General features: G+C 35.6%; 11 protein-coding genes and 1 long non-coding RNA gene across 27 annotated transcripts; 8 read left to right on the top strand and 4 right to left on the bottom strand.

Annotated features, from left to right (window-relative positions):
• Positions 1–3,227: 3,227 nt before the first annotated feature.
• Positions 3,228–10,886, top strand: LOC110626983 (pleiotropic drug resistance protein 1). Its single transcript, XM_021773196.2, has 24 exons — positions 3,228–3,863; positions 4,133–4,253; positions 4,341–4,429; positions 4,564–4,648; positions 4,766–4,925; positions 5,044–5,120; positions 5,472–5,525; positions 5,626–5,716; positions 5,809–6,110; positions 6,215–6,496; positions 6,595–6,911; positions 6,988–7,148; positions 7,245–7,348; positions 7,434–7,590; positions 7,671–7,742; positions 7,877–7,992; positions 8,100–8,432; positions 8,735–9,025; positions 9,104–9,187; positions 9,306–9,439; positions 9,531–9,758; positions 9,853–10,024; positions 10,103–10,357; positions 10,460–10,886. Exons 1-24 carry the CDS (start codon positions 3,535–3,537, stop codon positions 10,715–10,717), a joined length of 4,272 nt encoding a protein of 1,423 aa, XP_021628888.1. The 5' UTR covers positions 3,228–3,534; the 3' UTR covers positions 10,718–10,886.
• A 17,617-nt stretch (positions 10,887–28,503) lies between these two features.
• On the top strand, positions 28,504–35,891 carry LOC110626002 (pleiotropic drug resistance protein 1). Its single transcript, XM_021771725.2, has 24 exons — positions 28,504–28,990; positions 29,248–29,368; positions 29,444–29,532; positions 29,643–29,727; positions 29,822–29,981; positions 30,076–30,152; positions 30,513–30,566; positions 30,657–30,747; positions 30,852–31,153; positions 31,265–31,546; positions 31,636–31,952; positions 32,063–32,223; positions 32,320–32,423; positions 32,509–32,665; positions 32,744–32,806; positions 32,884–32,999; positions 33,093–33,425; positions 33,677–33,967; positions 34,061–34,144; positions 34,248–34,381; positions 34,513–34,740; positions 34,834–35,005; positions 35,094–35,348; positions 35,434–35,891. The coding sequence occupies exons 1-24, from the start codon at positions 28,632–28,634 to the stop codon at positions 35,689–35,691; spliced, it is 4,293 nt and encodes a 1,430-aa protein (XP_021627417.1). The 5' UTR covers positions 28,504–28,631; the 3' UTR covers positions 35,692–35,891.
• Positions 35,892–60,670: 24,779 nt separating this feature from the next.
• LOC110626884 (F-box/kelch-repeat protein At3g06240) lies at positions 60,671–63,040 on the bottom strand. Of its 3 annotated transcripts, none has more exons than XM_021773050.2 (2): positions 62,861–63,040; positions 60,671–62,035 (listed from the first exon to the last, which is right to left on the bottom strand). In XM_021773050.2, exons 1-2 carry the CDS (start codon positions 62,885–62,887, stop codon positions 60,806–60,808), a joined length of 1,257 nt encoding a protein of 418 aa, XP_021628742.1. In that variant the 5' UTR covers positions 62,888–63,040; the 3' UTR covers positions 60,671–60,805. The 3 variants fall into 3 exon arrangements, with proteins under 3 accessions (XP_021628742.1, XP_021628743.1, XP_021628744.1); XM_021773051.2 differs by having other exon boundaries at positions 60,671–61,999; XM_021773052.2 differs by having other exon boundaries at positions 60,671–61,996.
• A 1,488-nt stretch (positions 63,041–64,528) lies between these two features.
• On the top strand, positions 64,529–66,938 carry LOC110626352 (F-box/LRR-repeat protein 14). Its single transcript, XM_021772190.2, has 2 exons — positions 64,529–64,746; positions 65,341–66,938. Exon 2 carries the CDS (start codon positions 65,380–65,382, stop codon positions 66,781–66,783), a length of 1,404 nt encoding a protein of 467 aa, XP_021627882.1. The 5' UTR covers positions 64,529–64,746; positions 65,341–65,379; the 3' UTR covers positions 66,784–66,938.
• A 139-nt stretch (positions 66,939–67,077) lies between these two features.
• Positions 67,078–70,978, top strand: LOC110626353 (acetylornithine aminotransferase, mitochondrial). 3 transcript variants are annotated; one of them, XM_021772193.2, is made up of 4 exons: positions 67,078–67,993; positions 68,087–68,521; positions 69,347–69,894; positions 70,342–70,978. In XM_021772193.2, the coding sequence occupies exons 1-3, from the start codon at positions 67,613–67,615 to the stop codon at positions 69,881–69,883; spliced, it is 1,353 nt and encodes a 450-aa protein (XP_021627885.1). In that variant the 5' UTR covers positions 67,078–67,612; the 3' UTR covers positions 69,884–69,894; positions 70,342–70,978. The 3 variants fall into 3 exon arrangements, with proteins under 3 accessions (XP_021627885.1, XP_021627884.1, XP_021627883.1); XM_021772192.2 differs by having other exon boundaries at positions 69,347–69,907; XM_021772191.2 differs by lacking the exon at positions 70,342–70,978 and having other exon boundaries at positions 69,347–70,001.
• Positions 70,979–75,189: 4,211 nt separating this feature from the next.
• LOC110627109 (ethylene-responsive transcription factor ERF084) lies at positions 75,190–76,951 on the top strand. Its single transcript, XM_021773352.2, has one exon. It carries the CDS (start codon positions 75,202–75,204, stop codon positions 76,141–76,143), a length of 942 nt encoding a protein of 313 aa, XP_021629044.2. The 5' UTR covers positions 75,190–75,201; the 3' UTR covers positions 76,144–76,951.
• A 1,704-nt stretch (positions 76,952–78,655) lies between these two features.
• On the bottom strand, positions 78,656–82,888 carry LOC110626791 (BRAP2 RING ZnF UBP domain-containing protein 2-like). Of its 4 annotated transcripts, XR_006352593.1 has the most exons (4): positions 82,425–82,888; positions 80,773–80,893; positions 79,447–79,958; positions 78,656–79,335 (listed from the first exon to the last, which is right to left on the bottom strand). XR_006352593.1 is itself a non-coding variant. In XM_043961998.1 (3 exons), the coding sequence occupies exons 1-3, from the start codon at positions 82,638–82,640 to the stop codon at positions 79,277–79,279; spliced, it is 396 nt and encodes a 131-aa protein (XP_043817933.1). In that variant the 5' UTR covers positions 82,641–82,888; the 3' UTR covers positions 78,656–79,276. The 4 variants fall into 4 exon arrangements, 2 of the variants coding, with proteins under 2 accessions (XP_043817933.1, XP_043817934.1); XR_006352594.1 differs by lacking the exon at positions 82,425–82,888 and having other exon boundaries at positions 80,773–80,964; XM_043961998.1 differs by lacking the exon at positions 79,447–79,958.
• Positions 82,889–83,051: 163 nt separating this feature from the next.
• Positions 83,052–92,979, bottom strand: LOC110626790 (3-isopropylmalate dehydrogenase, chloroplastic). Its single transcript, XM_021772879.2, has 11 exons — positions 92,641–92,979; positions 92,391–92,520; positions 92,161–92,272; positions 91,217–91,292; positions 90,252–90,340; positions 89,364–89,450; positions 88,991–89,107; positions 88,757–88,864; positions 88,564–88,617; positions 88,230–88,382; positions 83,052–83,437 (listed from the first exon to the last, which is right to left on the bottom strand). The coding sequence occupies exons 1-11, from the start codon at positions 92,945–92,947 to the stop codon at positions 83,363–83,365; spliced, it is 1,308 nt and encodes a 435-aa protein (XP_021628571.1). The 5' UTR covers positions 92,948–92,979; the 3' UTR covers positions 83,052–83,362.
• Positions 92,980–94,099: 1,120 nt separating this feature from the next.
• Positions 94,100–96,241, top strand: LOC110626935 (pentatricopeptide repeat-containing protein At1g80550, mitochondrial). Its single transcript, XM_021773129.2, has one exon. The coding sequence runs from the start codon at positions 94,227–94,229 to the stop codon at positions 95,550–95,552; it is 1,326 nt and encodes a 441-aa protein (XP_021628821.1). The 5' UTR covers positions 94,100–94,226; the 3' UTR covers positions 95,553–96,241.
• A 220-nt stretch (positions 96,242–96,461) lies between these two features.
• Positions 96,462–98,578, top strand: LOC110626933 (putative UPF0481 protein At3g02645). The gene has a single exon (XM_021773128.2). The coding sequence runs from the start codon at positions 96,607–96,609 to the stop codon at positions 98,353–98,355; it is 1,749 nt and encodes a 582-aa protein (XP_021628820.1). The 5' UTR covers positions 96,462–96,606; the 3' UTR covers positions 98,356–98,578.
• A 20,739-nt stretch (positions 98,579–119,317) lies between these two features.
• Positions 119,318–122,653, bottom strand: LOC110626278. 5 transcript variants are annotated; one of them, XM_043961553.1, is made up of 4 exons: positions 122,316–122,653; positions 121,202–121,349; positions 120,982–121,099; positions 119,318–120,904 (listed from the first exon to the last, which is right to left on the bottom strand). In XM_043961553.1, exons 2-4 carry the CDS (start codon positions 121,310–121,312, stop codon positions 120,750–120,752), a joined length of 384 nt encoding a protein of 127 aa, XP_043817488.1. In that variant the 5' UTR covers positions 121,313–121,349; positions 122,316–122,653; the 3' UTR covers positions 119,318–120,749. The 5 variants fall into 5 exon arrangements, with proteins under 5 accessions (XP_043817488.1, XP_043817489.1, XP_043817487.1 ...); XM_043961554.1 differs by having other exon boundaries at positions 121,202–121,354; positions 122,325–122,653; XM_043961552.1 differs by having other exon boundaries at positions 122,311–122,652.
• Positions 122,654–122,776: 123 nt separating this feature from the next.
• On the top strand, positions 122,777–137,590 carry LOC110625610. Of its 5 annotated transcripts, none has more exons than XR_002489593.2 (6): positions 122,777–122,894; positions 123,148–123,251; positions 123,345–123,518; positions 123,605–123,716; positions 124,752–124,819; positions 137,532–137,590. It is a non-coding gene; the product is annotated as an uncharacterized LOC110625610 (long non-coding RNA). The 5 variants fall into 5 exon arrangements; XR_006352641.1 differs by lacking the exon at positions 122,777–122,894 and adding an exon at positions 123,009–123,031; XR_002489592.2 differs by having other exon boundaries at positions 123,148–123,518.
• The last annotated feature ends 5,460 nt before the right edge of the window (positions 137,591–143,050 follow it).

Raw genomic sequence — 143,050 nt, 5'->3', positions numbered from 1 at the left:
CATGCGTTTTGGAGGCACGTTAGGCCCCCGAAAGCATGAGTGGGGGGAAGTCCAGGTTCGGCCGCCGAACCTCATGTTCGGCCGCCGAACATTTGCATGGATGCGGAGGCACATTCGGCCCCCGAACGTGGTCTGGCCAGCCACTATAAAAGGGTCCCTTAGCCGAAAACGGGCGAGCTTTTTCCCCATTTTCGGCCAAGGTGAGCTTTCCGCCGTCCCTCACCCATTTTCAATGTTCTTCCTCTAAATCTTTCAATATTTTCACTTGTTTTCACTTGGTTTTGAAGATTTAAGCTTTTGAAACAAGTTTTGGAGCTTTGGAAACTCAGGAGCTCATTTTCGTGGATCTCCAAGTTTAGGTCGTCTCCCTCTCGATCTTCAAGAGGTAAGAGCCGATCTTAAGCTCCTTATGTGTTCTAAATAAGTTTTATGCAAGATCTATGGGTAGAAATGCATGTTAGGGTATATGTTGAGTTATGGATATATATTGATGTTTTGAACAATGTAGCTTGTTTGTGTGTGATTGAAGTGTTGTAGATGGGGTATATGGATGTTTGAGGCCCCTAGGAACTTGTATGCATGCTTTGGTTGAAAAATATGCATGTTTGGAAGGTTTGGAGGCGAAATGTGTTAAGGGAGCCAAGTTTCTGCCCTTTGGCAGAAACCAGGTTCGGCAGTCGAAGGTACTTTCGGCCGCCGAACATGGCTGGGGAGGCAGGCCTTTCGGCTGCCGAAGTCGCCCCCGAAAAGAGACTTTTGTCTCTGTCTGGGACTTTCGGCCGCCGAAGGTGCCGCCGAACCTGCCTGAGTTTCGTCTCTGTCCAGGACTTTCGGCCGCCGAAGGTGCCGCCGAAAGTGCCCTGTTCAGCCACTCCATGCATATCTCTATGTGATATTTTCAGGATGTTTTAGGGGGGTTTTTGGGGAGTAGTTTAGAGTTGTGTTCAAGTATGTTTGGTCCCTCATTTGAGTCCACCTGTGTAGGTTCGGACCCGAGGAACCGAGGACCCCAGTAGTGAGTTCAGCTGCGGTGTTGTCAGAGTCAGCCAGAGGTGAGTGGAACTAACTCAATCTTTAAATTAAATGTTTTATCATGTTTCATGCATCATGATTATGCAATAGGATGATTGCATTAGTTTTTCACGAATATGCCGCATTGCATAAATTGTTGTTGATGTGGGTGAATGTCGGATGACCCAATTAGTCCAAGACAGGAAGACCAGGACCCCATGCTACGGCCTGGCACAGAGTAAGAAAGACCAGACCCCATTCTACAGGCCTGGCACAGAGTAAGGTACGGTTATGGGACTCGAAGACCAGGAGCCCAGAGGAGGCCCTGGGAAAAGGGTAAGTAATGTATGTATGACAGGAAGACCAGGACCCCATGCTACGGCCTGGCACAGAGTTAACTTGGACTATTTGGTGACAAGTTCACCCAACCCTTATGTGAATTGTCTGTGTTATGATGCATTCCATTTGAGCATAGTGTTAATGTGTTTTACTAGCTCTACTCACTGGGCTTTTAGCTCACCCCTCTCCCTTTACCCCCAGGCTTGCAGGTACAGGATATAGCAGGAGTCAGGATAGTGTAAAGAAGTCATGTTTATGTAATAGCTAGCAATGGACATGATCAAATTGTAATGTAAAAGTACAGCATAGTTATGTAATGAGTTTTATGGATGTTAGTGTGTGCTTGACCATAGAATGTTGTATCCCTTTTTATACATGATCTTAGAGATTTTGATGATGTTTGTGTAAACCAGCTCAACACAGGTTGTGTTACCCTTTGAGGGCACAGATGAGATTCCACTGAGGGATCAAAGTTATGTTTATATTTATGCACAGGTTGAGTTTGGTTGATGTTTATGAAAGTTTTGATTTTTATGCATGTTATTGATCATATATGGGATTATACAGGTTCACAGGTTTTATGTCAGGCTTGCTACGGGTCCCGGCGGCCTTAAGTCGATCCGGATCCTAGCGCCGGTAGCGGTCCGATTTCGGATCGTTACATTTGTAGCTCACCCCTCTCCCCTAACCCCAGGTTTGCAGGTTCAGGATAGATCAGGAAGTCGTCAAGGGTAAAAGCTTTGTATATGTAATAGATTAGTAGTGGACATGATATGTAAAATGATGTAATGTAGTGTAAGGTATTGTTCAGTGTTGTAATGAGGATTAGTATTATGCTTGGCCCTAATGTATGATTAATCCCTTTGTACATGATCTTATGAAATGTTTTAATGATGAGTTATGTTGAACCAGACTTGACATATGTTATGTTGCCCCACTAGAGCATTTGATGATGGCTCTGGTGTGGGGTTTTATGTTTACAGTATGGTGCATTCACAGGTCAAGCTTGATATATGAAAAAATTTAAGTTTTTATGCAAAAGTATGATCATGTATGAGATTTTATCAGGTATGACAGTATGTATAGTAGGCTTGCTATGGGTCCCGGCGACCTTAAGTCGATCTGGATCCTAGTGCCGGTAGCGGTCCGGTTTTCGGGCCGTTACAATAAAAAAAAAAGAGGAAGAATCGAAAAGGGAGAAGGAGAAAGAGGAGAAGAGGGAGAGTAATTTGATCTTTTGCTATACTCTTAACAGCAGAAATAAACGAAAAGCTATTTTGTTGACAAATTGAAAAAATAAGAATGTTTTAATAAATTTTTGAAAGTTCAGAAACTGAATTGTTAATAATAATAATATTTAGAGACTAAATTATAGATTTCCCTTTTTTATATGATATATTTATTAACAGAATAAAACACTCTTTTTAATTTTAAAAATATTTTATTTTTTAAAATTTGAAATTTGAAATTTTTTATTAAAAGAAATATAAAAGTGGTGTATAGCCGAACAATTAATTTTGAATGAGTACATAATAATTTTTAAAAAATGTATTTAATTTCGTGTTTGAATGAGATTGCATTAATTTTTTAATAATATTTTGTGAAAGTATTAAGGAATTGACTAATAAACTGATGAACACACCCATTGAATTAATAAAGCTATCAACTGGTGATGTTGTTACACATATCCATTGGCAAGGTGTCGTTGGATTTTGTTAGTGTATTTTTCATATTATTTTGATCAACTATTAAAAAAAATAGTATTTTTTTACTGTATTAATTTCAATTTTAAATTACCATTTATTGATTTGGAAGTTAAAATAATAGATAATAATAAAACAAGATACTTGCCCCAGGACCCTGAGCACCTGCAGCTGACCATTTCCCTCTAATAAAAAAAACATCTTGTTTGAATTACCATTCCCAAAGCTTCACAAGATTCAGAAGTTTTTGACAATTCATCACTAGAAAAGGCCACTTGTTTTCTTTATAACTACCAACTTAAATTTTATCCTGGTCATTGCATAGTTTCTTTTCTACAAGAATCACAAACTGCAATGCTCCTTCATTTTATTGCTTTCTCCCTCAATAATTCAATTCATCCATAGTCAAGAAACACGGATTTCTGCAAAAATATTTCTGGGTTTTAGCTATCCTTGACTTTCAAGCACGATACCATCGTTAATGGAGAGTGGTGACATCTATAAAGCCAGTAGTAGCTTACGTAGAGGGAGCTTTTCTACATGGAAACACCATCCCAGTGGTATATTTTCAACATCTTCTCGAGAAGAAGATGACGAGGAGGCTTTAAAATGGGCCGCACTTGAGAAACTACCCACCTATGATCGTTTGAGGAAAGGTATATTGCTTAGTGCTTCTAAAGGTGCTGTTAATGAGATTGATGTAGACAATCTTGGATTTCAAGAAAGGAAAACTTTGCTTGAGAGGTTGGTCAAAGTCGCTGAAGAGGATAATGAGAAGTTCTTGTTCAAGCTCAAGAATCGTATTGATAGGTGAGGTTTTTTACTCGTTTTCTACATAGTCTGGTTGGTTGCTGAGAAAATGTTAGAAAGAAACGAGATTTTATATATGAAGCTTCTTTGATCCTTCTTAACTCTTATTTCTGGCATATCTAAATAACTGGAAATAAGAAACATGGATTTCAGACGGACTCTGTTTCTGGGTATTGAAGTTCTGTCTCAACTTCTCATGCATGTTGTCTCTTTTCAAGGAATTCATCCTTGAATTTTCTGAAATAATGTTTTTTGTTGCTGTGTTGTAGAGTTGGTATTGAAATTCCAACAATTGAAGTTCGATTTGAGCATCTGAATGTTGAAGCAGATGCTTTTGTAGGAAGCAGAGCTTTGCCTTCATTTATTAACTTCTCTGTTAATATGTTGGAGGTGACTACTTGTGCTTCTTGTAAGCTTTTCTCATTTTTCTTTTGGCTATAAAAACTTATATATTTTTTTTTTCTTTTGGTTTTGAAGGGTTTCTTGAATTATATTCCTATCTTTCCAAGTAGAAAGAGACCGTTGACCATCCTCAAGGATGTGAGTGGAGTCATCAAGCCATCAAGGTAAGTTGAGCATGACCTGAACATGATTGCTTAGGCTTTCTTAATCTGAAATGAATGTTGTATAACCATTTCTAAACTTTTCTCTCTCTCTCTCTCTCTCTATATATATATATATATATATATAATGATTGCAGAATGACTTTGCTTTTGGGTCCTCCAAGTTCTGGAAAGACCACACTTTTGTTGGCATTAGCTGGAAAACTTGATCCTAATCTGAAGGTGGTTACATATTCTTGTTGCTTCATTCCCTTGATGACCATTTAGCTGTTGATATTCAATTTTCTTGTTGGTTTTCATCTTTAACTGGTGACTGGAGTTTATGAATTCCTCTTGCAGTTCTCTGGTACTGTGACTTATAACGGCTATAAGATGAATGAATTCATACCTCAGAGAACAGCAGCATATATAAGTCAACATGATGTTCATTTAGGAGAAATGACTGTAAGGGAAACTTTGGCATTTTCTGCCAGATGTCAAGGAGTTGGAACTCAACATGGTTAGATTACTGGATTATGCTCTCCTCCTATTCTTACTTAACAAAATTTTGATTAAATATCGCAGTGACTGAGATAAACTTTCGCGTGACTAGTAATTAAAATTTTTGCAATTTGCAGAGTTGTTAGCAGAGTTGTCTAGAAGAGAGAAAGCAGCAAATATTAAGCCTGACCCTGATATTGATGTCTTCATGAAGGTTAGGGAAAAAAAATGTAAATCAATAATGAAAAATGAATCTGCAAAGGCACAAATATACCTTGTTCTGACATGAGGACAGAAAATCCTCTTTTAGGAGAATATTTGTTCAGACAAATGTTATAGTGGTTTAAATATTACAGCCATTTATATATCTGTACTTCTTTTCCTTTATTCTTGCTATGTCAATTAAGATTTTTATTAATACTTTTACTCATCAACCTGAATTAGTGTTTCTTGTTCATGTTAAATAAGAAAACCATAATGATTACCCATTCTGTTCTCATCAACATGAATTGAGCTGAATTTATGGAAATTAATTTTTCATTTTTTAACATTGCTGGTTTGATAGGCTGCAGCAACAGAAGGTCAAGAGACTAGTGTGGTCACTGATTATATTTTAAAGGTATTATTATCACAAGATACTTCTTAAGTTCATAAAAGATGGAATTGCTAATGTCATGTACTTCCATTTTTTTTAATGTAATTTTCTCCTGAATTTGCAGATATTAGGATTGGAAATCTGTGCTGATATTTTGGTAGGAGATGAAATGGTAAGGGGTATATCTGGAGGACAAAGGAAGCGCGTTACCACAGGTAAGTTCATCTCTTGCCTATAAACCAACAATTCTCACTTTTATATTTGCATTTTCAACTATGTATTAAAATTTCAACTAATCAAATTGAAGGTGAAATGTTGGTTGGACCTGCAAAGGCACTGTTTATGGATGAGATATCTACTGGCCTGGACAGCTCAACAACTTACCAAATTGTGAACTCGCTAAAGCAATCCATTCACATTCTTAATGGAACTGCTGTCATATCGCTCCTCCAGCCAGCTCCAGAGACCTATGACCTCTTTGATGATATTATTTTATTGTCAGATGGCCAGATTGTGTACCAAGGTCCTCGTGAACAAGTGCTTGGTTTTTTCGAACATATGGGCTTTAAGTGTCCTGAAAGAAAAGGCGTGGCCGACTTCTTACAGGAAGTAATGAATTTGTGGCTTTTTTCATCTCGTTTTTACAATATGGTCTTCAGAATGGCCTTATATATGAAGTTGTATAATCTTTATGAATAATGAATTAATTGTAGGTCACGTCAAGGAAAGATCAGAAGCAGTATTGGGCACGTAGAGGTCAGCCTCATAGATTTATCACAGTTCAAGAATTTTCAGAGGCATTCCAATCATATGAGCTGGGGAGAAGAATTGCAGATGAGCTTTCAACTCCATTTGATAAGACCAAGAGCCATCCTGCTGCTTTGTCAACCAAAAAGTATGGAGTTGGAAAAATGGAGCTGCTTAAAGCCTGCATCTCAAGAGAGTTCTTGCTCATGAAGAGAAACTCATTTGTCTACATCTTCAAGCTCACCCAAGTGATTATCTTTAGCATTTACATATTAATTTTATTTTCCATCATCAAATTTTGCATATGTTATAACATTTTATTTTAACTTTTGTTTTGTGCCCCTAGCTTACCTTTATGGCAAGTGTTAGTATGACACTCTTCCTGAGGACTGAGATGCACAGAAATAATCTGACAGATGGAGGAATTTATTTGGGTGCTTTATTTTTCTCTGTGATCATGGTCATGTTCAATGGTATGGCAGAGCTATCTCTGACCATTGCAAAGCTTCCAGTGTTTTACAAGCAAAGGGACTTCCTATTTTATCCTGCATGGGCATATTCTCTTCCCACATGGATTCTTAAAACTCCTGTGACATTTGTAGAAGCTGCTGTCTGGACTGTTCTCACCTACTATGAAATTGGATTTGATCCTAATGTTGTAAGGTAAAAAAAGGTGTTTATTTGGGTCTCCGAAGCATTTTGCTCTGATTCAGCTCACACAACATGGTAATATCTGCAGGTTCTTCAAGCATTACCTTGTCTTGTTACTTGTTAACCAGATGGCATCTTCACTATTTCGATTTATTGCTGCAACTGGAAGGAATGTGATTGTTGCCAACACCTTTGGATCATTCTCGCTGCTTACACTTTTTGCATTGGGTGGCTTTATACTATCACGAGGTATAATTTGTATTTAGTTATATTTATATGTTAAAGACTAATTTTTCTCAAAGCAAAATTGTATGAGTTCACGCTTTTCTTTATTTAATTTCTCAGAGGAGATAAAGAAATGGTGGATATGGGGTTACTGGATATCACCATTGATGTATGGGCAGCATGCAGTAGTAGTTAATGAGTTTCTTGCAAAAAGCTGGAGACATGTAAATTTTTTGAACTTTTCTTTTCTATGTTTATGTGTTTGCTTCTATAACCAATAGATATCTAATTTTTTGTTAAAAATTACAGATTCCACCAAACTCGACAGAACCATTGGGGGTTCAACTATTGAAAACCCGTGGTTTCTTCCCTCATGCTTATTGGTATTGGTTAGGAGTAGGTGCATTGGGTGGATTCGTACTATTGTTCAACTTCTGTTTCACTTTGGCTCTCACTTTCCTTGACCGTGAGTCTTATTATATTTTTTAATTTCATGGTTTCTGAAATGAGAATTTATGCTAATATCTTGCAAATAACATTTGGCAGCATTTGAGAAACCGCAGGCTGTTATAGTTGAAGATTCTCAAAGTAATGAACCTGGTGATGAAAATGGAAAAGGTATTCAGTTAACAAATTCTGGAAGTAGTCACAAATCAATCACATGTAACAAAGCTCAATGATAGTTCCATTTCAGCTTAAGGTCCCATTAATGTCATACTCCTAGATATTAGTTATCTTCAATTCACATGCAGGTGCTGGAGAAGAAATTAGCGAGGCGAACCATAACAAGAAGAAAGGAATGGTTCTTCCATTTGAACCACGTTCTGTAGCCTTTGATAATGTTATGTACTCAGTTGACATGCCACAGGTATTAAAATGTTAGGAAACAGAATAGTATTATTTTCCAATGTGACTTGTTATGTAGTCAAAAGAATGACAATGACAGAACTGATCTTGTTAAATGGAAATTTCCAGGAAATGAAAAGCCAGGGAGTCCTTGAAGATAAATTGGTGCTCCTAAAGAATGTGAGTGGTGCTTTCAGGCCAGGGGTTCTCACAGCTCTAATGGGTGTTAGTGGAGCCGGTAAAACCACTCTGATGGATGTGCTTGCTGGCAGGAAAACCGGTGGCTATATTGAGGGAGACATCAGAATTTCTGGGTACCCAAAGAAGCAAGAAACGTTTGCTAGAGTTTCAGGATACTGTGAACAAAATGACATCCACTCTCCATTCGTTACTGTCTATGAATCCTTAGTCTACTCAGCTTGGCTTCGTCTTCCCCCTGAAGTTGACTCTGACACCAGAAAGGTAGACTCCTGGTTTTCAGTGCAATAATTTTTTTTGTCGAACCATGTGATTATTCCCTTTTGGCCTACCTGCTGTCTAGGCAATTTCAATGTTAACTCGCATTTCACTACCTAATTCCAAAAGCATTTCTGCTCTACTTTATAGTGAACCCTTTTGTTAAGCTGAAGTGACCATAGTTTCTCTGAGAATGCTTGTGAATTTATCTAAGGACTATCCCAGAAACCTTGATTCATCTCATTTGTAAAAGAAGTTTTAAGTCAATTACATCCAATTATCTTCTATATCTCAAAATTCTGTTGCAGATGTTTGTTGATGAAATTATGGAGCTTGTAGAACTAGATCCATTAAAGCAAGCACTAGTCGGATTGCCTGGTGTGAGTGGTCTTTCTACAGAGCAGAGAAAGCGGCTAACAATAGCAGTTGAGCTAGTAGCAAACCCCTCTATAATATTCATGGATGAGCCAACTTCAGGGCTAGATGCAAGAGCTGCTGCAATTGTGATGAGAACAGTTAGAAACACCGTAGACACAGGAAGGACTGTAGTGTGCACCATCCATCAACCAAGCATTGACATATTTGATGCTTTTGATGAGGTAAGGTTTATAAAATTAGTGCTTTATTGTGGGTTCTGTACCACATATTGGTATGATGTATTCATCATGATATTGCAGCTATTCCTGATGAAGAGAGGAGGAGAAGAGATATATGTTGGGCCATTGGGTCGCCTTTCTTGCCATTTAATCAAATATTTTGAGGTAAATTTCACATTGGCCGACAGGAAAAAAAAAAAAAAAAAGAATATTTAGTCCATATCTGAAGAACCTCTATCAATAATAGAATTCATTCTAATAAATTACTGTTCTTTTTCTCCAGGGAATTGAAGGAGTCAGTAAAATTACAGATGGTTATAACCCAGCAACTTGGATGTTGGAAGTTACAAGTTCCGCACAAGAGTTAGCGTTGAATGTTGACTTTGCTGCCATTTACAAGAATTCAGAATTGTACAGGTATTCTAGCTTTGCACCAACATGTTCAGAAAACATGGATACAGCAAAAGATTTTTTAGAATTTTTCACTGATATTTGGTTCATGTTTCAGGAGAAACAAAGAAATGATTAAGGAATTAAGCACACCTGCTCCTGGTTCCACGGACCTATATTTCCCTACAAAGTACTCACAGTCATTTTTCACCCAATGTATTGCTTGCTTATGGAAGCAGCGCCTGTCATACTGGCGGAATCCACCATATACTGCAGTAAGATTTTTGTTCACGACCTTTATAGCTTTGATGTTCGGGACAATGTTCTGGGATCTTGGCTCCAAGAAGTAAGTTACATACTAGTGCTAAAGCAGTTTAACAACTCTCTAAAATCATTTGCTTCTGTTTTTTTATCTTATTTTTCTCATTCTTGAATTGTAGGACAAAGCAGCAAGATATTTTTAATGCTGCAGGATCAATGTATGCTGCTGTTTTCTTCCTTGGGGTGCAAAATGCATCATCTGTACAGCCAGTGGTAGCGATTGAGAGAACTGTCTTCTATAGAGAAAGAGCCGCTGGAATGTATTCGGCTATGCCCTATGCTTATGCACAGGTAATTTAAAATTGCTCCTGCAGAATGTTCCACTTCCACATCAATTCTTTTTCTCATACTCCCATCTTTTTGTTGCAGGTGCTAGTTGAGCTTCCATATATTTTTGCACAAGCCATTGTCTATGCGGTTATAACTTATGCAATGATGGGATTTGAATGGACTGGTATTAAATTCTTCTGGTATATATTCTTCATGTACTTCACATTATTGTACTTCACCTTCTATGGAATGATGACTGTTGCCGTGACGCCGAACCACCACATAGCTGCCATAGTTTCCTCAGCATTTTATGGACTATGGAATCTCTTTGCAGGATTTATAGTCCCGCGAACCGTAAGCGTTTTACTTCCCTTAAAATCATTTCAAAAGCCCTGTTGTTCTTGTTGCCATCGTCGTTGTTGCTGTGCCTTGGCTGAAATTGTTGTGTATTTGCAGAAAATGCCTGTGTGGTGGAGGTGGTACTACTGGGGATGTCCAGTATCATGGACATTGTACGGATTAGTTGCATCTCAATATGGAGATGTGAAGGATGTTCTTGACACTAATCAGACAGTTGAAGACTTCGTAAGAGAATACTATGGTTTTAAACATGATTTTGTCGGAGTAATTGCAGGTGGGATTGTTGGGATTTCAGTCCTTTTTGCTTTTATATTTGGTTTTTCTATCAGGTTCTTCAATTTCCAGAGAAGATAGAGATTGTTATCTAAGTTATTTCAAAGAATCATTATCAGGTTCTTCAATTTCCTGAGACGATGGAGATTGTTCTTTAATTTTAGCCTTCATGATTACGTAGTTATAAATATTAATTTGTAATTCAAAACTCATTGGACGTTGTTATAAATTATAGTTCCCTCCTTTAAAACCGGGTGATACTAAGCATCCGTAACCATATTTCTTCGCTAACAATGAAATTAAATTTGATTTTTTTAAGATTAAGGAAGCTTTGATATCATTGGTTAGACTTGGAAGCAGAAAAAAAAACTAAGAAAATGAAAGAGAAATTGGCTGAAACAAGATCTGATTTTTTTCCTTCTCCTTTCATATATATTCTTCTCTAAAACCCTAAATTTATATTAATTTACAGTAATCGAGCACTCAAAAATATTTTGTAAATTGACCATTAATCTAATTAACTATTTTGAAATTAATTCCAAATTAAAAAAATTATAAATTGAAAAATATTATTTTCCATCTGCGAAAAATAAATTGTATCTTAACAAATAAAAACACATACAATATCCCATGGTTAATGTCAAAAATATTAATCAAGGGAAAATGCACATGAAACAGCTATCTAAACCCAATCGTTAGGCTCCCAATGCAACCAACTTATGAATTTTCTAATGTAATTATATTCAGACAACATAATGAGACTGACATAAGATATAACTGAAAATTTGTTAAGTTTGCTAATAAACCTCTGAATAACAGCAAAAATATATTTAACGTGAAAAAATTGGGATTCTCTCATCTTAAACATTCAAATCAATTCACATCTCGTGAAATTTTTCTCCAGAAATCATAAAACTTCTCCACTTTCTAAGAAATAAATTAAAAGAGTTATTTCATTAAAAATATTTAAATAAAATTTTTTAAAAAAGAAATTTCAAGAAGATTTCTATAGAATTTTCCTATTCAATTATCTTTTTGATAATAGCAACCCATATTCTCTCTTACTCCGAATTCCTTTATTTTAATAATGTGTAACTAACCTTTTTTAATTTAGTTTCTTTATGAATCGTGAGATTTAAATATTATTATTTATGTTTATTCTTTCAATAGTTATATAATTACAATATTATTATTATTATTATTATTTTATTATTATTATTATTATTATTATTATTATTATTATTATTATTATTATTATTAATTCATTAATAGGGTTCATTATTTATCTTTTTCAAAATTATTAGTTTAAATGCTTGAAATCCGTAACTTTTTGAGTTATTCAATAATAAATAACAATTATTGTAATCAATTAAGAAATTGTATGATTTAGATTAAACTCACGGTCTTACTAATTTTTAAGGCGGTTAATAAATTAAATCCAATAGATATTGAGTTATTTATTGACCGGGATTAATGAGCGAACATTTTCTTATTAATTTACACTTAAATAAGAAATTGGTTATGAAGAGCGTTTTTCATAATTAGAATTAATTTATTTAAATGAATAAAAATATTTTTACTTCAATGATCAATTCTGATCAATTCTCACAACTGAAATGGATAATATTCTTCGACTCGAATTTATTTATATTAATTTTCTCTTAAGTTTTGTATTTAATTTTTTCTCGATTATTATTTTCTTTAATTGTTTTACTTTCTTTTTTTTTTCACCTGAAATTTTAATTTTTAAATGGAAAAGTATAAAAAAAAATGAGTTTATTTTTAATATATTACAACCTTTAGCCATCTAGCTTTTTTCAAATAGAAAGTTGATTTCTTATTAATATAATTAAATAAAAATTTAATAAATTTAAATTTGATAAATTAAAATTATATTTTTACTAAAATCTAATTATAGTTAAATTATAATTAATTTAATATAATTATTGATATTGCTTTGGCTCTTCCTTTACATAATAGATGTGCAAAATAATAAAAAATACCGAGTGATTTGGTGGGCAAAACCTCCTATGTCTAAATCAATAAAAGATTAGGCAAATTTAAAGAAAAGGTCAAATAGCTCACATATCTGGAGGTTGGCCCTTTAAATAACTTAATGGTAATCTTTTTCTAGTAGGATTTGGAGGACTTTAGTCTGAAATGAGTTTGGAAGACCTTTTTAGCCTACACAGGGTCGTTGAGAAGGCTATTCAGCCTTTTTAGGCATTTATTGCGTCATTTTTGAAGGATATTACATTGGGAAAATGAAGGGATGTTCTCCTTGCTTTCTTTGCTCATTTTCTATATAAAATGGTGTGTGGGGCTCATTTATCCCACATCAACCTTCGAGTCTTCTTTTTCTTTTGCCTTATTTTCTCTCAGTTATCGGTTTTAAGAGCTTATTTTTTGTATTTTTTGTGCTCCTTTGCTGAAGTTATTCTCCTTATATTTATTTCTAAGTTTTTGTTGTGTGTTTTTTAGAGTTATTTCGATCTTTGAAGTTCAGTTTTATTTACAAATTTTGAGTTTGTGGTCCTTCAGCGATCCTTGTCAATTTTTCGGTGACATTTTTCAGTTTTCCGGCAATACTTTTTGGTCCTCTAGTGACACTTTGTGATTATCCGACGGTCGACTGAAAACAAAAAGTGTCGATAGAGGATTGAAGGTTTGTCGAAAAGCTGAAAACCGTCACCAAAGGATTGAAAATTGTTGCGGGAGGATCGAAAAGTATTACCAGAGGACTGAAAACCTTTGTCAAAAAATTAAAAAGTGTCATCGAAAAATCAAAAAGTGTTGTCGAAGGACCGAAAACTAAAAATTTTCAAGTAACATTAAACCCCAAAGATTGAAATAACCCAAAAAAAAAAACTCACAAACAAAAACTTAAAAATAAATATAAAGAGAATACCTTTAGCAAAGAAGCACAAAAAACACAAAAAACAAGCTCTTAAAATCGACGACCGAGAGAAAACACAAAAGCAAGAGACGAAGAAGATTTAAAAGTTGATGTGGAACAAATGAGCCACACACACCCTCTTTATATAGAAAATGAGCAAAGAAAGTGGGGGAATAATCCCTCATTTTCCCAACATAGTATTCTTAAAAAGTAATGCAATAGCACGGTACAAAGAAAAGAGATTTCTATAACCTAAAAATTCATGGACAGTTGCCAGAGGACTGAAAACCTTTGTCGAAAAATTAAAAAGTGTCATCGAAAAATCAAAAAGTGTTGTCGAAGGACCGAAAACTAAAAATTTTCAAGTAACATTAAACCCCAAAGATTGAAATAACCCAAAAAAAAAAAAACTCACAACAAAAACTTAAAAATAAATATAAAGAGAATACCTTTAGCAAAGAAGCACAAAAAACACGAAAAACAAGCTCTTAAAACCGACGACCGAGAGAAAACACAAAAGCAAGAGACGAAGAAGATTTAAAAGTTGATGTGGAACAAATGAGCCACACACACCCTCTTTATATAGAAAATGAGCAAAGAAAGTGGGGGAATAATCCCTCATTTTCCCAACATAGTATTCTTAAAAAGTAATGCAATAGCACGGTACAAAGAAAAGAGATTTCTATAACCTAAAAATTCATGGACAGTTGCCAGAGGACTGAAAACCTTTGTCGAAAAATTAAAAAGTGTCATCGAAAAATCAAAAAGTGTTGTCGAAGGACCGAAAACTAAAAATTTTCAAGTAACATTAAACCCCAAAGATTGAAATAACCAAAAAAAAAAAAAACTCACAACAAAAACTTAAAAATAAATATAAAGAGAATACCTTTAGCAAAGAAGCACAAAAAACACGAAAAACAAGCTCTTAAAACCGACGACCGAGAGAAAACACAAAAGCAAGAGACGAAGAAGATTTAAAAGTTGATGTGGAACAAATGAGCCACACACACCCTCTTTATATAGAAAATGAGCAAAGAAAGTGGGGGAATAATCCCTCATTTTCCCAACATAGTATTCTTAAAAAGTAATGCAATAGCACGGTACAAAGAAAAGAGATTTCTATAACCTAAAAATTCATGGACAGTTGCCAGAGGACTGAAAACCTTTGTCGAAAAATTAAAAAGTGTCATCGAAAAATCAAAAAGTGTTGTCGAAGGACCGAAAACTAAAAATTTTCAAGTAACATTAAACCCCAAAGATTGAAATAACCCAAAAAAAAAAAAACTCACAACAAAAACTTAAAAATAAATATAAAGAGAATACCTTTAGCAAAGAAGCACAAAAAACACGAAAAACAAGCTCTTAAAACCGACGACCGAGAGAAAACACAAAAGCAAGAGACGAAGAAGATTTAAAAGTTGATGTGGAACAAATGAGCCACACACACCCTCTTTATATAGAAAATGAGCAAAGAAAGTGGGGGAATAATCCCTCATTTTCCCAACATAGTATTCTTAAAAAGTAATGCAATAGCACGGTACAAAGAAAAGAGATTTCTATAACCTAAAAATTCATGGACAGTTGCCAGAGGACTGAAAACCTTTGTCGAAAAATTAAAAAGTGTCATCGAAAAATCAAAAAGTGTTGTCGAATGACCGAAAACTAAAAATTTTCAAGTAACATTAAACCCCAAAGATTGAAATAACCCAAAAAAAAAAAAACTCACAACAAAAACTTAAAAATAAATATAAAGAGAATACCTTTAACAAAGAAGCACAAAAAACACGAAAAACAAGCTCTTAAAACCGACGACCGAGAGAAAACACAAAAGCAAGAGACGAAGAAGATTTAAAAGTTGATGTGGAACAAATGAGCCACACACACCCTCTTTATATAGAAAATGAGCAAAGAAAGTGGGGGAATAATCCCTCATTTTCCCAACATAGTATTCTTAAAAAGTAATGCAATAGCACGGTACAAAGAAAAGAGATTTCTATAACCTAAAAATTCATGGACAGTTGCCAGAGGACTGAAAACCTTTGTCGAAAAATTAAAAAGTGTCATCGAAAAATCAAAAAGTGTTGTCGAAGGACCGAAAACTAAAAATTTTCAAGTAACATTAAACCCCAAAGATTGAAATAACCCAAAAAAAAAAACTCACAACAAAAACTTAAAAATAAATATAAAGAGAATACCTTTAGCAAAGAAGCACAAAAAACACGAAAAACAAGCTCTTAAAACCGACGACCGAGAGAAAACACAAAAGCAAGAGACGAAGAAGATTTAAAAGTTGATGTGGAACAAATGAGCCACACACACCCTCTTTATATAGAAAATGAGCAAAGAAAGTGGGGGAATAATCCCTCATTTTCCCAACATAGTATTCTTAAAAAGTAATGCAATAGCACGGTACAAAGAAAAGAGATTTCTATAACCTAAAAATTCATGGACAGTTGCCAGAGGACTGAAAACCTTTGTCGAAAAATTAAAAGTGTCATCGAAAAATCAAAAAGTGTTGTCGAAGGACTGAAAACTAAAAATTTCCAAATAACATTAAACCCCAAAGATTGAAATAACCCAAAAAAAAAAAAACTCACAACAAAAACTTAAAAATAAATATAAAGAGAATACCTTTAGCAAAGAAGCACAAAAAACACGAAAAACAAGCTCTTAAAACCGACGACCGAGAGAAAACACAAAAGCAAGAGACGAAGAAGATTTAAAAGTTGATGTGGAACAAATGAGCCACACACACCCTCTTTATATAGAAAATGAGCAAAGAAAGTGGGGGAATAATCCCTCATTTTCCCAACATAGTATTCTTAAAAAGTAATGCAATAGCACGGTACAAAGAAAAGAGATTTCTATAACCTAAAAATTCATGGACAGTTGCCAGAGGACTGAAAACCTTTGTCGAAAAATTAAAAAGTGTCATCGAAAAATCAAAAAGTGTTGTCGAAGGACCGAAAACTAAAAATTTTCAAGTAACATTAAACCCCAAAGATTGAAATAACCCAAAAAAAAAAAAACTCACAACAAAAACTTAAAAATAAATATAAAGAGAATACCTTTAACAAAGAAGCACAAAAAACACGAAAAACAAGCTCTTAAAACCGACGACCGAGAGAAAACACAAAAGCAAGAGACGAAGAAGATTTAAAAGTTGATGTGGAACAAATGAGCCACACACACTCTCTTTATATAGAAAATGTGCAAAGAAAGTGGGGGAATAATCCCTCATTTTCCCAACATAGTATTCTTAAAAAGTAATGCAATAGCACGGTACAAAGAAAAGAGATTTCTATAACCTAAAAATTCATGGACAGTTGCCAGAGGACTGAAAACCTTTGTCGAAAAATTAAAAAGTGTCATCGAAAAATCAAAAAGTGTTGTCGAAGGACCGAAAACTAAAAATTTTCAAGTAACATTAAACCCCAAAGATTGAAATAACCCAAAAAAAAAAACTCACAACAAAAACTTAAAAATAAATATAAAGAGAATACCTTTAGCAAAGAAGCACAAAAAACACGAAAAACAAGCTCTTAAAACCGACGACCGAGAGAAAACACAAAAGCAAGAGACGAAGAAGATTTAAAAGTTGATGTGGAACAAATGAGCCACACACACCCTCTTTATATAGAAAATGAGCAAAGAAAGTGGGGGAATAATCCCTCATTTTCCCAACATAGTATTCTTAAAAAGTAATGCAATAGCACGGTACAAAGAAAAGAGATTTCTATAACCTAAAAATTCATGGACAGTTGCCAGAGGACTGAAAACCTTTGTCGAAAAATTAAAAAGTGTCATCGAAAAATCAAAAAGTGTTGTCGAATGACCGAAAACTAAAAATTTTCAAGTAACATTAAACCCCAAAGATTGAAATAACCCAAAAAAAAAAAAAACTCACAACAAAAACTTAAAAATAAATATAAAGAGAATACCTTTAACAAAGAAGCACAAAAAACACGAAAAACAAGCTCTTAAAACCGACGACCGAGAGAAAACACAAAAGCTAGAGACGAAGAAGATTTAAAAGTTGATGTGGAACAAATGAGCCACACACACCCTCTTTATATAGAAAATGAGCAAAGAAAGTGGGGGAATAATCCCTCATTTTCCCAACATAGTATTCTTAAAAAGTAATGCAATAGCACGGTACAAAGAAAAGAGATTTCTATAACCTAAAAATTCATGGACAGTTGCCAGAGGACTGAAAACCTTTGTCGAAAAATTAAAAAGTGTCATCGAAAAATCAAAAAGTGTTGTCGAAGGACCGAAAACTAAAAATTTTCAAGTAACATTAAACCCCAAAGATTGAAATAACCAAAAAAAAAAAAAACTCACAACAAAAACTTAAAAATAAATATAAAGAGAATACCTTTAGCAAAGAAGCACAAAAAACACGAAAAACAAGCTCTTAAAACCGACGACCGAGAGAAAACACAAAAGCAAGAGACGAAGAAGATTTAAAAGTTGATGTGGAACAAATGAGCCACACACACCCTCTTTATATAGAAAATGAGCAAAGAAAGTGGGGGAATAATCCCTCATTTTCCCAACATAGTATTCTTAAAAAGTAATGCAATAGCACGGTACAAAGAAAATAGATTTCTATAACCTAAAAATTCATGGACAGTTGCCAGAGGACTGAAAACCTTTGTCGAAAAATTAAAAAGTGTCATCGAAAAATCAAAAAGTGTTGTCGAAGGACCGAAAACTAAAAATTTTCAAGTAACATTAAACCCCAAAGATTGAAATAACCCAAAAAAAAAAAAAACTCACAACAAAAACTTAAAAATAAATATAAAGAGAATACCTTTAGCAAAGAAGCACAAAAAACACGAAAAACAAGCTCTTAAAACCGACGACCGAGAGAAAACACAAAAGCAAGAGACGAAGAAGATTTAAAAGTTGATGTGGAACAAATGAGCCACACACACCCTCTTTATATAGAAAATGAGCAAAGAAAGTGGGGGAATAATCCCTCATTTTCCCAACATAGTATTCTTAAAAAGTAATGCAATAGCACGGTACAAAGAAAAGAGATTTCTATAACCTAAAAATTCATGGACAGTTGCCAGAGGACTGAAAACCTTTGTCGAAAAATTAAAAAGTGTCATCGAAAAATCAAAAAGTGTTGTCGAATGACCGAAAACTAAAAATTTTCAAGTAACATTAAACCCCAAAGATTGAAATAACCCAAAAAAAAAAAAACTCACAACAAAAACTTAAAAATAAATATAAAGAGAATACCTTTAACAAAGAAGCACAAAAAACACGAAAAACAAGCTCTTAAAACCGACGACCGAGAGAAAACACAAAAGCAAGAGACGAAGAAGATTTAAAAGTTGATGTGGAACAAATGAGCCACACACACCCTCTTTATATAGAAAATGAGCAAAGAAAGTGGGGGAATAATCCCTCATTTTCCCAACATAGTATTCTTAAAAAGTAATGCAATAGCACGGTACAAAGAAAAGAGATTTCTATAACCTAAAAATTCATGGACAGTTGCCAGAGGACTGAAAACCTTTGTCGAAAAATTAAAAAGTGTCATCGAAAAATCAAAAAGTGTTGTCGAAGGACCGAAAACTAAAAATTTTCAAGTAACATTAAACCCCAAAGATTGAAATAACCCAAAAAAAAAAACTCACAACAAAAACTTAAAAATAAATATAAAGAGAATACCTTTAGCAAAGAAGCACAAAAAACACGAAAAACAAGCTCTTAAAACCGACGACCGAGAGAAAACACAAAAGCAAGAGACGAAGAAGATTTAAAAGTTGATGTGGAACAAATGAGCCACACACACCCTCTTTATATAGAAAATGAGCAAAGAAAGTGGGGGAATAATCCCTCATTTTCCCAACATAGTATTCTTAAAAAGTAATGCAATAGCACGGTACAAAGAAAAGAGATTTCTATAACCTAAAAATTCATGGACAGTTGCCAGAGGACTGAAAACCTTTGTCGAAAAATTAAAAGTGTCATCGAAAAATCAAAAAGTGTTGTCGAAGGACTGAAAACTAAAAATTTCCAAATAACATTAAACCCCAAAGATTGAAATAACCCAAAAAAAAAAAAAACTCACAACAAAAACTTAAAAATAAATATAAAGAGAATACCTTTAGCAAAGAAGCACAAAAAACACGAAAAACAAGCTCTTAAAACCGACGACCGAGAGAAAACACAAAAGCAAGAGACGAAGAAGATTTAAAAGTTGATGTGGAACAAATGAGCCACACACCCTCTTTATATAGAAAATGAGCAAAGAAAGTGGGGGGAATAATCCCTCATTTTCCCAACATAGTATTCTTAAAAAGTAATGCAATAGCATGGTACAAAGAAAAGAGATTTCTATAACCTAAAAATTCGTGGACAGTTACCAGAGGACTGAAAACCTTTGTCGAAAAATTAAAAAGTGTCATCGAAAAATCAAAAAGTGTTGTCGAATGACCGAAAACTAAAAATTTTCAAGTAACATTAAACCCCAAAGATTGAAATAACCCAAAAAAAAAAAAACTCACAACAAAAACTTAAAAATAAATATAAAGAGAATACCTTTAGCAAAGAAGCACAAAAAACACGAAAAACAAGCTCTTAAAATCGACGACCGAGAGAAAACACAAAAGCAAGAGACGAAGAAGATTTAAAAGTTGATGTGGAACAAATGAGCCACACACTATTAAGGATAAAGACTAACTATAACAGTTTTATCTATTTTTAAGTATTTGAGTTATAGCTGTATACTTATCTTGTATTTAGTTAGTTGTAGATATTAAGGATAAAGACTAACTATAACAGTTTTATCTATTTTTAGTATTTGAGTTATAGCTGTATACTTATTTTTAGTATTTGAGTTATAGCGGTATACTTATTTTTAGTATTTGAGTTATAGCTATATACTTATATTGTATTTAGTTAGTTGTAGACATTATATAAGCTTTTGTAATACGTTCAGTAAATAATACAAAAACCCTTTTCTCTATACACACACCCTCTTTATTTAGAAAATAAGCAAAGAAAGTGGGGGAATAATCCCTCATTCTCCCAACATAGTATTCTTAAAAAGTAATGTAATAGCACGGTACAAAGAAAAGAGATTTCTATAACCTAAAAATTCATGGACAGTTGCTAGAGGACTGAAAACTTTTGTCGAAAAATTAAAAAGTGTCATCGAAAAATCAAAAAGTGTTGTCGAAGGACCGAAAACTAAAAATTTTCAAGTAACATTAAACCCCAAAGATTGAAATAACCCCAAAAAAAAAAAAAAACTCACAACAAAAACTTAAAAATAAATATAAAGAGAATACCTTTAGCAAAGAAGCACAAAAAACACGAAAAACAAGCTCTTAAAACCGACGACCGAGAGAAAACACAAAAGCAAGAGACGAAGAAGATTTAAAAGTTGATGTGGAACAAATGAGCCACACACACCCTCTTTATATAGAAAATGAGCAATGAAAGTGGGGGGAATAATCCCTCATTTTCCCAACATAGTATTCTTAAAAAGTAATGCAATAGCACGGTACAAAGAAAAGAGATTTTTATAACCTAAAAATTCGTGGACAGTTGCCAGAGGACTGAAAACCTTTGTCGAAAAATTAAAAAGTGTCATCGAAAAATCAAAAAGTGTTGTCGAATGACCGAAATTAAAAATTTTCAAGTAACATTAAACCCCAAAGATTGAAATAACCCCAAAAAAAAAAAACTCACAACAAAAACTTAAAAATAAATATAAAGAGAATACCTTTAGCAAAGAAGCACAAAAAACACGAAAAAGAAGCTCTTAAAATCGACGACCGAGAGAAAACACAAAAGCAAGAGACGAAGAAGATTTAAAAGTTGATGTGGAACAAATGAGCCACACACACCCTCTTTATATAGAAAATGAGCAAAGAAAGTGGGGGAATAATCCCTCATTTTCCCAACATAGTATTTTTAAAAAGTAATGCAATAGCACGGTACAAAAAAAAAGAGATTTCTATAACCTAAAAATTTATGGACAGATGGAGAAGACTAATGATACTAATATAGGAACTTTTAAAGGCCCAAGAAGTATGAATGAACCTCTCTAAAAAGGCTTTCAATGCCCATTCTCGACTAAAATCCTACTGGAACTCAATTTTTTTTATCCTATTGATACTCAATTATAAAATCCAAATTCTACATAAGACTACCAACGAGCTATTTAAAGGATCAACTCTTAAATATGTGAGTTATCTTACCTTTTCTCTAAATTTACTTTGGAGTTTTTACTGATTTAGCTATTAAAGATTTTATTCATCAAATCATCCGATATTTTTTTATTATTTTATAAATTTATTATTAAATAAAATTGAAACAATATCAATTATATTAAAATTAATATACTTTACTCCTATTAAATATAAATGTTACATTAATTCTAAGTGTGAATTATACATCAACTCTTTTTAAGTGTAATTGTTGTGTTTAGCTTTATATACATATTTATTTCTTTTACAATTACAATTTTCAATTAGTTATCGATGGATTTTGAATAAATTGAGCTTAAAAAAATATTAAATTTAAAATTTATAGGAAAACGTGTTAATAACAGCAGACAGAAAAGGATTCTATTTAATGGATAAAGTTGATATAAGGTCCTCTAGATCCGAGAACAAGATGATGGTGGGTGGGTTGGCACACGTGACCAATCCATAAAATAAGACACCTGAATGTTTTTCACATGTGCGCGTGACAGCTAACCACTGCGATTAAAACTCCGATGAGAGATTAAATCGGCTGAAGAATTGTATATTAATTATATACATACAGTTGAAGATATGTAGTAATACAAAATTTATTTAATTTTACAAAACGAATCGTTTCAATTTTTAAATTATAAAATAAATATATGATATATTATTTAAAAAAAATAAATACTATATATCTATATACATATACCTTCTTTTTTAAGTTTATCTCTCTTCTTTAAAAATATTTTTATTTTTATTTTTTTATATTTTTTTCTTTTTAAAATTTTCAATTATGTCGTTTTTTCTTATCAATTTTAATTCAACTTTTTTTCCTAAATTTCTAAACATTTATTCTCGAACATCATCTTTCCCACCATTTTCTTTCTACTTGTGATTCTTTTGCTTCTAGTTTGATGAAATTGATTTTTTTCATAATAATTAGAATAATAGAAAAAACTCTTTTCTCTCTTCTTTCTACCTATTGTTCTGCTTTGATGAAATTAATTATTTTTTTTCAACAGTTAGATGAAAACTACAGAAATCATGAGCTAGCTGAATTTTATCTTGAATGTCAATATTCGATACAAACCAAAAAATGGATAAATTGAATTAATTTAGAAATTTAATTTAATTTTTTATTTATTTTAATTTATTTTAATTTTTAATTTTAAAAATTTTAATTATTTTAATTCAATTCGATTTTAATGATAAAAAATTAAAAATATCAAATCAAATCGATTAGTGATAATAGTATATTATTTTTAATAATATAAAAGAATTAAATTATAATTAAAATTAAAATATTTTAATTAAATTTTAAAATATTAAAAATTAAAATTAAAATATTAAAAATTTATTAAAAATTTAAACCCATCAAATTGAATTAATTTAATTTAATTTGATTTTTTATAAAAATAATTTAATTGAATTTTTATAAATATTAAAATTTTAATTTTTAATTTATTTAATTAAATATAATTTTAAATTCAAAGGACTGAATGCTTAACGGTCTCATGTAACTGTAGATAGAGATGTAAACGGATAGGGTACCCGCGAAATTGAGGGTACCCAAATCCGAACCCGATTATATATAAAATTTTCGAACCCGTCCCAAATCCGTTTAGTATTTTAATTTTATTATCCGTAACCGTTCCAAATCCATTTAACAATACCCGTACAATACCCGAACCCTGCCGAACCCGATTTTTTTAAATTCAATTTAATGAAAAAAATTTAAAAATTTAGATCTGATAACCCAAATATCAAACCCTGAATTAGAAGCACAACCTGAATATCAACCTCAATTATCTATTCAACTTAAAACTATCCTTAAGATATGCACAACCCAGCAGTAGAAATATTAGAGAAATATTGGAGAACAATAATCAAATAGCAAATATCCAAATAATCAAATTAATAGTTTATAAATCCTAAAATTCTTTAATAGCAACTAAAAATTTTTTAACAATATGCACATAAAAGACCTTTGATTATCAAAAAATTTGATTGCAAACCTGAAGAGAATTCCAACCAAAGGAGATGTCGCCGACGCCGATTGTGGAGAGGCAAGGGTTATCTCCAGCAGTCATCGGTGAAGTAGGGGAAAGGGAAGAGTTGTCTCCGACTGAGAAGTGGGAGATGTGGCCACTGGAGAGAGAGAATGAGATATGGGGAGAGAGAAGATTTATCATAGACTGGGGAGAGAAAGGAGACATCGCCGGTGTCGATTGGGCTGCCGGCACTCGTCAGTGAAATGGGGGAGAGAGGGGACTGTGGGAGATGTTACCGACTGGAGAGAGAATGAGATATTGATGACTGAGGGAAAAGAAGATTTATCGTCATTAGGGAGAGAAAGGCGATGTGGCCGGCAGTCATCAATGAAGTCGAGGAGAGAGGCCGATTGGGAATTATGGGTTAGGGTTAGGGTTAGGGTTAGTTTTGTTATATACTAATCGAGTTCGGGTAACGGGTATTCGATAGTCTAATTCCGAAACCTACCCGAATCCGAGACGGGTAAAATTTTTCAAACCCGAATCCACCCAAATCCGTTTTGCAAAAATCCAAATCCGTCCTAATAGGGTTTGGGCGGATTGAGTACCCGTGAAAACCCGCCCGCCTGACATCCCTAAGTGTAGAGGCACTCTTTGAATGCATTCCAACTTTGGCGCTTATTCTACCGAATTCCTGATCTACATGCAATCAATTACTGAAGAAAGTGTATCCAGATCAAGTGTAACCAAATCTAGAATAAATTCCAGAAAAGTTTCTCAATTATGCACTCGATTCGCACAAATCAACATGCTCTTAATATAAAGAGGCTACAGAAATAATAATTAAAAATGAGTATATAGACAGTTTAATTTAAAATTTTAATATTTATAAAAATTAAATTAAATTAATTTTAAATATAAATCAATTTAAATTGAATCAATGTTCAATTTGATTAATAAATTTATGTTTTTACTTTATTTTAATATTTTAAAATTTAATTAAAATATTTTAGTTTTATTTATAATCTAATTTCTTTATATTATTAAAAATTATATAATAATTCCCTAATCAATTTATTTCGATTTTATTAATTTTTTTATTAAAATAAAATTTAACTGAATTAGTTATTTAAAAAAAAAAAACTAAATTAAATAAAAAAAATAAAAATAAAAATAAAATTTTAAATTAATTTAATTAGATCAAAATTTTCCCAATGAATTGAATACAGTTCAAGCAAAACAAACACAACTTTCCTTCCCTTCCCTCCGCAAAGGGGCCTAGAAAGAACACCTGACAAAAATCCAAACGAAAAATATAAGAAAAATTACTCTCAAGTCGATAATTACTTCCTGTCTTTTTCTTTTTTTTAACAAAATTATTAAGCACAAACAAAATCATTAAATATAAATATAACATTATTGTGATAATAAGTATAATTAATTTATATAAACATTAAATTAAAAAGAAATTAAAGTTGCAATTATTTCTTGTCCTGCAGTTGTTAATTACAATGATGGCCGATTCCAGCCAAGATGGAGTCTTAGATTATTATAGAAAATAATAGAGTCGTTTGTTGAATGATTCTTATAGAATAATAATGTTTTTAATTTCTCCGACCACCAACTGATTCCACTCAATAATTATATATTATTATCATAATTTAAAAAGAGTATATTATCCGAAACGATAACGCTTGATTCGTTTGAATTAATTTAAAATTTTAATTTAATTTTTTATACATCTCGATTTAAATTAATTTAATTTTTAATTTTAAAAATTTTAATTATTTTAATTTAATTTAATTTTAATTAAAAAAATAAAAAAATCAAATAGAACAATAATAATATATTATTTTTAATAATATAAATAGATTAAATCATAATAAAATTAAAATATTTTAATTAAATTTTAAAATACTAAAAATAAAAGATAAAAAATAAGCACTCCGAGACTTCAATTTAAATAAATACAAAAATTTTAATTTTTAATTTATTTGATTTAATTTTATTTTGAATCGGACCGACCAAATTCTCATCCCTAAAATTTATATCAGCAATAATGCAATAGTTGTATATAAAAATTTAATGAAACTCATTTTTGTCTAACCTTATTATAATTTAGTTTTAAATAAAAAATTATAATTTATTATTTTATAAAAATTTTAACATGTATAATATTTTAAAATCGTAAAATAGCTATAAATAGTTAAATATTTTTTGCATTTAATTTTGTATAATTTATTTAGTCTAATTTTAAAATTTAGTATTAACTATAATCAGTAATTTAATTGTAATATAAATTATATTGACATGTGTAATTCAGATAATATAAAATTCTTGTTTAGTATACATTTCTTTTAAAAAAAATTAAATTTTATTAATAGAATTTAATTATTTCTATTCGTAAAAAAATTTATTTATTTAGAATCAATTTAAATGTAATAAAAATTTAATTAGATAAATTAATTATAAATTTCATTCTTATGATTTGTAAACTACATATAAATATTTATTTTTATAAATAACAATCATTTTTATCACATTCATTAAAAATAATCATTAATATTTTTATAATATTTAAAATCTAAATTTTTACATAATTTTTTATTATTAAAAATATAAAAATTATATTTTAAATAAGGAAAATAATATAATAAATTTTATAATATCAATTATGAATATATTAAGTATTAATAGTAAATATTAAATTAAAATAATTTTTGTAAAAAGTAATTATTAATTAAAATAATAAATACAATTAAAATTAAAAAAAACAAAAGATTATTATTAATGTCTGTTGCATATACAATTAAAATAATAAATATTAAATTAAAATAATTTTCGAAAAAGAGTTTTTTATAAAAAAAAATTATTATTAATGTCTGTTGCATATAAAAACTCACCAAATAATCTTTTAATTTTAAAAAATACTTTAAAATATTTCAAAATTATTAAAAACATACTAATTAATCTGTATGTTAATTTTAATTATTAAATATTTTAATATTTAATTTATATAATTAAAAAAATTAATTTTTATAAAAATATTTATTAATTAGTCTATTTATATTAAAAATATTTAAATATTTTTTAATACTTAATAATTAAAATTAATAAAATGACTAATTAATATATTTTAAAATTTTCATAAATATTTTAATATATTTTTTAAAATTTAAAAATTAACCAATAATTTCTTTTATATCATATAAATTAAATAATAATTTTTCTATTTTTATAATTGTGAGACCATACTCCAAATTTTTTTTAGTAGATACCCAAAACACAACCATTTTTCAAATTAATTATGAATTAGAGTGTGGGTCTAAAACAAAAATTGAGCTGACTGGACTGGACATGTCAGTAAATTTATATTCTAATCAACGTCCTGACTATAATTAATATTAACATTTAAAATTAAGTTAAATTAAATAAAATTAAAAATAAAGGCCATAATTGATAAAATGCGAAAAAAATTGACTATTTTTAATTATTTTATCTTTTGAAATTTATATATGTATACTTTAAAATATTATTAAATTAAAATTAAATTCGAGAATTTTCAGCATTTGAAATGACTTTAATTTATATATGTATACTGATTAATATTTTAATTTTAAAAATATAAATAACGTTATAAATATTTTAAAATGTCTAGTCATTAATTTCTTGTTAAATATTTTATTATTTAGTTTTTATAATTTTAAAAAATTTATTAATTAATTTTTTAAATTTTTAAAAAATTTATTAATTAATCTGTTTATATTAAAAATATTTTAATTTTTTTATAATATTTAAAGATTAAAACTAATAAAAAAAATTAATTAATAAATTTTTTAAAAATTTAAAAACATTTTAATAAATTTTTTAAAATTAAAAAATTAATTAGTAAAATTTTCTTTAATATAAAAATTAAATAATAATTTTTTTAAATTGATATCAATGAATTGATATACTAATATGATTAGTATTATTTTAATATATAACACGTGAAGTCACGTGGTAATTTGTTTGTGACAGCAACAGTATTAACGAAGAGACAAAGGTCAAAGGAACGTCTTGTGCATTGGGAATATGTCATCCATAATCCATTCACATTCTCGCTTAGCCATTCTCCTTCTTTCGCTAAATAATGAGCTGGGAACTTAGCACTCTGTTTGGCAACAGAAACAAAACTAAAAGAAAAAAGAAAGTGATTGTTTTTCTTTTCAACTTTATTTTCTTTTTTCCCAAACAAGAAAGAATAACACTTTCAACTTGTATCTTCCATACCCTTACTTTTCTTTCTCTTTTCCATCAATCCAAACACAAAGTAGCAGAAGTAGGAACATGGCCATCAAATTAAGTAAACATATGAAAACACACAGCCAAGCCAGCTCATGGAGATGAGAGTCACCAAAGTCCCCATAAACAAACGCATTGAGATTATGAAATTCAACTCGAAAACTGGTGAAGCCTGAAGCATCTTTTACAATCTCGACACCATACTTGATTTCCTGGATTCTGCAATGTCCGCATCCCCACTTGGAACTGATTCCTTTAGCTTCTGCTACGCTTTATTTTAATCACATTGTAATTTTTTTTACTACTAATTTGTCACTTTCTATCGTCCCTGTCACCTCCATGCATTTCCTCTCTGGATATCTTCCCAAAAAATAATCATCTAATTTGACTACTAGTCAAAACCAGCCAACTCTATACCAGTTACTATGGACAGGGTTTTGGTAAAAACTTCTCTATAAATAATAGCTCATCTGCTGCTCTCCCAGAAATGCACTGCATTTGCACTTCTAGCTCCTCTAAACTCCATATAAATAATAAACAACATCTGGGTTTTGGCTCTTGTTGTTGCTAAACTAGCAACTGTTTTCTTCTAACCTAGCTCGTCCATGGAGGGCGCCGACCACTATAGAGCCAGTAACAGCTTCAAGAGAAACTCTTTTATATGGAGAAACAATAGTTTTCAAAACTCTTTTGTATGGAGAACAGATACTTGTGAAGCTTTCTCTAAGTCTTGTAGAGAAGAAGATGATGAGGAAGCTCTCAAATGGGCTGCTCTTGAAAAGCTGCCAACTTATGATCGTCTGAGGAAAGGTATATTGGTTAGTGTATCAAAAGGTGGAGCTAATGAAATTGATGTGGATGCTCTTGGTTTCCATGATAGACAGCGTTTGCTGGAGAGGTTGGTTAAAGTTGCTGAAGAGGATAATGAGAAGTTCTTGTTGAAGCTCAGGAGGAGAATTGATAGGTAAACATTTTACTAGTTCTTGGTTTTTGAGAAATTTTTCAACACAACATTTTATTAATGGTAAGTCCCATATGCGGTACTAAATATTCTTTCTTGTTACAATTAAAAAAAAAAAAAAAAAACACACATACCCCGCTAACACCAAATGTATAAATTTCATGGGTTTTGAAATTCTTACTTTGGTGGTAAGCTCTTCTTCTCATGATCATCTTCCTTGATATTTCTTTATTTATTTCTCTTGCTTCTTGGTGTTGCAGGGTTGGAATTGAACTCCCAAAAGTCGAAGTTCGATTTGAGAATCTAAATGTCGAAGCAGAAGCTTTTGTAGGAAACAGAGCTTTACCTACATTCGTCAACTTCTGCGTTAACATAATAGAGGTAGTCACTTGCAGAGATTTGAACAATGTCGCCTTTCTAATTTGCTGATAAATTAACTTTTTCTTCGATTTAAAGGGTTGTTTGAACTCTCTTCATATCCTTCCAAGTAGAAAGAAACCATTAACTATCCTTAAGGATGTTAGTGGAGTCATCAAGCCATCAAGGTGAGAAAAGCATAATCTGACTCTGATTTCTCAGTCTACCCTAATTAATTTGTCGTGAGAATGTTCTGTTTCATTTCTAATTGTTTCTTTTGGGCATGCATATTTTCCAGAATGACTTTACTTTTGGGTCCTCCAAGTTCTGGAAAGACCACCCTTTTGCTGGCATTGGCTGGAAAGCTTGATCCTGATTTGAAGGTGGCGATACATTTTATCGCTTTTGATTAAAATTCAGACTTTTTAAAACTTGGGTTCCCATGTTTAAACTTTAAATTTTTAATTTCTCTTGCAGTTGTCTGGTAGTGTGACTTACAATGGACATGGGATAAATGAATTTATACCACAGAAGACGGCTGCCTATATTAGTCAACATGATCTTCATATAGGAGAAATGACTGTGAGGGAAACTTTGGCATTTTCTGCCAGATGCCAAGGGGTTGGATGGCAACATGGTTAGATTACAAGTCTTTTCTTCTATAACATAATTTAATGACCTATATATGATCTGATTGGGACTAATAATCGAAAGATTTTGGCAATTTGCAGAGATGCTGGCTGAGTTATCTAGAAGAGAGAAAGCATCAAACATTAAACCTGATCCAGATATTGATGTTTTCATGAAGGTATGGGCAGAATCATTAGCGACAAAAACGTAGCCTAGTCTGGAACCCTTTGCTGGAGAAATTTTATAATATAACAGTTGTACGTATAACGGAGCCATTGATCATAGTGGGTTCTATATACGTGCCGCCATAATCAATGGTTACCATGCAACCGCTGTACATACAATGGTTGCATGAAATAATTTTTCCTTATGCTGATATGAGGACATAAACATGGCAACCATAATCTGTAACTTTTTTTTTTTTATCTGTTCTCTAAGTAATTGACTTGAATTAAGATTATAGTGAATGAGTTACCATCCTAGAACAAGCTACACTATGGGGATTGATTTTCATCTTGTCAACTTTCTTGTGTTGCAGGCTGCAGCTATAGAAGGACAAGAGTCTAGTGTGGTCACAGATTATATTTTGAAGGTATTATCATCACAGAGTGCCATAATATAATAAAGGAATTTTAGGAACTATTAAAAATACATTTAATGTATTTTCCGTTTAATCTTGCAGATTTTAGGATTAGAAGTCTGTGCAGATACCATGGTAGGAGATGACATGTTGAGGGGTATCTCTGGAGGACAAAGGAAGCGTGTTACAACAGGTAAATAGTATGCACCAGTCTGTTTCTAATGCCAAATAAGAGAATTTTCATTCAAACTTTCAAATAAGCATGTGAAATGAAACCTTCAATGATCAATTTGAAAGGTGAAATGCTCGTTGGTCCATCAAAGGCACTTTTTATGGATGAGATCTCTACTGGCTTGGACAGTTCAACAACTTTCCAGATTGTGAACTCACTGAGGCAAACCGTTCACATTCTTAATGGAACTGCTGTCATTTCTCTCCTTCAGCCAGCACCAGAGACTTATGACCTATTTGATGACATTATTCTGCTATCGGATGGCCAGATTGTGTACCAGGGTCCTCGTGAAGATGTGCTTGGCTTTTTCGAGCACATGGGATTCAAGTGTCCTGAAAGAAAAGGTGTAGCTGATTTCTTGCAAGAAGTAAGCATAATTGTGGAAGTTTTTCCTGTCCTTTTGTGACAATATCATATTCTTTGAGAAGAGCATATATATGCAGTTTCATGATGCTTATGAATATTGAACTCATTGCAGGTGACATCAAGGAAAGATCAGAAGCAGTACTGGGCACATAAAGATCAGCCTTACAGTTTTGTCACAGTCCAGGAGTTTGTTGAGGCATTTCAATCATATGCTGTGGGTCGAAGAATTGGACAGGAGCTTTCTACCCCATTTGATAAATCCAAGAGCCACCCAGCTGCTTTGGCAACTGGAAAGTATGGTGTTGGAAAAATGGAACTACTTAAAGCTTGCTTGTCAAGAGAGTATTTGCTTATGAAGAGGAACTCATTTGTCTATTTTTTCAAGCTCTTCCAAGTAATGGTTAAAACAATTTACGTTTTCCTATTTTTTACTTTCAAATTCTGCATATGTTATAACAATTTCCTCTCTGTTTTTGCCACTAGCTTTCACTGATGGGAATCATTGCTATGACACTTTTCCTGCGAACTAATATGCATCGAAATGATCTCAATGGTGGAGGAATTTATTTGGGTGCTTTATTCTTTACTGTGATCATGATCATGTTCAATGGTATGTCAGAGCTATCTATGACTGTTGCAAAGCTTCCAGTGTTTTACAAGCAAAGGGACCTCCTATTCTATCCTTCATGGGCATATTCTCTTCCTACATGGATTCTTAAAATTCCTATTACATTTTTTGAAGTTGCTGTTTGGGTGTTACTCACTTATTACCCTATTGGATTTGATCCTAATGTTGTAAGGTAAGAAGCAGAAGAAAAAATACCAAGAACAAGAAAAATAACCTAGGTTGATTAGAATTATGTAAAGAAATTTATCATGATCCAACTGAGACAAAACTCTGTCACTGCAGGTTGCTCAAGCAGTACATTCTACTCTTATTTGTTAACCAGATGGCCTCTGCACTATTCCGATTCATTGCTGCAGCTGGAAGGAATATGATTGTAGCTAACACATTCGGGTCATTTGCACTACTTATAATTTTTGCATTAGGTGGCGTGATCCTGTCACGAGGTATATATAATTAGTAGATAAGTGTTCTTGACTGATTAATCTCTCTCAAAGTAAACATGAATAAATAATATCTTTTTTCTCTGTTTGATGCTGCAGATGACATTAAGAAATGGTGGATATGGGGCTACTGGATATCACCAATGATGTATGGGCAGAATGCAATAGTCGCAAATGAGTTTCTAGGAAAAAGCTGGAGTCACGTAATAGTCTTGAACTTGCCATTCTATATTTGTGTTCTTACTTCTCAACGACCAAGAAGTGTCTAAATTTAATTTTAAAATACAGATTCCACCAAACTCAACAGAATCATTGGGAGTTCAAGTGTTGAAAAGTCGTGGTTTCTTTCCTCAAGCACATTGGTTTTGGTTAGGAGTAGGTGCATTGGCTGGATTCATAATAGTATTCAACATATGTTTCACTCTTGCTCTCACTTACCTTAACCGTGAGTATCATTGTCGTTTAAATTCACACTTCCTGAAATGAGAGCTTACACTGATGTCTTGCTAGTAATTTTTGGCAGCATTTGATAAGCCACAGGCTGTTATATCTGATGAGCCTGAACACAGTGAGAGAACCAACACAGGTAACAGATGCATTGGTATTAATCATTTTCATATTTTCCTACTAGTTGTCATCTTAACAAGTTCATTTTACGTCCAGAGGATGGAACAAGTGGGATTAATGAGGCAAAACATAAGAAAAAAGGAATGGTTCTTCCATTTGAGCCACATTCCATCACGTTTGATAATGTTATATACTCCGTTGACATGCCCCAGGTATCAAAAGTTAGGAAAACTGACAAATATTTCTTTCCTCGTGACGTGGGCAAAAGAATAATAGAACTTGACATTGTTAACTTGAACTTGCAGGAAATGAAAAATCAGGGAGTTCTCGATGATAAGTTGGTGCTTTTGAAGGGTGTAAGTGGTGCTTTCAGGCCAGGTGTTCTCACAGCTTTAATGGGTGTTAGTGGTGCTGGTAAAACCACTCTGATGGATGTGCTGGCGGGCAGAAAAACAGGTGGATATATTGAGGGGGACATCAGAATTTCTGGGTATCCAAAGAAGCAAGAAACCTTTGCTAGAATTTCAGGATACTGTGAGCAAAATGACATCCATTCTCCACATGTTACAGTCTATGAGTCCTTACTGTACTCAGCTTGGCTTCGTCTACCCAAAGAAGTCAACTCTGAAACCAGAAAGGTAAAGGATCTAGACTAGAAGGCTACTTTTTATGCTTTGAAGATCATCACTCTTAGTCTTGTTTTCTTTGGGCTCGCACACCAGCTTTCATGGTTCAGAGGGCATTGGTATCCTGTAGCTAGTCACTTTGTCAAATTTCAAGCAACTTACTTTATCTTTGTGAAAATGCTAGTGAAAAATGATTTCAATATCTTGAATGCATTCTAACTGCTGCAATGCAATTAACTTCATCTTGAAAAATTTCGATGCAGATGTTCGTTGAAGAAGTCATGGAGCTTGTGGAGCTGAATCCACTAAGGCAAGCACTAGTCGGGTTGCCTGGGGTGAACGGTCTGTCTACTGAACAGCGGAAGCGGCTAACCATTGCAGTTGAACTAGTAGCAAACCCCTCTATAATATTCATGGACGAGCCAACTTCAGGACTAGATGCAAGAGCTGCTGCAATTGTGATGAGAACAGTTAGAAACACTGTGGACACAGGTAGAACTGTTGTGTGCACCATCCATCAGCCAAGCATTGACATATTTGAAGCTTTTGATGAGGTAAGGATTTTTTCAAATTAATAACGAACTTTGGTGTTATTGATGTGCGTCTTTATCACATATTAATGTGATTTGTTTGTCGTGGCAATGCAGCTATTCCTTATGAAGCGAGGAGGAGAAGAGATTTATGTAGGGCCATTGGGTCGGCAGTCAGGCCATCTAATTAACTACTTTGAGGTAAAAAAAAAAAAAAGAAAAAAGAAAATCCATATCTATAAGCACCTCCTTTCTTTTTGCAAATTGAATTCGTGCTAATTCAGTTATTGTTCTTATCATCTAGGAAATCGAAGGAGTGGAAAAAATTCAAGATGGTTATAATCCAGCAACCTGGATGTTGGAAGTTTCCAGTTCTGCACAAGAGTTGTCTTTAGGGGTTGATTTTGCTGCCATTTACAAGAATTCAGAACTTTACCGGTAATGTTCATTACCAGTGAACTAAATCAGTTAAAAAGAAGAGTCTTCCACCTGCTTTAATGTTTCCCATAGCAGAACCATAGATTGAAGTTCGTTCTTAAATTTGTTGCTGATAATGGCACATGTTTCAGGAGAAACAAAGCAACTATTGAGGAATTAAGCAGACCAGCTCCTGGCTCTAAGGACCTCTATTTCCCTACACAGTACTCACAGTCATTTTTCACCCAATGTATAGCTTGTTTATGGAAGCAACGTTTGTCTTACTGGCGAAATCCGCCATATACTGCCGTAAGATTTCTGTTCACGACCATTATAGCAATGATGTTCGGAACAATGTTCTGGGGTCTTGGCTCCAAAACGTAAGCTACATACTAATACCAGAACAGTTTTAATAGTTCATATACCATTTGCTGCTACCTTGTTTTCTTATTCCCACTTCTAATGTCCTGTAGGTCAAAGGAGCAAGACATTTTCAACTCTGCTGGTTCAATGTATGCAGCAGTGCAATTCCTTGGGGTTCAAAATGCAGGCTCTGTGCAGCCAGTAGTCGCGGTTGAAAGAACTGTCTTCTATAGAGAAAGGGCTGCAGGAATGTATTCACCTTTGCCCTATGCATATGCACAGGTAACAAAATTTTAAATATCTCAAGAAGTTGCTTACATTGCAGAACGTTCAGACTCTTCTTATAAGAAAAATTCATCTTTTATTACAGGTCCTGGTTGAGCTTCCATACATTTTTGTTCAAGCTGTTGTCTATGGTCTTATGACATACGCCATGATCGGATACGAATGGACTGCTGTTAAGTTCCTGTGGTATATATTCTTCATGTACTTCACACTACTGTACTTCACCTACTACGGAATGATGTCTGTCGCCGCTACGCCAAACTACCACATTGCATCCATAAGTTCTTCAGCATTTTACACAATATGGAACCTCTTTTCAGGATTCATCATACCTCGAACTGTAAGTTGTTAGCCACCCGTAATTCTTTGAAGTTCTCTGTTTCTTGTGGACTGAACCATTTTCGTCATGTGTATGCATATGACAGAGGATGCCGGTGTGGTGGAGATGGTACTACTGGTTAAATCCGGTGTCGTGGACATTGTACGGATTGATTACATCTCAATTTGGTGACATGAAGCATATACTTGAAGGAGGGCAAACAGTGGGAGAATTTGTGAGAGATTATTATGGCATCAACCATCATTTTATTGGAGTGGTTGCAGCTGTGGTTCTTGGGTTTACACTTCTCTTTGCTTTTATTTTTGCTATTTCTATTAGGTTCTTTAATTTCCAGAGGAGATAAAGAGATCTTCTTTTATCTAGGCTATTGTAAGGAAGTATTAGTAACCAAGATGCCAAAATGTTGAACTTTTGTTTTTTATTTACGGATATTCTCCGGTTAGCTTTCATGCATTGAGACTAAGCGCTTTATCTAAGCGATTTTAAGATTTACTTCCCTATATCAGTATGTGCATATAAATAAGAGATTCATATTTTCATCTCAATTCTGGTATAGAACCCTTTAAAAAAAAAAGTGAAAGAGAAGATAATAACATAGACATATGGCGCTCGTAGACTTAATCTGATAGTAAGTGTATTTGAGTAAATTGATAAATTAGATTCTACTCTTTTAATTCTCAATTCTCATTTAAAAAAAAAAACGATGTAGACATATCAGAAAATTAAGTAATATGACAGGGACTTTGTAATACCCGGCTAGACTCCGGTATCGAAATTCCTACCGTCCGGTGGAATTTCGGATGTCGGAGACCTCTAGAAGGGTAAAACCATGTTTTTATGAAATTTTTTAGTGTTTTTGATGATTTTAAGTAAAGAGGAAATGAGTTTTTGAATAAAAACAACCTTGGAGGAAAGCTCAGGTTCGGCCGCCGAAACTCAAAGTTCGGCCGCCGAACATGCATGCTTTTCGGGTGAGCCTTAGGCCCCCGAAGGCATAAGTGAGGGGAGCCCAGGTTCTGCCGCCGAACCTCAAGTTCGGCCGCCGAACATGGCATGCATGCGGAGGCACATTCGGCCCCCGAACGTGGCCTGGTCAGCCACTATAAAAGGGTCCCTTAGCCGAAAACGGGCGAGTTTTTCCCCATTTTCGGCCAAGGTGAGCTCTCCGCCGTCCCTCACCAATCTTTGATGTTTTTCCTCTAGATCTTTCAAGTTTTTCATTTGTTTTAACTTTGTTTTGAAGATTTAAGCTTTTGAGCAAAGTTTTGGAGCTTGGAGGTTCAAGAACCCAATCTCTCCCACCTCCGAGTTTTAGGTCGTCTCTCTCTCTATCTTCAAGAGGTAAGAGCCGATCTTAAGCTCATTGTATGTTTTAAGTAAGTTTTAAGTAGATCTATGGGGGTAGAATACATGTTTAGGGTATGTTTATGTTTATGGGTAAATGTATGTTCATGAACAATGTGGCTTGTAAATGTATGTTTGATGTGTTGTAGTTGGGGTTTAAGGTAGCTTGAGACCCCTAGGAGCTTGTATGCATGTTTTGGTTGAGCTAAATGCATGATGGTTTGAGTTGGAGGCATTTGTGCATGTTTGAACCAAGTTTCTGCCCTTTGGGAGAAACCAGGTTCGGCAGCCGAAGGGACTTTCGGCCGCCGAACCCTCTTGTGGAGGCAGCCTTCGGCTGCCGAAGCTTGCCCCCGAAAGAAGACTTTCGTCTCTGTCTGGGAGTTTCAGCCGCCGAACATGCATGAGTTTCGCCTCTGTCTGGGAGTTTCGGCCGCCGAAGGTGCCGCCGAACCTGCCTGACTTTCGGCTCTGGAGGGACTTTCGGCCGCCGAACCTACCGCCAAAAGTGCCCTGTCCAGCCTTCCTTTGCATGTTCTTCTATGGTTGTTTCATGATGTTTTAGGGGGTTTTTGGGGGATGTTTTCAGAGTCATGTTATAGTATATTGGTCCCTCATTTGAGTCCACCTGTGTAGGTTCGGACCCGAGGAACCGAGGACTTCAGGAGTGAGTCAGCTGCTTCAGTCAGTGTCAGAGCTAGCCAGAGGTGAGTGGAATAACTCTTATGCTTTTAAATAAATAAATCAGTTTTGAGCATGTTCATGCATCACGGATGCCATGTGATATTTTAGGTTTGTTGGACCTAAATGTCCTAATCCTTGTTTTGATGATTAATAAACAATTGGTGTGCTACTAATTATTTCCAAGAGTGTTTGTATTGAGCTTGCAGGTCCCTATTGAAACAAATGATATTGCTTCAATCACAAAAGTGAAAAGTGCCAATTTTGGAAGCATACTACAAGGAAGGGATCATAAAGTATTTTTATTTATTATGCTTGTCATTTTATTCATTGTGAATTTCAAGTAATTAATTGTGATGGCTCAAGGGTTTCTTCATTTCTAAAAGTTCTTTTAGATATGGCCATTTTTTTTGAAGTACTTGACTTTCAGGGACCAAAATGAAATTTTCCAAAAGAAGTGATTTTGAATTTATTTTTCATCAAAATGAAAGATCTAAAAATATAGGTTGCAAAAGTTCAAACGGTTTGAAAAAAGGATTTTTACAGCCTAAGTTATGATTTTTCAAAGATTTAAAGAATTATTTTTTGCCCCCCCTAAAGTCATCTTTCGGCTTCCGAAAGTCAGGGACAGAAACGAAAGTCCCCTATGTTCGGCCGCCGAACATTGACTTTCGGCCGCCGAAGGTGGGTTTTCAACCAGCCCCTAAGTGTAACCTTCGGCTTCCGAAAGTGAGGGACAGAAACGAAAGTCCCCTATGTTCGGCCGCCGAACATTGACTTTCGGCCGCCGAAGGTGGGTTTTCAACCAGCCCCCTAAGTGTAACCTTCGGCTTCCGAAAGTGAGGGACAGAGACGAAAGTCCCACACCTTCGGCCGCCGAACATTTAACCTTCGGCCGCCGAAAGTGTGTTTTGGGTCTGCCTCCGAAGCCTAAAGTTTGGCTTCCGAAAGTGAGGAACAGAAACGAAAGTCCACCATGTTCGGCCGCCGAACATTGAGTTTAGGCCGCCGAAAGTTCAGTTTTAAAGGAATAGTTTCTTCGCCCCAAATGGTTCGGCCGCCGAACTCTAAGCTTAGGCCGCCGAACCTGAGTTTTTCTGGGCACGGTATAACGGTTATTTCTGAACATAAACGGCTCTATTTGCATTTAATACACCCCCAACGGCCATATTTATGAATGAACTATAAATACAACTTGTTTTTGTTGTTGTCAGGTTACAACAACCATCTAAGCAAATATTTATTGAGATTACAGCATTTTTATTCTCTCTCTCTCAAAACCTTGAGCCAAAGCATTGATTTCTTGAAAGCTTGTTTTGAGTTGTAATTGGTTGGTTTCTCTGAGTGAGTAAAGGTTGATTGAGAGATTCTGTTGTTGTGAGTGTGGCATTGAGCAAAGAATTGCTCTTGAGTGAAAAAGGAGATTTGTAAAGAGCAAAGGCTTGCTCTAAGATTGTAAGGGTTTTGATCTTCACCCAAAGAAGATTTGATAGTAGAGTTGAACTCTCAAGTGGACCTTGAGGAGAGGACGTAGGCTTGGATAGCTGAACCTCTATAAATCATTGTGTTGATTTTTCTCTTCCCTACTCTCTTCTAATTTCTTGTCTTAGCCATTAAATTTTTTATAAACCCAATTCACCCCCCCTCTTGGGTTGCCTCAAGGGACAACAAGTGGTATCAGAGCTAAGTCTCCCTTTCTTGAAGATATAATTATCTTGGAGTAAAGATCAAATGGCAGCCCTCAATTCTCAAGAAGGTCAATCGGTTGTGAGACCACCTTTCTTTGATGGAAATGACTTTCTATATTGGAAAAATAGAATGTATTATTTCCTTAAATCGGAAGGAGTTGATTTGTGGGACATTGTAGAGAATGGGCCTTTCTTTCCCACAAGATTCATTGATGGAAACCAAGAGCAAAAACCTAAGAGTGAATGGAGTGAGCTAGAGAAGAGAAGGGTAGCCCTCAATGACAAAGCCATTCACATCTTGTTTTGTGCTCTTAGTAGAAGTGAGTACAACAAAGTGTGCATGAAGTCCACCGCCAAGGAAATTTGGGATGCTTTGGTTGTCACTCATGAAGGTACCAATCAAGTCAAGGAAAACAAGATGGAATCTCTCATCTATCAATATGAGTTGTTCAAGATGAAATCCGATGAAACTATTAGCCAAATGTATGATAGGTTCATTGAGATCATTGGAGGGATGAAATCTCTTGGGAAGACATTCACAAATGAAGAGTTGGTGAAGAAAATCCTAAGATGTCTACCTAAAGAATGGCTACCAAAGGTAACTTCCTTGAAGGATGCCAAAGACTTGACCAAAGTGCAATTGGATGAACTCTTGGGGAATCTCATTGACTATGAGATGACTCTAAAGAGAGAGCAAGTGGAGGAACCTAGCAAGATGAAAAAGAACATTGCTCTAAGGGTAGCCTCCGAAGATACTAGTGAGGAAGAAGAAGAGATAAGTGAGGAAGAATTGGCCTTGGTTACTAGGAGAATAAGGAAGTTGCTTCTCCAAAATAAAAGGTTCATCCCAAGGAAGAATTTTAGAAAGGAAAAGGGTGAATCAAGCAAAAAAGAAGTAGTCATTTGCTATGAATGTAATAAGCCGGGTCACTACAAAGTGGATTGTCCCAAGTTGAAGAAGCCTATCAAGAAGTTCAAGAAGAAGGCCTTCAAAGCAACATGGGATGAGTCAAGTGATTCCGAAGAAGAGGAAGTTGGTGATGAAATTGCCAACATGTGCTTCATGGCTCTAGAGGAAAGCTCCGATGAGGTAACCACTCTTGATGACTTTACTTTAAATGATGATGATGTTGAGTTTTCATATGATGAACTTGTAGGTGCTTTAAAATTGATGAATGATGAGCTTGAAAAGAGTCATAGGAAAAATAAAATTTTGAAATGTGAGTTAGCTAGCTTTAAAAAGGAAAGTGAGAACTCACTTAAGGAACCTTTACCCTCAAATGATTCTTTACAAAAATCCTTAGATGAGCTCTCACTAGAAAATAAAAATTTGAAAAATGAAATCCTTGAGTTGAAAAATTCTCTTTCAAAATTTTTAAAAGGCAAGGACAAACTTGATGAGATTTTAGACTCTCAAAGGTCTCCAAGCATCAAGTATGGCCTTGGCTATGATAAATCAACTCAAGCAAATTTTTCTAAAACCGTTTTTGTTAAAGCTACCAACTCACATGAACCTAAGATTTCTAGCTCAAATGGAAATGTGCCTAAAGTTTCTAGTAGTCATATGTCTATGAGGAATGCACCTACAAGGAATGCACATGTACACCAATCCACTAGTTACAACACTCATATAAGACACACACCTAGGCAATTCGCATATAAGAGAAATGATCATTATAGAATACACACTTCTAGTTCACAAAATCACCACTCTAATCATATCTCTTGCTCACATGCTTTTAATAAGCAAAGGAGAAATGGCCACATGAGAACTCAAACACACTCACTCACCTATGGACCTAGAGTAAGAAGGTTCAATGGTCATTGTCACTATTGTGGCAAGTTTGGTCACACCAACTATAAGTGCTCTATTAGAAAATTGCATCTTGGATATGGTAGCATATGGAAATTGGATAGTGGAATGACTAACCCCCAAGGACCCAAGTACATTTGGGTACCTAAAAGTGTTTGAATTCTTTCTTTTAGGTGTGCTTGAAATCCTCAAAAATTGAAAGCAAATGGTATCTAGATAGTGGATGTTCAAGACACATGACCGGAAACTCAAATCACTTCATCTCTCTTGAAAAGAAAGATGGAAGTGGACAAGTAACCTTTGGAGACAATGGAAAAGGTAAAATTGTTGGTATAGGTAAAGTCGGTAAGGAAAACTCTCCTATTCTTGATAAAGTTCTATTAGTTGATGGTTTGAAGCATAATTTGTTAAGTGTGAGTCAATTATGTGATAAAGGTTGTAGAGTTATCTTTGAGCCAAAATCATGTTTTGTGTCTAGAATGTCGGATAACAAAATATTGTTTGTTGGTGAAAGAGTTGAGAATATTTATCTTATTGACTTACAAGCTATGACTAACCAAGATATGAAGTGCTTTGTGTCTATTAGTGATAACTCTTGGATTTGGCATAGAAGGCTTTCTCATGCTAGCATGGATCTCCTCAAAAATTTGAGCAAAGATGAGCTAGTTGATGGTCTTCCAAAGATCAAATATGAAAAGGACAAAGTATGTGATGCATGTCAAATGGGTAAGCAAGTTAAGAGTTCATTTAAAGCTATTAATAAGGTAATCTCTTCTAGACCTTTGCAACTCTTGCATATGGATTTATTTGGTCCAACTAGAGTAGCTAGTCTTGGTGGCATGCATTATGGGTTTGTTATAGTTGATGACTACTCTAGGTATACTTGGGTTGTGTTCCTTGCTCATAAGGATGATTGTTTTGATGCTTTTAAAAGTTTTACAAAGAAAGTTCAAAATGAAAAGGGTTTTCAAATTTCTTCTATAAGGAGTGATCATGGTAGAGAATTTGAAAATGAAAAATTTGAAACTTTTTGCAATAAGTTAGGAATCACTCATAATTTTTCATCTCCTAGGACTCCCCAACAAAATGGTGTTGTTGAAAGAAAAAATAGAACTCTTTTAGATATGGGGAGGACTATGTTAAGAGAGTATAATTTACCTACTTATTTTTGGGCGGAAGCCATAAATACGGCTTGTTATGTTTCAAATAGAGTTTTAATTAGACCTCTCCTAAATAAAACTCCTTATGAGCTTTGGAATGGAAGGAAACCTAGAGTTAGTTATCTTAGAGTTTTTGGTTGCAAATGCTTCATATTGAACAATAAGGATAATCTAGGCAAATTTGACTCCAAAACCGATGAAGGTATCTTCCTAGGATACTCTATTTCTAGTAAATCATATAGAGTATTCAATAAAAGAACCTTGATAGTTGAAGAGTCAATGCATGTTGTTTTTGATGAATCTAATCCCTTTGCTTCTAGAAAGGAGGTATCTTGTGATGATGATCTTGTAGGTAATCTTGATGAGTTGACCATTGAAGATCCTCAATCTCATGGAGATCAATGTCAACCCAAGGAGGATTCAATAGATGCAAAGGAAGATGAAGTTGGACTTCAAGAGCAACAAATGCAAATTACACAAAGTCAAGGAGTCCAACATGACTTGCCAAAGGATTGGGCCTACAAGAAGGATCACCCCAAGGATCAAATAATTGGTAATACATCACAAGGGGTAACTACTAGATCCTCTCTTAGACATGTATGTAATAATATTGCATTCATATCTCATATAGAGCCTAAATCTATAGATGAGGCTATTGGTGATGAGAGTTGGGTTCTTGCTATGCAAGAAGAACTCAACCAATTTGAAAGGAACAAGGTTTGGACCTTAGTGTCTAGACCAAAACATCACCCCACCATAGGCACCAAATGGGTGTTTAGAAACAAGCTTGATGAAGATGGCAATATCATAAGGAACAAAGCTAGGTTGGTAGCTAAAGGCTATAACCAAGAGGAGGGCATAGACTATGATGAAACTTTTGCCCCCGTAGCTAGATTAGAAGCCATTAGAATCTTGCTTGCATATGCATCATACATGAATTTTAATCTCTTTCAAATGGATGTGAAAAGTGCCTTTTTAAATGGTTTTATTGAGGAGGAGGTTTATGTTGAGCAACCTCCGGGGTTTGAAAATCATGCCTTTCCAAATCATGTTTTTAAATTGTCTAAAGCTTTATATGGTTTAAAACAAGCTCCTAGAGCTTGGTATGAAAGACTAAGTAATTTTCTTTTGCAAAATGGTTTTTCAAAAGGCAAAGTGGATACAACTCTTTTTGTCAAAAATCATGAAAATGACATCCTTGTGGTACAAATATATGTTGATGATATTATATTTGGTGCTACTAATGTGTGCTTGTGTGAAGAGTTTTCAAAAGTTATGAAAAGCGAGTTTGAGATGAGCATGATGGGAGAACTCAAATTCTTCCTTGGGCTTCAAATCAAACAAGCTAAGGATGGCATCTTCATCAACCAAGCCAAATACACAAAGGAGCTAATCAAAAGGTTTGGAATGGAGAATAGCAAGCCAAGTAGAACTCCAATGAGCACAAGCACCAAGCTTGACAAGGATGAAAAGGGTAAGCCTATTGATGAAAAGCTCTATAGAGGTATGATCGGAAGCCTTTTATATCTCACCGCATCTAGACCGGATATCATGTTTTCCGTATGTTTATGTGCACGTTTTCAATCATGTCCTAAAGAGTCTCATTTGCATGCCGTTAAACGCATTCTTAGATATTTACATGGCTCATTGCATTTGGGGTTATGGTATCCTAGAAGTTCATCCTTTACTTTATGTTCCTACTCGGATGCCGACTTTGCCGGAAGCATTCTTGATAGGAAGAGTACCTCGGGTACTTGTCAACTTCTAGGACAATCTCTTGTTTCTTGGTGTAGCAAGAAACAAAATTCGGTTGCACTATCAACCGCCGAAGCCGAATATGTGGCGGCGGGTCTTTGTTGTAGTCAAATCCTTTGGATTAAACAACAATTAAGAGATTTTGAAGTATCTCTTGATCACATTCCTATCAAATGTGATAATACAAGTGCAATCAATCTAACCAAGAACCCCATTCAACATTCTAGAACTAAGCATATTGACATTAGACATCATTTCATTCGTGATCATGTGTTAAATGGTGATGTTGTTCTTGAGTTTGTGGATACAAACAACCAACTTGCTGATATTTTCACTAAACCTTTGAATGAAGAAAGATTTAACTTCATTAAAAGGGAATTGGGAATGCTAGATGGTAGTTGTTGAGTGTATTTTTTTTTTTTTGTATCTTTTTGAAAGCATGTCAAAATTGTTTGTTTTTTTAAAACACAAAGGGGGAGGGGAAGCCCAAAAATTCCAGGTTCGGAGGCACTTTCGGCCCCCTAACCTTCAATTTCAAGGGCAATATGAAAAGCGAGAACTTTTTTTTTTTTTTTTGTTTTCTTTTCTTTCTTTTCGGCCGCCTAACATTTTATTCGGCCGCCGAACATTATAAAGTTCGGCCGCCGAAGTTTATATTCGGCCTCCTAAAATTGCCCAGGTTCGGACGCCGAAGATTAGTTCGGCCGCCGAAACTGCGCGTTCCTTAAAAACCCCCGCGACAGCTCATCATCTTCCTCGCGCGACTCTCTCTCTCCCCGAAGCTTTCCCTCTCTTCCCCGTAGCTCTCCTCCTCTCCCTGTCCCAAATCGCCCGTTTTGAGCCCCATTTTCTTCAAAAACTTCCATTTTTACTCTGTTTTTCCCTCTGAAACACCAAAAATCAGCTTCGTCTCTTCCCACGGAACCCATTTCGAACTTTTTCATTTGGGTAAGTTTTGTTTTCTCTCTCTATTTTTCTTTATTTTTGTTTATTATTTTCTGTTGATTTGATCTTTAGGGTTGTGATTTTATTATGTTTTGTTGGTTTAGAATCTGCTGAGTATATTTTTTATATATATATATGCTGTTGTTAGCTGGGTTGGGTTATTTGGTTTGTTTTGGTTTATTTTTTTTTGGTTTTGATTGTAGGCATTTTTTTCCAGTAACTGATTAGCTGGGTTAATTGATAGCTATATTTTTCAAACTGCCTATTCTTGCTTTGTTTTGTTGCTCTCTGTTGGCTGAACAACAATTAGCTGGTTATATACATATACTCTGCCTATTTTTGGTGCTGCTCTCTGTCAGCTGGGTATATATATACATATACATACATATAATATTCCTTTTGCTCTCTTTATAATGCATTTTGTTAGCTGGATTGAGTTGGTTGGTTTTGTATTAGACACTTGTTTATGTTTTTGTAAACGATGGAGCATCAGAATTTTTCTCTGGTTTTGAACATGACCTTGGCTCTGAATATGGCATTGGTGCAGTTACTGATTAGCTGAGTTGTTGTGATTAGCTGTGTTATCTTGTTAGCTGGGACTGTATATATCAATACATGACTGTGATGCTTATTGGTTGGCTTTTGTGTGCTTATGGGCTGAATTTTTGTTTATTTTTGTGGCAATGTTGCTTATTTTTCTTCTTCTTTTTCTTCATATGCCTCTGTAGTTTTTGTTTAGTTAAAATGGGTAGAAAATCCACAGCCCGTAGACATCCATATTTTAGAGGTCAATCCAGTAGAGCTCCCAGGTCTCCCTCCTCAGACCGTCCTGCCTCACCACCCTTTGAGTTCCCTGTAGTTAGAGAGCAGGATCCAGCTTTTGAGCCTTTTTCTCTCAGGTTTGTTCATCCTGGGAGAACAATCCATGATAAAAGTGTTCAGCTTTTTCGCACTCAGGGTTTCCTACAGCCCTTCATTGTTCAGGAATGGGACCACCTTCTTATCACTCCAGCAGACACCCATCCTAGGATTGTTAGGGAGTTCTATGCAAACCTACACACCTTCACCCGTCACACTCCTCCTCACCTAGTTAGTTTTGTAAATGGTCAGAGAGTTTACCTCACTCCTGACATCATTGCTCGTCACCTAGGTATCCCCAACTCTGGGGCTGTTGTCTCTACCACTCATAAGTGGATCACTGGTGAGGTCTCTTCCCTTCACCAGACTAGGGTCATTTCAGGAGACGTCGATCGTGAGGAGCCCTCTAGGCTTAAGGCCTGTGACCTCAACACTCTCCCCAAAGTTGTTCACCACATAGTCACCTATGAGATTCTCCCTAGATCGGGTCATAGGACTGCACTCTCCTACTCTGACATGTTTGTAGTGTCTTGTCTGCTAGAGGGTCGACCCCTTAACCTGCCACATATTATGATTCACTCTATAGCAGACTCCCTTAGGCTGAGTCGAGGCTGTCTCCCCTTTGGTCGTCATCTTACTCTTCTTCTCCGAGCCCTAGGTGTTGACCCAGGTACCGAGTCGGCCTTACCTCTGTCTAGTGAGTACACCCCCTATACTGAGGCTACCCTCCACCACATGGGTTTGACTAGGAGAGGCAATGAATTTTATAATTCTAGGAGAGATTTTGCAGCTCGCAGAGCAGCACATGCAGCAGCACAGGCTCATGATGGTTCTGATGAGGAGTCAGATGATGCTTCTCCTACTGATCTTGAGACAGAGCGAGCTCCCAGAGGCGATGCTAGTATCGGGCGGTCCACCGAGCAGGGTACATCTTCACGGACTGCATCTGATCTGTATGATGCCATGGGTCGTCTGGAGCTGCAGGTTGCTCAGATATTTGATCGCCAAGCTCAGATGTCTGATCACCAGACTCAGATGGAGCAGCAGCTAGCCCGACTTACAGACCAGCAGCAGACCATGATCGAGCAGCAGAAACAGATTTTGCACTTCATTCAGCAGTCATCTGGACTGCCACCTCCTCAGCCGCCTCAGTGATATTTTTTTTTTTGTTGTTTATCTAGTTGCTGTTGTTCTTTCCCTTCTGATATTGTGGTATTTTTTTTTGATGATGTCAAAAGGGGGAGAGATGGTATTACTTATGTATACATTTGATATTTTTTATGGATATTGGCTATTTTTATTTGACTTGTTTGGATTAAATTTTTTTTTCTCTCTTGGTTTGTGGATATTGTGTGTATTCATTTGAGATGCATTTTTGTTGGGACTCATTCATTCATATAGGATCCATTACATCTCATAGCATTGCATTGAGTCAAAACCTCCCTTATGTGCCTTCTCATTTATTAAATATGGCATAAAGTATTTTTGATAGGGGGAGCACATTAAGGGGGAGAATTTTTTAAAATGCACACACTACACTTATGATTACTATTGATTACCAATTGTTTGTCATCATCAAAAAGGGGGAGATTGTTGGACCTAAATGTCCTAATCCTTGTTTTGATGATTAATAAACAATTGGTGTGCTACTAATTATTTCCAAGAGTGTTTGTATTGAGCTTGCAGGTCCCTATTGAAACAAATGATATTGTTTCAATCACAAAAGTGAAAAGTGCCAATTTTGGAAGCATACTACAAGGAAGGGATCATAAAGTATTTTTATTTATTATGCTTGTCATTTTATTCATTGTGAATTTCAAGTAATTAATTGTGATGGCTCAAGGGTTTCTTCATTTCTAAAAGTTCTTTTAGATATGGCCATTTTTTTTGAAGTACTTGACTTTCAGGGACCAAAATGAAATTTTCCAAAAGAAGTGATTTTGAATTTATTTTTCATCAAAATGAAAGATCTAAAAATATAGGTTGCAAAAGTTCAAACGGTTTGAAAAAAGGATTTTTACAGTCTAAGTTATGATTTTTCAAAGATTTAAAGAATTATTTTTTGCCCCCCCTAAAGTCATCTTTCGGCTTCCGAAAGTCAGGGACAGAAACGAAAGTCCCCTATGTTCGGCCGCCGAACATTGACTTTCGGCCGCCGAAGGTGGGTTTTCAACCAGCCCCTAAGTGTAACCTTCGGCTTCCGAAAGTGAGGGACAGAAACGAAAGTCTCTTATGTTCGGCCGCCGAACATTGACTTTCGGCCGCCGAAGGTGGGTTTTCAACCAGCCCCCTAAGTGTAACCTTCGGCTTCCGAAAGTGAGGGACAGAGACGAAAGTCCCACACCTTCGGCCGCCGAACATTTAACCTTCGGCCGCCGAAAGTGTGTTTTGGGTCTGCCTCCGAAGCCTAAAGTTTGGCTTCCGAAAGTGAGGAACAGAAACGAAAGTCCACCATGTTCGGCCGCCGAACATTGAGTTTAGGCCACCGAAAGTTCAGTTTTAAAGGAATAGTTTCTTCGCCCCAAATGGTTCGGCCGCCGAACTCTAAGCTTAGGCCGCCGAACCTGAGTTTTTCTGGGCACGGTATAACGGTTATTTCTGAACATAAACGGCTCTATTTGCATTTAATACACCCCCAACGGCCATATTTATGAATGAACTATAAATACAACTTGTTTTTGTTGTTGTCAGGTTACAACAACCATCTAAGCAAATATTTATTGAGATTACAGCATTTTTATTCTCTCTCTCTCAAAACCTTGAGCCAAAGCATTGATTTCTTGAAAGCTTGTTTTGAGTTGTAATTGGTTGGTTTCTCTGAGTGAGTAAAGGTTGATTGAGAGATTCTGTTGTTGTGAGTGTGGCATTGAGCAAAGAATTGCTCTTGAGTGAAAAAGGAGATTTGTAAAGAGCAAAGGCTTGCTCTAAGATTGTAAGGGTTTTGATCTTCACCCAAAGAAGATTTGATAGTAGAGTTGAACTCTCAAGTGGACCTTGAGGAGAGGACGTAGGCTTGGATAGCTGAACCTCTATAAATCATTGTGTTGATTTTTCTCTTCCCTACTCTCTTCTAATTTCTTGTCTTAGCCATTAAATTTTTTATAAACCCAATTCACCCCCCCTCTTGGGTTGCCTCAAGGGACAACAAGGTTGTTTGCATTAGAAATCACGAATATGTTGCATTGCATAATATGTTGTTGATGTGGATGAATGTTGAATGATCCATTAGCCCTCATATGTTATGATATGATGATATGATATGGAAGTCCAGGTGTGGCCTGCACTACGCCCCTGGCACTATGTAAGAGAAAGACCGGACGTGGCCTGCACTATGCCCCCGGCACCATGGATTATGTATGTTATGTTATGTTATGTATAAGGGAAAGACCAGGTGTGGCCTGCACTACGCCCCTGGCATGATTGAAATATGTAGAGGGCTAAATGGTGACAAGTTCATCCTTGATATGATTAGTTGTGATGTGATGCATTCCATAATAGCATGTGTTTTAAATGCTTTATGATTCTGCTCACTGGGCTCTAGTAGCTCACCCCTCTCCCAAATTCCCCAGGTTTGCAGGTACGGGTTAGACAGAGAAGTCAAGAAGAGTAATGAAGTCTTATGTATGTAATAGTTAGAATGTGGACATGACAGATTGTATAATGATGTATAGATATGTAATGTAACGATATTAAGGTTAGAAGTGTGCTTGACCATAGTATAATGTAATCCCTTTTTGATACATGATCTTAATGTTTATTGATGTCTATGTTTAGCCAACTCAACACTTGTTATGCCATCCATTGGGGGCATTGTTGAGATCCCACAGAGGGGTCAAGTTTATGATTATGGCTATGTTCAGTGCATGCACAGGTTGAGTTTGGTGTATGATAGAACGTATGAAAGAAAAGTTTCAAATTTTTATGTATGATTGTTGATCATGTATGGGATTAAACAGGTTTACAGGTTACATGTCAGGCTTGCTACGGGTCCCGGCGGCCTTAAGCCGATCTGGATCCTAGCGCCGGTAGCGGTCCGATTTTCGGGTCGTTACAGAATGGTATCAGAGCCCTAGGTTCATATGGTCGGACCTAGAGTGTCGGGCTCATAGTTGTGTTAGAATGTCAAGCACAATAGGAAGATCATGTCCACTAGGATAGGATGTGGAGTCCTGTCTTACATGATGATGTGAAATGCCATGATTATATGCATGTGCATTAATGATATGCTATGATGTGTGATGCGGGTTCATGTGTGCCCACATGAACAATATGATGCTAATGTTTATGTGATGTGTACTGTTTTTCAGAAAACAGGATGAGAGGAACTCGTCGATCAGCAAGATTGACTAGAGTACCACCTGAGGATGAGGGCACGAGCGCCCGTCCTCCAGCATTGCCTAAGGCAATGTCAAGTAGGTCTAACAGAGAAAGAGCAGTAAGAGACCCTAGAAGGTCTTTGGATCTAGGTAGAAGCAGATCAATCAGAGGAACAGTTCAGGGAGGAATGTCAGAGGACATGGGGAATGATATGGATGTAGAGCAGAGGAGGGATGGCAGTTTGGGAGTTAGCATGTCAGAAGAGGGAATGGGAGAATCCCAAGGAGGCAATCAGGCCTCGGGATTTGTTCAACCACCTTACTACCCACCCTTCTCACAAAACCCTGGGTATTCGATGGGAGGCACATCGGACTACCACAACTTTAGCCCTTATCCCACACAGATGCCATACCCACCTTATTATCCACCATATTCACAATACCCAATGTATCCACCCCCACCTTACTATCCAAATCCAGCAAACCCTACCTCAGAAAATGTCGCACCACCTCCACCACCTACAGAACCAGCAACCCCAGTTGCTCAACCTTCTAGACCTAGCTCAGCCAGTGGGAGCAAGGTCAAGATGACCGACTACATGAAGTTGGGTGCTCCCCAGTATGAAAAAGGGGATGACCCGTTTGTGTATCTTGAGAGAGTCAAGGTGATCATAGATGAGGTTGGGGCTGATGATAGTAGAGCCATTCAGATGGCTGGATTCACACTTAAGTGCAAGAAGGCACGAGAGTGGTTCAAGAATTATGTGAACCCGAAAGTGGACAGCATGTCTTGGGAGGAATTTGCAAACGAGTTTGCAGGATGGGCTTTCCCAGATAGTTCAAGGGAGCTGAAGATGATAGAGTTTGAGCAGTTGAGGCAGACTGATGAGATGGGTGTAGAGGAGTTCACAGACAGATTCTTGGAGTTGTTGCCATTTGTAGGGCAAAACCTTGACTCAGACCAGAAAAGGTCAAGGAGGTATATCATGAAACTCCACTCCAGATATTCCTCCTTGATCCAGTCAGCAGATAGGGAGAGCTTCCATGCCATTGTGGACATGGCTCGGAAAATGGAGGCTAGTGCCATCGTTCAGGGGACAGTTAAACAGTCAGTGGCACAGCCTTCTGGTTCTAAGACCCCAAGCTCCTCTTCAATGAGTGCAGCAGCTTCAGGTAGCAAGAAGTGGGACAGAGGTCCCAGGAAGTCTAAGAAGAACAAGTTCTGGAACAAGGTTAAGTCCAGTCTGGGACTAGGGAGTGGCTCAAGCTCTGGTACGGATAATGCAGTTTGTGCAAGGTGTGGTAAGCCACACAGGGGAGTATGTCGGTTTGGGACGACAGCCTGTTACAGATGTGGTCAGGAGGGGCATATGTCTCGAGAATGTCCAAGAGCAGCCCCAATGGCACAGTCCCAGCAGACAGCTTCAGGTAGTGTAGCGCAGCCAGCAGCTCCAGCCACGACTCAGGCCAGTGGCAGAGGCAGAGGGAGAGGGGCAGCCTCTTCTTCAACGGGTTTCAGAGGTGAAGGTCCATCAGCTCCAGCACAGATCTTCACAATGACACAGCAGGAGGCAGATGCATCTAACACCGTGGTGGCAGGTAACTTAGTCATTGGTTGTTCAGATGTGTATGCCTTGATGGACCCTGGTTCATCTCATTCTTTTATTGCACCGAGAGCCGTCCAGAGGTTAGGGTTGATGATCTCTGAGTTAGAGTGTCCTCTCTGGGTCAGTGGACCCAAGTGTGATCCATCAGTGGCAGAGTCAGTCTGCCAGTGTAGTCCTGTGTTTGTTGAGGGAAGATGCTTGTCCGCCGACCTTGTGGTTCTAGACTTGACAGATTTTGACGTCATTCTAGGGATAGACTGGTTATCTACCCATAGTGCTACCTTGGACTGCAGGGACAAGGTAGTCAGGTTCAGAGGTCAGGATGAGTCAGAGGTAGTCTTTAGAGGAGACAGGAGGGGTACACCTAGAGGTCTGATATCAACTCTTCAGGCTCGTAGGTTGCTTAGGAGGGGATGTCAGGGATATTTGGCTCATGTGAGAGAGCTTAGCAGTCAGGTTAGAGAACCCGCCTCGGTGCCAGTGGTTAGAGAGTTTCTAGACGTCTTCCCAGACGAGCTACCAGGTTTACCACCTGCTAGGGAGATAGAGTTCGAGATAGAATTGATGCCTAGAACCCGACCGATCTCTATCCCTCCCTACAGGATGGCACCAGCAGAATTGAAAGAGTTGAAAGAACAGTTGCAAGAGCTGGTAGACAAGGGCTTCATCCGACCGAGTACCTCACCCTGGGGTGCTCCAGTCTTGTTTGTTAGAAAGAAGGATGGATCCCTTAGACTTTGTATCAACTACAGGCAGTTGAACAAAGTCACTACCAAGAATAAGTACCCATTGCCAAGGATCGACGATCTATTCGACCAGCTAGCAGGAGCGGGTTGTTTCTCAAAAATAGATCTGAGATCGGGGTACCATCAGCTGAGGATCAGAGAAGAAGATGTGCCAAAGACGGCTTTCAGGACCAGATATGGGCATTTTGAGTTCCTTGTAATGCCGTTCGGGTTAACCAACGCCCCTGCAGCATTCATGGATCTCATGAACAGAGTGTTTAGCCAGTACCTGGATCACTTTGTTATTGTCTTCATAGATGATATCTTGGTGTACTCCAGGAATACAGAGGAGCATGCCCATCATCTGCGGTTGGTTTTGCAGACCTTGAGGGAACATGGCTTGTATGCCAAGTTCTCTAAGTGTGAGTTCTGGCTGAGGAGCATTTCGTTTTTGGGGCATGTAGTGTCAGAGAATGGGATAGAGGTGGACCCCAAGAAGACAGAAACTGTGGCTAACTGGCCTAGACCCACTTCAGTGACGGAGATCCGGAGTTTCTTGGGTTTGGCAGGTTACTATAGGAGGTTCGTTCAGGACTTCTCGAAAATAGCAGCTCCTCTGACCAGACTAACCAGGAAGAATCAGAAGTTTCTGTGGACCGACCAATGCGAAGAGAGTTTTGAAGAGCTTAAGAAGAGGTTGACTTCAGTACCAGTTTTGGCTCTGCCATCTAGTGATGAGGACTTCACAGTGTTCTGTGATGCATCCCGAGTGGGTTTGGGTTGTGTGCTAATGCAGAATGAAAGGGTGATTGCTTATGCTTCTAGACAGCTGAAGAAGCATGAGTTGAATTACCCCACACATGACCTGGAGATGGCAGCAGTAATCTTTGCACTCAAGATGTGGAGGCACTACCTCTATGGGGTTAAATGTGAGATCTTTACAGATCATAAGAGCCTGCAGTACATCCTGAGTCAAAGAGATTTGAACTTGAGACAGAGAAGATGGGTAGAGCTGCTGAGTGACTATGATTGCAAGATTCAGTGTCATCCGGGTAAGGCGAATGTCGTGGCAGACGCCCTAAGCCGGAAGTCACTAGGCAGTTTATCCCACATATCGGCAGAGAGGAGGCCAGTAGTGAAGGAGTTTTACAAACTCGTTGAGGAAGGTCTACAGTTAGAGTTGTCTAGTACAGGTGCTTTGGTAGCCCAGATGAGAGTGGCACCCGTGTTTTTGGAGCAGGTGGCTCAGAAACAGCATGAGGACCCAGAGTTAGTGAAGATTGCCAGGACTGTTCAGTCAGGCAAAGATAGTGAGTTCAGATTCGACAGCAAAGGGATCCTCCGCTATGGGAGCAGACTATGTGTACCAGATGACATAGGGCTAAAAGGAGACATTATGAGAGAGGCTCATAATGCAAGATACAGCGTTCACCCCGGAGCCACCAAGATGTACAAAAATTTGAAAAAAGTTTATTGGTGGCCAGCTATGAAGAAAGAAGTGGCACAGTTTGTGTCAGCCTGCGAAGTGTGTCAGAGGGTGAAGCTGGAACATCAGAAGCCGGCTGGAATGCTTAACCCGCTACCTATTCCAGAGTGGAAATGGGAGAATATAGCTATGGACTTCGTAGTGGGGTTACCGGCAGCGTCCAACAGATTGGACTCCATATGGGTGATTGTGAACAGACTCACCAAATCTGCTCACTTCATCCCCGTCAGGAGTGGCTACTCTGTGGACAAGTTGGCGCAGGTATATGTGGATGAGATCGTCAGGCTGCATGGGGTTCCTGTTTCGATAGTGTTGGATAGAGGGCCCCAGTTCACCTCCAGGTTTTGGCGGAGTCTGCAGAATGCCATGGGTACTAGGTTGGATTTCAGTACTGCCTTCCACCCCCAGACGGACGGACAGTCCGAAAGGACCATCCAGACTATCGAGGATATGCTTAGAATGTGTGTGCTGGACTTTGGCGGTTCTTGGAGGCAGCATCTACCTTTGGTGGAGTTTGCCTACAATAACAGCCATCATGCTAGCATCGGGATGGCTCCATATGAAGCTTTGTATGGGAGGAAGTGCAGGTCACCTGTTTGCTGGGAGGAAGTTGGAGAAAAGGCCTTGGCAGGGCCTGAGCTAGTAGAGATCACCAGCAAGGTGGTACCCATAATCAGAGAGAGAATCAAGACTACTGCAAGCAGACAGAAGAGTTATGCAGACATCCGCAGAAGACAAGTAGAGTTTCAGGAGGGGGATCTGGTATTGCTCAAGGTGTCTCCAATGAAAGGAGTGGTTCACTTTGGGAAGAAGGGTAAACTAGCCCCACGATACATCGGACCCTTTGAAGTCTTGCAAAAGATTGGGAATGTGTCGTACAAGCTGGATTTACCTGCTTCAATGGCAAGAATCCATCCGGTTTTCCATGTTTCAATGTTGAGGAAGTTCGTGTCAGATCCGAGTAAGGTTCTTAGTGAGCCTGATGTGGAGATCCAAGAGGATCTTACCTATGTTGAACAGCCAGTACGGATCCTAGACACCCAGATCAGAAAGCTAAGAAACAAGGAAATCCCGATGGTGAAAGTCCTGTGGAACCACCACAATCTAGAAGAATGCACTTGGGAGACACGGGAGTCCATGCTCCAGCAATACCCTTATCTTTTCTAAGGTTAGCCTCTTATGTTTATGTTATGTTGTATGCCATGCTATGTGCTAGTTGAGGAACATTCGGGGACGAATGTTTTTAAGGGGGGGAAAATGTAATACCCGGTTAGACTCCGGTATCGGAATTCCTACCGTCCGGTGGAATCTCGGATGTCGGAGACCTCTAGAAGGGTAAAACCATATTTTTATGAAATGTTTTAGTGTTTTTGATGATTTTAAGTAAAGAGGAAATGAGTTTTTGAATAAAAACGACCTTGGAGGAAAGCTCAGGTTCGGCCGCCGAAACTCAAAGTTCGGCCGCCGAACATGCATGCTTTTCGGGTGAGCCTTAGGCCCCCGAAGGCATAAGTGAGGGGAGCCCAGGTTCGGCCGCCGAACCTCAAGTTCGGCCGCTGAACATGGCATGCATGCGGAGGCACATTCGGCCCCCGAACGTGGCCTGGCCAGCCACTATAAAAGGGTCCCTTAGCCGAAAACGGGCGAGCTTTTCCCCATTTTCGGCCAAGGTGAGCTCTCCGCCGTCCCTCACCAATCTTTGATGTTTTTCCTCTAGATCTTTCAAGTTTTTCATTTGTTTTAACTTTGTTTTGAAGATTTGAGCTTTTAAGCAAAGTTTTGGAGCTTGGAGGTTCAAGAACCCAATCTCTCCCACCTCCGAGTTTTAGATCGTCTCTCTCTCTATCTTCAAGAGGTAAGAGCCGATCTTAAGCTCATTGTATGTTTTAAGTAAGTTTTAAGTAGATCTATGGGGGTAGAATACATGTTTAGGGTATGGTTATGTTTATGGGTAAATGTATGTTCATGAACAATGTGGCTTGTAAATGTATGTTTGATGTGTTGTAGTTGGGGTTTAAGGTAGCTTGAGACCCCTAGGAGCTTGTATGCATGTTTTGGTTGAGCTAAATGCATGATGGTTTGAGTTGGAGGCATTTGTGCATGTTTGAACCAAGTTTCTGCCCTTTGGGAGAAACCAGATTCGGCAGCCGAAGGGACTTTCGGCCGCCGAACCCTCTTGTGGAGGCAGCCTTCGGCTACCGAAGCTTGCCCCCAAAAGGAGACTTTCGTCTCTGTCTGGGAGTTTCGGCCGCCGAAAGTGCCGCCGAACATGCATGAGTTTCGCCTCTGTCTGGGAGTTTCGGCCGCCGAAGGTGCCGCTGAACCTGCCTGACTTTCGGCTCTGGAGGGACTTTCGGCCGCCGAACCTGCCGCCGAAAGTGCCCTGTCCAGCCTTCCTTTGCATGTTCTTCTATGGTTGTTTCATGATGTTTTAGGGGGTTTTTGGGGGATGTTTTCAGAGTCATGTTATAGTATGTTGGTCCCTCATTTGAGTCCACCTGTGTAGGTTCGGACCCGAGGAACCGAGGACCTCAGCAGTGAGTCAGCTGCTTCAGTCAGTGTCAGAGCTAGCCAGAGGTGAGTGGAATAACTCTTATGCTTTTAAATAAATAAATCAGTTTTGAGCATGTTCATGCATCACGGATGTCATGTGATATTTTAGGTTGTTTGCATTAGAAATCACGAATATGTTGCATTGCATAATATGTTGTTGATGTGGATGAATGTTGAATGATCCATTAGCCCTCATATGTTATGATATGATGATATGATATGGAAGTCCAGGTGTGGCCTGCACTACGCCCCTGGCACTATGTAAGAGAAAGACCGGACGTGGCCTGCACTACGCCCCCGGCACCATGGATTATGTATGTTATGTTATGTTATGTATAAGGGAAAGACCAGGTGTGGCCTGCACTACGCCCCTGGCATGATTGGAATATGTAGAGGGCTAAATGGTGACAAGTTCATCCTTGATATGATTAGTTGTGATGTGATGCATTCCATAATAGCATGTGTTTTAAATGCTTTATGATTCTGCTCACTGGGCTCTAGTAGCTCACCCCTCTCCCAAATTCCCCAGGTTTGCAGGTACGGGTTAGACAGAGAAGTCAAGAAGAGTAATGAAGTCTTATGTATGTAATAGTTAGAATGTGGACATGACAGATTGTATAATGATGTATAGATATGTAATGTAACGATATTAAGGTTAGAAGTGTGCTTGACCATAGTATAATGTAATCCCTTTTTGATACATGATCTTAATATTTATTGATGTCTATGTTTAGCCAACTCAACACTTGTTATGCCATCCATTGGGGGCATTGTTGAGATCCCACAGAGGGGTCAAGTTTATGATTATGGCTATGTTCAGTGCATGCACAGGTTGAGTTTGGTGTATGATAGAACGTATGAAAGAAAAGTTTCAAATTTTTATGTATGATTGTTGATCATGTATGGGATTAAACAGGTTTACAGGTTACATGTCAGGCTTGCTACGGGTCCCGGCGGCCTTAAGCCGATCTGGATCCTAGCGCCGGTAGCAGTCCGATTTTCGGGTCGTTACAGACTTATCTAAGAGATTCCTAATTCAATTCAATAACCTGACTAGTCTGAATTTAGGATCTGTGTGATGTAAGTAGCGGACCAACCATTCGGAAAAATCGGTGATAAGTAATTCTCGTTGTAATGATAAGTATGATAGTAATAATTAATTTGTATAAAATGAATAATAATAATAATAGCTAGGGGTGTAATCGACCCGAGCCGAGCCGAGCCGAGCTTTGTAAAGTTCAAGCTCGTTTATTAAAAAAGTTTGGAAGCTCGAGCTCGAGCTCGAGTTCTAATATTTGATTCGAGCTCGGCTCGAGAATTAAATATTATAATCGAGCTCGATTCGAGCTTGACTCGTGAAAGGCTCGTTCGATTTAATAACAAGTCTAATTCGAACTCGAACTCGAAAAGCTCGATTAAGAAGCTCGTTAATAAAACTCGAGCTCGAACTCGGAAAGCTCGATTAAGAAACTCGTTAAAAAAGCTCGAGACCGAGCTCAAAATTAAAAAGTTTGGTTTGAGCTCAAGTTCAGGCTCGAGCTCAAATTAATAATTATACTTTAATCAGTTTTTAATCATCATTAATTTAAATAATATAAAAAAAAGAGAGTGTACATAAAAAAAATTACGTAACACAATTTATAACTAAAATAACACAAATAAATATAAATTCAACAACATAATAAAATTAGATTACACACAAAGTTTAATATCAAACGAATAAAGTTGATTCCAACTTCCAACAGTTGAAACAAGCTAATATAATTTAATTATCTTCATAATCATCTTCATGCTTGTTCAATTAGTTAACTTGAATTTCAACTTCAACATCCATATAATCTTAATTAATTATTATTAATATACTTTGATAATTATTATCATCTTTTATATTGTATGCTTAATTATATACAAAAAAATTTTTATAATTATACTTTAATTTTAAAATGTATATAATTTTTACAACTCAATTTATCATGTAATATTATAATTTTAAAGAATACTTATTATAATAATTAATATTAATTATTTGTGATTATACATTAATTTTATGGAATCTTATTATAATAATTATATACAAAAGATTTTTATAATTTAATTTTAAAGAATATTAATTATAATAATTAATCTTAATTATTTGTAATTTTCAATACTATAATTTTCAAGTATTTATAACAGTTTAAATTTTATAGCTTTATAGTTATTTTTATCTTTTTAATAATATTTGAACTTGTTCATAAATTTATTTAAAGAATTGGTTCACCAATTTATTTAAACAATATTACTCACTAGCCTATTTAACGAGCCTGCTCGCGAGTCTTCTCAACGAGCCAGCTCGCGAGCCTAAAAACGAGGCAGTTCGCGAGCCTTAACGAGCCGAATACTATGGAGCTCAAGCTCAGCTCGTTTAAGTGACGAGCCTCAAAATTGAGCTCGAGCTTGGCTCGTTTAAAAAACGAGCCGAACTCGGTCGAACTTTTATCGAGTCGAGTCTCGAGTAGCTCACGAATAGCTTGGCTCATTTACAACCCTAATAATAGCAACTTTTTCTTTTACCATTTAACAACATTAAAAGTGCTAATGGCAAATTAAAGAGAGCGAAAATTAATCTCGAAACATAAAAGAAAAAAAAAAGAAATTAAAATGAGCTAAGTGATGCAATTGAAGCAAAGATTCTCTCTTTCTTTGCAAATATCCAACATTACAAGATTATATCTTCCCTTATAACTAACACTAATCACCTATAAAGTAATAAATTCTTGCTTTTGAATGTAAAATTGGAAACTGATATGATAAAGGGAAAAATTGAAAGAAACAAATAAATAAAGAAAACCAGCAAAAGTTTAAGCAAGTGCCTATGCACAAGTTGGAAAACTTTCTGCTTGCACACCATTTTGAGTTTTTGACATTATTTCGGGAAATAAAGAGGGAACACAGAAGAATGAAAGATTCATAGGTGATCTATCCTTGTACAAAAGTAAAACAATTCCTTTAAAGAGGCATAACTGGATCATGCGTGTTCAAAGGAAAAGAGCCAGCAGCAGTGATGTTGTTGCTGTCAGTGTTGCTTGTGGTGGTGCTGGTGCAAATTGAGAGTGATAACATAGGAATAAAAGGGTTTGTTAAGATCGCGACAAGTATATAAAATTTGGAAGGGTTTTTGAACCTTTCCATCTGGATCTACAGAGCAATAGAAAGTCCAGACCACCGATACCCTTAGACCCTGCTAAAGTCCGAAATAGAAGGGCAGATCTTTTCAAAATTTATACCACAACAGGATATTAAAGGATATTAAATGTGCGTGCCATGAATAGTATCAATATAATATGCCTAACAATTAAAACATGAGTTAGCAAACTCTATATTTATTAGCTAACAGTCTACCATTAAATGAGATATCTTGACAAATTTGCTGAAAAATCATCCGGTCATATTTGACCGGACGCATCACAGGAGACGTTAATGTGACTAGAGATATATTATACCTGGCATCGCCTGAATCGAGGATATTCCTAGAATCCATCATTTTTACTCCCTCAAAAAGCCTCAACCTCTCCAAATTCATCACCTGATGCATTAACCGTCATTTATTCCACTATCTATTCCTCATTCAACTAATCTCAGATCATTGATTCCCTCGTCAAATAGAACCACTGTCCAAGTGTCATTGATTCCCTCGTCAAATAGAACCACTGTCTAAGTGTCCTCATGTGGTAACCCCCGGATATTGGTTCATCAGGGAGGAGAGGAATTGAGTTGAACAACAATGAGAGCAAAAATTCGGTTGAGAGGATTGATATTAAGGTTGTTGAGGCATTTCTACGTTCAGAGTTTGAAACCAGAGGATTGATTCTCGTATATGATTTTGATATAAGGGATAATGAGGGCATGAGATTGCCGGATATTCTGCCTGGGAGAAAAAAGTTGATGCCCAGTTCAGGGCGAATATAATTCACAGGCTGAATTTCTTGGTTTAAATGGACTTAAATCTAAACATCCAGCAAAAATACAGGTGCTGATTTGATCTGTATACCCATTAAATTGTGCTGAGACGAGTTAATTGATAGATCAATCTACTTGTAACATTTTTCTCCAAAAAAGGAAAATACTTATAGCAAAGAGCTCCGAATATACCATACTAGTTTAAACAATGACAGAGAAGTTTCATTATGATTATGAAACTCATATTGTCAGGCAACTGTTTAATTCAGTCGAGCAACAATGTGGTGTCTCCAGTCTGCTGGTGCTGATATCCAAACCCATCAGATCATGAATCCGCTAGAAGGCATTATTGACATGAACAAAAACTATATTGCATAAGAAACCTAGCAATCTTTGTTTATTATTGCACCCCTTTGTGAGATACAAAACAAGCACAATCATAAGAACAACTATTGTTAGGATATTGGTACTCTAAGCTTCATAAATAGAATAATTTAGTGTGACAAACAACATAAGCACAACATTATCCTTACAGATATTGAAGAACTAAGAAGTGTTAAGTTGCATTCTCACCTATTTTTTATCTTTCAATCCCTTGTGCATAAAGCATAATTATTGGGTGATACAAGACTCTCCATGTATGCAGTTATTATCAACCCTTCCTGATAGCCAGAGAAAGAAAAAGCCTTATACTTCGTTCCATTACTCTTGAACAGGGCTGCACTATTCCCATCTAATATCAGCAGAACTGTACTCATCTTTGGAAATTGCCATAACATCAAATGTTCAAAATTTTGGATACTGTAACCGGCAGAATATCTTGGGAAATCCATCAAAACAGTCCAAGACTCCTTCACCCCATATTCCTTCATTATCCATATCTGATTGCAAGAGCCAACACATAGGAATCCTTTGCAAACTCCCAGAAAAATGTCACCTACTAGCGAATCAGGCAGGGACAACTCCTTGAAGTTCTCTTCAACAGGGTCAAAATAAATTATCACATTTGCTACACCACCAGTACCATGACGATTCAGCAACCAATGTGGAGCTCCATTTGCAAGAGTTATCCCTGGTTGGCTACAACTAGAAGAGAACTTGTAAGGGAATACAGTCTTTTCCCACATAGACCAGGAATTGGTCCTAAGATTATATAGAGCAATATACATTAACTGTGAACCTCCATCATTAACTGCTGCAACCACTTTATAATTATCAGAGAAAGAATCATAACCAAGGCCAGCCATGAAAGTGATAGGGCACTCGCAAAAGTGGTTCAACGGTAGCTCCTTGTCCTGCCCAGTTGATGGATTCCACAAGATGAATTGCTCTGGTTTTTTACCACGGCCTAGAAGTAACAAACCATTACATGAACCAAAAACCTGTGAACCATTGGTGTCTTTAAAATCTTCTAGAAGCTTAAGAGGATTAGGAAGCCCTACAGTCTGCACAATTAGTGCATCAGAATCTTCCTCTTCTGCTTTCCTGTGCATGTAGAGAGAAAGCTGTGGCGGTCGTTGAGGTATGTTCAATACTCGGATGACTCCATATTTGTAAGAGCTAGGTCCAGCATTATTAGCTTGACTTTTAAGACGTCCAATTGCAAACCCATGACTTGAAATTAAAGAATGCCAGCATTTGTTCACGGCTTTAAATCGTAGCAGTGAACTTAATGGTAGTCTTAGAAGTATGTCACGTAGTACATCCACAGGAATATGCGCAAATGATCCTGCCTTTTGCCTTTTTGCCTTTTCCATGCAGACCTTAAATGAACTTTCCGGCTTCATGGATGCACCCAACAAAAAATAATATGACATCTGCTTATGAACACATAAACAGGTTAAATGATTATTTTATTTATAAATATCAAAATATCATACATAACAAACAACTAAAAAAAACTATTGGTTAAGATGTGGGAATATGACAATAATCCTTTGACTTATGTTGTTGCTCATTTGTGAATCCATCACAATGTTGTGTTACACACAAAATTAGGGGAAAAGCCAAGAAATTAAACAAAAAAAAATCTAGTAATTGTTTCATGCCTAAATCTTTGGAATACTAAGCATTCCTATCCTGAAACAGGAGGAAAAAAAGAGGAACTTGAATCACAACCAGGTAGATTAAAATGTTGGACTCAATATGATTCAATGAAATAGACATTACAACAAGTGGCTATGGTGAGAATGAGAACCTAAATCAACGAATTTTCTGTGCAAAAAAAAAAAAAAAAAAGGGATTTTCAACCAATTGTACCAGAAAATTGAAATGAGAAACAGAATCACAAGCCATATAAACCCCAATCTGACAAGTAAACTATAAAGCTCCAATTTCAGAAGACGCAAAACCATTTCCCAAAAACCCTTTTCACCCTTTGTCACGAACAACTAAACAAGCCCATGAGTAAGTCAAAATCCGACCCAAACAAAAGCATTGAGACAGTATTTCTCCCTTCCAATAGAAATTTTTATAAGGAAAACTTAATAATAATGATCAAGATCAAGTCCTTGAAGAAAATAAATTATGAAATTCTATGGCACAAACAAAATTGGACGGACAAAGTTATTGACACAGAGTTAAAAATAAATAAATGAAATCAAGTCGATTTTGTTAAGAGTTTAAAAAAAGAAAAAACTCACAGATTTTGGGTAATTTGCATCTGCCATGGAGAATCTGAAGCTATAACCCTTTGGTGGAGTAGACGCTTGAAAGAGAAGTAGATGATGGAAGCAAGGCAGTATCCCAGCTCACCATACTCCAGCCCAGTCAGCCGCGTCAACTCTTTGTTTGTTTTTCCAAGAGGAAAATGTACAGGAAAGTAAGCAAATTACTAGATAGTCTTTTTCAATCATTTTTATCATTAAATAATTTATTATTATTTATTAATTTTATAAAAAATTTATTAATTAATCTTTTTATATTAAAAATATTTTAAATTTTTTATAATATTTAATTATTAAAATTAATAAATTAACTAATTAATAAATTTTTTAAAATATTATAATATTTTAATATATTTTTTAAAATTATAAAATTAATTAGTAAATTATTTTATAATATATAAATTAAATTATTCTTTTATTTTTTTAACCAATCTTATTCCAGAGTCCGCTTATCAATTTATAAACGAATCAAACTCACAAAATAAATATTATAAAATTCAAGTGTAACTCCTTTACTAAAAATGTTAAAAATTAAATATGAATTTAATTTATTTAAAATTTGAGTACAACTCTATCGAGAATTTTAAATACTCTCATAAATAATTTAGTTTATTTATATTTCTACTTGATTTAATAGAATTAAACTTTTAATGGCCATTATTGAGATTAATTAATACTAATGAATTTTAAATTAAAAATAATAAATTTAAAATTAAATGATTTTTATTAAATGAGATAAATTAACTTATAAATTTATTAAATAAACAAGCTTTTTGGAGTTTTGACCAGATGAATATCTGCACTTAATAAATTTTATTTAAATTATTAATTGTAAAATTAATAATTTATTAATATAATAATAGATTTAAATGGTTATAAATAAATTTGAATTTTAAATAAAAATAGATTTGAATTCAGAGTATTCTGATCTCTGCGTGTAACTTTGTTGCTTGGTTGAGAACTGAAATGGAAGTGAAAAAATCTCTCTTAACCCACCAGAAAGCTACAGAAATCAAATGGTCCAATCCATGTGATGGTTTTCAATAGTTTATGTTAAATATTTTAATTCAAATGGGTTATTTTGAAGTTTATTTTTTAATACATAACTTAATTAAATTATAGAAAATAAAAAAATTAACTAATACAAAATTTTAATATGTTATGCCAGTTAAATAATTATGGATGAGCATTCGGTCGGTTCAGTTTAAAATTAAATCAAATTAAATAAATCAAAAATTAAAATTTTAATATTTATAAAAATCAAATCGAATCGATTTTGATTAGGAACTGAATCAAACCGAACTAATCTGATTTAATTCGATTCAGTTCGATTTGATCGGTTTCGATTTTTAATAAATTTTTTATTTTTTACATTTTATTTTAATCTTAATATTATTTAATTTTTCTATATTATTGAAAAAAATACATTATTATTACTTGATTTTTTCAATTTTTTTATTAAAATTAAATTTAACTGAAATAATTGAAATTTTTAAAAATAAAAATTAAATTATACTGAATTTTTAAATTAATTTAATTCAACCAATTTTTTAATTTGGCCGCGAAAACAAGGCTGATCTGAAAAGATATAAAATTTAATTTAGTTGTAATGAAATTTAGGAACCCTTGGTTTTAATTACACACGCAATCAAGGCAGGAGGATATTTTTCTAAAAAATGCATTATTGCTTCCAGCGGAATAGGGAGCAAGGAACGGCAAAGCTCTCTTCTCTGGCTCTGGTATCAAACTAACAGAAGCATCCGGTTGGGACAACATCTTAAAATCATCCAATTTACATGTAACTAGCTTCCAAATACCACAAACGGACGCTTTCCATCATCCCTGGTTCTCTCTTTTTCCGGGTAAAGTTTCATTCTTGTGGTTACCAACAGATATATATATCCTTGATTTTGGTAATGGTCTGGATGATTTGAGTGGATATTTCTCTATTCCTTCTTTCGTCTGTAATTTCTGTCCCCTGAGATTAATTTTTATATGGGTTTTTGCTATCTGTTCGTTGTAGGCATACAAAATCGAAATTATTAGATAAATTACGATCTGGATATGGTTGAATTTCTTTCTTTTATCATTACATGTTCTTCTGAGATCAAATGCTAAATGGGTTTTCTTAATTTCTTTCCCTTCTGCTTTAAAAAAAAAAAAATTCTGTCACTGCTTATATAGGGCTTAGGATTACTTTTATTCTGTTTCAATTTTGATTGGTAAGTAAAAGTTTTTTAGTGTTTTATGAGATGTTACAGATCTTGGAAGATTTCACGAATTTTGAATGGTTTTCCATATGTTGGTCCCATTTTAATTTAAAAGAGGGCCAAGCTTTAGCTTTTATTTATTCTCTTTTTTAATTCCTGCCTCTGTCTATTTATTTTGGTGAAATAATGGTGAGTTTGAGGGTTTCATCTCGGTTCTTGCATTAATCTTTTTCCTATACTTGGCAGATATTCTTTTGTCAAGCTGAGAGAAGAAATCTGGTTTTAATGGATAACTTACCAGACCAATTGGTTTGGGAGATAATGAGCAGAGTCAAGAAAACTGTTGATAGAAACTCTGTTTCATTAGCATGTAAGCGTCTCTATGAATTGGATAGAGAACAGAGACAATCTCTTCGTTTCGGCTGTGGATTAGATCCTGCTAATCAAGCTCTCAGTTCCCTCTGCAATAGATTTCCTAACTTGGTTAAAGTAGAAATAACTTACTCTGGTTGGATGTCCAAGCTAGGAAAGCAGTTAGATGACCATGGGCTTGCGATTCTTTCTAACAATTGCCCATCCCTGATTGATCTCTCTTTGAGCTATTGTACTTTCATTACTGATGTTGGTCTTCGCCATTTGGCTTCTTGCTCCAAGCTTTCAGCTTTGAAGTTAAATTTCACCCCAAGAATAACTGGTTGTGGCATATTATCTCTTGTTGTGGGTTGCAAAAAACTCACCATTCTCCATCTTAATCGATGTCTCAATGTTACGAGTGTTGAATGGCTGGAATATCTTGGCAAGCTTGAAACACTTGAAGACCTTTCAATTAAGAATTGTAGAGTGATTGGGGAGGGTGACTTAATTAAGCTAGGATCAAGCTGGCGAAAACTGAAAAAATTGCAGTTCGAAGTGGATGCTAATTACAGATATATGAAGGTTTATGATCGGTTAGCTGTAGATCGATGGCAAAAACAATTGGTCCCATGTGAGTCTATGTCGGAACTTAGCCTTGTGAATTGCATCATCAGCCCTGGGAGAGGGCTTGCTTGTGTGTTGGGAAAGTGCAAGAACTTGGAGAAGATTCATTTGGACATGTGTGTTGGTGTGAGAGACTGTGACATTATAGGCTTAGCGCAAAAATCAAGAAATCTACTGTCCATTTCCCTCCGAGTCCCTTCTGATTTCTCCTTGCCTCTTCTGCTGAACAACCCTTTGAGATTAACAGATGAAAGTCTTAAAGCAGTAGCTGAAAACTGTCCAATGCTCGAATCCGTCCGGATATCTTTCTCCGATGGGGAGTTTCCTTCCTTTTCATCCTTTACTTTAAATGGAATCCTTGCTTTGATTCAGATGTGCCCTATTCGGGAACTCGCTCTCGACCATGTCTATTCCTTCAATGACGCCGGGATGGAAGCTCTTTGTTCAGCTCAGTATCTGGAAACTTTGGAGCTTGTCAGATGCCAAGAAATCAGCGATGAGGGGCTGCAGCTTGTAAGCCAGTTTCCTCGCTTGTGCATATTACGATTAAGAAAGTGTTTGGGAGTTACAGATGATGGCTTAAAGCCTCTTGTTGAGTCATACAAATTGGAAATCTTGACTGTGGAAGATTGTCCGCAAATTTCTGAAAGAGGTGTTCAAGGGGCTGCAAGATCTGTCTCATTCCGGCAAGACTTATCATGGATGTATTGAACTTGGTAGCTCTAATGGTTCGCTCTGCATCTGTTGCTTTGTTAATCTTCTTACTTGGATAGCTGGATTTTTTCTTTTTTCCTGATAGTAAGTATGGTGCTGTAATTGATCACCAATTTGTTTTATTAAAATAAATTTTGTTGTGGATTCATTCATCTTTGTTTTATTAAAACATGTATGATGTAATAATATTGTTATATTGTCGTGATGCAATAAACGAGAAAATTCTTCAAGTTCTGAAGAAAATCAAGCAGTATTGCATTGAGAAAATGAGGAACTGGGCTGCCATTGTTGACAAAATGAAGATTGTTCATCAAACTATAAGATATTAACAGATTATTATGTTTCCGTGATGATCTTCTCCTTTGAAAACATGATGCTGTCTTCAACTCTTTTTCCATTTAGTTTAATCTTTGACTTAATTGCATAACCCTTTACCCTTTTCCATGGTTCAAGCACCTGCCGCCCGAATCCGACTGTCACCCGAGACCCGCCCAACCCGAATTCTCAAAATAAGTACAGAGAAGTAGAGAACTCTGACCAAATCAATGCCCGCCATTTATAGCATTTTCCTTTTTGGAGCATCACGTTACCAGTTCGCAACCGTAAACCCTAAAACTTCTCTCTTACTCTCCAATCTCAATCACTACTCCAAAAATCCTCTCAAATTCTTCACTTCTCCAGCATCGAATCGATTCATATCTCAATAATTTCCTACAAAGCTAATAATTCGCCCCAATTGAAAAAAGAGGGATATTTCCCCTATATAAACCCACTACCCACGAACCCTTAAAAACACTGGACAAATTTCTTCAAGTTTAATCGTAAAATGGGCTCAGTCAAGCTCTATCTCAACCGTCCGATCTCTCTTTCTCGTCCGGCGGCTGATATTCATCGTTCGATTAAGTTGCGAGCATGTCTTAATGTGGATGTGCAGCCACCGGATTCTGTGAAGCTGAATATGAAGAGTAAGGAGGTGATGGAGATGGAGGCCAAGGTCCTGGTGGGGACTTATGCAAGGAACCCTTTGGTGCTCGCCCATGGCAAAGGTAGTAAAGTATATGATCCTGAAGGACGAGAGTATTTGGACTGCACATCGGGTGTCGCAGTTAACGCCCTCGGCCATGGGGATCCCGACTGGGTTCAGGCAGTCACAGAGCAAGCCAATTTGCTTACGCATGTGAGCAATGTCTACTATTCAATTCCTCAGGTAAAGTTTTTTTTTTTCCTCATTTTAAATGGTATAATTACTTGTGGAAAATGATAATAAAGAATAATTTATCTGATTATTTTGTTTTTGTAGGTGGAGCTGGCAAAACGCTTGGTGGATTGTTCTTTTGCTGATCGTGTCTTTTTCACAAACTCTGGAACAGAAGCAAATGAAGCTGCGATCAAATTTTCTAGGAAGTTTCAGAGGGTTTCGCACCCTGATGAGAAAAACCCAGCAACAGAGTTCATTTCTTTTACAAATAGCTTCCATGGAAGGACTATGGGAGCTGTTGCTTTGACAAGCAAAGAGCATTACCGCTTCCCTTTTGAGCCGGTCATGCCTGGAGTTACTTTCCTGGAATATGGCAACATACAAGCTGCTAAGGAATTGATTAAATGTGGGAAAATAGCTGCTGTATTCGTAGAACCTATCCAGGGTGAAGGTGGCATTTATAGTGCAACAAAGGAATTTTTGCAATCCTTACGTAGTGCTTGTGATGAAGCTGGGTGTCTCCTGGTTTTTGATGAGGTAACCAGTCTTTTTTATACTGAAATAGCTTTATGTAAAGATTATTGATCCTGAGATGCAAATTTTGATATCTACTCTCCTTTGCTGCAACCAGTGCATTTCTCATTGGGGCAAAGTCAATTGCGTGATTCCTAGTAATGATTCTACCATTCAATTTGAATTAAGTTTGAACCTCTGTCATTGTGATCTACACCAAATTTCGGTGGCATATGCTTGGGTAAAATTTAAACCTGCTGAATAATACTGGGAAATTTCTTTTTGGAGAAGATCAGAAATCAAAATTTACATTTATTTTGAACTGAATTGGATTTTGACGAAATCCAGGGTTGGGAACAGCTAATCCTCGTCTCTCAATATTAGTTGTCATGGGAAACTTTCTTTTGAACGAGTTGGAATTTGTGCATGCATGCATGTGTGTGTGTGTATTCCTTGTATGATGGAGGCGGATAGTAGATTCTTCTCTGTAAAAGAACATAGTCAGAATTCCTGGATGCATAATGTTTTGTCTTCAGTGGAAGGAGTGGAGGGATACTTGCACTAATTAGTCATAAGTCTTCTTTCTATATTTTTCTCCATTTTAGAATGAAAAAATTGTCATTGCCAAAGTTTAATTTGAAGCTAGAGCTGAGCTGATATTGTTTTGACTTTGAAGGACAGGATGAGTGTTGTGCTCCTGTTCAAACTAATAATTTCTGGCACAATGCTTTTCTATTCCACAAATTGTGATAATATTCTTTCTTATCCTATCACTGCAGAAAGTACTTTATTTTTTTATGGCTTCAAGTAGCGTAAATCTGATGTAGAATTTAAAAATTCTGTTATCAGGTTCAATGTGGCTTGGGGCGAACGGGTTATCTTTGGGCATATGAAGCCTATAATGTAGTCCCAGATATAATGACCATCGCCAAGCCTCTTGCAGGAGGCCTTCCCATAGGAGCTGCATTAATGAGTGAAAGAGTTGCTGCTGCCATGAAATATGGAGAACATGGAAGCACTTTTGCTGGTGGACCACTTGTCTGTGCTGCCGCTTTCACTGTTTTGGATAAAATATCAAGACCTAGTTTCTTGACCAGCGTCTCTAAGAAAGGTCAGTCCTTCAAAGAAATGTTGATTCAGAAGCTGGGAGGAAATTCACATGTGAAAGAAATACGAGGTGTGGGGCTTATAATAGGGATTGAACTGGATGTACCTGCTTCACCTCTTGTAGATGCCTGTCGAAACTCTGGTCTTTTAATATTAACAGCAGGAAAAGGGAATGTCGTTAGATTGGTACCTCCATTGATCATCACAGAACAAGAATTGGAGCGTGCAGCTGCTATTTTGTCCGAATGTTTGCCAGTACTTGATAAGACGTTGAAGTGAGTAGAAATCATGTAAGCATTTCAGGTACTTCTACGAAAATTCTCCAGTACTTGAACATTTTTTGGACACCTGATATTTTAAAATTGCATGAACACTTAAAAGTGTTTTTCGTTTTTAATCGAATAGTTAGCTTAGCATGAATGTGAATACGCGTCGCCCCAATTAGTATACCTTTTGGGGAAAGCAGTGTCACTGTTGCATTTCCAAATTTGTAATTTTTCTGACCTTGAACTTTTTCACTAGCTACATTAGCTGCTGGTCAATCTAAGTTAGCTCAAATTGATTCATCAAATGGTCCATTTCTGGATTAATTTATCAGTTCACAGGAAAATAAGTACTGAATAAAAAATGAAAGCATCAAAGGACCATTCAAGAAATTGGATTGGCAAGTTCTTCAGCATACTGTTTTGAATAGAAGATGCTTAAATTCTTTAACAAGCACATGGTGTTTATAATAGGATATCAAGTGTGCAAAGTTGATGCGTATCAAACGAAGTCTCCCTACAGAGGCTTTTCAATGTGTAGACGTTGAAAGCCAAGTTCTTGATCTCTTTGTTCTTTCTTGCAATTTTCAACATCAACCTCGATAATTAAGGCAGAGAATATGCTATGGCTGGGTAACATAAGTTGACTGATCCTGGGGGCTTCACATTAGGGAGCAGCATATGTTAATCCCATTGAATATTAGCAATCAAACCTCCATTTGGAAAGGACAGCCAGCTACCAACCCATGTATCGAACTGGTAGAGGCAGAAAAGCCAGTGAGTTAGTGCAGAGAAACACAGTTAAGCACTGATCAGAACCTAATGTAGCTTAACCACTAGAAGAGGTGTCCGCTCCTGCAAGACACCGCCAGGACTCAGGAGATAGTTTGGAGAGTCTGGGCCAAGCTTGAACCGGCAGACCACCAGGCATTTGATGGATTTTCAGACGTTATGTCTCGCTAGCCACTTCGTAGGGTTTCTTTGGTGGATAGTTATTTGGAGAGGGGACAGAAATAAAGTCTTAGTCATCAAGAGATTTTTTAACATATTATATGTTATTATCGCTTAATAAAGGTGTGGAAAGAATAAAAAGGAAAATCATGATTCTTTATTTTGTATTGCAAAGTTTGTGAATGAAGCTAACACGACTTGTAATTTAATATTGTCATTGGATTTTCAATTTTCAAGTTCCATAAAAATGCAGTTTCAATTTTCGAATGAAACTTCATTACACGGAAAATGGAGAAAGCTGCCACCATCGGCGGAGTTGGGCGGGGAAGGGAGGCAGTCCTTGATTATCATGTTTTATTATTTTTATGTGGACTAATGCTTCCCATCTTAGCCCAATTCAAGCTGCCTGCTTTGTCCAACTCTTTTTTTTTTTTTTATTCAAGTTTAATTGTTTTCATAATATTATTTTAACCCATTTAATGATTTAAATTCATAATTACATTTGACTTATTAAAATAACAAATCATAGTTCCTATACTTAGACATAAGCTCTATAAGAACTTATGTATATTTTCTATCATAGATTTTCAAACACTCATTTTATCTTCCGCCTTCAACGTCAATTTTCATGTAAGTTTTGTTATAATTAAGAATTAATATTGTATAATTTCTACTGCCACAGAGGCTACCTCAATTTACCATATGTAAGTTTGTGGCCTTAGTATATTTAGTTTGGGAATTTGATAATAGCTAATCGTTCTCTATTTTAATTAATTAAAAATTATAGCTTTTCTGAAAAATTAACCAGTTAAATTAAGTGTAAAACCACAAAGAAAGAGACATGGCAGGAAGAAGAAGAGAGAATCAAGCTTTTCTTTTTCTTCTTCTTTAACAAACAAGCACTAAAGTCTCCTTGTTTATGATCTTGAAGAATTCGTCAGTTCATGCCGCTATCATCCTTACAATGACAAGACTACGACGATCATGGAAGAAGCTGTACCTGCATTTCTTTTTCTTTATTTTTTATGATTCTACAAACTCTTTTCCAAATTACTATTCTCATGAAAAGTATACAAAACCATGAAAGAATATTAAAAAATTACCCAAAAGAGAAATAACACTAAACAAAACAGTGCAAATATATATATAATATTTGCCCACATGCCATTGATTATTCTCATTTTCTTTTTTACTTTACACGAAAATAAACACTGTCCCAAGTACAAGAATCATAAAGATATCATCATGGCAAACTTTCTTTGTCTTGTTCCTTCTTGGGATTTTCTCACCCTTAATGTCTCTTTCTTTCCTTCCCAAACCCCACCTTGCAAAATGGTCCCATTTTTCTCTCGGTCCAAACACTCCCTCTGTGTGTGTAAAACACTAAACCTCTTCGCGTGCTAATCCAACTTCTCTTGGGTTGAGAACCCACCATTTTTAATTTTCTTCACTCTCTTCTTCTTTCTCTCACATATATAGACCGACATTCTTCTTTGTTTCTACAGAATGTTTGTATAATCGGAAGGAAAAACCATTTCCATCCTCTACCACCTTGGAATATGGCCATAACAAGCCAAACAATATCGATTTATTGAATGCATGTTTTTGCATGGGATTTTAATAAACAAGCACATGGAATAGAAGCTTGACTTCAAAAGCTTTTGGACAAATTTTTATGTCTGAATTCTTTGCTCAGATCGATGAATGCTGTTTTATGTTGTGCTTGCCGTTGTTTCTTTGTTATCTGAAAAGAAAACGTGCAATTTGGATCTCTAGTTTTTATTATGTACTTTTCAAAATTGACAAAGTCAATTTGGAAAAGAAGGGAAAAAAAAAGGTCATGCTCATGCTCAAACATGTTTTAAGAAAAGAAAATCTATGATAATGTGGTACCATGTATCAAGTTTTGTGCAATATACCAATTTTATATGTTCAATTTGGTCAAATAGAAATGATTCACACACTGTTAAAAGATTTACAAAGAAAGATTCTTAAAAGAACAAAAAGAAATTTTAAATAAATTGTCAAATGGTCCTTAATCTGGTAAGAATTTCATATATAACCATCCCTTCATAATTTATTATTGATAATATATAAACTATACATTTCTTTAAGATCTTGACGCATGTATATCGCATATCTGACCTCTTCAAATGAGAGTTAAATAGGTGTTAGAATGGGTATGACCCCAAAACCTCTCGAATCAAATAGGTGTCGGAATAAGCATGACCCCAAAATCTCTTGCATTCGAAATTCAGTGAGAATCCTAGATAATCTAATTATTATAGTGCTTGAAATAAAGGCATTTGAACTCTCATCTATATAAACCATCTTACAAAATTTTAAATGTGTATGCTTTGACTGTCTTGATATAATGTGTGTCAAGAATAGCATGATCTTAGCAATTTAGTATTAAATGAGTCAATTGTTCAATATTAATAAATCGTATAGAAAATCTAACAAAAGTGTATCAATCAACTATAGAAATAGGTATTAGACATATTTTATACAATGAGAATATATATATTTTTGTCACCTTCAAGAAGGGATTCTATTTTATCTTCCCAACTCTTTAACTTTCTCTGAAACTTCAATTAAAAATTCTATCTAACTCTATTTCTACCCTCATTTACTACACCAAACTTATTCACTATCCTAAATCTTTAAATTAATCCACGTATACTTATTTCACTAACCTCGAATTTCAATTTCATCAATTATATATTGATTTAAGTGAATAAATTTTAGATATATAAATTGTATATAGCTATTAAATTTATAAAATAATAATAACGTTAATGCATGATTTTATATCGTTATTCTACTCTTTATAATATTAAACTTCACAATAATATTTATATACTTAATTCAGTATTAAATAAATCATATGAACTCAATCTATCTTAAATTTTTTTTATTAATTCGTTCCGTTATTCTGAATTAAAGTATATACATTTTCTTTTTGATATAAAAATTTATCATAGACTCTAATTCATTTTGTTTTGAATGTGTGTTGCAATGCTGATGGATACAATCATTCAAAATTCTTAATTTTTATAAGTTAAAGTGTATAACATATCATATTTTTATTCATTTGAAAATATAGTTAATTGTGAATAAATTCTAAATAAATAAAAATATACATTTCAATTTTATATTCCTTTATTTTTTTTAATTATATATATATTTTTTATAAAAAAAAAAATTCTCCAACCTAATACACAAACCGATATACAGTTGGCACCTATCTAAAAACGACATATCCCGAAATTTTAGACCAAATCCAATCTATTACAAACAACACCACTGTTCACCCTCCCTATCCACTCTCACCTATGCTAAAAACGGCACCATGTTGCTAAGTTAAAATAATTTTTTTAATAAGAATGTATGTTTGCAGTGAAAAAAAAAATTATAATTATTTTTTTTATATAAAATTTTAAACAAAAATATTAGAAAATAAATGATCCGGCATCATTTGCTAACCCTATGCCTAAGTGGGATCTTTTCAACTTTCGATTTTCTTTTACACCACCCAAAAGATTACAGTCTAATCAATATTTCTTCACAGATTTTGGTCCCACTGTTTTTTTTTTTTTTTTAAAAAAAGCAATCTTCTGTGGGCCCTGATCCAGCCAAATCAGTGATTGATATGATCAAGACCATTTGTATGCTTGTACGCCAATGATAAATCTTCACACGATCACACTCTGCTTCATTTTTATCTCCTCTCTTACATGGCGGTCCATTAGCTGAACCATAAGGTTATATTGGTGTGCCTACGTGACACCAGATTTTTGTCTCCGTATTAAGCAAGCAACGCAAGAGAAAAATAGTAAACTTGAGTGTCTATCTAACGAAAGCTAAACACAATGTAGTCAAACAATCTTGTCCGTTGACGACATCCTGACGCTCTCTTGCCTTAAATTATAAGGTTTCACGTAATCCAACGGCTATTATAACTCTCTAATCTCACTTAATACCCATCTAAATCAAATCACCTAATACTTTTCTTTATTTACGTAAATGTCCCTCCACCTTTTTTTAATTACTTGTTTTTCCTACTTGCTTGACATTTATATTTCTTACAAAATTATTTATCTTGTAGGAAAACGAATCCCAAAGGGTAGTTCTGACATTAGACAGCAAATATCCCTCCTGGGTCCTGGCTCCCCTGGCCCTGCAAAGCAAGGACGGGCTCGTAAATATGACGGGATTACGGTCTCGTCCAACTTGACACTTGACAGGAATATCTCTGATTTCTTATTTTTAAATATATTAAATTTCTTTTTTTAATTATTTGATATAAATTTTCTATAATAAATATACATATTTTTAATGTCCTATATATACAAGTTAGACTTTCTCGCTTGCTTGTTTTCCATGGCCATGACTCTCTCTTCGGTACAACACCAAAACGCAATGACCGAACGAAAATTCCTCCCCGTTCCGTTTTGCTCCGATCCTGAAACTTCTCAAATATCCGAAACGTTTCGGTTCCTGACCGACGCTTCCTCGTTCTCTACGCCTCCTTTTGGGGCTCAGTACCCTTTCTCTTCAGGTTTCTCCATTAACCATGTTATTAGCTCAACGTGTTGCCGTCCTGTTTCGGCCGATTTCTCGACTGTTCTTTCACAGTCTTGCATAAGTGAGAGAATCCCACCGGAGGTTAACAAGAAAGGAACTGACGTCCAAACCGAAACGCCGCCGGTTCTTGATGGAATAGCTGCTGTTGTTGGCCAACATGTTCTGTTCGGAACTAATGCTACCGTAAATGTTAGAAACCCTGAACCTTCCATTTCTCAACGTACTGGGTCGAAGACCAACCATGAAGATGACAGCCAGCGAAAAGACAATGTTATGCCGTTGCAAAGGACGTATAGAGGCGTGAGAAAGAGGCCATGGGGAAGGTGGTCAGCAGAGATACGTGACCGAATAGGGCGGTGCCGCCACTGGTTGGGAACGTTCGACACAGCAGAAGAGGCAGCGCGTGCATATGACGCGGCGGCGAGGAGACTCAGAGGTGCAAAAGCCAGGACAAATTTCGAAATTCCTTCTGTGCTGCCCATTCCGTCGCCAACTTCTTCTGGGTCATCCACAGAGGTGAGAAAGAGAAACAACAAGACCAACAATGGCACAGGAAGAAAGTGTGCAGTGGTGACTTCCGTGGCTCATTTATTCAGTGATATCAGCAACAGCAATATTGGTTATCAAGGGAAAGAAAATGGTACCGTGAATAATAACAATGTAGAGCTGGAGTTGAAGCTGGGGATGGGAATTGGCAGCAATGGAAACCGGAGCTCTCCTCCATATATGGTTGCTTAGTATTTATTTCTCTGTTGTTTTAGGTCCAAATTAGGTTTAAGCATAACATCAGTCATGCGTCTGTATTTTGGCAAACCGAAGCTTATGTAGTAATGATTAGTAAAAATACCTTATATTTAACTCTTGTCTATATCTCTGCCTGAACAGCTAATTAAGGTTAATTTGATGTTTTAGTAAAGACCATATATTTCCTCGTTTTGCAGAAATGGCTATAAAGAACCCTTTTAGGCTTTGCAAAGATCTGAGACACTGCAAGCCTAGCAGTGGGGGTTTAGCTATGAAGTCAATAGAGAAGGAAGATTATAAATATAGCAAAGTACAAAGAAAAATTAGGGAGGCAGGAATAGTGGGGTAAGGTTAAAAAGGTCGCCCATGAAACACGCGGCCGGCGAGGGATCAGTAATGATGATAGGCAGTGAAGATGTGTGATAATAAAGGGGGGATTAAGCTTCTAGAAGAAATGATTTAGGTGTTATTATGATACAGCCACAGGTGCGTCGTCAGTGACAGCAGTAATGAAGATATGCGTACAGAGGGAGTCCTTTAGAATGATTGAAAGCCTACGCTTACTGATTTTGTTTTGAATTGTTTAATTTGTTTCTCTGGCGATCGGACCTGACTTGTGTGGGGAAGGAAAATATTAACACCCGGTTGGTTTTTACCCTCAGACTCCATCTCCCTGTAGCTTTTGCTTTTTAATTGACCCAGTATTTAGTAAAACGCAAAATTCTTGTGCCTAGATTTCCTTTTTCTCCTGAGATTCTTGGTCCCAGATTGAAGATTGGCTGTGTGCACCGAGTATTCTGACTACGTCTCTCGGCATGAGTAGAATGAGTGATTTTACTATATCCATCATATTATAGTATGTGAATAAAAAAAAGAAAACAACTCACTTTAATAGTTTGTCACTCGAAAATCCTATTTAGTATCTGAAAAATAATGTATAATTTGTGGACTTCGTATCTAACATTTAGTAATTATTCGAATCTTATTTTTAAAATATAATTAACAAATTAATAAATTTTCTAAAAAAATATAGAAACATAATAATAATTCTCTCATATATAAAATTATAACCCTAAATATTATGTTTACAATATTCACATTACTTCTTTATTATTTTTCAGAGTCTACTTCTCTATTATTTACATACACATCTTGACTCTAGTTTTAGTTAGGAGAGTATTGAGCCACATTAGTTCACACGAGGGAGCTATAGCTCTACACTCAACTTCAGTACTTGACTGGATCACCTCTCGGCATCAAATAATGGTTAATCTTCGTAATTTCGGGATAAATGGTGCTATCCTATCTCTAGAGTAGTAAGAGTATGTGAAGCCTCCTACTACTACTAAAAATTTCTGATGTTAACTAGTTTGCGAATCAGTAGCTGTTTCTGTGTTGGGCTCAAATATTTAGAGCGATTCACCTCTGCATTTCTTCAAGACGTATTTACTTTTAATTTACCAATATAATTTTTTGAAATGAGTGAAATCGAAAATCTTATTAAAAAATAAATACATTAAGGAATTAGAGAATTTCCCACCCATTATGGAACAACTCATCAATCTTGCAGGAGGCGTTAGGCTTCGGCAAGTTAATAAACAAAATAATTTAAATTTATTATGTTAATAAATTTTAAAAAAAAACTGCATGTCTCATGCAAGTTGGAAAGCAAAACAATTTAAGTTTATTACAGTAATAAATTTAAAAAATTATGTTATAAAGACATTGTATTACCTCTTATCTCTACTTACCTATCATTTTTTCCTCTCACAGATTTGTTTACCTTAGAGAAAAAAATGAGAGGGAGATAGAGATAAAAGAATTTGTATTTATGTGGGGAAGGATGGAAGGTGATTTGGAGGTGATTTATATAGAAACAACTAAAAGTATAATCGAATAGGTAGCAAAACTATATTTAAAATATTTAATACCATATCTTATGACACAGTTTTATATTTTTTATTAATTTTTACCACGCAAAAAAAGTATAGTAATAAATTTAAATTGTTTGTTTTTTACCTGCAAGGATTCACAATCGTTTTGTAGTTTCTACAACAAATCCTCTCAAGGTTTTGACTTCATACGTGACTAATTGCTCTTGGAACTTGGAATCGCATGGTACTAATAAACAACAGTTAAAGAGGAAAATATGGGAGTACTTGTTTGGTTTACTGCACGGCCATAGTTAATTGCCATTACCCACTTTATGTGGCATTCAAACCAATGACTAGATCATTTAAGATGGAACCAGTATGCATTAGGTTAATATCCTCCAGACTAGTGCTTGTCCATAAATATAGAAGGAGAGAAGTTCAATATTGGTGCATCCTCTCCATTAAAAGTTCCACAGAAAAAAAAAACCATCAGAAATGTGGGAAAAACAAGTGAACAAATTATGCTGAGAATTAGGAACATTCCCTGGAAACTCATCAGTTCATAACAATGATTCCTATAATCTTATGATAAAACTTTTGCCTGCATCCTTTGTAGAACACAATGGTTAGCCTGCAACTTGTGTGTAACAGCCTTCTTAACTGCTTTTGAAATTTCCCTTTCAGTTTCTTCTTTAACTTCATGAAGCAAAGTCTCGAAATGATTTCAAAAGAACATATGCATTCATTCAAAAACTGAAACTGTATCTATGTATTGTAGGATAGTGTATATCTCTTATTTGTTTATAATAGTAGTTTAGCACAGCCATAGGAGAAATGATGATTATGTCACAGTGAAAAAAACAAGCTAAAGCTCAAAACCAGGCTCCACCACTAACTCATCCGATCGTGGAAAATGGAAAACACTTAAACTAGTTTTTGGTTCAAAAGTTAGGTGGCTAGGAGCATTAACCATCTGCAAATAATTCCAAGCGAATTATTGCAAAACATAGGACAGCGAAACAATGAAATTACAAGAACTTTACCCGTAGAATGTAGAAAATATTACCGCTTCAACCTTGTTGTTCAAAAGAGCTTCACTAATTCCAGAGTTTACACAGTCACAACTTCTACAACCATCATTAGCATGCACACAATGGGAATTCAATTCAATTAGTTTTTCATCAGTTTTTTATTGAATCAACCGATGAACATAGTTGTCACCAACATAATCTCAAATGCACTATGTTTCTAGTTCAAGTGAATAGCAATATTGTGTTTCTTTCCAATGCTTGTGGCAAGTCCTCCTGTATACCTACACCACCAAGGAATAGCCGAGTTAAGAGGTCATTAAAAAGAATTTCTAACGCAAGAATTTGGAGAGTGAACGAGAACAAGCCAAACCACGAGAAATTGGAAGTATTACCTCCCATAGCCAACAAAACCACAAATAACACAAAGCCATAGATTTTCAGAAGTTTGACATACAAAACATATTGATTTTTCAGGTTGTTGCTGGCAGTATCGGCAAACATAAAATGAAGACATGCACTTAGTATGTCAGTTTAATTTCAACAAAAACCTAGTTTATATTTCTTTCAGATATTTGCTGATTATTTTAGCCTGGATACTCTAATATTTTGTAGTTGCAGCCTTGTAGGCAACAAAACAAGTAATTTCAGTTGTCATGCAAAGCCCACAATATTTTGCCACAGAACACGTGGCATCAAACGGAAGGGTCTAATTAAAATTATATAAGCCATGAAATCATTCTCATAGTATTTTATAGCACCATTGCAATGAACATGAAGTACAAAAACAGTCATAATCACTTGCTGGACAAGAAGAATCTTCCCATTTTGAAATGCAGGAGCAGTAAAATGAATGATTGATTACAGATAGTTGTGAGAATTCCACCCATGTCTTAGTCTAATTTCTCTGTAACATGAAGCAAATATAAGGAAATCAAACAAAATACAGGATCACACTGGCATAATTAGTATATGTGCTGTGCTCTAAAGCAGAATAGTTGATAATAATTTAGTAAAAGATTTTTATAGCACAACCACAACCAAATGGACCCAACAACTAATCATGCAACCATAACAGTAGGCATTAAAAAAGAGCAAACAAAATGGAATAGACCGATCAAATAAAGTAGAAACAAACTTGCAGAAGGAAAAACAAAAAAAAGAAAGAAAGAGGAAGGCAAGCATGGACAATACACTACAGCTACAACTTCTAGCAGGGGAGATACAGAGCCCAAAGGGAAAACTTATAGATCAAGGTTGCATTGGTAGCGTTAAACAAAATTTAAGAAAAAAAAACAACTCCAGTAGCAGAAAAGCACCCAGGACAGTTGAATTGCCTCTCGCAATCTAGGCAAATGCCACAGTTATTCACCATGGAAAATGTAAGAACTGCTTAAACCTCCAAGACAAACTGGATGAAACTATACCTTACGGTTATTGGCTTATTTCATGAAATATGACATCTATAATATAGTTCCAAGTCAATCGAAAAACAAATCTTCTAACATAGATCTCATAGTATTTTCTCCTCAAATTTTCTCTAACCTTCTTTATTTTTATAACTGAGAAATTTTCTAATGTCCACCTTCTTCAAATTATTTATTCGCTTTTAATTCAAAGAAATGATCCTCACAGCCAATAGTTACAGAAATCTTACATGTAAAAAAGAGGAAAGTGGCAAGGAGAAAAACATCAATTTTTGAAGCAAGAACTGAACATACCAAGACAAACTGGACATGAAGGCTGCTCAGTTGTGCTTGCTGGGGAAGGCTGAGTGTCAAGTGAACCGCTATAACCAGTGAACTGTATATCAACTATAAAAAGCACACAACAATTGTCTTCCTGCATAAATTTAAAGATCAAAAGGTATTTTTATTGCGGTAATTCAGAAATCATTACCAGAGTATGATATTTCCTAGAACTTTTGAAAATTACTTTTACATTTCTTTCTAATCATTAAGAACTTAAAAAAAAAGGACACAGAACATACCTCCAAAGAATTAACTTGTCTACCATTCAAGTGTTGATGGAAACTATCTGTAGAGTCCTGACTGTCAAAACTTATCAGGATGCTATATTGATCCTCCATCCCATCAGTCCTACTACATCAATTAACAAAATCGATACTATCTCAGACACGTACAGTACAATAAAGGGGGGGGGGGGGGGGGGTGAGCTACAGAGGAGAAACTCAAAAGTGGTTGCTCGTGAAATAAACAACTGAACAAAGTCAAAAGCGAAGACTGTTATAAGTTATTCCTTTTTTGAACATAAAAATATCATTTATACATCTCTTTGACTTCAGCCTTGATTGTATCTACAATAAAGCCAAGACCTAGATAAATGATCATTCAAAGTTTAGTTAATTGACAACTTACAGACCACATAACCTACAAGATCATTGGATGCAGGACCTATAATATGAGCAACAGCTTATTTAAACTTATATCTGGTCAGTAACACACTTATGTTATATTATTAATTACCTGAACATAGGAAGAATCTCAACAAAAATGAGTCTTGTAATTAGGCTATAACAGGAATATTTGGGTTTCTAGTACATATTTTATAATTTATCCCCCTCCCCCAAGTTACACAAGCTTATAAAATATGCTTCTTAATCTCTTTTTTACCACTGTTTCCTAGGATGATGGCCCCTTTTACCCATGCTCCCTCTTCCTTTGCTTTCTCCCTCCCATCAATTCTTCTTTCCTTACAAAATCTTCCCCCGCTGCCTTACACTTAAATAATACTGAAAAATCACTTATCCACTTAATGCACCCCACCTTAATTATAACATCTACCAATCTGACCTTTCCCCGAAAAATTGCGCAAATGACATCATTCTCTAACTAGGATCTCCTTACCTTCAACAGACATGCATTTAGCTTTTTCATAGTTTAATCTCACTTAAATTTTATGTCCCTCTAATGTCCGGATATCGTATCACAATTCTCGAAGTAGAAATTGTCCTTTCTCTTCATTTCGCTACCAGACTATATTATCATTGCCTACAGCTATTTCTGGTATTTTTATCAATTACATGGAAGTCTACTTCCATGAAAGGTTATAAGTACGCTCACAATATTTTCACCTCTCTCTCCAATATGAGGTGAAGAAGTGAAGCGCAAAACTGGCAGAAATCTGCACAAGTCATGTGGTTTGGCACCCAAGAACAGACCAAGGAAGGTTTTCTTCCATCCTGATCAACATTACAGAGAAATGAATTTTTCTTCAGGTTGTGATCTCTTTTTTTTTTTTTTTTCTTTTTCTCAAAAGGCTTGCGATTCAGTTTCAAAATATTTTTAAAAAATGATAACGAAAGGAGAAAGACGCAATTGGATGCATATAGAAAGAGAGTAGTTAAGGATACAGGAAGACCGGAAACGTCGTCATTGGAGAAGAGGCGCATGACTCCTCGCGTCTCTTCTATCCTAGGATTTCCAGATGAGAAAGGAAAGGTCTGAGCAATTGAAGACGGTAAAGACGTGTAGCAGTCGCTATAATCTCCGGTGATCATCGCTTCCGATACACGAGAATGGTCCTCCAGCGAAGCTAGGGAGACTACAGCGCTGGAGCTCAGAGACATGTCAGTTACATTCGATAACAAACGAGAGATTATTGGCGTGGTTTGTTAGCAGGGAAGGATTATAAAACACACTATCCCAAGTACGCCGGTGGTCATCCAATAGTAGCGTGCCACGCCGTTGAAAATATATATATATATAATATCTAAATAATGCAATTCAAAAAAGAAAGGCGGAAAATAAACGACAAGTTCAAAGTAAACAAGTGATTGTTTCTTGAAAATTTTAATAATATCAGTTTTCACACATCAATTCTAGGACAGCATTTTGATAAATGAAAATCATTTATTCTTAATAGATATTCAAATTTGGGATAACACGAAACTTGCACTGCACTGCACTAAAGCTGGTACTCGGAATCAAAATAGCTATAAACACTGGATGGATTTGTCTAACTAGGAGCTTATAGTTCATATCGATCTGAAACATTTAATTTATTTTCCACAAATTAGCAGTCCAACGTGAAACAACAGGCTTCCTTAACCAGGGTGTAAATGAAAATCTGTAATGCTAAGGCTTTGACTCTGTTCCGATTTTGCTGCATCTTTCTTGCTACAATACTGACTCCAACAAATTACAATACCTATTCAAAAGCTGGCGACTAAAATTTTGAGGGAAAAAATAGATCTCTTTCAACTGCCCATCACGATGCGAAGATGCTCAAGACTGAAGTAATGGTGCAAACATATTGAGCTCCTGAATTTGGTGGTAGTTTGGTTTCGTTTTAAACAGCAGTTAGAACCGAGGAATCTACTGATTTCAGGACTTCCTCACCCATTTCATTGCATCCCACTAGTTTCTGCAAAAGTCCATTAAATAAATCAGTCAGAACATACAACATAACGGAAAAACTGCAGGGAGGGATCACTAACTGATGTTAAACATATCTTATAAGTCCTGATAATGTTCTGCAGCAAATTTCAAATGAGAAACATCTATGTGCAGCTATAGTTGTCATTGATTACACATGTTAAGATTCGCTCAACTACCCTAATAATATTTGCTCCATAAATAATAGCAAAACTGCAATAGCCCAAAAATAAAAGATGCTTTTTGCGCATATAAACATGCATTTCTCATTGTCCCTTCTGCTATTGTTATAAGTTATAGAAAGTAAATATGTTAATATAGGAAGTAAATATTGATAGATGGGTCAGTTGCTTAATCTTAGAGATTGTATAATCATAGACTTGATTTTCCTTCCTGTTTAGTTACTGTCTCTCATGTATAAATAGGTTGTAATCTCTATTGTGATATACAACAAATATTATCTTTCTACATGGTATCAGAGCCTTTCTCGTAGAAATTTTTTTCTATTTTCTCTCTCGTAAAGTTTTAAAATTTTTTTGGAGACTTAGGGCTCTGTTCATTTGGGTTATCCATAAAGGATAACATTTGGATCTCACCATCGCTGGAGTCGCCACACCGACCCCTTGTCAGATTTGAGATTTGTTTGTTGTTCGGGTGTTCAGGTGTTGGGTGGAGGTGTTTTATTTAGTACTGTTCATCGGTACTGTTCACGGGTACTGTTCATCGGTACTGTTCACGTGGTACTGTTCATCGGTACTGTTCATGCCGGGTACTGTTTTCTGATTCTGTGTTTCTTTTGTTGCTATCGTTTTGGGTTGGTTGTCCTTATGGCGAAAGGTAAAACCACCACCGTAACTGATGTGATTCCTATGATGACTAAAATCACGGAACACAAATTGAATGGATCTTCCAATCAGGGAATTTTGATATCTGCAGATGAGTACGCACAATTCATCTAATACCAGGCATCTATAAAATCCTCTAATTCATCCTCTATCACTGCAATTGCCGAGTCAGGTAACTCTACTGCATGTCTTGTGTCTTCATCCTCCAAATGGGTTATTGATTCTGGTGCTACCGATCATATGTCAGGTAATTCTACCCTTTTGTCCAATCTTGAGTCTCATACATCGCCTTCTTATATTACTCTTGCTGATGGCACTAAATCGTCTGTCATGGGTTCTGGTCATGTCAACTTAACCCCTTCTCTTTCTGTATCCTCTGCGTTATGTCTCCCTAAGTTCACATTTAATTTGCTTTCCGTGAGTAAACTCACTCGTGCATTGAATTGTTATGTCTCAATCTTTCCTGATCACTGTGTTTTTCAGGATCTTTCGACGAAGCAGATTATTGGTAGAGGAAGTGAGTCAGAGGGTCTTTACGTCTTGGATCAGCAACTACCTCGATCTCCTCGATCTCTGGTATGCTCTACGCGTTTAACACCTTTTGATGTTCATTGTTGTTTAGGGCATCCTTCTCTCTCGGTTTTGAAGAAGTTATATCCACAGTTTCATTCTTTGTCTATTCTAGATTGTGAGTCTTGTCAATTTGCCAAACATCATCATTTACCTACACTGTCTCGAGTCAATAAACGGGCTTCGTCTCCCTTTGAGTTAGTCCATTAAGATGTTTGGGGTCCTTGTCCTGTTGTGTCTAACTCTGACTTTAAGTATTTTGTTACTTTTGTTGATGATTTCTCTCGTACTACTTGGTTATTTTTAATGAAGAGTCGTTCAGAATTATTTTCTATTTTTTGTGCATTTTATGCTGAAATCCAAACCCAATTCAATACTTCCATCCGTATATTGCAAAGTGATAATGCTAAAGAGTATCTCTCTGGGGAATTTCAATCTTATTTGTTACAAAAAGGGATTCTTCATCAGTCCTCTTGTGTTGCCACTCCTTCACAAAATAGAGTTGCTGAAAGAAAAAATTGACATCTTCTTGAAGTAGCCAGAGCCCTCTTATTCCAAATGAAGGTACCTAAATGTTTTTGGGCTGATGCTGTATCCACTGCTTGTTTTTTGATCAATCGCATGCCTTCCTCCATCCTTCATGGTGATATCCCTTATAACATTTTGTTTCCCACTAAATCTTTGTTTCCTATTGAGCCACGTATCTTTGGTTGTACTTGTTTTGTTCGTGATGTTCGTCCACAGGTTACTAAATTGGATCCAAAATCTCTCAAATGTGTCTTCCTTGGCTACTCTCGACGTCAGAAAGGGTATCGTTGTTTTTCTCCTGATTTGAATCGGTATCTTGTGTCTGCGGATGTAACATTCTTTGAGTCCACTCCGTTTTTTCCGCCATCATCTGTTTATAACACTCAGGAGGAGGAAGATGACCTCTTGTTATACATTGTTCGCTCTCCGTCTCCTCAGACTACTCCTACACCTTTCGCTCATGTGCCAGGTCGCCCTCCCATCTTTCATGTGTATTCCAGACGCTTAAAGGACTCTGACTCTGTTCCGCTACCTGCTTCTTCGTCGACCGATCCTGCTCCTACGTCAACCGATCCTGCTCCTACGTCAACCGATCCTGCTCCTACTGATCTTTCATTGTCTGATTTGGATTTGCCCATTGCTCTTCGCAAAGGTAAACGTACTTGCACTTATCCTATTTCATCTCGTGTCTCTTATGATCAATTATCCTCCTCTTCTCGTTGTTTTGTTACTGCTTTAGATTCTATTTCAATTCCCAAAACTGTTATTGAGGCTTTGTCCCATCCTGGTTGGCGTGCTGCAATGGAAGAGGAAATGATGGCCCTTGACACTAATGGTACTTGGGAGTTGATGTCCTTGTCCCCAGGAAAGCGGGCTATTGGGTGCAAATGGGTGTTTGCAGTGAAAGTAAATCCTGATGGATCTATTGCTCGCCTCAAGGCCCGTTTAGTGGCCAAAGGTTATGCACAAACTTATGGAGTTGACTATTCTGATACATTCTCCCCAGTTGCCAAGCTCACATCTGTCCGATTGTTTATTTCCTTGACGGCTACTCATGATTGGCCTTTGCATCAACTGGATATTAAAAATGCTTTTCTTCATGGTGATCTTCAGGAGGAGGTTTATATTGAGCAACCACCTGGTTTTGTTGCTCAGGGGGGGAGTCAGGTAAGGTTTGTAGACTTCGAAAATCGCTTTATGGCTTGAAACAGAGTCCTCGGGCATGGTTTGGCAGGTTTAGTGAGGTGATCCAACAGTTTGGAATGAAGATGAGTAAGTGTGATCACTCAGTGTTTTATAGAAATTCTGATAGTGGAGTAATTATGCTTGTAGTATATGTGGATGATATCGTTATCACAGGAAGTGACATTGCTGGCATCACATCCCTAAAAGAATTTCTTAAAACACAGTTTCATACAAAGGATTTAGGTTCCTTGAAATATTTCTTGGGAATTGAAGTTATGCGGTGTAAGAAAGACATCTTCTTATCTCAAAGAAAATATGTCCTTGATTTGTTGGCAGAAACAGGAAAATTGGGTGCTAAGCCTTGTAGTGCCCCAATGACCCCTAACCTTCAACTTACCACAGAAGACAGTGAGCCATTTGCAGATCCTGGAAGGTATAGAAGATTAGTTGGCAAGCTGAATTATTTGACGGTGACTCGTCCTGATATTGCATATTCAGTTAGTGTGGTAAGTCAGTTTATGTCTTCTCCTACTGTTGCCCAGTGGGATACTCTGGGACAGATTCTTTGTTACCTTAAAGGGGCCCCAGGGCGAGGTCTATTCTATGGTAACCATGGACACTCAAATATTGAATGCTTTTGTGATGCTGATTGGGCAGGCTCGAAAGTTGATAGGAGGTCAATTACTGGGTATTGTGTTTTTGTGGGAGGTAACTTGGTCTCATGGAAAAGTAAGAAGCAAAATGTGGTCTCCCGTTCTAGTGCTGAATCTGAATACCGAGCTATGGCACAAGCCGTTTGTGAAATCTTGTGGGTACGTCAACTGTTGGAAGAAGTTGGGTTCACAAATTCGGTGCCTGCTAAGTTGTGGTGTGATAATCAAGCAGCTATCCACATTGCCTCCAATCCAGTATTTCATGAGAGGACTAAACACATCGAGATTGATTATCATTTTGTTCGTGAAAAGGTCCAACAAAAAATAATATCAACAGGACATATCCGAACTGGAGAACAATTAGGAGATATTTTCACTAAAGCTCTAAATGGGACTCGAGTTGATTATATATGTAACAAGTTAGGCATGATTAACATTTATGATCCAACTTGAGGGGGAGTGTTATAAGGTATAGAAAGTAAATATGTTAATATAGGAAGTAAATATTGATAGATGGGTCAGTTGCTTAATCTTAGAGATTGTATAATCATAGACTTGATTTTCCTTCCTGTTTAGTTATTGTCTCTCATGTATAAATAGGTTGTAATCTTTATTGTGATATACAACAAATATTATCTTTCTACAGCTATAATTCTCACCACACCGGTCACATGCAGGCTCATCAGTTAGAGCTTCAACTTTACCACTCTAACCCAATTGAGAGAACCATTTAGAAAACAAACATGCATGCACAAACACCTGTTTTCATTGATTTGATGCATAATGGCAGGTTGGAGTCTTGAAAGATCAGAGACATAATAATAAATGATGGCCATTGGATTACGAATTGGAAAAAACAAAGGGTAGTGAAAGAGAACTCAGGTTCACATTCAAATAAAACATGGTCAGTAACATAACAGAAAGTTAAAAATTTGAAGGTAACAAATTTGCCTCTCCAACTTATAAAGGAAATAGATAGTCAAGATGATAAGGCACATACAGTTCCAGCAGAGTAAATATCACCCGTCCGGAACCCCTTATTCAGGGTATCCTGAACTGCATTCTCAATTCTCTTCGCCGCTTTTTCTTCCCCTAGACCATACTTCAAAAGCATTGCAGCACTTAGCACTGTTGCCAATGGGTTGGCCTTATCCTGTACATTAAAGAAAGAGTCCACATTAGAAACCATATTTGGCTTTTATCTCTCATTTCTACATTCTTCTTCATTTTTTTTTTTCTGAGAAGTGGCACCAGGAGGAGAGACCAAAATTTTCACATTTTTATTCTCTGCAATTAAATAAAAATTGGTGTATTTAAAGAAAAAGCTTTTGAACCTGTCCAGCAATGTCAGGGGCAGAACCATGTATAGGTTCAAAAACTCCAGGTCCCTACATCAATGAAAGGACTTCAACATTGTCAATATTGCCAAAAGAGGGGAAAAAGAGACAACTTTCTTAAGGGGAAAAAAAGGAACTCAGAAGACACCACAAGTGTTCTTTCTAAAACATTGCTCAGTGAAAACCATACCGATGCACCAAGACTAGCTGATGGCAACATCCCTATACTTCCGGTAATCATTGAAGCCTCATCAGATAGAATATCACCAAATATGTTGTTTGTCACAATTGTATCAAACTGCAATAACATTGCTAGACATTGTTAGGATTTCCAATATTATCAACTATAATTTCACCTTCCCATTCCCTAAATTTCCTCAAGCATCAAATAAATGAAGCTAAATCATAAGTCAATTTTTCTGACCTGTTTTGGATTGCGAACAAGCTGCATCGCAGCATTGTCCACATACATGTGTGAGAGCTCGATGTCAGGATATTCTGCTGCAATGGCTGTTACCCTTTTCCTCCAAAACATTGATGCCTATAAATGTAAACAATAACACAAGACATTAATAATCATAGCATAGTTTGTATGTTAACTAAAGACCCATATCCGAAAGAAGCTGCCTGTATGACAGTAAAATTCACTGATTAAGACCAGAGAGGAAATATATAGTTATGCAAAGACTAAGGTTACTATTGTAACTTAGATTGAACTCATTAGCAGCAATAATAACAAATTATAAGAAAGAAATTAGGGAAAATAGAACAAAAGAGTTCCCATTTATGCAACATACCTCCAGGACATTTGCTTTGTCAACAGAGCAGAGTTTTCCATGTCGCTTCCTAGCAGTCTCAAATGCAACACGTGCAATGCGATCAACCTGTTCCAGGTTTCAGTTAACATTATCCAAGCATTTATGAAAAAAATAATTAAAAAATTAGTTATCATAAACAATAAGAAAGTATATGCTAGTTGAGGACTTCCTTAACAGAATGACAAGACTTTTATTGCATCACTGAAAAAGATAGCTGGACTCATCCAAGCAATGTATCTTGCCAACAGATATGGCATGCATTGATGAAAATGCACACATTTGTTTAAGAGTCTAAACAAATACACAAAGAAAACCCGACCCAAAGCATACTTCAAATCTTCATTTCCTTGAAAGAAAAAGTAGAACACAAGTAAAACTTTTCAAATTAAGCATGGAAAGGACAGGATGCCATTATGTTAAGCTAGAAAACCCAATTCAGTTGAATGTATCATTGTCTTGCTATTTCTTCCTTGGATCTGGTAGTCTTAACTAGATTTTTGAGATGCAATTACACCAGCTCAACATGTTGAATTCCATTTACAAGTGTCAAATGATGAGTTAATGAACTCTATAATTTAGAAGTATTTGCTGAAATGTCGATAAATAAATTTTGAATGAGGCACATGCTTATCTAACAGTATACATATTTTTCAATTAATATTTTTAAAAAAATCAGCTTCATTTGATCTTAATTAAACTGCTGCTAAAGAGGTTAACACTGAAGATGCTACATCATTGAATTAAAAATTTTGAGTACAAAAGAAAACATGAAAACAAAAGAGAGATAATTTTCAATGAGTTGGTTGTGCTTGACCAACCAGGCATTCAGGATTGAAATTTACAACTCAAAGAACTTCAGAAGTCTACCTCATGTGTAGCATACACCTCGGTGTTGAAGCCAATCTCCTCACCAGATTCATTGGTGCCAAATCCCCTTGGTTTTCCAAAATAAATACCTATTTCCAGAAAAAATAAAAGGGAAAAGATGATGTTCTACTTTTGTTAGGCCTAATTGTAAAATATTTTAAACATTTGCATTTCTGTGGTCCAGTCTGAAACTCTTAATCTTGGAAATGTGTCTAAATTGCTAAAGGTTGCAAACTCTATCCAACTTTTGCCAACCAAATACCAACTCCATTTTGGACTTGTCTAAGCCACCCATGAAGTCTGAAACAGTAATGAAAAAAGAAAGAGAGAGAGATTTTGAGAGAAAGATTCTTGATTATTCCCCTCAAGCCAATTGGGGTATATATACTACTTACAAGAATAAATTAATTTCCTAATTATAGCCTAATCATATCCCAATCATATCACACAATCATATCCCTAATTATGCACACAATCACTACAAATCTAGCCTATTTACATAAAGTATCTCAACGAAGTCCAACCTTATCACCACCATCAACCGCATCAAAATTTCATTGGGCACAAATAATAATGAGATTTTGTGGTGGAGAAGGGAGAGAGACAGAGACAGAGAGAGAAAGAGAGCAAGCGAATAAAAAACCACCACCTAATTTAGCTAAATGGCTAAGAATTTGGTGTACCATGAATATGAAAAGAAGCTAGGTAGTGGCGGGGTTAGACCTTCATGTATAGTTATAGGCAAGTGAGAAAACGATTAAAGATTTGGTTGGAAAAAACTTGATAGAATTTGCACCAACCTTTAGCAATTTGCACAAAACCAAGATTAAAGTTTTGGATTAGATTAAAAAACTGCAGCGTTTGGGATTTTTTTGTCATTTAGTCTTTTCATCATTGCATACATGAGGAAAAAAATCCTATATATATATATAAGGATATTCTATTTAAAATCAGTGTATTCTAACCTCCGGTAAGCTCCCTTACAACCATGATATCAACACCTTCAGCAACCTCTTTCTTCAAAGTTGAAGCATCCACTAACTGAAAGAGTGAACATGAAAATAATGGTAAACGTTAACAGAGAATGGAAAATGGTATCACTAAAAGAAGGGTACAGGTATAGGATAAAAAAGCGCGTGTTCTGCTATTTAAAAAGGATGAAATAGCCAGTTTAATACTTTCTCCAGACTTTTTATCAACCAAAACATTGTTTGATGCAACATTTTAGTAGCATTCAAGCACTCAAGACCAATTGGTCTACAAAAAATCCAAATAATCAGGTACGACAACTGAACCTACAACTTCAATGATCAATATATTTTTTTACTAATTCCGGGAGTGAGGTACAAAAAATATCGATTCATGACTTAGTCCTTCATAGACATATGCCAATGCAACAGGCTTCGGCTAGTACCATAATAATATGAAAATCTCTAGCCATACAAAAGGCAATAAGAATCTTGAATCCAACTAGCATGTGTGAACAATCATGTTCCTTTCAGAAAAATACTCTTGTGAAATTTCTTCCACAAATTTCTGAAACAATTTAGTTGCTATTGCTTGCTCCTTTTCTTCTAGTGGAAATATTTTTTGGAAGGGAAAATACAGTCATCCCATTTCCATGACTTTTTTGTGCCCTTAATCTGATTCAGCAAAATCCATGTGCTCACAGAATTATTCTTTTTTATAACATAGGAAGGGAAATCAAATGTGAAAGAAATCAATATGCTTGCGCCGAAGGGGCGGAGAGAAAAGGAAATCAAGAAAAACTAGATTAAATTCCAAAGAAGAGTTCATTAATTTTATTTTTCTCCTTATTTGCTTCCTAAGTTTCTATTCTTTCCCTTAGGATTTTACATTGTGCCAGATATAGCGTAGAAAACTGGCCACTGCTCTAAAATCAAGTTACCTGGGGTAAGACGGTAGCTGGCCTCAAATTTGCAAAGACATTAAGCCCTTGTCTAAGCTGAAGCAACCCAGTCTCTGGCTTCAAATGTTTTTCATTATTATCCCATTTATACCTTAAATTAAAAATCAACACAATTAAGAAGGGGGGAAAAAATAATTCAACAGCAGCTATTTTTTAAGGATTAAATCTGAACAAACTGAAGGTTGAAAAGCAAATAAAAGGATAATTACCCTCCAATAGCTCCGAGAAGAACTGCATCAGATTGTTTAGCAGCAGAAAGGGTTTCCTCCGGCAATGGGACACCTGCTAAATCAAAAGCACATCCACCCATAGGCATCTCTTGGAAACTAAACTCAATGCCTGCAAAATACGAAGAAATCAAAATGAAATAACACAGTAAGAATTTCAGATTTCCCTCTTTTTTATTGTCCGTCGTTATTCATGGACGGACAAGAGTAGCAGGGATAGTGTTAAGCAAACCTTCGAGAGATCCAGCAAGCTTAAGGACATTCTTGGCCACGGAGATGACTTCGGGGCCGATGCCATCACCGGGAAGGAGAGTGATGGAGTAGCGTCTAGATGGTGTGGCGGCGGCTGCGGCTGCGGCGCACCTAATTCTGGTAGGTTTATGGGAGTGTTTGGAAGCTAGCCTAGAATGAAAAGCAAGTCTGACTGGCTTAACATTAAGCTGCATAGCAGACGCCATTTGGGCAGAAGGACAGATAGATTTGGGTTTGGAGGCAGATGATGAAAGGACCGAGTGCGAGCTGCAGGACACAGATATCATGCAAGACTCGTTTTTGGTAAGAACAGCATTCAACGGGAATTTTTATGGTTTCTGAAACAAAATAATTTTACTTTATTATAAAAATAAATTAAATTTTACAAAAATTATATATTTTTATTATAAATTTATGATTTATGAAGTAATTATAATTTTTTAAAATAATTATTTTGCGGATCAAGAATATAAAAAGTAATTTCCCTATACTATTAATAATAATATAGATTTTCTTAAAAAAATATCTAAATTTATTTAATGCAACAACAAACATTGTTGTTAATATTTTTTCTTAAAAATAAAATAAATATTAATATTTTTTTAAAAATAAAAAAATATTTTTATTCTATAAATATATGAATTATAATTTTCACATAATAAAATTTATAGTTTTATATTTTTTATCTTATTATCATTAAATTTTTTCTTTTTTGTCTATTACCATAAGTATATAATTTTTATGTAACTTTTTGAAATACCAATATTTGAATATTCCAATTTTTTCAAAATAAATCTATTACAATAATTCTTTTACATTGATAATTGATATATCAATCTTAAATAAAAAAATTATAATTAATAAATTATTTTAAATAATATAAAAAAATTATTTTAAAACAACATTAATTAAAAATCTCTCATTATATTATGTAAATATTTACATATAAAATAAAATAATATATATAAATTTATTTTACCTTTTAATTTTAAACAACAAATAATATAAACAATTTAATTTAATTTAATTTTTTATTAAGTAATTGATAAATATTATATATTATTGACTAACTTCATTATAAAAAAAAAGTAAATAAAATTACTAGATTCTATCTCTATTGTTATCCTATAATAAGCTAATAAATTATTTTTTAGCATTTATTATTTTAATTATAAATACATTAATTAAATAAAATAAAATAATTATTATTTACAGTAAAAAAATCTATTAAGTTTTAATATAAGTTTTTTATTTAAGAAGAATTTTTCAGTATTTTATTAAATAAATTAAAATGAAATTATTAAATAATATAATTTCTATGTTAAAATTATTATTATTGTTATTATGTATAGTATAATAATATTTTTATAATTATATATATTATATTAATTGAATAAAAAAGAGCTAATTATTTTTAAATAAGGTTATATTTAAAAAAAGGAGAAAGAGAGAGAGAGAATAAAGAATGGAGTTCACCTCCCTTCTCTCCCTGTTCATCGTCTTACTGACCGAAGCATAGAAGCCAAAACCTCTCACGCTCTACTTTGCTATTAGGTTATCATACAAATGCTTTCTTCAACCTTTGCTCGACGCCTAAACCCTACTCAAATCCTCCGCAATTTCACTGCTCACTGTCTGTCAACAAAACCCACTTCTCATTTCCCGTCCGAAACTCCAAAACCCCAACAAAACCCACAAAATTTCGATACCAGTACCGTTATCGAGACCCTCTCATGCTACAACAACGACTGGAAATGCGCCTTGGATTTCTTCAACTGGGTCGAAACCGAATGCGAATTTAAACACACTACAGAGACTTACAATCGCATGATTGACATTTTGGGTAAGTTCTTCGAATTCGATCTCTCATGGGACTTGATTCAGAGAATGAGAAAGGTTCCTAATTCAGTGCCTAATCATCTCACTTTCCGTATATTGTTTAAGCGATATATATCTGCCCATCTTGTTAAAGAAGCTATAGACACTTATGATAGATTAGAGGAATTCAATTTGAAAGATGGAACATCGTATTGTAATCTTATCGATGCTCTTTGTGAGTTTAAACATGTTATAGAAGCACAAGAATTATGCTTTAGAAAGAACTTCGAAGAGAATGATGCAATAGATGCAAGGAATAAAACAAAAATTTATAATATGATTTTACGGGGGTGGTTTAAGATGGGGTGGTGGAGTAAGTGCAGGGAGTTTTGGGAGCAGATGGATAGAAAGGAAGTGTATAAGGATTTGCATTCCTATTCAATATATATGGATATACTGTGCAAAAGTGGGAAGCCATGGAAGGCTGTGAAATTGTACAAGGAGATGAAGACAAAGGGAATAAAGCTAGATGTTGTGGCATATAATACGGTTATTCATGCTGTTGGTCTATCAAAGGGTGTGGATTTTGCAATGAGGTTGTATCGTGAAATGATGGAGTTGGGTTGTATGCCTAATATTGTGACTTGTAATACTATTATAAAGCTTCTGTGCCAAAATGGGAGGACAACGGAAGCATATTATATGCTCGACGAAATGCGAAAGAAGGATATTGCACCAGATGTGAGAACGTATCATTGTTTTTTCGGTGGTCTTATGAGGCCCAAGGAGATTCTCTGGCTGTTTGACAGGATGATTGAGAGTGGGGTTCGGCCAAGGATGGACACTTATGTGATGCTTATGAGGAAGTTTGGGAGATGGGGATTTCTTCGACCAGTTTTTCTACTGTGGAAGAAGATGGAAGAACACGGTTGTAGTCCAGATGAATTTGCATACAATGCATTGATTGATGCTTTGACTCAAAAGGGTATGTTGGAGATGGCCAGGAAGTATGAGGAGGAGATGCTGTCGAAAGGGCTTTCTCCTAAGCCAAGGAGGACAATTTACGGAGAATGAATTGATTAAGGACTAACATTGTGGAAGGAGGATAGTTTTCGTACATATATTCAGAATCATCCTTGGCAAGAGAGTTTGCTGCAATAGATGTCTTAAAATGGAATGTCCTGCTTGCAAGTGAATGTTAAAGCATTTTCCAGTTAGAAACAAGAGCTGGCATGATCTAGTGTTATGCTCTTGAACCTTTGCTGCAGACGAGTATGGTGGAGATGGCATGGGAATATGGAAGTATGCCAGCTGGAGTGCAGTTCTCTCCCTAATTTTGTTGTAGGTTTTGAGCTGTGACATGTTCTGTAAGTATCTTCACTTCATTGTCACAACATTTGGCTTGCACTTATTATATCCCAATTCCCTATAACAGGATCCTATAAATTGTGGCATTTTAGATGGTAAAGAACAAGGTGGTGGATTTCAGGCTTTCAGCAGAGGAGGCAGTGATATGGAGGAGCGAAATTCGTGTTTTTTACTGATGTTCATATCCATCCTGCTTGGATTAATATTACTCTTTTCTCTTCACCAATTCTATAGCTGAGGAAATAGTCATGGTAGAAGTGGAGTAAGCTGGAAATTTGTATGCAATAAGCAAAATCTGGGATGGTGGATTTCAAGGTATACTCCTGTGGAGGTCTTTGAATAATTATTTGACTTGTTGATCAATTTTATGAAGCATTTAACCCAAGCTTTAAAAATGTGAGATTGAATTTTGAAAGCGCTAACGGGATTGTATGATTCAGGTTATATTGGTACCCTGGTTGGAATCTTTTATATGTTGTCAAAAACGCAAGGTTTTCTTAGTTATTTTAAGTTTTTGAAGATGCCTTCTCAACCTACCATTTGGTAGATTGAAAATATAATTAACTTATTTTTATAAATAAATGGGTCTTTTTATATCAAGGTAGTAACATATACTCCCAAGGTCTTTCCCATTATCATTCCTAAGCACATGTGCAAAAATTATAATTTTCATGATAGATTTATCTTATCATGTAATTACATGCTGTATAGCTGGAGCACATATAAAATTGATGGAATAGCAAGCCACTAAACAATAAATATGCCTCTAAGTACCCAGAAGAAACTGCATTTTAATTCAGTTCTCCATATAGCAAGAACGTGTCGATCTTCTATCCAATCCATCATGTCCTGGAATCCAAGTCCAAACTTTGATGAGCATCTATGGATAATCAACATTCGTAGATCTCTTGAAGAAGAGCTTGAAAATGATTCTGAAGTTCCTGTCTCCATTTTCAATGTCCCCAAAATCCTGATGGCTACTGATCCAGATTCCTATACTCCACAAGAGGTTGCTATTGGTCCTTACCATCATTGGCGTCCTGAGCTCTACGAGATGGAGAGATACAAGCTTGCCGCGGCGAAAAGAACCCAGAAACAACTCCAGAACCTCAAGTTTCAACACATTGTTGATCACTTGACGAAGCTTGAGCCGAGGGTTCGAGCTTGTTATCACAAGTTCTTGGATTTTAGTAATGAAACTTTGGCTTGGATGATGGCCATTGATGCATCGTTCTTGCTGGAGTTCCTGCAAATCTACGCCGTCAAAGAAGGTATGGCTATTAATACAGGAGTTTCCTCAAGAATGTCTCATTTGGTTGATTATGCAGGGACAAAATCAGCTCATAATGCTATTCTTAGAGATATGGTGATGCTTGAGAATCAAATTCCGCTCTTTGTATTGAGAAAGATCCTGGAAGTTCAATTCTTTTCCTTAGAAACAGCCGATGAATTGCTGCTTTCGATGCTAGTGGGATTTTGCAATGAGCTTTCACCTTTCAAGCTGATGAATGACATGCAAAAACTCCCAGTTTCTCAATCTTCACACTTGCTAGACTACTTGTACATAATGATTGCGCCGACGGTGGAAGCCCCGGCAGTGCCGGAGATAGATGAGTCGGAGGAACAAGGAGAGGCCATGCAAAGCAAAGGATCGTATGGGAATTCAAGTCACGTAAAAGATCTCTTCAGTGAGATATGGAAGCTAATATCAAAGCTAAACAAAGCTCCAATACAACTTCTGAAAAGATTAATATTTTCTAGACCTGTTAAACTCATTCTGAAATTGCCATGGACAATCCTCTCCAACCTTCCTGGAATGTCCGTTCTGAAACAACCTATTCAATACCTGTTCTTCGCTCAAGACAAAGAAGAACTGAAACCAGAGAACGATCTCGGCTCCAGCAATGAAGTTAACAAGCCGCCGTTGGTGGAGGAGATCACAATTCCTTGTGTCACTGATCTTGCCAACTGCGGTGTCCGTTTCTTACCCACTACTGGTAACATCTCAAGCATTAATTTTGATCCTAAGACAGTTTCATTTTACCTTCCCATTGTCAGCTTAGACGTGAACACAGAGGTCGTATTGAGAAACTTAGTAGCATACGAGGCATCTAATGCATCAGGACCGTTGGTTTTTACACGTTATACAGAATTAATGAATGGGATAATCGATACAGAAGAGGATGTGAAGTTTCTTAGAGAAAAGGGTATTATTCTGAACCATTTAAAGAGTGATGGAGAAGTTGCAGAACTGTGGAATGGAATGAGCAAATCCATTAGACTAACTAAAGTGCCATTTTTGGACAAGGTGATTGAGGATGTTAACAAGTATTATAATGGGAAATGGAAGATCAAAGTTGGGAACTTTATGAAACGTTATGTATTTGGTTCTTGGCAGTTTCTTACATTTCTTGCTGCAATTTTTCTTTTGATGTTGATGACATTGCAAGCTTTTTGCTCAGTCTATAGCTGCGGTCGCTTATTTCATCATGTTAGTGGTACCACTTAAGTTTGACAATTGTATCAGCTGCTGCATGCATGGCTACTTCCAGTAATCCTTCTGTTTCCTTTCCTTTCCTTTCCTTTTCTTTTCTTTTCTTTTATTTTCTTTTGATCTCAATGGAAAGAGAAAAAAAATTGTCTTCTTTTGTGATCTATGAGAGTATTTGATTGTAATGGTGACAAGATTGTATTAATTATATTTTTTAATAAAGTTAATTGAGTGTTTAATCTCGTATTTTAAAAAAAAATTCGTATTATTTTATTTCACTCGCATTATTTTTGTTAATGGCTTAAAAAAATATAGTATATATTTTTATATTTTAATTTAAATGTATTAATTTTATATTTTTAATTAGTTATAATTATAGTTTCAATTTAAAATAAAAATATAAAATTAAAATATACTTTCCTACTTCAAAATTAAATTTTATATTTAAATCATATCTTAAATTTCTCATAACTTTGAACATCACATTTAATTCATATAAAATTTAGTTTTAGATCTTCATTGACATATGCTATTTGTACAAAATTTAAAATTATAACTTTTAATTTAAAATAACCAAACGTGAAAGTTTTTTTTTGTTTTATCAAGTAGCTTTTTTTAATAATCCAACTTGTCTAAATATATTTGCAAATTGAGAGTTTTTAAATAAGCAAAAGTATAATTTAATAAAAAATGAAAAGGTATGGTGGGAGATATCCATCCAAAAGTCCAATAGAAGAGACAAACCCTCGAGAACATTCAGACACTAACAGCACTTCCTCTGCATAAAACAACAAAAGAAACAGCGCAACGGAAAATTATTACTTAATATAAAATAACTTATTAAATTTGATAAGAATAGGTTGTCTTTCTCTTATTATAAAATAAAATAAAATAAAATAAAATAATTGATAGGGGTGTAAACGAACCGAGTCGAGCCGAGTTTTAAAGGTTCAAACTTGGTTCGTTAAAATTTTTTCGAGTTCGAATCGAATTCGAGCTCGAGTCGAATTCGAGTTCGAATCGAATTCGATCTTTACTCATATCGAATTTGAGCCGAGTATTAAGAAGTTTAAGTTTGGTTTGTTTAGCAAACGAGTTTAGACGAGTCGAGCTTTTATCGAGTTGAGTCTCAAATAGTTCATGAGTAATTTAATTTATTTACATGTATAATGAATTTTAGTTTAAAACTAATAAGTTTAAAACTAAAATAATTTTAGTTAAATAAGTATATCTACAAATTAGCATGTAAACTTATAGTGATGAGTTTTTAAATTTTAATGATCTAAATATATGCAAGTTTAAGAGTGTAACTAAATTATATAGAGCTGAATTTTAAAAAATTCAGATTTAGCTCATGAGTTTATTTCTCTTATAATAGTAATTTCAGTTTACGTAACGAGACTGTTTACAAGTCTATTAGCGAGTCTGCTCATGAACTCAGAAATGAGTCAATCTCACGAGCCTTAACGAGCTAAATACTATGGAGTTCAAGTTTGGCTCGTTTACCAAACGAGTTTAAAAATTAAGTTCGAGCTTGACTCGTTTAGAAATCGAGTCGAACTCGATCAAGATTTTATCGAATCGAATCTCAAATAGTTCATGAACGGTTTAATTCATTTAAACACCTAAAAATTGAACCTGTGAAATTTGCAAGCATGTATATATATATATTTGAGTGGTTATTATTGAGGTAGAGACAAAATCAATATTATGTGGATAAAATGAATCTGACTTAACTTTATCGCAAAAGCTAATTCGAGGATAGGATTATCTAAATCCTTAATTAGCAGTAAATACATGGAGCAAAGCTAATAATAATTTAAAGAATAATATATAGGAATACCTTTGAAATAAAAAATTTTTTTCATAAATAAAAGATAAGTGATTAATTTTTTATATAAAAAAATGAGATATTATAATTTTTAATTTTTAACAATTAGTGAATTTGTGGTTTTCATTCATTATTTTTCTTATTTATTATTATAGTAAATAATTTTAATTTTTTTATATTTTTTAATGGCCAAAGTATTTTTTTAAGTGATCAATTTTTTTTATAAAAAATGAGAGATTATGATTTTAATTTTAAAAATTTAGTAAATTTGTGGTTTTTATTCATTATTTTTCTTATTATTATGGTAAACAATTTTAATTTTTAAAATATAAAAATTAATGTTCCATAAATATAAAAATACACTAGATAATTATTACAAAAGTTGATTGAATATTAAAAAAAAGAGAAAGAGAGAAAGGGATGGAGGAAGGGAAGGAACGTGTGAATTTGATGGCTTCCCAAAGTGTTTAATGACTGCGCCGACATCAAATGTCAATCGCACATCGGTTAGAAGAAACATTTTTAATAATTTATACAATCCATGCTTCGACTGTCGAGCTAACTAGCGCGGGCTTGTCGCTCAAGTGAGGGCCATGAAGTGATGGGATGTTGCGTCCAGCCCAGAAGGTTGGATTCCGTCTTACTAAGTTCTGGCTTGCCCCTTTCCAAGCTGGAGACCCGAGCGAAGGCTTTTGGGCCTCTCCTGGTTCTTAGGGCAGATGGGCTGTGCCTAATTGGACATCACTTTCTTGTTTTTTTATATGTTAATTTATTTACATTTCTTAGAGTTGTACTAAGAAAAACGATATATAAAACTTACTGCTTATATTAATTATAATTTATATTATGTTGAATTTTTTGAAAAAAAAATTAAATACTATTTTGAGGTGTAAGAAATAATATTATAAAACGGGAAACTTGAAAATTAAGGTTGTTTAATAGAGAGTTTGAGAACTGTGAGAATTGATAATTTGAGAGAATTAGATAATGTTAAATTTAAATATTGTTTTAAGGTATTTATAGTAAAAAAAATTTAGCTTATAAAAAATAATTTCCCATTTTTCTAAGAAATTTTAGTTTTATTTTGTATGGAAAACAAATAAAAATATAAAGAATGCGTTACAAATTAATAATAAAATTTACTTTCTAATTTAAATAATAAAAAATATTCCTTAATCTTCAAAATACTTGTACCCTTTCACAATTTCTTAAAAGCCTACTCAAAAAAAATTTTACAATTTTTTATAATTATATCTTAAATTTTAAATCTTAGAAAAAAAAATAAATTTTTTTATATTTTTCTCAATTTTAATTATTAATTTCAATCATTTTTTTATTAAAAATTTTTTAATCAACATATCATACCACATAAAAAATATTAAATAAAAAAAAATCTAAACATATACGTTAATTATATTTATATCTAAAAGTTTAAATTTTGAATAATAAATTTAATTTTTTTAATTTATTAAATTTAAAAATTATAGCAAATTATAATATAATTTTTTAAAATTTTATATTCATAAAATATATAGTCTTTTAATTTAAATTTTATTTTATTTTATTTTATATTTATAATATATAATATTAAATAAATATTTACTACAAATAAATTTTTATTAAATAAAATATCACATATAAATATTATATATTAAAATATTTATAATCACCATTTTATACATATTTTTAATATATTAAAAAATTATATTTTATATTAATAATATTAAATAAAATAAAATATTATGTGTTTTAATCTGCAAAATTTTTCCTTTTATCATTTTTCTAAAAACTTACATCTTTTAAGCACATTTCCCAAAAGTTATTGAAATATTTATTATTTTATTTTATTCATCTATATAATAAATAAATTTGTGATATAAATTAATTTATTAATGTATCGAACAAACACCTTATATTAATAATATCAAATGAAATGAAATATTATATATTTTAATCTATAAATTTTTCATATTTTAAGTCTATAAATTTTTCATATTTTAAACTTTTATTAAATTATAATATATGTATATAAATGAGATTGAAAAGTAAATAATAAAATTAAAAAAATAATATTATGAAAATAAAAATATATATTTAAAACTATTTTATTAGTCAAATAAAATTTTAAAAATTATATTGTAAGTTATCATTAACTTTTGAGATTTAATTTAGGTGTCTTAATTATAATAATAACAAATTAAAATAATTTTAATTTTATTATTTAAAATTATGTATAGAATGGTAAATTTTCAATAGGAATATGTTCAAATTTGACTATATACTTTTTTTTCCCATGACTATATAAGTTTAATTTTATTTTTTTAATTATATAAATTCATATCTTTAAATTAAGGGCTAAATAAATTTAAACATAGTAAAATATTAATATTTTAATATGTTTGAATTTACTTGACTATAATACAAAATTATAGATATATTTAATTAAAAAATTTAAAATTAAGCTTATTGGAGCCGAAAAAAAAATACAAGGGTTTGGGTTTATTTCCTTGTTCCACTCCTATGCCATGCCCATGCAGGTATTTATTTATTGAGATGACGAATTTTTATGCGATTTTTCTATTTATTTTTGTAAGAAATTACAATAAATGCATGAAACGTGTGAATTCGATGGCTTACCACAGTGTTATGACGCAATGGATTTTTCTAAAATGGGTATTGAAATGGTACATGTTCCAAGCTGCTTAGTGGCACTGGAGGCCGCTCCTACATGAAGTCTCAATCCCACATCGGGCAGAAGAAATTTTTTTCAATAATTGATAGAATCGATGCAAACGCTTGTTGACTGCCGAGCTCAGTAGCGCGGGCTTGTCACCCAAGTGGGGGTTATGAGGTGATGGGACGTTGTCCCAGCCCAGATGGTTGGATTCGGTCTGGCTAATTTCTGGCTTGCCCATTCCAAGCTGGGAGTTGAACCATGGGACTCAAGCGAAGGCTTGGCTCTCCTGGTTCCTAGAGCAGAGGGTACCGCGTTAGGCTGGCTTCACAGAGCAGCGACCACCTCTCGCTCCTGGCAGTGGAAGGATTACAGGCCGGTTGTCAAACGAGTCCGCATGGCCTGATGGGTTGCCTAATTGGACCATCACTTTTTTTTATTTTTAATTCAAATGAAAAGAAAACTATATTTGGAAGATAAAAAGAGTAATTAGTTTATCAATTTAAAATAAATTATACATAAAATAAACAAACTGAATTTTTTTTATTAAATCTAAAAAATAATTTATTTGATTTAAAGTCATTAAAAAAAGAGTCCGATTATATTTTTCCAAATTTACTTTCTTTAAATACAGTATAGGTAAGCCATTCGAGTAGGTAATTTTAAATATTTAAATAAAGAAATGAGATTCTCTGTCCATTTTTACAAGTAATTCTCAAGTAAAATCTAACAAATTTAGTTAAGTTCAAACATCAGCACCAAAAATATGTATCCATCACCTAATCAAACTCAAGAAATTACTCCTTATGTTTCGCTCAATCTAAAATTTTTTAAGAATAATTTTGTTCCATTCAATATAAAACTTCTTAAATTATTATTTTGCCGTTACTAATATTGAATGTCACCAATAATTTTTTATAAAAAAAAGATAAAACAATCATTATTTTGGTCTGTGTGATGAGCTAAAAAGTTTTAGTGGAACAAAAGGAGTAAATAATAATAATAATAAGAGAAAATTATTATTTAATTTATAATATAAAAAAAATTCATTAATTAATTTTTTAATTTTAAAAAATATATTAATATTATAAATTTTATTAATTAATTTTTCTATTATTGGCTTTGTTGAGAAAAATATAAAATGCTATCAATTTAAGGATTAATAAATTTAATTTTTATAAAATTAAAAAATCAACTAATAAATTTTATATATTATAGAAATTAAATAATACAACATTTAATATCTAAAATTAACAAAAGACTGATTAGTAAATTTTCTCATTAATATCAATGGACTAACTAATGAGTTTCTCTAGATTCAAGGAATTAAATAATTATTTTTTTTAATAATAATAAAAAATAAAAAAATAAAATTATTTTTTAATTTTTATAATATTAAAAAATTTATTAATTAATTATTTTACTTTAAAAATATAGTAAAATATTTTTTATGTTTTAAAATTTTTATTAATTTTAACTGTAAATACTATAGAAAAATTTAAAATATTTTTCATATAAAAATATTAATTAATTAATATTTTTATATGATCAATTAAATTTTTTTAATAAAATAATAACGAATAAAATTAACGATAAATCCAACCTAGGCTAAAAGGGTTATACGCCTCCTGAATGTTTTAAATTTTTTAGAGGCATTAGTGTAATTTCACAATAATACTCTAAGAACTTAAATTCTTCCCTTATTTTTTCGTTTTTTTTTTCTCAGTTCCACGGCAGTCCCCAATCTCCCATTTTCTTTTATCTCTCAATTTTTATCTACCAAATTTCATTTTAATTTGCAAATTTTCTTTTTTCAAATTCACTGTCCATTATTCATCTTTTTCTCTTTTTCAAGGTGAGTTATTTTTCCATTTTATTTTTTATATTATTTTTTATTGTTAAGAATTAATTTATATCTTTTATTTATTTCATTATGTTGTTAATTTATTATTGTTTATTTCACTTAATTATTAATACTATTATTATAGATAGGAGTTTAGTCTACTTAAAATTAAAAAAATTATGTAAAGTTAAAATATTACTTTTGTTGGATCTAAATGTTTTAATCTGTGTTTTGATGATTAATAAATAATTAATATGCTACTAATTGTATTCAAAAGTATTTGTATTGAGTTTGTAGGTCACTTATTAAAATAAATGAGATTGCTTCAGTATCAAGAATGAAAAAGTATTAATTTTGGAAGTATATTATAAGAAATGGATCAGAATATAATTTTTTTTCTTTTATCAATTTTATGCATTATGAATTTCAGTTAAGTAATTGTGATGGATCAAGTTTCTTTTAATTCTAAAATAATATAAATATGGCCAAGTTTTAAGTAATTGATTTTGAGAGATCAAAATAAAATTTTCTAAAATGAGCGATTTCAAAATTATTTTTTATCAAAATAATAGATCTAAAAATGTAGGTTGCAAGAATTCAAATGGATTGAAAAATTGAGTTTCATAGCCTAAATTATGATTTTTTAAGATTTTAAAGAAATAATTTTTGCTCATAAAATCCAATTTTCGGCTTCCAAAAATGAGGGACAGAGATAAAAGTCTCATATGTTCGACCGCTGAATATTGACTTTAGGCCGTCAAACATTTGTTTTCAACATGCCTTCTAAAATCTAATCTTCGGCTTCTGAAAGTAAAGGATAAAGGCAAAAGTTCCATATGTTCCGCCGCCGGATATTGACTTTAAGCCGCTGAAAGTCTATTTTTATCTTGCTCCTAAAGTGTAATCTTTGGCTTTCAAAGGTGAAAGACAGAGGCAAAAGTCTCATATATTCGGCCGCCGAATATTGACTTTAGACTGCCGAAAATCTATTTTCATCTTGCCCCTAAAATATACTTTTCGGTTTCTAAAGGTAAGAGACAGAAACAAAAGTCCCACGTGGTATAGTAAAATATTAATATTTTAATATATTTAAATTTATTTGACTATAATACAATATTATAGATATATTTAATAAAAAAAATTAAAATTAAGCTTATTAGAGAAAAAAATAAAATAAAAGGGTTTGAGTGTGTTTCCTTGTTCCACTACTATGCCGTGCAGGTATTTATTTATTGATATGACGAATTTTATGCGATTTTTCTTTTTCTTTTTGTAAAAAATTACAATAAATGCATGTTCATTACCATGAAAACGTGTTAATTCGATGGCTTCCCACAGTGTTATAACGCAATGGCTTTTTCTAAAATGGGTATTGAAATGGTACATGTTCCAAGCTGCTTAGTGGCACTGGCGACTGCTCCTACATGAAGTCTCAATCCCACATCGGGTAGAAGAAACTTTTTTCAATAATTGATAGAATCTATGCAAACGCTAGTGGACCGCCGAGCTCAGTAGCGCGGGCTTGTCACCCAAGTGGGGGCTATGAGGTGATGGGACGTTGTTCCAGCCCAGGAGGTTGGATTCGGTTTGGCTAATTTCTGGCTTGCCCATTCCAAGCTTGGAGTTGAACCATGGGAATCAAGCGAAGGCTTGGCTCTCCTGATTCCTAGAGCAGAGGGTACCGCGTCAGGCTGGCTTCACAGAGCAGCGACCACCTCTCGCTCCTGGCAGTGGAAGGATTACAGGCCGTTGCCACACGAGTCCGCATAGCCGGATGGGTTGCCTAATTTGGACCGTCACCTTTTTGTTCTGGTAAGCCTTATTTTTATATTCCCTTTTTATTATTAAATTATTTTTAAAATTAATAAATTTTACTTCTTAATATAAAGTATGTTAGAAACTCAATAATTAATTTAACATATTAAAATATAAAATAACTTAAAATCGATTAAAAAAATCAATAGATATAAAGTACCATGTATAACTTTAAATTATATATGAATAGATGCATTTTATTTGTAATTATTTTATTTTATCAAATTTATATTGGTAAAATTTCTGTGGATAATTATTTAGAAAAATTAATATAAACCGATTAGAGGAGACAGAAAGAGTAATTAGTTTAAGGATTAACTAATTTAATTTTTATAAAATTAAAAAATCAATTAATAAATTTTATATATTATAAAAATTAAATAATAAAATATTTAATATCTAAAATTAATAAAAAATTAATTAATAGATTTTTTTTATTAAAATCAATAGATTAATTAAAAATTAAATAATAAAACATTGTAATGTCTAATATGAAATTAAATAATTATTTTTCTTAATAATAATAATTGTGGAGCAATGGAAGCTGAGCTATGAAGAATATATTATACTTTAGTATTAGCATGGGATTCATGGTGGAAGAATATTGAAGTTCAAACAGATTCTCAACTCGCGTTAATTTACTTGCAGGTAGAGGTGTAGGAGTTTTTAGAATTGCTAATTTGATGAGAAATTATCATGATCTTATCAATAGAAGCTGGAAAGTCAAGATAGTAAAAATTTACAGGGAATCAAATGCGGTAGCGGATCGTTTGACTAGTTTAATCATTACTGATGATTTTAATTTGAAAATTCATCAATGGCCTCCTGTTATTATTAAATTTTTACCAATGCTGATAGGTTGGGGCTTTCATGGCCTACATTGATAAAATAAGGGCTCTATCTCTTTTTCTATAAAAAAAAAAAAAAAAATGTAAATCCCACCTCATAAGCATTGAAAAAATTTCCATGCCTCCTGTTTCTTTCTATGAAACGGATACAGCAGAACAAGCATTCAGCCAGAATAATAATAATACTTGAAGACAAAACATATATATGCTGAGCCATCATCAACAACAGATTGTAGCCAGGGATATCAACCCTTCTGTTTTAATCATATAGATACTCCCCAGCAAGCATTAGGGTCCTTACAAGATTTATCAAGTAAATCGAGCCGCTTTTGCTTCAGCCTCCGAAGTTGTAAGGCACTAGTCCCTTCAGCTCTGGTCCATTAAGCTTGTTGTGCTCGAAACTGAAACAATGCCAGGAAGCAAAATATTTGAGTGAAAATTCCCAAATCTAATAAACCATATGTTTTCAAGCCTAAACAATGAAGAAGAGGCTTTGAACCATATTCTTCTGCTTTCATAAATATTTTCTCAACGCATTAATTCATTGCTTATTAAGTGAAAATAGCTGATTCAAAATGCCAGAATGAACAACTAGAGAAGCAAAGAGAAGAAGAGAAGAAGAGGATGGAAAGGGAGAAAGAGAGAATGGAAAAAGGAGCCATTTTTAGAGCAAGTTAATGGGAATATGAAATTAGAAGTAGCAAAAACCAGATGAAGAAGTACAAAATGTTACACAGAGAGGGTCAACTCAAATTTAGTACTGTAGAAGTCGGCAAGTAGCAGAAGTGGCTTGAGAGAGAGAGAGAGAGGTGTGAGTCACGCAGAGGCCGTGACTCGTACAAGCGAGTCGTTGCTGCGTTCTACTGTGGGTCCCAATGGAGGCTTTGGACGTCAAAGCTTTTTGAAGCCTAACTTGATTTTTCAAGGAATTGTAAATGTGCTTTGCGATGTAGCAGTTGAAGTTTTTTTTCCGAACAGCTAAGATTTATATTTAACAAGGCATTAAAAGGTACGGACAGAGTCAAGATCAGCATATAATTAGAATAAAATCAGATAAAAATTTTAATCTAAATTAAAAAAATTAATTAAAATCAATCATAAATCAGTTCAAAATCGAGACTTATCATAACTCAATCTATTCAACCAAATTTATTCAGCTCCATCCAATCCAAACCATCCATAGGAAAAGAAAAACTGTTTGAAATTGACAAAAATAATAATGCACCACTAGAAAGAAATCCACGCTACAGCATCACCTATTAATACGGATGGATAATAATATGGACGGTCAGTACTAGCAACACCAGCGATAACTTTAGTGCACAAACTAGCCATACAACTCACATTTAAAAATTCAAAAAACAAGACAGATCAAAGGCAGCCCATATCAAAATCATGGTGCGTGAGAAGGAGAAGCCGCAAAGTCCAAGGAGAGCATGAATCCCGGACAGACGTAGTAGGGCGATTTCAAAGTATTGGCGTTGCAGCAATTAGAAGCCTCCCAGCGGTCGAAAGCGAGCCACCAACTCTCATCAAGTCTGAGAAAACAAGCGTCGATTGAGACTTTGTTTCTCCAGAATTGTGAAAACTGACATTTATCTCACGGTTTCTCTCTCCTTTGCTCGGGAAATTTTTCACTCTTTTTTCTTATTCTTTGCGGCAGTTGAAGTTAAGCAGATAATTTTTTCTCTTTGGACGGAATTCATGTGTTGAAAAAGTTTATCTAATTATTGTGATCGAACAGAATTTCAATTTTACTCTAAATTTTTAATAAACATCTTAATAAACTCAAATTTTCTTTTTTATCGGAATTAACTCGATTTCTAATTTTAGCTTAAATAAATAATTTATTTTAGCCTTTTTCTGATAAGATTAATCATGCTAAGAAATAATAAAAAATTTAGAGGTGAATTTTGAATATGCATTTACCTTAGGAGTTGCTATCAAAAGCTTCTTGGGTTTATTTAAGATGTAAAAAAAATAAAATTATTATTTAATTTTTATAATATTAAAAGATTTATTAATTAGTTATTTAATTTTAAAAATATAATAAAATATTTTTTATATTTTAAAATTTTTATTAATTTTAATCGTAAATATTATAAAAATATTTAAAATATTTTTTACAAAGAAATAGTAATTAATTGATAATTTTTATATGATAACTAAATTTTTTTAACAAAATAAAAATCGACAACGGGCTCAACGTAAAGTCAAATGAGACATGGATCTCTTGAAATTTTTAAATTTTTTAGGAGTATTAGTGTAATTTCACACTAATACTCCAAAAACTTAAATTCTTCCCTCATTCTTTAATTTTTTTCTCAGTTCTACTGCAGCCTCCCATTTTTTTTTCCTTCCTCAATTTTTATCTAACAAATTTCATTTTAATTCACAAATTTTATTTTTTCAAATCTACCATCCATTATCGATTTTTTCTCCTTTTCAAGATGAGTTATTTTCTCATATTATTTTTTTTACATTATTCTTTATTGTTAAGAATTAATTTATATTTATTTATTTATTTCATTATGTTGTTAATTTATTATTGTTTATTTCACTTAATTATTAATACTATTATTGTGTGTAGTAGTTTAATCTACTTAAAATTAGAAAAAATTATGTAAATTTTAAATATTACTTTTATGGGTAATAATTTAATCTAATCAAAATTAGTAAAATAGTATAAATTTTAAATAGTATTTTTATGGGTAATAATTTAATCTAATCAAAATTAAAAAAATTTGTAAATATTAAATATTATTTTTATGGATAGTAATTTAGTATAATTAAAATTTAAAAAATTATGTAAATATTAAATATAATTTTTATAATAGTTTATATCTAATTAAAATTTAAAAAATTACGTACATATTAAATATATTTTTATGGGTAATAGTTTATGTCTAACTAATGTTGAAAAAATTAAATAAATTTTAATTTTTTTTAATGGATAATAGTTTAAATTTTGGTCAAGGGTAAATTAATAAAATATCATTTTAAAAAAAATAAATTTTAATGATAGATGTTAAATTAAATTATTAATGTATTTAAATTTTATGTACTATCATAGGGATGGAGCGATTTTTTTAAAAGATATTAATAAATGCATTGTCGTCATTATCGGTGAATCAACTTGTTCAATCAACTTCACGTAAGTTTCTATTGAGAATTGTGAAGTTGATATTGAAACATTCCATCTGATCCAGGACTTCGGCCTAAAATAATGATGTATTTGTGTGATATTAGAAATCAGGTATGCAGAACTTACCTAGTAAAAGGCTTGTGTCAACCACGCAGTCATAAATTTCCTTAAAGAGTATATGAAAATCGAAATAGAAGATTTATTATATATTGGTTTGATAAATTTGGGAGTTGGTTAGAATATAGCACAGCTAAAGATGCTGCATATTATTTATATTGTTATCTTTTTTCATCTGGGCGTAGTGAAAGAGGTTATGATAATTTTGTTACCGAAATTTTTACTAATTGGAGGAAAAATGAGAAATTGAGAGAACATGTAGGAGACCATAATAGCGATCATAATAGATAATGTTTAGCTTGTCAAGATTTAATGAACCAAGTTCAACACATTGAAGAGTCTATTTCAAAATAATCAGAAAAGTCTATTTCAAAACAATCAGAAAAGTCAAATATTAAGTATTGTTGTAGATTAAATACACTGATTGTTTGTCTCCATTATCTCTTGATGCAAGGTTTGGCTTTTTGAGGGAATAATGAGTATGAAAAATCATTAAATCTATGAAATTTTATTGAATTGCCGAAAGTGTTAGTTTCATGTAATTAGAAAATTAATAATGTAATGTTGAAAAATGCTCCTGATAATTTGAAACTCATAACTCTTTCTATTCAAAAAGATGTCATGTATGTGTAGTTGAAACAATAAATGATATAATTAGAGATTTGGGGGATGATTTATTTTCTATTTGAGAGATTTATAATTTAGCCCCTGGATATTGTCATTAATAACAAGTTAGTCTCTGTATTTTCAGAAATATATTAAAACGTACTTATCTTTTCTTTCCATCAACAAAATAGTCATTCCATCTATTTCTGCCGTTAAAAATATAGTAAAAGATCAAATTACTCTCTTCTTCTTCTCTTCCTCCTCCTCCTTCTTTATCGATTCTTTCTCCTTTTCTTCTTCTTCTTCTTCTTTGATTATTCTTCGATTTTTCTTTTTATTCTTCTTCTTTAAGGAGGAGGAGGAGAAAGAGCAAGCGATTCTTCTTCAGGCGATTCTTCTTCTTTTTTTCTTTTTTTTTGAGGAGGAAGAGGAGGAAGATAGACTATTTTGTTGACGGAAAGAAACGATAAGAACGTTTTAATATATTTCTAAAAATATAGGGACTAACTTGTTAATCATAATAATATCCAAGGATTAAATAAGGGATTTTATTTGAGGACAAAATAAGATTTTAAAAATTTTTTCTCTCATCCTTTATCTATTTTTAATCGAAAAGAGGGTGAAAGGACTATTTTGTTAACGGAGAGAAAATATAAGGACATTTTAATATATTTCTAAAAAGACAGGAACTGACTTGTTAATAATGGTAATACCTAAGGACTAAATAGTAAATCTCCCTTTCCATTTTAGTTGATGTGTCGGGATGTATCAATGAATAATAAATAGGAGTTGTCATTCATTATGTTAATAAATTTGGATGTGTTGTTGAAAGACTTTTGGGTACTGTGGCTGTCAATGATACTAGTGCATCATCACTTAAAAAAGCTATAGAGCCTTTATTCTCTACTTATGGTCTGAGTTATCAAGTTTAAGGGGGCAAGAATATGGTGGAGCTAGTAATATGCGAGGGTAATTTAATTGGCTTAAAAGTTTGATTTTAACGGAGAATTCTTGTGCTTAGGGGTGAGCATTAGATCGGTTCGGTTCAAAATCGAACCGAACCGAATCAATCGAAAATTGAAATTTTATTATTTATAAAAATCAAACCGAATCGATTTTGATCAAAAATTGAATCGAATCGAAACGGTCTGATTTGGTTCGATTCGGTTTGATCAGTTTCGATTTTTAATAAATTTTTTATTTTTTACACTTTATTTTAATATTTTAAAATTTAATTAAAATATTTTAATCTTAATATAATTTAATATAATTTAATTTCTCTATATTATTGAAAATAATATATTATTATCACTAATCGGTTCGGTTCAATTTTTTCGATTTTTTTATTATCAAAATTGAACCGAACCAAAATAACCGAAATTTTTGAAATTAAAAACCGAATCGAACTGAATTGAATAAAAAACCGAACTGAATTTTAAAATTAATTCGATTCGGTCGATTTTTTCGGTTTAAACCGAATACTGCTCACCCCTACTAGTGCTTATTATATCTATTTATTGTTTTGCTCATCAACTCCAACTCACACTTATTGCTATTGCTAAAGAACATTTAAGCATAAATATTTTTTTTAATACCATTGCATGTTTATACAATGTTATTGGATGTTTATACAATGTTATTGGAGGTTTTTGTAAAAGAAGAGAAATGGTTCAGGAAAAGCAAAGAGGGAAAGTAGTTGAAGGGATTGAAATTGAAGAAATAACAAGTGGACAAGTTTAAACCAAGAAATGATAATAAAGAGACCAGGAGATGCTCGTTGGAGTTCTTATTATAGTACATTAATTAATTTGATACATTTATTTATTCTTTGAGTATATTGGTGAAAATAAGAATGATGATCCATAAAGGGGTGAAGCGATTGAGTTGCTAGATGTTATGAGTCATTTTGAATTTGTTTTTATATTGTTTCTTATGAGAAAATTTTCAAAAATCACTAATGACTTACCACAAGTTTTGCAAAGAATGGATTAATATATTATAAATACTATGCAGCTAATTAAAGTTTTCAAATGTCGTTTGCAAATGGTAAGAGATGATGATTGAGAATCTTTATTATTTAAAATAGTACAATTTTGTGATAAACATGATATAATAGTATTAGAGATGGATGATTTGTACACAATAAGAAGAAGATCAAGAAGAAGAACTGAAAAGATGACAAATATTCATTTCTACCGTATTGAGTTATTCTACTTTGTTCTTGATGTGCAGCTTCAAGAACTTAATAATCATTTTGATGAAGTGAGCAAATTAATTGACCTTGCAAAATTTTATCTATGTGAATTTTCTCCAGTTGCTCAACTTGAACTTGAATCTCAACTTGAGAACTTTATCTTTAATATGCGTATGAATAAGAAATTTTCCGATGTGAAAAGAATTGGAGCTTTTATTGATAATATGGTAGCTACAAAAAAGTATATTGTATTTTCTTAATGTATACGTTGGTTAAATTATTATTGCTCTTATCAATTATTACCACAATAGTTAAAAGAGTATTTTCTATAATGCCCATCATCAAAAATCGACTTCGTAATAAAATGGATAATTTATTGAATGATTGTTTAAATAATTTAAGAAATGTATTTGTAAATGTAGATAATAAAAATATTATGAATAGATTTTAAGTAATGAAAAAAATTTAAAAATATTTTAATTTTATTATAACTACTTATCAATTTTTTATAATGTATTTTTTTAATATATATTATTTTTTAATTATTTATTTAATTTAAATTACAAAATTTCTGGATCCATCACTGAATGAAATGAATAGAATGACTAACTTATAAATTTTTTATAATTTTAAAAATATTTTATTATATTTTTTAAAATAAAAAATCTAATTTATAAAATTTTTTATACCATAAAAATTAAATAATAAATTTTGCTAAAACATACTCAGAAAAATAACTTAAAATTAATTTGCCTCCGATATTATGCTTTTTAAATGAAATGTGTTAAAAAGGTGTGTAACTTTACGCATACCAGCTCTGAACAATCGTTTCCACTGCAGGAGACGAATTATGCTGGGACTATTCAAAACTTTATGCTTTTTTTTAATTATTTTTATAAAAATTTATATTTTCTAAGCACATCTCTCACAAGTTATTTAAAATATTTATTATTTTATTTGTTCATTTATATAATAAGTAAATTTCTAATGTAAATTAATTTATTGTTCTATAGGATAAAATATTTTATATTAATAATATTAAATAAAATAAAATATTATATATTTTAGTTTATAAATTTTTACATTTTAAATTTTTATTAAACTATATAAATGAAATTAAAAAATAAATAATAAGATTAAAAAAATAATATTGTTGAAATAAAAATATGTATTTAGGACTATTTTATTAGTCAAATAAAATTTTAAGAACTATATTGTAAGCTACCATTAAATGTTCAGATTCATTTAGATCCCTTAATTATAATTATGGTAAATTAAACTAATTTTAATTTTATTATCTAAAATTTAAAATTTTAGATATAAATATAAATTTTTAAATTTTTTTTATCCCATAAATTTTTTTAAAAAAATTCTATATAATATGATAAAGTAAAAAAATTAAATCAAAATTAATTGAGTCAAATAACTAAAATTGATGTAAAATTTTAATCATAAGATATAAATGTAAAAAAATTATAAATATTTAAATTTTTTTATTCAATAAACTTTTATTAAATGTGTACATATATAAACACCCACAAATACGTAATATTGACAATAAATAATAAATAAGTGGGTGTTTGGTTTTGATTTAATTTCAGGAATTGAAACTGAACTAACATTTTCGTAAGTTTTGGTTTTTTATTCTTTATTATTTTAGTTTCGGTCTGATTCTAAATTCTTAATAGAAAAAATTATTTTTTAGTTTCTGATATTTAACGTAATTAACACTTTTGTCCCTTTATTTGGGCGACCCAACACTTAAGTCCCTCACTTTCTCTTCCGTCCAAATTCGTAGTCCTTCCGTCCAGTTAAACCGTTTGGTCAAAGAGTCAAAGGTGAGAGGTGATAATTTTTTCTAAAAATGCCCTTCTCTCAATGTGAAATTCTTTTTTTTTTTTCTTTCATGTTTTTTCCAGTTGTAGAAGAAGAAGAAGAAGAAGAAGTTGCAAAAAGGGTAGGAAGAAGAAGAAGAAGAAGAAGAAGAAGAAGAAGAAGAAGAAGAAGAAGAAGAAGAAGAAGTTGCAGAAAGGGTAGGAAGAAGAAGAAGAAGAAGAATAAGAAGAAGAAGAAGAGGTATTTGGGTTTGAATTTTATGATTTTGAAATAGCGGGATTTTTAGTGAGAGTTAATTTTGTCAATTCACGTGTTCCAAATGGCTATTTTGGACGGAAGGACTACGAATTTGGACAGAAAAGAAAGTGAGGGATTTAAGTGTTGGGTCTCCAAAATAGAGGGACAGAAGTGTTAATTACGTTAAATCTCAGGGACTAAAAAGTAATTTTCCCTTCTTAATATATTTACAGTTTTTTTTTAAAAAGAAAAATAAAGATGGTGGTATCAATCAACATTTAATATATATTTTAGTTATAGCTGAAGTATATATGTAATAAATTATTAAATATATTAAAACATAGTAATACACTAGTAATTATAATTAAAAAAAACTATAGCTCAGTATGATAAAATGATCTGATGTATTTACAATTAATAAAATTATTAAGAACAGGTAAGTATATAAAAAGTATTAGTTATAATTGTAAATAATAATAATAATAATAGTACATATAAATATATAATTATATTAAAATTGTATAATATACCCACAAATTCAAATTTGACTCTATACTTTTTACCAAGACTATATAAGTTCAATTTTAATTTTTTAATTATATATGTTCATATCTTTAAATTAAGGGCTAAATAAATTTAAATATAGTAAAATATTAATATTTTAATATGTTTGAATTTATTTGACTATAATACAAAATTATAGATATATTTAATAAAAAATTAAGCTTACTGGAGCCAAAAAAAAAAAATACAAGGGTTTGGGTTTATTTCCTTGTTCCACTACTATGCCATGCAGGTATTTATTTATTGAGATGACGAATTTTTATGCGATTTTTCTTTTTCTTTTTGTAAAAAATTACAATAAATGCATGTTCATCACCATGAAAACGTGTGAATTCGATGGCTTCCCACTGCTTTTTCTAAAATGGGTATTGAAATGGTACATGTTCCAAGCTGCTTAGTGGCACTGGCGACTGCTCCTGCATGAAGTCTCAATCCCACATCGGGCAGAAGAAATTTTTTTAAATAATTGATAGAATCGATGCAAACGCTTGCGGACTGCCGAGCTCAGTAGCGCGGGCTTGTCACCCAAGTGGGGGCTATGAGGTGATGGGACGTTGTCCCAGCCCAGATGGTTGGATTCGGTCTGGCTAATTTCTGGCTTGCCCATTCCAAGCTGGGAGTTGAACCATGGGACTCGAGCGAAGGTTTGGCTCTCCTGGGTTCCTAGAGCAGAGGGTACCGCGTTAGGCTGGCTTCACAGAGCAGCGACCACCTCTCGCTCCTGGCAGTGGAAGGATTACAGGCCGGTTGTCAAACGAGTCCGCATGGCCTGATGGGTTGCTTAATTGGACCATCACTTTTTTTTCCTCGTAAACCTTATTAACACGGATAATTACGAACTTTGTAATTATGGATAATAATTTAGTATAATAAAAATTAAAAAATTATGTAAATATTAAATATAATTTTTATGGATAATAGTTTATATTTAATTAAAATTAAAATTTTTTTGTAAATATTAAATATATTTTTATGGGTAATAGTTTATGTCTAGTTAATGTTGAAAAATTAAATAAATTTTAAATATTTTTTAATGGATAATAATTTAAATTTTAGTCAAATATGACTTTAGATAAATTAATAAATATTATATTTTAAAAAATAAATTTTAACAATAAACGTTAAATTAAATTATTAATGTATTTAAATTCTGTGTATTATTATAGGGATGAAGCAATTCTTTAAAAAAATATTAATAAATGCATCGTCATTATTATTGGTGAATCAATTTGTTTAATCAATTTCACCTAAGTTACTCTTGAGAATTCCATCTAATCCAGGACTTCAGCCTAACATAATAATGCATTTATCTGATACTAGAAATCAAGTATGCGGAGCTTACCTAGTAAAAGGTCTGTATCAACCACGCTGTCATAAATCTCATCAAAGAGTAGATGGAATAGAAAATTTATTGTGTATTGGTTTGATAAATTTGGGAGTTTGTTATAATATAATATAAATAAAGATGTTACATATTATTTATATTGTTATATTTTTTTATTTGGACGTAGTGAAAAGGGTTATGATAGTTTTGTTATCGAAATTTTTACTAATTGGAGATAAAAGGAAAAATTGAGAGAATATGTAGGAGACCATAATGGCGAGCATAATAGATATTGTCTAGCTTGTCAAGATTTAATGAATCAAGTCTAACACATTGAAGAATCTATTTTAAAACAATTAGAAAAGTCAAAAATTAAGTATTGTTGTAGATTAAATGCACTGATTATTTATCTCCCGTTATCTCTTGATGCAAGATTTGGCTTTTCGAGGAAATAATGAGTCTGAACAATCATTAAATCCATGAAATTTTATTGAATTGACGAAGGTATTAGCTTCATATAATGAAAAAATTAATAATGCAGTGTTAAAAAATGCTCTCGAGAATTTGAAACTCATAACTCTTTCTGTTCAAAAAGATACCATGTATGTGGACTTGAAACAACAAAGGCTATAATTAGAGATTTAGGGGATGATTTATTTTCCATTTCAGTTGATGTGTCGGGATATATCATGAAAGTGCAAATGAAAATTGTTATTCGTTATGTTAATAAATTTTGATGTGTTGTTGAAAGATTTTTGGTATTGTGCAATGCACTTAAAAAAATTATAGAGTTTTTATTATCTACTCATAGTTTGAGTGTTTCAAGTTTGAGGGGTTAAGGATATGATGGAGCTAGTATTATGCGAGGGGAATTTAATGAGTTTAAGAGTTTGGTTTTAAGAGAGAATTCTAGTGTTTATTATATCCATTGTTTTGTTCATCAATTTCAACTCACACTTATTGCTATTATTAAAAAACATTTACGTATAAATATTTTTTTAATACTATTGCATTTTTGTACAGTATTATTGGAGGTTTTTGTAAAAGAAAGATATGTTTAAGGAAAATAAAAGAGGAAAAGTAATCGAAAGGATTGGAATTGAAGAAATAGCAATTAGATAAGGTTTAAACCTAAAAATGACAATAAAGATGTCAGAAAATACTTGTTCGAATTCTCATTATAATATATTAATTAATTTGATATATTTATTTTTATCAGTGATTGATATTTTTGAATATATTAATAAAAATAAAAATAATGATCCACAAAAGAATAAAACAATTGAGTTGTTAGATGTTATTAATTAATTTGATACATTTATTTTTATTATGTTTTTAAATATATTAATAAAAATGGAAATAATGATCCTCAAAGTGGTAAAGCAATTGGATTGTTAAATTTTATGAGCACTTTTAAATTTAAATTTATTACCGTATAGCTTTTCATAAAAAAAATTTTAAAAATTAACTTATCACAAGTTTTATAAAAAAAGAAATCAAGATATTATAAATATAGTGAAATATTAATATTTTAATATGTTTAAATTTATTTGATTATAATACAAAATTATAAATATATTTAATAAAAAAAATAAAATTAACCTTATTGGAGAAAAAAAATACAAGGGTTTGGGTTTATTTCCTTGTTCCACTCCTATGCCATGCAGGTAGTTATTTATAGAGATGAATTTTTAAGCGATTTTTCTTTTTCTTTTTGTAAAAAATTTCAATAAATGCATGCATGAAACGTGTGAATTCGATGGCTTCCCACTGCTTTTTCTAAAATGGGTATTGAAATGGTACATGTTCCAAGCTGCTTAGTGGCACTGGCGACTGCTCCTGCATGAAGTCTCAATCCCACATCGGGCAGAAGAAACTTTTTTGAATAATTGATAGAATCGATGCAAACGCTTGTGGACTGCCGAGCTCAGTAGCGTGGGCTTGTTACCCGAGTGGGGGCTATGAGGTGATGGGACGTTGTCCCAGCCCAGATGGTTGGATTCGGTCTGGCTAATTTCTGGCTTGCCCATTCCAAGCTGGGAGTTGAACCATGGGACTCAAGCGAAGGCTTGGCTTTCCTGGTTCCTAGAGCAGAGGGTACTGCGTTAGGCTGGCTTCACAGAGCAGCGACCATCTCTCTCTCCTGGCAGTGGAAGGATTACAGGCCGGTTGTCAGACGAGTCCGCATGGCCTGATGGGTTGCCTAATTGGACCATCACTTTTTTTCCTCGTAAACCTTATTAACACGGATAATTACAAACTTTGTTTTATATATTTCTTAAAAAAAATTATGAAACAGATGTATTTTTTAAAAAAATATGAAATTAGAAAATGGTATCACAACAGCAATGCAAAATTATTTTTCTATTAATAATATCAATTGAAAATTAAAAAGTTTAATGTGAGCATAAGCAATACATTGTCACATGCGTTTGATTTTTCCAAATAATTATCCACAGAAATTTTACCAATGTAAGTTTGATAAAATAAAATAATTACTAATAAGATGCATCTATCCATATATAATTTAAAATTTTGCCCCTTATTCTTTTTTGCCTCTTCAATCTCCTTTCTCAAGCTTAGAGGAATGCTTCACAAGAATGCTTCACAAGAATACTCCCTAAATCAGGCAGAGGATCATGTTCTATTTCTGAATTGACCTTTCCATTGTCATTTTTATCTTTATTCTCTAAATCACCTGTACAGATCAGATCCATTACTCTTGCTATTCTTAGCTTCTTGCACTGGTCCCTTTCTAATTTTGACATGTGCTGAACCAAAAACTTGTATAGAGACTTGGAGTTCTGTCTCAGCATGCTTCATTCTCGTATGCTCCAGATTTGAGAATCTGATTGTTCCTGAACTCGCAGAAGACATTCTACGAGGAATGTTAAAATTTGAGGTACAATCAGTTGCAGTGCCTGGATCATGCAGCTTCCTGCTCTCCACTTCTGCTAAGGCAGCATTTAATCCACAAGTTGCCACTATAGTGGCCAAAGAAGAAAGTTCATCTTCTTTCAAGCATCTGAGCCTCTCAAGCAAAATATCCACAAGTTTTATCATATTAAGCTTTTCCAATGACTGCCTCCTTTTCTTGCATTTCCTTTGTCTTGTCACTGTAGAGCACTAAAGTCATCGCAGAGAGCACTTAAGCCATCATTTTGTGATACTGTTTCAAGTTCCGACCCCGACAATGATTCATGTTCTGAAGATAATTCCTGATGATTATCCTCCATATGTGGATTTTGACTTATTTTTCACAGCAACTCTTTGACTTTATCTTTGTTAAAGGAGGGGACCGGTAGCAAGCCTAGCAAATGCAATTTTTTCTGCTGCAGTAGTTCAGATCTACCTCAAATGCTGTTTCAAATGATGCTGTCACAGTATGAGTGGTAGATCTTCCTCATTAATTGTAGATGTTTCAATTTGACTAGGCTTCCGGGGGCAATCCATGGCTGTAGCTGCTTCAAAAGCTTCAGTTGCATTTTTCTCTGCCTTTAGCACAAGGGTCTTCTGCTTCTTTGCTCTGGATCCTGCAGAGAAAATAGAGTGATTTACACGAAAAACGAGAAAAGAAAGACATATATACTTTACATCATTGACATTTTACCTGGCCGCAAGAAGTATGGTGCTTCCACCAATGCAGTCTTTCGAGCCTCTATTGCTATATGCTGCTTCCCTTGCTGCAATTTTTTCTCTCCAGAGTTAAATTCATGACATATATTGTCCTGGAACAATTACACAAATTTTCTTAAAGATCACATAATTCAATTGCATCTGTCAAGAAGAAAAGTAAGAAAACTGGAATGTGTTTGGGTCCACAAGGCAACCTGCAGCATTTTGATTTTCCTCTTCAAGCAGGAGTCCACCTTTTTGCGTGGAAACCAGTTGATAGGAGAACTCTTACGATGCAATTTGTGGTGTAAATTTGTTAAGTGCATTCAATGTTGATTGGCCAACCCCTTTTGGCGATCTATTCTGCACTATTCAAGAACAGAAATGTAAAATCTGGAAATGGAACCAAATGCAGATGAAGCTTTTGAAGGATGATGCATTTATGCACTTAACATAGAATAATACTAGACAAATATGAAGTTCAAATGCCCGGACATTGAAATTATAAAGCATTACCCAAAAATATTAGAAGAAATTTACATGAAGAAAAAACTAAAACAAAAAGTGGCTGGAGGTGAAATTCTCACAGATAGACCACAGGCTCTTACTTTTCGTTCCAAAATCCACACAATAAATAGCTGCTGTATATAGCATGTTGGAGAGTGAAGAAGCAAACCAGACAATAAATTTCACGAGTGGTTGAACTTATATGGGATTGTTTTCTACATCCCAATTTCATGATCTGTGTCTATAATTCTGGAAAACCATAATCATCGTACATTGCAACCGTGAACTGGTTGCAGCAAAATTTTCTTTTCCGGGTTGCTAAGAACACAATGCTTGTTTTCCCATATGGGCACAGAACTTTCTTGTATCCTCAGATTTAAGTTTTGATTAAATGGAAAACAAATTAACAAATATTAAAATAATACCCAATTTCTGGATTAGCTCCAACGAAATTTAAATCTTTCATCTGTAATTCATAAATCAATCAATCAATAATATAGGTAATACAATGCCTTCTGGATTCCGTTTGGAAACTCAAGAAAAGCAAAGAGCAAAAATCCCCACTAGGCTTTGGCTCTTTGAAGTCTCGAAACAAAGTAAGAAAAAATTAGAGTAATTATCCAGAAAAAAAGAGCTAAACTAGAAGAGGGGCTAGAAGGATTTGAATTGATTCTGAAGAAATAAAAGAAGTACAAACACTATTTCTTGAAATTGCGGGTTTGCAATTTAGTCGAACCAAAACAAAATCAATCAAAACAGGAAAAATCGTTAACAAGTAACTATAATTCGAGAAGCTGTAAGGAAGTGGAAGATGTGCCTTTCCAGTCTTACTAGCTGAAGCTGCAGTTTCGCGGATATCGCGTTCTTGCGTTTGAGAATCAACAGCGATTTCAGTGCTGTGCTTATCTAACACAGAGAGACGCAACCCAAGTCTGAGGCATCCAAGATCCATTGCCAGATTAAACCTTTCGGATAGCTCTCAAGGAAAGAATTACGGACCCAAATGATTAAAGAAATGAAGTGCAGGAGAGATGTATGAATGACAAAATTTGGGTTACGAAACTGAGTATTTGGTGTTTTTTACGTTTTTAAAAAGCAAAGTAACCGTTAAAATAGGAGTTTTTGAAAAATGTCCCAACGGCTATCTCCTATCTAAAATGCACACTAACATTTTGAAAGAAATAATCATTCTCTCTTTAATGATCATTCTCTCTCTCAGTAAACGGTTATCTCCCAACGGCTATCTCCTATCTAGAAGCCGTTATAAAACAATCACTAAACGTTAAACATTTTAAAAGAATATAATCATTCTCTCTCTATCTCTCTCTATCTCTCTCCGCCTTTTCTTCCCTTACCAAAATGAAAAAACACAGCATCACTAAATCTGCAAAAGGAAATGCAGTGAGTTCTTCCAGAATTTTAGATTGGAAACCAGTTAATATTTGGAGATGAATAGCATCTTCTGTTTGCTTCTTGCAGAGTTAATGATCAGTTCAGAAATTTGTTGCTATATGCTTCAGAAATTTGTTGCTATATGCGTACGGCGACCTGCAGCATTTTGATTTTCCTCTTGAAGTTGGAGTCCACCTTTTTTGTATGGAAACCAGTTTAATATTTGGAAATGAATAGCTAATCTTCTGTTTGCTTCTTGCAGATTTGATGCTCAGTTCAGAAATGCGTTGCTCTATACATGCGGCAACCTGCAGCATTTTGATTTTCCTCTTGAAGTTGGAGTCCACCTTTTTGGGGGGAAACCAGGTGATAGGAGAAAACTCTTACGATGAGTGAGCTTCTTAATTTGCGACGTAAATTTGTTGAGAGGATTCGATGTTGATTGGCCAATTTTTGCAGATTTATACTGCATTATTCAAGAGAAGAAATGTAAGAATCTGGAAATGAAAAGCAGCTGAAGCTTTTGAAGTACAAGAAAAGGAAAAACAAACACGTATTTCCTTTGCTCTGGATCTTGAGGGAAAAGCATTTCTCTCTTGCCGCATGGAAAAAACACAGATTTTTTTTTCCAAAGTGAGTTCTTCCATAATATTAAATTGAAAACTGTTTTTTTTTTTTTCATGGAAATGAATTGCTGATGTTCTGTTTTCTTATTGCAGGTTTAAAAACAGAATTGATGTCGATGACTTCAAGATGAGTTCACAACTGTAGGGTTCCGTCTCCCTTGCCAAGATTCGAGAGGAACATATTCAAGTTCTGCTCCGACACATGGTGAGTGATTTCAATTCTTACTTCACTGCTCCTAAATTCATCATAGAAATTTACAACTGTCATGGACATATTCAAGTTCTGCTCCGACAAATGGTGAGTGATTTCAATTCTTACTTCACTGCTCCTAAATTCATCATAGAAATTTACAACTGTCATGGCTTTGGGATTAATTTCTTCTTTTCTTTTCATTCTGCTGCAAGATTACTAATTGATTGAATAATGGAAATATTTTGTCGTAGTTGTCCACTAAACATGGTAGAAATTCCAAAGAAAATTAGAAAATTCCGAGGTCCAATATCTGAAACTGACGTTAAATTTCAAATATTTTGGCTGTTCCATCCCGTTCTTGTTGAGACTGGAAACTGATAACTTGAAAGATAGAAAAGAAGTTTAAATTCCAAATAGTTAACTTTGCTACTGAGGATTGACTTACCAAGACAGAAATTGCTTTACCGAAAATTCTAATGAGAGTCTCAGTTGAGACTTGGGAGTCTCTCATATTATCTCTCTCATCTCGTTGTCATAAAGTTCAGCAACAGTTTCTGGAGTGTGAACTTATACATCATAGAACTGTTAGTGCTAGTACAATGAATCCCAAGGTCCCATGGAGAATGCTCTGCTATTATTACATTTTCATTATGTTTTTTATTTGTTGAATGTTTTGGGCATGGTCTACCATTAAATGTCTAAAATGATGATATTACTGGATGCTAAAATAACTGACATGGCAAAATGGTGTTCTTATTGTAAAATGAAACCACAAAGCAGTGTGAAATGCCATTGCCAAATTACAGAATCTAGATACAGTATTAATTATTTCTGGGCTATGTTGGTCCGGTGATAGAATGTTAATTGTTTCATAATCTACATTTTATGAAACCTATTTTAATGAAGACTTGACAAGTATATCTCTATTTATTTTTCAGAATCTGCATCTATAACTTGCTGCGTCATTCAAACTTGGCTTATGAATCACCGAAACCTATTTAAAGATAACCTATTTTAAAGATTAAAATAGATAATTCTTTGTTACAGGTGATATCTGAATTAGTTTTTGAGATTGAATACAGCCCACCACCACGAAACTGGCTACAAACCAAAAGGTACATTTCTCTATTCTTGAATGTTTTGTTAGTCATGGGCTTTTGCATTTTTTTAAAGGATCTTTTTTGAATGAAGAGTATTCTCATTGTCTGATTGAAGAATATAATTTTGATGATGTAAATAGATGTTCTCGATGTGGTCTTAATACAAAAAGAAAAATGTACTAATTTAATAACATAAATATACCCCTCTCACGTGGACACTGTTCATGTGGTCAGACAAGAGCTAAGTAGGTGTTGAGATAGATAGGGCATCTACATCTAGACCGAAAACATTTACATTCAGGACTCAAAAGAATCTTGAATAGTTTTTAAATGCGCATGTTTTGAGATAAATGGTTTTAGTCGGTTAAACATTAAATGAATTAACTACTCATTGTTAATATGCCGACTGAAAAATTTTTGACCATGGTTACAATTGTCCACTAAAAAAGGACATGTCCCAAGTATTTTTGTACATACATATACCTCTTCCTTCATTGAGGGAAGAGATTTTAAACTCCACTCCATTACTACCCCCATTTACTAAGTTAATAACTACCTCAAAACTTGAATTAGTCCACGTGTAGCTATTTCGTTAACCTTCAAATCCCAGATATAATTGGCATCCTTTATTGGCAACCTACCTCGACTGGAAATGAAAATCAAAATGTGGAAACGCTTATTACCCAAGGCTCCACCTAACTTTACAACACCCATAATGTCCTAGACCATTAGCAAATAATCTCATAACTTTTAAACACCATCCCACAAACTCTGATCTCAAAGCAGGACCTACAAACTATGTCACTTTAGCTTCAGCAGACCACATAATGTTGATGAAATAGATTATGCAACAAAGAGGTCTTGTGACGCCTCAATAGATGAACCTACCACAAATCCTAACAGCACCCATCTTACCAAATGTAGAAAATAATGAAGTAATGGTAGCTGCCCAAGAATACAAAAGCAGGAGAGAGGATGACATGGCTAGGGAACCACCAAATAACAAATCGGAATGACATGGCAAGGGAACCACCAAATAACAAATCGGAAATCCAACTGCTACTTGAGCTAGAATTCAAATCGACTTAAGGTTATCAAAGCCTGTAGCAAGCTTATTGTACATTCTGTAACATTTGATATAATCTTAAAAACATATATGAATATTACATCTTGTGAATCAAAACTCAGTATGAGAGCCTTAGGTTCAAACATAGCACTGGACAAAGCTCTAATATGGTCATCATAAAAGAAAAACCTGGGACAAAGCATACACAACACTGTGACTCAATAGGCTTACGGTGGCCAGCTAGGCTTAGCGTGGGCGTTGGCCCAGCCCTCACTGGTGGCTAATTAGTCACTCTTCTCTAAAGAGCCTTAGAAATAAGTTAACTGTGGCAGGAGGATATATCAATATATCTAAAATGACACTCCCTTTTGATACATGAAAATGAATTACACCACCCTTTTGATACTATTATTTCATACTAATTTCTACCCATCTTGTTTCTTAAAAATCTCATCTCATTTCTAGATCCCTAACACTCTCCCCCACTTGTACGGTCGACGTCCTCGTTGAAAAATCTCATCTCGTTTCTGTGAATACTGCTAGAGGCTTGACTCTTTCTCCTAATTGGTTTCTTATATATTCAGACTTTTCCATTTGACAAGATATTCTTTGTAAGGATCCTCACTTGATGGTCTTAACAACTTGTTCAACTAGGATTTTCTCAACGCCTTGATGCACTGGTGCTACTCATGAAATGGCTGATCTTGAGGGTTTGTTTCTGCTATCATCTGACTCATCTGCATGGTATGACTTTAGTATGCTCACATGAAGTATTGGATGGATCTTCATCCATTGTGGTTGTAACGACCCGGAAATCGGACCGCTACCGGCGCTAGGATCCAGATCGGCTTAAGGCCGCCAGGACCCGTAGCAAGCCTAACATACATCCTGTAAACCTGTTTAATCCCATACATGATCACACATAAACATAAATGTAATACCCGACTAGACTCCAGTATCAGAATTCCTACCGTCCGATGGAATCTCGGATGTCGGAAACCTCTAGAAGGGTAAAATCATATTTTTATAAAATGTTTTAATGTATCTTATGGTTTTAAGCAAAAAGGAAATTGAGTTTTAAAAGAAAAAGACCAAGGAGACATTCCCACGTTCGGCCGCCGAACGTGGGATGGTTTAGGGGGGCAAGTTATATAACGACTCGAAAATCGGACCGCTACCGGCGCTAGAATCCAGATCGGCTTATGGCCGCCGGGACCCGTAGCAAGCCAAACATTCATCCTGTGAACCTGCTTAATCCCATACATGATCAACACATACGTAAAAATTTTGAACTTTTCTTTCCATTCATTCACCAAACTCAACCTGTGCATGCACTATTCATAAACATAAACATTAATCCCACCTTGGAGTCCTCATCAATGCTTCAATGGGGTGACATAACATAAATTAAGTCTGGTTTACAATCATCATCATTAAACATTAAGATCATGTACTAGAAAGGGATTAACATAATACTATGAGTCAAGCACAACTCTAAACTTCCATAAGCATCATTACATAACATTTTTATATCATACTTTTACATTACATCATGTCCATGTCCACATCTAGTTATTACAATAATATAACTCTACTCCTGCTGACCTCCTGGTCTACCCTGTACCTGCAAACCTGGGGGTTAAGGGAGAGGGGTGAGCTATAAAGCCCAGTGAGCAGAATAGAATAATATTAATTTTAAAACATATGCTTTCATGAAATGCATCACATCACAAACATATCACATAAAGGATGAACTTGTCACTATTAGCCCTCTACATAATTCCAAAGTGCCAGAACGTAGAATGGGTCCTGGTCTTTCTCTTACATGGTGCCAGCGAACGTAGAATGGGTCCCCACTGGTCTTCCATTCCGTACCGTACATATCATATCATCACATCATATATTGAGGGCTATGGATCATCCAATATCCATCCACATCAACAACATATTATGCAATGCAACATATTCGTGAATTCTAATGCAAACAACCTAATATATATCTCATGGCATTCATGATGCGTGAATCATGCTAAAAATTGATTTAATTACTTTAAAACATAAAGAGTTATTCCACTCACCTCTGGCTGAAGCTCTAACAGACTCAGAAGCAGCTGAACTCACTGCTGGGGCCTCGGTTCCTCGGATCCGAACCTACACAGGTGGACTCAAATGAGGGACCTAACATACATAAACATGACTCTAAAATACTCTCCAAAACCCCCTAAAACACCTTAAAACGATCACATAAATCATGCAAAGGAGGGCTGAACAGGGCACTTTCGGCAGTAGGGTCGGCGGCCGAAAGGCCCTCCAGAGCCGAAAGTCATGCATACCTTCGGCGGCACTTTCGGCGGTCGAAGGTTCCCTCCAGAGACGAAACTCATGCATGTTCGGTGGCACCTTCGGCGGCCGAAACTCCCTTCCAGAGCCGAAAGTCTACTTTCGGGGGCAGGGTTCGGCAGCCGATACATGCTGCCAAAGGCAAGTTCGGCGGCCGAAAGAACCTTCGGCTGCCGAACCTGAGTTCTTCCCAAAAGGGCAGAAACTCAGCCTCTCCATGCATAAACGCCTCCCAACTCATTCAATCATGCATTCTCCTATTCTACAACATGCATACTCAGGCATACAAGCTCCTAGGGGTTTCAAACTATCTTAAACCCCATCTACAACACATCAAACATGCATAACTAACATACATTGTCCATAAACGCACAGTAAACACATAAACTCTACATAAACCTACACATGCATTTCTACCCCAAGAAACTTCATAAAACTTACTTAAAACATTAAAGGAACTATGGATCTACTCCTACCTCTTGAAGAACGAGAGGAGAGACGATCCAACTTGGAGATGGGAGAGATCTCAACTCTTTGGTCTCCAAGCTTCCAAAACTCGCTCTTTTGTTCAAATATCTTCAAATCAACATAAAGCTTGTTAAAACATGAAAGATCGAAGGAAAAACATCTAAAATGAACCATGGGAGAGTAAGAACTCACCGTGGCCGAAAATGGGGAGAAAACTCGCCCGTTTCGGCCATGGAGCTCTTATATAGGGGCTGGCAGACCACCTTTCGGCAGCCTAAGGTGCCTCCAAAACTCATGCAAGTTCGGCGGCCGAACCTTTGAAACTTTCGGAAGCCTAACTTGCCCCCCTAAACCATCCCACGTTCGGCTGCCGAACTTGAGGTTCGGCGGCCGAACCTGAAAATGTCTCCTTGGTCTTTTTCATTTAAAACTCAATTTCCTTTTTGCTTAAAACCATAAAATACATTAAAATATTTATGAAAACATGCTTTTACCCTTCTAGAGGTTTTCGACATCCGAGATTCCACCGGGCGGTAGGAATTCCGATACCGGAGTCTAGCCGGGTATTACATTCTTCCCCCCTTTAAGAATATTTGTTCCCGAATGCTCACCAAACAAACACATGGTATAGCATAAAACATAAACATTCATACAAAAGCACATAAAAACTCACCTTAGAAGAGATATTGCTGGAGCATGGACTCCCGTGTCTCCCAAGTACACTCTTTGATGTTGTGGTGATTCCAAAGGACTTTCACCATCGGGATTTCCTTGTTCCTTAGCTTTCTGATCTGGGTGTCTAGGATTCGTACTGGCTGTTCAACATAGGTGAGATCCTCTTGGATCTCCACATCAGGCTCACTAAGAACCTTGCCCGGATCTGACACGAACTTCCTTAACATGGAAACATGAAAAACCGGATGGATTCTCTCCATTGAAGCAGGTAAATCTAGCTTATACGATACATTCCCAATCTTTTGCAAGATCTCAAAGGGCCCAATGTACCGTGGAGCTAGCTTACCTTTCTTCCCAAACCGAATCACCCCTTTCATTGGAGACACCTTGAGCAATACCAAATCCCCCTCCTGAAACTCTACTTGCCTTTTGCAGATATCTGCATAACTCTTCTGCCTGCTTGCAGCAATCTTGATCATAACTCTGCTGGTGATCTCTACTAGCTCAGGCCCTGCCAAGGCCTTTTCTCCAACTTCTTCCCAACAGACAGGCGACCTGCACTTCCTTCCATACAAAGCTTCATATGGGGCCATCCCTATGCTGGCATGATGGCTGTTATTGTAGGCAAACTCCACTAAAGGTAGATGCTGCCTCCAAGAACCGCCAAAATCCAGCACACACATTCTGAGCATATCTCTATTGTCTGGATGGTCCTCTTTGATTGTCCGTCCGTCTGAGGATGGAAAGCAGTGCTAAAATCCAACCTGGTACCCATAGCGTTCTGCAGACTCCGTCAAGACCTGGAGGTGAACTGTGGCCCTCTATCAGACACTATTGAAACAGGAACCCCATGCAGCCTGACGATCTCATCAACATACACCTGCGCCAACTTGTCCACAGAATAGCCACTCCTGACAGGGATGAAGTGAGCAGATTTGGTGAGTCTGTCTACAATCACCCATATAGAGTCCAATCTGTTGGACGTTGCCGGTAACCCCACCACGAAGTCCATAGCTATATTCTCCCATTTCCACTCTGGAATAGGTAGTGGGTTAAGCATTCCAGCCAGCTTCTGATGTTCCAGCTTCACCCTCTGACATACTTCGCAGGCTGACACAAACTGTGCCACTTCTCTCTTCATAGCTGGCCACCAATACACTTTCTTCAGATCTTGATACATCTTGGTGGCTCCAGGGTGAACACTGTATCTGGCATTCTGAGCCTCTCTCATAATGTCTCCCTTCAGCCCTACGTCATCTGGTACACACAATCTGTTTCCATAGCGGAGGATCCCCTTGCTGTCAAATCTGAACTCACTATCTTTGCCTGACTGAACAGTCCTGGCAATCTTCACTAACTCTGGGTCCTCATGTTGTTTCTGAGCCACCTGCTCCAGAAACACGGGTGCCACTCTCATCTGGGCAATCAAAGCACCTGTACCAGATAACTCCAACTGTAGACCTTCATTCATGAGCTCGAAAAACTGCCTCACCACTGGCCTCCTCTCTGCTGAAATATGGGATAAACTGCCAAGTGATTTCTGGCTTAAGGCGTCTGCCACAACATTCGCCTTACCCGGATGGTACTGGATCTTGCAATCATAGTCACTGAGCAGTTCTACCCATCTTCTCTGCCTCATATTCAGCTCCCTCTGACTCAGGATGTACTGCAGGCTTTTATGATCTGTGAAGATCTCACATTTAACCCCATAAAGGTTGATACAAAATGTGCCACTTCTCTCTTCATAGCTGGCCACCAATACACTTTCTTCAGATCTTGATACATTTTGGTGGCTCCAGGGTGAACACTGTATCTGGCATTATGAGCCTCTCTCATAATGTCTCCCTTCAGCCCTACGTCATCTGGTACACACAATCTGTTTCCATAGCGGAGGATCCCCTTGCTGTCAAATCTGAACTCACTATCTTTGCCTGACTGAACAGTCCTGGCAATCTTCACTAACTCTGGGTCCTCATGCTGTTTCTGAGCCACCTGCTCCAGAAACACGGGTGCCACTCTCATCTGGGCAATCAAAGCACCTGTACCAGACAACTCCAACTGTAGACCTTCATTCATGAGCTCGAAAAATTGCCTCACCACTGGGATAAACTGCCAAGTGATTTCCAGCTTATGGCGTCTGCCACAATATTCGCTTTACCCGGATGGTACTGGATCTTGCAATCATAGTCACTGAGCAGTTCTACCCATCTTCTCTGCCTCATATTCAGCTTCCTCTGACTCAGGATGTACTGCAGGCTTTTATGATCTGTGAAGATCTCACATTTAACCCCATAAAGGTAGTGCCTCCACATCTTGAGTGCAAAGATCACCGCTGCCATCTCTAGGTCATGTGTAGGGTAATTCAACTCGTGCTTCTTTAGCTGTCTAGAAGCATAAGCAATCACCCTTTCATTCTGCATTAGCACACAACCCAGTCCCACACGGGATGCATCGCAAAAGACTGTGAAGTCCTCATTACTAGTCGACAGAGCTAACATCGGTGCTGAAGTCAACCTCTTCTTTAACTCCTCAAAGCTCTCTTCACACTGGTCGGTCCACACGAACCTCTGGTTCTTCTTAGTCAATCTGGTCATGGGAGCTGCAATCTTAGAGAAGTCCTGAACGAACCTCCTGTAGTAACCTGCCAAACCCAAGAAGCTCTTGGTCTCTGTCACTGTGGTGGGTCTAGGCCAGTTAGCTACAGTTTCCACTTTCTTGGGGTCTACCTCGATTCCATTTTCTGACACCACATGCCCCAAGAAAGAGATGCTCCTCAGCCAGAACTCACACTTGGAGAACTTGGCATACAAGCCATGTTCCCTCAAGGTCTGCAGAACTAACCTCAGACGATGGGCATGCTCCTCTGCATTCCTGGAATACACTAAGATATCATTTATGAAGACAATAACAAAGTGATCCAGGTACTGGCTAAACACTCTGTTCATGAGATCCATGAATACTGCAGGGGCATTGGTTAACTCGAACGGCATCACAAGCAACTCATAATGCCCATATCTAGTCCTGAATGCTGTCTTCAGTACATCCTCTTCCCTTATCCTCAGCTGATGGTACCCTGATCTCAGATCTATCTTGGAGAAACAACCTGCTCCTGCTAGCTGGTCGAATAGATCGTCGATCCTTAGCAACGGGTACTTATTCTTGGTAGTGACCTTGTTCAACTGCCTGTAGTCGATACAAAGTCTGAGAGATCCATCCTTCTTTTTCACAAATAGCACTGGAGCACCCCAAGGTGAGGTACTCGGTCGGATGAATCCTCTATCTACCAACTCTTGCAACTGCTCTTTAAGCTCCTTCAATTCTACTGGTGCCATCCTGTAGGGAGGAATAGAGATCGGTCTGGTTCCAGGCATCAATTCAATTTCAAACTCTATCTCCCTAGCGGGTGGTAAACCTGGCAGCTCGTCTAGAAAAACATCTAAGAATTCTCTGACTACTGGCACTGAGGCGGGCTCTCTGACATGACTATCCAGCTCTTTCACATGAGCTAGAAAACCCTGACAACCCCTCCTGAGTAGCCTACGAGCCTGAAGGGCTGATATCAAACCTTTAGGTGTACTCCCCCTGTCTCCTCTGAAGACAACCTCTGACCCATCCTGACATCTGAACCTGACTACCTTGTCTCTGCAATCCAAGGTAGCACCATGGGTAGATAGCCAATCCATCCCTAAAATGACGTCAAAATCTGTCAAATCTAGAACCACAAGGTCGGCAGAAAGACATCTTCCCTCAACAAAAACTGGACTATACTGGCAGACTGACTCTATCACTGACGGGTCACACTTGGGTCCACTGACCCATAGGGGACACTCTAACCCAGAGACCATCAATCCCAACCTCTCGACGGCCCTCGGAGCAATGAAAGAATGAGATGCACCAGGGTCCATTAATGTATACACATCAGAACAACCAATGATGAGATTACCTGACACCACGGTGTTGGATGTGTTTGCCTCCTGCTGAGTCATGGTGAAGATCCGTGCTGGAGCTGATGGACCTTCACCCCTGAAACCCGCTGAAGAAGAGGCTGCCCCTTTCCCCCGGCCTCTGCCACTAGCCTGAGTCGCGGCTGGAGCTATTGGCTGAGCCACACTACCAGAAGCTGTCTGCTGAGACTGTGCCACAAAAGCTGCCCTAGGACACTCTCGTGCCATGTGGCCCACATCTGAAGCAGGCTGTCGTCCCAACCATACATACTCCTTTGTGCGGCTTTCCACACTTCTTGCATACTGCATTATCTACACCTGAGCTCGAACCACTTCCTAATCCCAGACCAGACTTGATCTTATTCCAGAACTTGTTCTTCTTTGGCTTCTTGGTGGTGTTGCCCCACCTCTTACTAGCTGAACTCAGAGAAGAAGAGTCCATCCTTCCCCCACCTGGGGTCTTGGAACCAGAAGGCTGTGCCACTGACTGCTTGACTTTCCCTTCGATGATTGCATTAGCCTCCATCCTCCGAGCCATATCTACTATGGCATGGAAACTCTCCCTCTCTGCTGACTGAATCAAGGAGGAATACCTGGAATGGAGCTTCATGATATACCTCCTTGACTTTTTCTAATTTGTATCTAGATTTTGCCCGGCAAACGGCAACAGCTCCAAAAACCTGTCTGTGAACTCATCCACACTCATCTCATCCGTCTGCCTCAGCTGTTCGAACTCAATCATCTTCAATTCTCTTGAACTGTCAGGGAAAGCCCATCCTGCAAACTCATTTGCAAACTCCTCCCATGATAGGCTGTCCAATCTCGGGTTCACATAGTTCATGAACCACTCACGGGCCTTCTTGCATTTTAGTGTGAACCAAGCCATTTCAATGGCTCTATTGTCATCAGCTCCTATCTCATCTGTAATTGTCTTGACCCTCTCAAGGTACACAAATGGGCCATCACCGGTTTCAAACTGGGGAGCACCCAGCTTCATGTAATCGGTCATCTTGACCTTGCTCCCCCCAGATGAGCTAGGTTTAGGCATTTGGGTTTCTGGAACAGTAGGGGCTGGTGGTGGTGGAGGAGGTGCAGCATCCCCTGGGGTAGGGTTTGCTGTACCTGGATGGTAGGGTGGGGGTGGATACATAGGGTACTGTGGGTACGGTGGGTAGAAAGGTGGGTATGGCATCTGAGAGTGATAAGGATTAAAACTGGGGTAATCCGATGTACCTCCATCGAATACCCGGGATTATGTGAAAAGGGTGGGTAGTAAGGTGGCTGAACAAATCCCGAGGCCTGAGTGCCTCCTTAGGACTCTCCCATTCCCTCTTCTAACATACTTACTCCGAGACTGCCATCCCTCCTCTGATCCACATCCATCTGATCCCCCACATCCTCTAACATATCCCTTTGCACAGTTCCCTTCACTGATCTGCTTCTATCCAGATCCAAAGACCTTCTAGGGTCCCTTACTGCTTTTCTCTGCTGGACCTACTTGACATTGCCCTAGGCAATGTAGGAGGACGGGCATCAGTGCCCTCGTCCTGGGGTGGTACTCCAGTCAATCGTGCAGATCGACGAGTTCCTCTCATCTTGTTTTTTCTAAAAAACAACATACATCACATAGGACATTAGCATCAAATGGTTCATGTGCAAACACATGACCCCGCATCACATACATCACATACATAGCATATCATTAATGCACATGCATATAATCATGGCATTTCACATCATCATTCAAGACAGGACTCTACATCCTATCCTAGTGGACATGATTTTCCTATTGTGCTTGACCTTCTAAAACATCTATGAGTCCGAAACTCTAGGTCCGACCATATGAACCTAGGGCTCTGATACCAATCTGTAACGACCCGAAAATCGGACTGCTACCGGCGCTAGAATCCAGATCGGCTTAAGGCCGCCGGGACCCGTAGCAAGCCAAACATTCATCCTGTGAACCTGCTTAATCCCATACATGATCAACACATACGTAAACATTTTGAACTTTTCTTTCCATTCATTCACCAAACTCAACCTGTGCATGCACTATTCATAAACATAAACATTAACTCCACCTTGGAGTCCTCATCAATGCTCCAATGGGGTGACATAACATAAATTAAGTCTGGTTTACAATCATCATCATTAAACATTAAGATCATGTACTAGAAAGGGATTAACATAATACTATGGTCAAGCACAACTCTAAACTTCCATAAGCATCATTACATAACATTTTTATATCATACTTTTTACATTACATCATGTCCATGCTTCAAGGCAAAGCCGAAAGTCTACTTTCGGGGGCAGGGTTCGGCAGTCGATACATGCTGCCAAAGGCAGGTTCGGCGGCCGAAAGAACCTTCGGCTGCCGAACCTGAGTTCTTCCCAAAAGGGCAGAAACTCAGCCTCTCCATGCATAAACGCCTCCCAACTCATTCAATCATGCATTCTCCTATTCTACAACATGCATACTCAGGCATACAAGCTCCTAGGAGTTTCAAACTATCTTAAACCCCATCTACAACACATCAAATATGCATAACCAATATATATTGTCCATAAACGCACAGTAAACCCATAAACTCCACATAAACCTACACATGCATTTCTACCCCAAGAAACTTCATAAAACTTACTTAAAACATTAAAGGAACTATGGATCTACTCTTACCTCTTGAAGAACGAGAGGAGAGACGATCCAACTTGGAGATGGAAGAGATCTCAACTCTTTGGTCTTCAAGCTTCCAAAACTCGCTCTTTTGTTCAAATATCTTCAAATCAACATAAAGCTTGTTAAAACATGAAAGATCGAAGGAAAAACATCTAAAATGAATCATGGGAGGGTAAGAACTAACCGTGGCAAAAAATGGGGAGAAAACTCGCCCGTTTCGGCCATGGAGCTCTTATATAGAGGCTGGCAGACCACCTTTCGGCAGCCTAAGGTGCCTCAAAAACTAATGCAAGTTCGGAAGCCTAACTTGCCCCCTAAATCATCCCACGTTCGGCGGCCGAACTTGAGGTTCGGCGGCCGAACCTGGAAATGTCTCCTTGGTCTTTTTCATTTAAAACTTAATTTCCTTTTTGCTTAAAACCATAAAATACATTAAAACATTTATGAAAACATGCTTTTACCCTTCTAGAGGTTTCCCACATCCGAGATTCCACCGGGCGGTAGGAATTCCGATACCGGAGTCTAGCCGGGTATTACAAGTTAGGCTTCCGAAAGTTTCAAAGGTTCGGCGGCCGAACATGAGGTTCGGCCGCCGAACTTGCATGAGTTTTGGAGGCACTTTAGGCTGCCGAAAGGTGGTCTGCCAGCCCCTATATAAGAGCTCCATGGCCGAAACGGGCGAGTTTTCTCCCCATTTTCAGCCACGGTGAGTTCTTGCTCTCCCATGGTTCATTTTAGATGTTTTTTCCTTCGATCATTCATGTTTTAACAAGCTTTACATTGATTTGAAGATATTTGAACAAAAGAGCGAGTTTTGGAAGCTTGGAGACCAAAGAGTTGAGATCTCTCCCATCTCCAAGTTGGATCGTCTCTCCTCTCGTTCTTCAAGAGGTAAGAGTAGATCCATAGTTCCTTTAATATTTTAAGTAAGTTTTATGAAGTTTCTTGGGGTAGAAGTGCATGTGTAGGTTTATATGGAGTTTATGGGTTTACTGTGCGTTTATGAACAATGTATGTTGGATATGCATGTTTGATGTGTTGTAGATAGGGTTTAGGATAGTTTGAAGCCCCTAGGAGCTTGTATGCTTGAGTATGCATGTTGTAGAATAGGAAAATGCATGATTGAATGAGTTGGGAGGCGTTTATGCATGTTGAGCTGAGTTTCTGCCCTTTTGGGAAGAACTCAGGTTCGGCAGCCGAAGGCTCTTTCGGCCGCCGAACCTGCCTTTGGTAGCATGTATCGGCTGCCGAACCCTGCCCCCGAAAGTGGACTTTTGGCTCTGGAAGGGAGTTTCGGCCGCCGAAGGTGCCGCCGAACATGCATGAGTTTCGTCTCTGGAGGAAACCTTCGGCCGTCGAAAGTGTCGCCGAAGGTGCATAACTTTCGGCTCTGGAGGGCCTTTCGGCCGCCGAACCTACCGCCGAAAGTTCCCTGTTCAGTCCTCCTTTGCATGATTTCTATGATTGTTTTAAGGTGTTTTAGGGAGTTTTTGGGGAGTATTTTAGAGTCATGTTCATGGATGTTTGGTCCCTCATTTGAGTCCACCAGTGTAGGTTCGGACCCGAGGAACCGAGGACCTCAGCAGTGAGATAGCTGCTTCAGAGTCATTAGAGCTTCAGCCAGAGGTGAGTGGAATAAACTTTTATGTTTTAAAGTAAATGAACTTAGAGCATGATACATGCATCACGTATGCCATGAGATATACTAGGTTGTTTGCATTAGAATTCACGAATATGTTGAATTGCATAAATTGATGTTGATGTGGATGGATGTTGGATGACCCTTTAGTCCTCGTATGCTATGGTATGATGATGATACGGTACGGAAGACCAGTGAGGCCCATTCTACGCCCCTGGCACCTTGGAATGTTATGTTATGTTATGCTATGGTAAGAGAAAGACCAGTGAGGCCCATTCTACGCCCCTGGCATGATTGGACTATGTTGAGGACTATTGGTGACAAGTCCATCCTTGATGTGATTTATTTGTGATGTGTTGCATTTCACGAAAGCATGAAATATAAATTGAATATGTTATTATTCCGCTCATTGGGCTTTATAGCTCACCCCTCTCCCTTAACCCTCAGGTTTGCAGGTACAGGGTAGACCAGGAGGTCAGCAGGAGTAGAGTTTTGTTTTATGTAATAGCTAGCTGTGGACATGAATATGTTGTAATGTAAAAGTAAAGTATTGAAATGTTATGTAATGATGCTTATGGAAGTTTAGAGTTGTGCTTGACCATAGTATGTTGCCAATCCCTTTTTAGTACATGATCTCAAATGTTTAATGATGATTATTGAAAACCAAACTTAATGTATGTATGTTACCCCATTGGAGCATTGTTGAGGACTCCAATGTGGGTTGATGATTATGACTATGTAGAGTGCATGCACAGGTTGAGTTTGGTGAATGAATGGAAAGAAAAGTTCAATTTTTTTATGTATGTGTTGATCATGTATGGGATTAAGCAGGTTTACAGAATGAATGTTTGGCTTGCTACGGGTCCCGACGGCCTTAAGCCGACCTGGATTCTAGCGCCTATAGCGGTCCGATTTTTGGGTCATTACAGATTGGTATCAGAGCCCTAGGTTCATATGGTCGGAACTAGAGTGTCGGGCTCATAGATGTTCTAGAAGGTCAAGCACAATAGGAAAATCATGTCCACTAGGATAGGATGAAGAGTCCTGTCTTGAATGATAATGTGAAATGCCATGATTTTATGCATATGCATTAATGATATGCTTCGATATGTGATGTATGTAATGCGGGTTCATGTGTTTGCACATGAACCATTTGATGCTAATGTTGTATGTGATGTATGCTTTTTTTAGAAAAACAGGATGAGAGGAACTCGTCGATCTGCACGATTGACTGGAGTACCACCCTAGGACGAGGGCACTGATGCCCGTCCTCCTGCATTGCCTAGGGCAATGTCAAGTAGGTCCAGCAGAGAAAGAGCAATAAGAGACCCTAGAAGGTCTTTGGATCTGGGTAGAAACAGATCAGTGAGGGGAACAGTGCAAGGGGATATGTCAGAGGATGTGGGGGATCAGATGGATATGGATCAGTGAGGGGAACAGTGCAAGGGGATATGTCAGAGGATGTGGGGGATCAGATGGATATGGATCAGAGGAGGGACGACAGTCTCGAAGTAAGTATGTCGGAAGAGGGGATGGGAGAGTCCTAAGGAGGCACTCAGGCCTCGGGATTTGTTCAGCCACCTTACTACCCACCCTTTTCACAAAATCCCGGGTATTCGATGGGAGGTACATCGGATTACCCCAGTTTTAACCCTTATCACTCTCAGATGCCATACCCACCTTTCTACCCACCGTACCCACAGTACCCTATGTATCCACCCCCACCCTACCATCCAGATACAGCAAACCCTACCCCAGGGGATGCTGCACCTCCTCCACCACTAGCAGCCCCTACAGTCCCAGAAACCTAAATGCCTAAACCTAGCTCATATGGGGGGAGCAAGATCAAGATGACCGACTACATGAAGTTGGGTGCTCTCCATTTTGAAACCGGCGATGACTCATTTGTGTACCTTGAGAGGGTCAAGATGATAACAGATGAGATAGGAGCTGATGACAGTAGAGCCATTCAGATGGCTGAGTTCACACTAAAATGCAAGAAGGCCCGAGAGTGGTTTAAGAACTATGTGAACCCAAGGTTGGACAGCCTATCATGGGAGGAGTTTGCAAATGAGTTTGCAGGATGGGCTTTCCCTGACAGTTCAAGAGAATTGAAGATGATTGAGTTCGAGCAGCTGAGGCAGACGGATGAGATGAGTGTGGATGAGTTCACAGACAGGTTTTTGGAGCTATTGCCGTTTGCCGGGCAAAATCTGGATACAGATCAGAAAAAGTCAAGGAGATATATCATGAAGCTCCATTCCAGGTATTCCTCCTTGATTCAGTCAGCAGAGAGGGAGAGTTTCCATGCCATTGTGGATATGGCTCGGAGGATGGAGGCTAGTGCTATCATCGAAGGGAAAGTCAAGCAGTCAGCGGCACAGCCTTCTGGTTCCAAGACCCCAGGTGGGGGAAGGATGGACCCTTCTTCTCTGAGTTCAGCTAGTAAGAGGTGGAGCAGTACCACCAAGAAGCCAAAGAAGAACAAGTTCTGGAATAAGATCAAGTCTGGTCTGGGATTAGGAAGTGGTTCGAGCTCAGGTGCAGATAATGCAGTATGCAAGAAGTGTGGGATGCCGCACAAAGGAGTATGTCTGGTTGGGACGTCAGCCTGCTTCAGATGTGGGCAGGAGGGACACATAGTACGGGAGTGTCCTAGGGCAGCTTTTGTGGCACAGTCTCAGCAGACAGCTTCTGATAGTGTGGCTCAGCCAGTAGCTCCAGCCGCGACTCAGGCTAGTGGCAGAGGCAGAGGAAGAGGGGCAGCCTCTTCTTCAGTGGGTTTCAGAGGTGAAGGTCCATCAGCCCCAGCACGGATCTTCACAATGACTCAGCAGGAGGCAAATGCATCGAACACCGTGGTGGCAGGTAATCTCATCATTGGTTGCTGAGATGTTTATGCCTTAATGGACCCTGGTGCATCTCATTCTTTCATTGCTCCGAGGACCGTCGAGAGATTGGGTTTGATGGTCTCTGGGTTAGAGTGTCCCCTATGGGTCAGTGGACCCAAGTGTGACCCATCTGTGGCAGAGTCAGTCTGCCAGTATAGTCCAGTTTTTGTTGAGGGAAGATGCCTTTCTGCCGACCTTGTGGTTCTAGATTTGACCGATTTTGACGTCATTCTAGGGATGGATTGGCTATCTACCCATTGTGCTACCTTGGACTGCAGAGACAAGGTAGTCAAGTTCAGATGTCAGGATGAGTCAGAGGTTGTCTTCAGAGGAGGCAGGGGGAGTACACATAGAGGCTTGATATCAGCCATTCAGGCTCGTAGGCTACTCAGGAGGGGTTGTCAGGGTTTTCTAGCTGATGTGAGAGAGTTGGATAGTCATGTTAGAGAGCCTGCCTTGGTGCCCGTGGTCAGTGAGTTCTTAGATGTTTTCCCAAACGAGCTGCCAGGTTTACCACCTGCTAGGGAAATAGAGTTCGAAATTGAATTGATGCCTGGAACCAGACCGATCTCTATTCCTCTCTACAGGATGGCACCAGCAGAATTGAAGGAGCTTAAGGAGTAGTTGCAAGAGTTGGTAGATAGAGGATTCATTCGACCGAGTACCTCGCCTTGGGGTGCTCCAGTGCTATTTGTGAAAAAGAAGGATGGATCTCTCAGACTTTGTATCGACTACAGGCAGTTGAACAAGGTCACTACCAAGAATAAGTACCCGTTGCCAAGGATCGACGATCTATTCAACCAGCTAGCAAGAGCAGGTTGTTTCTCCAAAATAGATCTGAGATCGGGGTATCATCAGCTGAGCATAAGAGAAGAGGATGTACCGAAGACAGCATTCAGGACCAGATATGGGCACTATGAGTTCCTTGTGATGCCGTTCGGGTTAACCATGCCCCTGCAGCATTCATGGATCTCATGAATAGAGTATTTAGCCAATACCTGGATCACTTTGTTATTGTCTTCATAGATGATATCTTAGTGTATTCCAGGAATGCAGAGGAGCATGCCCACCATCTGCGGTTGGTTTTGCAGACCTTGAGAGAACATGGCTTGTATGCCAAGTTCTCCAAGTGTGAGTTCTGGCTGAGGAGTATTTCATTCTTGCGGCACGTTGTGTCAGAAAATGGAATCGAGGTAGACCCCAAGAAAGTGGAAGCTATAGCTAACTGGCCTAGACCCACTACAGTGACAGAGATCAAGAGCTTCTTGGGTTTAGCAGGTTACTACAGGAGGTTCGTTCAGGACTTCTCTAAGATTGCAGCTCCCATGACCAGGTTGACTAAGAAGAATCAGAGGTTTGTGTGGACCGACCAGTGTGAAGAGAGCTTCGAAGGGTTAAAGAAGAGGTTGACTTCAGCACCAGTATTAGCTCTACCATCTAGTAATGAAGACTTCTCAGTCTATTGTGATGCGTCCCGTGTGGGACTGGGTTGTGTGCTAATGCAGAATGAAAGGGTGATTGCTTATGCTTCTAGGCAACTGAAGAAGCACGAGTTGAATTACCCCACGCATGACCTAGAGATGGCAGCAGTAATCTTTGCACTCAAGATGTGGAGACATTACCTTTACGGGGTAAAATGTGAGATCTTCACGGATCATAAGAGCCTGCAGTACATCCTGAGTCAGAGAGAGCTGAATTTGAGGCAGAGAAAATGGGTAGAACTGCTCAGTGACTATGATTGCAAGATCCAGTACCATTCGGGTAAGGCGAATGTTGTGGCAGACACCTTAAGCCGGAAATCACATGGCAGTTTGTCCCATATTTCAGCAGAGAGGAGGCCAGTAGTGAGGGAGTTCTTCGAGCTCATCAATGAAGGTCTACAGTTGGAGTTGTCTGGTACAGGTGCTTTGATAGCCCAGATGAGAGTGGCACCCGTATTTCTGGAGCAGGTGGCTCAGAAACAGCACGAGGCCCCAGAGTTAGTGAAGATTGTCAGGACTGTTCAGTCAGGCAAGAACGAAGAGTTCAGATTTGACAGCAAGGGGATCCTCCGCTATGGGAGCAGATTATGTGTACGAGATGACGTGGGACTGAAGGGAGACATTATGAGGGAAGCTTATAATGCCAAATACAGTGTTCACCCTGGGGCCACCAAAATGTATCAAGATCTGAAGAAAGTGTATTGGTGGCCAGCTATGAAAAGAGAAGTGGCACAGTTTGTGTCAGCCTGCAAAATATGTCAAAAGGTGAAGCTAGAACATCAGAAGCCGGCTGAGATGCTTAACCCACTACCTATTCCAGAGTGGAAATGAGAGAATATAGCTATGGACTTCGTGGTGGGGCTACCGGCGGCGTCCAACAGATTGGACTCCATATGGGTGATTGTGGACAGACTCACCAAATCTGCTCACTTCATCCCTGTCAGGAGTGGCTATTCTGTGAATAAGTTGGCGCAGGTGTATGTTGATGAGATCGTCAGGCTGCATGGGGTTCCTGTTTCAATAGTGTCTGATAGAGGGTCCCAGTTCACCTCCAGGTTTTGG

Source organism: Manihot esculenta, chromosome 11 (assembly GCF_001659605.2).
Source record: "Manihot esculenta cultivar AM560-2 chromosome 11, M.esculenta_v8, whole genome shotgun sequence".
NCBI lineage: Eukaryota > Viridiplantae > Streptophyta > Magnoliopsida > Malpighiales > Euphorbiaceae > Manihot > Manihot esculenta.
This window is presented reverse-complemented; position numbering and strand designations above follow the sequence as displayed.

Coding starts and splice junctions, on each gene's coding strand:
- LOC110626983 (XM_021773196.2), top strand. CDS start 3,535: ATGGAGAGTGGTGACATCTATAAAGCCAGTAGTAGCTTACGTAGAGGG. Junction 6,497..6,594: donor ACATCTTCAAGCTCACCCAA/GTGATTATCTTT, acceptor TTGTGCCCCTAG/CTTACCTTTATGGCAAGTGT. Junction 7,591..7,670: donor GGCTCTCACTTTCCTTGACC/GTGAGTCTTATT, acceptor AACATTTGGCAG/CATTTGAGAAACCGCAGGCT.
- LOC110626002 (XM_021771725.2), top strand. CDS start 28,632: ATGGAGGGCGCCGACCACTATAGAGCCAGTAACAGCTTCAAGAGAAAC. Junction 33,968..34,060: donor TATTTGAAGCTTTTGATGAG/GTAAGGATTTTT, acceptor GTGGCAATGCAG/CTATTCCTTATGAAGCGAGG. Junction 34,382..34,512: donor AAGAATTCAGAACTTTACCG/GTAATGTTCATT, acceptor CACATGTTTCAG/GAGAAACAAAGCAACTATTG.
- LOC110626884 (XM_021773050.2), bottom strand. CDS start 62,887: ATGGCAGATGCAAATTACCCAAAATCT. Junction 62,036..62,860: donor ATGCAAATTACCCAAAATCT/GTGAGTTTTTTC, acceptor GTTCATAAGCAG/ATGTCATATTATTTTTTGTT.
- LOC110626352 (XM_021772190.2), top strand. CDS start 65,380: ATGGATAACTTACCAGACCAATTGGTTTGGGAGATAATGAGCAGAGTC.
- LOC110626353 (XM_021772193.2), top strand. CDS start 67,613: ATGGGCTCAGTCAAGCTCTATCTCAACCGTCCGATCTCTCTTTCTCGT. Junction 67,994..68,086: donor TCTACTATTCAATTCCTCAG/GTAAAGTTTTTT, acceptor TTGTTTTTGTAG/GTGGAGCTGGCAAAACGCTT. Junction 68,522..69,346: donor GTCTCCTGGTTTTTGATGAG/GTAACCAGTCTT, acceptor TTCTGTTATCAG/GTTCAATGTGGCTTGGGGCG.
- LOC110627109 (XM_021773352.2), top strand. CDS start 75,202: ATGGCCATGACTCTCTCTTCGGTACAACACCAAAACGCAATGACCGAA.
- LOC110626791 (XM_043961998.1), bottom strand. CDS start 82,640: ATGTCTCTGAGCTCCAGCGCTGTAGTCTCCCTAGCTTCGCTGGAGGAC. Junction 80,894..82,424: donor ACGACGTTTCCGGTCTTCCT/GTATCCTTAACT, acceptor AAATTTATGCAG/GAAGACAATTGTTGTGTGCT. Junction 79,336..80,772: donor TTCATGTCCAGTTTGTCTTG/GTATGTTCAGTT, acceptor TTGGTGGTGTAG/GTATACAGGAGGACTTGCCA.
- LOC110626790 (XM_021772879.2), bottom strand. CDS start 92,947: ATGATATCTGTGTCCTGCAGCTCGCACTCGGTCCTTTCATCATCTGCC. Junction 89,451..90,251: donor AGGTGTATGCTACACATGAG/GTAGACTTCTGA, acceptor AACCTGGAACAG/GTTGATCGCATTGCACGTGT. Junction 88,865..88,990: donor TTGTTCGCAATCCAAAACAG/GTCAGAAAAATT, acceptor ATGTTATTGCAG/TTTGATACAATTGTGACAAA.
- LOC110626935 (XM_021773129.2), top strand. CDS start 94,227: ATGCTTTCTTCAACCTTTGCTCGACGCCTAAACCCTACTCAAATCCTC.
- LOC110626933 (XM_021773128.2), top strand. CDS start 96,607: ATGCCTCTAAGTACCCAGAAGAAACTGCATTTTAATTCAGTTCTCCAT.
- LOC110626278 (XM_043961553.1), bottom strand. CDS start 121,312: ATGCACTTAACAAATTTACACCACAAATTGCATCGTAAGAGTTCTCCT. Junction 121,100..121,201: donor GGAAAATCAAAATGCTGCAG/GTTGCCTTGTGG, acceptor TAATTGTTCCAG/GACAATATATGTCATGAATT. Junction 120,905..120,981: donor ACCATACTTCTTGCGGCCAG/GTAAAATGTCAA, acceptor TTTTCTCTGCAG/GATCCAGAGCAAAGAAGCAG.